Raw genomic sequence first — 144,179 nt, 5'->3', positions numbered from 1 at the left:
GATTTTAAATGTCAGACCATAGACATTTCTAATGTATAGAAATCCCATTGGGGAATTCAGAAACCTATTTGTTTTCTCCCTTTAATATTGGTCTGTCCTAGCCAAAAACGATCTTCTAAATAATGTTATTGCTCAGTACTTTTCCTTCTTAAAAATGTGTCTGAATTTCAAGACCAGCTAAAATTAAAAAAAAATGTAAGGAAGAAAAGTCAAAGCTACTTCCAATGGGAAAAGCAAGAAGATACACTTGAAGCTGAGAAAATAAAGAAGTGAAAGAGAGAAAACAAAAAGACTCCCTTTGGGGCAGACGGAACCATCCAGATGCTGTGACCGCATGGGGCGCTGCTGAGCAGGGGAGAGCGGCTTAGACTGCGTTTTCTTCAAGGCTCCTATAAAAGGGATGTTACTCTTTACAGACACATCACCCAAAGCAGTGATAGTGAAGGCAAAGATAAACAGCTGGGACTACATCAAATTAAAGAGCTTCTGCACAGCAAAAGAGACAATAACAAAAACAAAGAGAAACCCCACCAACTGGGAGAACATTTTTGCACACAACACTAAAGATAAAGGACTGATCACAAAAATCTGCAAAGAGCTGATGAGACTCAACAACAACAAAGAAAATAATCCAGTCAAAAAATGGGCAGAAGAGCTAAAAAGAAACTTCTCTGAAGAGGAAATGCAAATGGCCAACAGGCGTATGAAAAAATGTTCAACATCACTTGTAATCAGGGAAATGCAAATCAAAACTACCATGAGATACCATCTTACACCAGTGAGAATGGCACATATTAAAAAAACTAGCAACAACAAATGTTGTCGAGGGTGTGGAGAAAAAGGAACTCTTCTGCACTGTTGGTGGGAGTGCAAACTGGTCCAACCACTATGGAGAGCTGTGTGGAGATTTCTGGACCTACTAAACATAGAGCTTCCATATGATCCAGCAATTCTACTCCTAGGTATTTACCCAAAGGACACAGAAACATCAATTCCAAAGAGCACCTGCACGCCTATGTTTATAGCAGCACTGTTTACAATAGCTAAGCTTTGGAAACAACCCAAATGCCCAAAAATAGATGACTGGATCAAGAAGATGTGGTACATATACACGATGGAATATTACTCAGCATTCAAAAAAGATAAGCACATGCAATTTGCAGCAACATGGATGGCGCTGGAAGGGATCATGCTCAGCGAAATAAGCCAAAAAGAAAAAGAAAAATACCGGATGGTCTCACTCATAGCAGGAATCTAGAAAACTTAAATAAGGGACCAGGAAAATGAATAACTATAAGAAAGTGAAAATCAGAATCAACAAAAAACTATGAACCAGAGACACTTTTGGGGGGGTGGTGGGCGGGAGGGGAGGGATTGGGATCAGAAAGGGGGGGTTGCAATTGTATGGGGAATATAAAAATAAAATTTATTATTTAAAAAAAATTTAAAAAAATTAAAAAAATAAAATGAAAGGGATGTTACAAGACACACACAGTTACAAGACACACAACAAATGCAGGTGCTTCTTACCTGGGGGCATGTGATGAAACCCTGCATCCCTAAGAAAAAAGTCCACAATGACCCTTTGTATTCAACAAAGAAATGACTTACCCCCAAGCACTAACTAGAAGGATTGGTGGGCTGCACCTACCTAGATGAGACACTGAAGGGAATTGTATTGGGTGTGGAGCCCAAAGTGGTTAGATTTTGTATTAACATTGCAGAAGCTGGAGAAAGAGCATTCCTCTGTAAGAGCATTTTCTTTGTGTTACGAATGATAATGTCATCTAATGTGTACCTTCATCCCCCCACACTCAAATAAACCAGTAGACATGGTGCCTTCTGCTTGGTGACTGAATTGGAGGGGAAAGAGAGCACCAAGGAGAAGGGAAGAGATGAGAACTATGGTATCTTTGCCTTAGTCCTCCCCGGGGTAGGAGGGTGGCAATTTCCAGAATGTTTCCAGAAGAATGTTTGGAAGGCCCTGGTCAAGGAGTGAATGCCAGATGCTGACAGAAACATCGCATGGGGGAATTTGTAACATTCTGAGTAAGAGCAAAACCCAGAAACCGGAAGAATAGAAAGAATTCTGGATGCGATCAGCTCTGCTTAAGGGCCCACGGGACCCAGTGAAGCAGGTCATTAGAAAAAGGGTCTTTCTCTCCTGCTCTTTACAAAGGCCAGCACCATGTGCTCCCCAAGAACACATCGTCTTTGCCATGAGCACTCATACGTCAGGCGGTGGTGGCTGACAGTGGTAGGTGAATCAAATGGTAAACAAATGAACAAGAACAGCCAGCAGAAAGCCATGGGGATTGCCATGTGGTAGCTATGTCTCACAGACAGATCTGTGGGCAAATATGAAGCACCTCTCTGGGGAAATCTCTAAAATAAATGGGGATGATGGCGGGGGTGGGGGGAGGTAGGAAGTTTCTATTTGAGAAATGGAGCGCTGCCACAGATGACATCGGGTTACGCTTTCAAATGATGGAATGGCAACAGTTGAACATCCCAAATATCTCATGTCACCATCTCAAATAAAAAACAAAACAAAACAAAAGAATAGCAAAGGCAGAAGGTACCTCAAATGTCCCAGTGTCACAAATTTAATGTAAGATTGAATCTTTCCGGCCTGGATAATATAAAAATACATACAATGCATTACTATTATTTATAAAAGCCCCCAAGAAAATTCCCTCTCATTTTTAATATAGAAAAGAATTAATGACTCAAATTATAAATGAAAAACAGTGCCATCGTCGCTTTGTGAAGTGCCAGTTATCTACCATGAGATGCTAATCACGAGGCAGAGTCTACAATCATCTCTCTGTTCCCTTCTCTGCTGCTGACCCACAGCTCAGAGAGGTTCCTACAGGAACTTCTGTGCCAATGCTAGTTTTTCTTAACTAAGCGTAAGAATATTAATTTGGCTCTTGAATTGGGATAGCCTCTTCTCAAAGATGAAGCAAGGGAGCATTGAAGTTCAGCAAAATATCTAGGAATGTTTGCCGAGAGAGGAATTTTCACAGTTTTATTATCAAATGCAAGTTTTGTGCTGATATCATAATTCATAATCTCAGTGTCTGCATCTTTATTCTTAAACTCGTAGCCTCAAGTAATTACAATTGGTGGACTGTTCTGATGAAATAGTATTTCTGATTAATCAGCTATTCTATTTTAAAAGAGAAAGTTACATCGGACATAACTGATATTATGTTGATGATTATAGATTTTATGATGTCTTTGCTTCATAATTCTGAACTATCACTTCCCATTTTTCTAGTACCAAATATATTGCTTCTGTGTGTTAATCAGTCCATTCAGCAAAATGGACTGAATGCCTGCCTGCTATGTGCCAGAGGCTGAAGCAGAACAGAGAACAAAACAGGCAAAAATCTTTTCCATGGAGGTTGAATTCAAGTACAATGTTAAATATACATAAGGAGTGAGGTTAGCTTACGCTAGGACATATCCTACAAGAGTTCTGGTCACCAATTCCAATGTGTGTTAGCGTTTTCTTCACACATCCAAGTAATTCCTGAACCTTGGCTGGCATCTACAATTTAACTCAGTTCTGACAACCTATCTAGAGATTCCACAGGTTAAGGACTCAGTCCCACAGCAGCCCTCCACTTCAGGTGCTAGTCACAAGCTCAGGTCGTTAACTTGCTTCTGATCCACTGAATGTAAATCAGAGGTTTCCAGGATCTCCTCCTGAAGTTCGATTAATTGACTGTAGTGACTTTAGACAACAATCACAAGTTCTGGTTGTGACCTGTACTTTTAACTGATTCACTATAGGTCAGAATCATCATGCCCTTGGGGTTAAATTCACAGAACTCAAGAAATCACTAGATAACTGCTTTATTACAAACAATGTATTAATGGATACAAATTAATAGCCAGAAGAGACAGTAGGATGAGGTCCCAAAGGAGCTTATAGTCTCATGGCGTTTGGGGCCCAAATGGTGCATATGGAAAAGTTCCCACCTGGAAGCTCTCTGAACTTCGTCCTTTTGTGCATTAATACACCTTCATTACCTGGGCTGCTCACGTGGCCTTTGCTGATTTGCTGCACCTCCCCCTGCAGTGACCTTTAGGGCTAACCGGCCCTAGGTCCAGCTGGGCAACCAGCGCGCAGGGGAAGAACAGCAAAACCCTACCTGCTGCACCTCCCCCCGCAGTGATCTTTAGGAATGGCTTTCACCACGGTCCCTAGATCCGGCTGGGCAACCAGCTTGCGGCGGGAGAACAGCCTGAAGCAGAGGAAGTTCAGCGGAAGTTCCCTGAAAAGGCAGAAGCTTATCAATAGATAACGACCACCAGGAACCACTACAAGAATGCTAAAAATCTTATCCCGTCTTTCTAGAACTACAAACTTTAATCCTTTATCTGTCTTTCTAAACTTCCTTCTTTCTTCTATAATGGTCATTGTTTGTTATGTAGATCACCTCCCTGATGGTGATAGACTGAGCCCAGGAGCAAGCTAATTTCTTTGATATTCATTCCTGTGCTTTTGGAAAACATATATATACTGGTCACAAACTCAAAGAAAATTACACTCAGATTTTCACTCTTGAAGTGTGTCTGTTTGTCATTTCTTTCGCCGACGCCCTGACCACCCTGCACGCTTCTCTCAACCCTGAGGTGGCCTCATCGTCTACTGCTGTGCTGGTCCGCGGCACTGATTGGTCTTCTTTCTTCCCCAGAAATCAAGGGGTGCATACTGAAAGTTTGTGTAACAACCAGTCCCCATCCTTAGTGCTGTCCAAAGGTCACTTCGCCCAACTGTGGGCGAAGGGACTTGTTATGATTAACAAGACACACATTTCACCTTTATGGCTCTGAAGTATTTTCACAACTGAGGACTAGACCAAATATTAGATGAAGAGATACTCCCATTGCTCTTATTGCACAGTTAATTCCACAGTTTATAGAGCTATGAATCAGGAGCTCTGGACAAAGATCGAATATATATGAGGAATATATTTGGCGATATGAGTGACCAAATGCCTATTTCTTATAAATCCCAATGTCACACCTTAGTAGTGGACATTTGATTAGTGAAATCATCTAACTTGGTGTATTTGATATTTTCTCCTGAAATATGTATTTCTAATCTATTTAAATCCTGTTTCCTAGGAGTTCAATTCTGGCTAGTGAAGGTATCATCTACTATATTTATCTGACATAGTACAATGAGATAGAAAAACCACATACAGCAGAAACGATACTGTATCTCTAAATTCTTTTAAATCTAAGATTTTTGTTACTCCCTCAGTCTAATTTATCCCTCTATTAAAAAAATTAAACAGCTCAACTTTCTGTTAGTGCTAAGCAGAGGACAGAACATCGTCACCAGGCGTTGCAGCCCTTCTGCAAGCTCCGTCCTGCCACAAAAACATCCTGTAATTTCCCTCCTTCACAGTCAGAAGTGACTCCAAGAAGATCAGTGCAGGATGGGATGCTAATAATAGTCCACTCCCACTGGTAATGGAAAGGCTGAAGTCTTCACAAACCATTTCAAAGAACATTTTGATATCATTTCAAAGTCACAAATGGTTCTGTTTCTCTAAGCAGCCTTTTTTTCAGAGGACTGTGCTGAGTTAGACACTCTACACCTGAAGCCACCCCGTGAAACTTGGTAATTTGGACAGAGCAGCTGAAATGGCTGAAAGCTTGGTAGGTAGCCTCCTAGTGGGGAGAACAAAGAACACGCTTATTTCTCTTAATAGGTTCCATAAGAAAGAGGGTGAATTTAGGAGAATTCAGTGGTGCTTGCAGGGAGTCTGAGCTGAAGTTACGCTACTGCTATGAGTGCTCCACCAGCATTGCGTTTTTAAAGTCTTCAGTAAGTCAGGAGGCAGGTGTCAGTGCTCTTAGTTCCACTGTACAGTTAAGGCTTAAATAACTTTCATGGCATCTCACAGCTAGGAATGGAAGAGCCGGGACTTGAACCCAAACTGGCCTAGGATCACAAGTCTTAGTCTCTCCACCATATGGGACTAAACAGCAGAGACACCCAGCAGTTCTCAGATTTGAGAAAATGAGTACATAAATACAAATAGGATTGTAACAGTCATCCCTCCAGGGATTGCAATAAAGGACTCTCCCTTAGAGCCTTCGGAAGAGGCTTGGCCCACCGACACCTTGGTTTCAGCCTTAGAAACTTCAGGACTGTGAAACTGTGAGGGAATACATTTATGTTGTATTAAGCCACCCGGTTTGTGGTATTTTGTTAGGCTACCCATGAGAAACTAAGCCAGGCCTCCATCACAGAACCTTGTCTTGAACAGTCTTTACATTTCCCTACTGGCCAGAACTTATGGCAATCAATGGTCAAGGGGAAGGTGAATTCCATGGCTAATTCATACCCATCCTGATCCATCTTTGGGTCTGGGGTAGGGCCCATGCTCCCTGTGCTCGCTCCCCTGACAGGCACACATTGGAGAAGTGAAATGTTCTCAGCAGGGCTAGTGACATCTCATGTGGAGATGGCCTGAATCGCTGCTCGCGGGTACCATGTCAGAAACATCACCCTGGCCTGTGTTACAGAGTTTCATCCCAAAACAGAACTCTGCATGCACCACGAAAACTTAGACACTTGGATGAAGGACCCAGGGATGTGGTTCCAGAACAAGAAGTTAGAAATGTGAGGGTATCTGAGAGGTAGTATTCATGGGGAGAGACCTTGGGGTTTCATCTAAAAGCAAGAGAGAGGCATTAAATTTAGAGAAAATGAAGTGTCAGGAGACAGGAAATGTTGGGAGAACAAAAAGGTAGCTAAAGTCATCTGTGCTTGGGCCTCCCCAGTGGCACAGAGGTTGAGCGCTGGGCTGCAAAGCTGCCCGCAGCCTCTGCAGCACCGGTTCAATCCCAGGCTGCCAGCGAGGGTCCCACATGGTGCACAGACCTCTCCTGCCACGCCCGCTGCTCCCCTCAGCAGTGTACTTCATCAGTCTGCCTGTTCTGTTCCCTGCTCTGGCTCTGGTGAATCCTCTCACCCTCCCGCGCTTCTGACTATATCCAGTGCTTGTATAAATAAATAAAGAGGGCCTCCCCCGTGGCGCAGCGGTAGAGCGCTGGGTTGCGAAGCTGCCCGCGGCCTCTGCGGCGCCGGTTCGATCCCCGGCTGCTCCCCGGCCACCGGAGGAGGGTCCGACATGGCGCGCAGACCCCTCCTGCCGCCCGCTGCTCCCCTCAGCAGTGTACCTCGGTCCTTCTGCCTGCTCTGCTCCCTGCTCTGGCTCTGGTGAATTCTCTCACCCTCCCGCGCTTCTGACTGTACCCAGTGCATGTATAAACAAAACAAACAAACAAGCAAACAAATAAATAAAAACATGCCTCTATTAAAATAAATAAATAAATAAATAAAAAATAAATAAAGAAAGAAAACTTAAAAAAAAAATCATCTGTGCTGATGAAAGTCCCCCACCCAACTCTAAGGGAATCATTACCCAAGTTTCAAAAAGAGAGAGAATGAAGGAAAAAGGAAAAAACAGATGTCATTTTAACTGTAAGCAGCAATATGTATTAAGATGTGTCTTTAATTTTCATTAGTCATGGGTTTATTTTTTTTTAAAGATTGATTTATTTATGCGTACAAGAACTGGGCTACAGGCCAGAGGTGTGGTGGTTGAGAGGATTCACCAGAGACACAGTGGGGAACAGAATAGGCAGGTTGACTGAAATACACTGCTGAGGGGAACAGTGGGCGAGTCAGGAGAGGTCTGCTGCGCCATGTGGGTAGCTCCCTGGCTGGCCGGGGGATCAAACTCATGCTGCAGTAGCTACGGATAGCTTCATAGGCTGCATCTTAACCCCTTGCGCCACCAGAGAGGCCCTCAATCATAGGTTTAAACACGTAAACCTGGGGCCTCCCTGGTGGCCTAGGGGTTAAGTTTCAGTGCAATTGCCAGTATGGTCTGACTCTGATTCCCGTCCAAGGAGCTACATACACATGGCACAGCAGACCTCTCCTGTCTCGCCTGCTGCTCACCTCAGCAGTGTATTTCAATCAATCTGCCTGTTCTGCTCCCCACTGTCTCTGGTGAATCCTCTCACTCTCCTATACCCCAATTCTTCTATGCAAAAATAAATAACAATAAATAAATAATTAACAAACACTAAGTGCTTACTATGTTGCAAAGTATGGTCTGTATGTTTAAAAAATCAAATAAACAGCTAAACCAGTACTACCGAGTACTATGCAGTAAAAGTATCAGTGTTTTTAAGTATGTTTTTCAAGGTAAGATAGAGACTAAACATATTCAGGAATTCAGCTCCAAGGTCAGAGGTAATGGCAGCAGTTGTCTGTTCCAATCCGAGGCGACTCCCAACTCTATACCTGGGATTCTTGTTAAACATTAATTGGCTTTAGTGAAGGCATATCTGGGAAGCAGACTCATGGTATGGAGTTCAGGTCTTCGAAAGATGGGTTAGAGTGTTAGAGAATGGGTTAGGGGAAGTTCCTTGTCATCTAACCCATCCTACCTGGCAGCCCCTTCTGCCACCTCTTCTATTTGTACCTATCGTCATCCTTCCTGCTCCTGGAATAGGGTGTAAAGGATGATCTACCTGCATCTTCCTGACCTCACCACGCTCTCTCACCATGGCTGCCTTATCCCCACAGTTTGCTCTGCCTGGGAACACAGTCTCCTTGGTGTCTCCTCTATTTTCCACACTCACATCTGCCATAGCTCCATAGTGTGCTGTGGTGTTTGTTACATTACATGTCTGTCTCCCCTTGCTAAGGACTTTGGAGGCAGTGTTGTGTCTAGGTTTTCGTTGTGTTCCCAGCACCTAACACACAGTTGAGGCTCTAATAAATTATTAAAGGCTCATGCCTAGAGAAGCAAATCATCTTATAAATTCCTTTGCTGGTGCTTGTAGGGATAAGTGATGTCCCACACAAAAACCTCTATAGGGACAAGAATCCAGGTAGGGCATTGGACATAGACCTTACTGGGTCTGTGAAACAACATGAGATATAGACTGTAAGTCACATGGCAAATAGGCTCTGAACTAGTCTGACTGATTTCTATGAAATTCTATGCTCAGGTATTGTGATCTCCATTCTGATGTGCAAATTCTGCTTTCTTTAAAAAAGTGGAAAGACTTGAGTCATTTCTTAGATGCTTTAGGACCAAAATGCTTTGCACTGATGAGGATTCCTTCTCTGAATATACAGTTAAACTCAGAGGTGAGAGTGGCAGAGCCTTGCAGACACGAACTTAACGTGCAAGCTCTCATTGTCCACACTGAAATGTGAAACCAGACTGTGACTGTCCAGTGCGGCTGTGGTGTTGGAGTGGGCAGAGGAGGAAGAGGGCTTGGATGACAGAAAAAAGAAGTACAGAGGACTATTGGAAACATACTCATTTTACATGTTCTCCCTAAAAACAGACTTGTAAAATGGACTTTTTCCAGCCTTGGTTATACAATCGCTGGATTTAGGTGCCAACTCATGTTGTTTCTTATTGCAAAATGCCTGCTTGAATTTTGTCTGTTTTCATTTCTGCCATTTATTAGGTCATTGTGACTTTCCATGTTTACTTACAATATCAAAAAGGTGTGGGGTGAACCTCCACCTACCTGGGGAGTGCCTACTGTTCATCATGATTCACTTGGCTATTCTTTTTCATTTCTTCTACCTTATATTCTGATCATTTTTACCTTTTCTTTTTTCTTCCACTTTTTTTGCTGACATCATTGGTTTCCTACCCCAGAGTCTGGAACTAACCTTGTGAAATGATCTAAGTGGAAAAATATGCATGGTATTTTCAGACCTGGTGAGATGGGCTGTCACTACCCCATGAGCTGCCTTTGTGTGAATTACAAAAAGGCATCCTACTGGGCAGCTGCAGCCCCACACCATGGGTGTGACAGTGAACAGAGGCACACTGATGTCAGGACACACTCAATTGTACACTTTTGTGCCATGAACAACCTACTCAACCAGAAGATGCAGTCTTGCTCAGAAGTGTCACAATCTTGTTTAAATAAATCATTATACAAATAGGGCCTCCCCGGTGGTGCAGCGGTTGAGCGCTGGGTTGGGAAGCTGCCCCCAGCTGCTGCAGTACCGGTTTGATCTATCCCTGGCTGCTCCCCAGACACTGGAGGAGGGTCCCGCATGGTGCGCAGACCTTGCCTGCAGCCCGCTGCTCCCCTCAGCAGTGTATTTCAGTCCTTCTGCCTGCTCTGCTCCCCGCTCTGGCTCTGGTGAATTCTCTCACCCTCCCGTGCTTCTGACTGTATCCAGTGCTTGTATAAATAAATAAATAAAAAAAATTAAATATAAATAAATAAATAAATAAATCATTATACAAATAAATAAATCATTCCAACAACCATGTGTCTTATGATAAAGATATTCTCTAGAATCCACTTGTGGATAAATAACCTTGGGCACACATTTATTTCCTAAATTTTCAGTAATCTTTAAATACCAGTCAAGGCTACATAGTGGCTTCCTGCTGCCGGTGACATCAGATCAGACACCATGGGCTTATTTGCTAGCCCTTCACCATCCCATAATTTATCTTCAGTTCAGCAAATAATTAATTAACATGAAGTAGGAGAATAATCCTTGCAATTACATCTTGGTTTCTTTCTCCATCTTAGCACAGTCGCGTCAACCAACCCTATAACAAAGCTGGCCATTCTTGATATTTGGAAAGAGAAGGATCTCAAGAGGTTTGGCAAGGCTTCATCATGACTTTCTACTGCCCTAGAAGAGCAGTCTTGGGTCAGTTCTTCCAGACCCTTCTAGCACTTGCCTTAGCCACTCTCACCCTCCTACCATGAAACCCACATACCCACTTGAATACAGTGTGCCCCATCAACCTGCTAGAAGTGTGCAAACTAGCTTGATATCATTTGAAGAAATTGCTAGGAATAAACTCCACATAGGAAAAAAATATGACTTTATTCACATAATATTTTGTTATTTAGATATACTTTTACATGCATTCATGTAATCCCTAAGTAGCAACTATAATTGCAAAAGCAAAAAAAATGCATAAACTCAGACTACTAAAATTTAACTAACTTTCAAACTATATACACCACCCTGTCCTTGGCTCATCAAAAGCACAAGTGACAGCTCTGCCCCAAATGTGGCTCCATTTCTGGGTCTCAGTCTCCAAAATGGGTGCATATCTCATGCCAGTTCCTTGTGTTCTGATGCATTCCTTCCTTTTCCTGCCTGGCCTCCAAGCCTATGGCTTCATACCTTGAATCTGACTTTCTTCCTTCCAGCTCCCTGCAGGCAAAGGGTGAAGTGATATTTCTAAACTCCCTTTGTATTAGAAACTACAGGATTAGAGGGGAAATTTCCTCTACTGTGAGTTCTTCGCTAACTGTTCAAGTTATCAAATTAACATCAGATAGATGAATAGGACAAAATAACAATTTAATTACACACATACAGAGAAGTGGGACTATCTGAGGGTGTTTATACTATGAGCTAAGGAATGGGATGCTTCAATGAGAGGATAGTGGTACCTGAGGAGGAAAGGCTAAGTCATATGACAAAGGCCACAAACTCTGTTATTACTTGTCCTGCCATATTTCTCTGATTGAAAGGTTATTTCTGGTAAAAATTCTAATTTTGGATAATACTCCCAATTTTCATTCTTCTAGGTAGTTAAGGGAGTAGTAAAAGCTTCTCAGAAGTCTGAAGGGAATTATTGATCTTAGCTCAAAATAATCCACATGCTAAAGTGACACATTTTAGCCAGATCAGTGTATTTTGGACATTTTGGTAGAGCCTATCATTCAAAATATAAGTTTCTTTGGATCTCTACCAGGTTCCCGGGGAAATCTTTTCATGCAATCACTCAAATATGGAGTCTGGGATAGATGATTTGATTACACAGAACCTTCATCCTTTTCAAGCAACCATGATATCAATACTTACTACTGTCTGTGTGACTGGCATGGCACTCTGGCACTTACATGTATTAGCCATTTCATCTTCACGGTGAGCATGTAAGACAGCTACTAAAAGGATGCCTATTTATAAATGAGGGCAAAAAGACTGAATTTAAGCAACTCTTACCAAAAAGACCCCAATGATATCAAAAGAGCTGTCTGTTCAGACTCTCTCCACCCCTTTATCTTTGGGCAGCTTGACCGTTCCATAAATTTAATTAAATCCATCCTCAAATACAATTTTTGCTTAAAACCTCCCAGTTTTGTCCTAATGCTATACCCTGATTCACCATTCACTAATCCCATTCCATCTCAGAGAACCACCCCTCCCAAGTCCTTGCCTAGACCTTCCCCAGGCCAACATCCTGGTCCTTACTCTTCTTCTGGAGAGTAAGGTTGTGGAAATATTTCCATAAAATTGGGAAGAAGAAATATTTACCACAGGTCTGAATTTCCCACAAGACTTGGAAATATCTGTTATAGGATCTTTACCCTAAAGCAGAGGTTCTCAGCCCCGGTTGCACTGTAGAATCACCCGGAAGTTTTCCGAAGGTGAGGCATCTGGGCTCCCAGCCCCAGGGAACTGAATTCAAATCTCTGGGGGGGAGTCTGGGTGCAGGTATATATTTTATCAGTACCAGGTGACTCTTGCCTGCCTGTCTATTGGCCAATCCATGCCATTGTCATTTTCTAGAGCTGAAATCATTTTCTCTGGTCATAGTATAAAACCTAGCACAGCACTGGCTTAAGAGATGATTATTTTTCTCTCCATACATTTTCATTTGCTCCTGACTCCATATAATACCAACTTAGTCTCCTCTTTGTGAATATGTCTAATCTACCCCCTATCACTGTGGAACATTGTTCTAGAATTATTGTTTTCATATTACATGTAGATCTGGTTTATGTAAACTGGTTGCTGAAAAATGAAGGCTATGCTTTATATTATATCTTTGTTACTTTCCACAATGCCAGCAATGAGCTTCTAAACCACCATAACAGTAAATGTGTGTTGATTATAAATAGAACCTACTCTTTGCTTTCATTCATGGAAGTCAATTAAATAGGCTCAAAGAACAGGGTGTTTAGAAACTTGAAATAAGAAAATATAGAGACTGGGCCTCCCCGGTGGCGCAGCAGTTGAGCGCTGGGTTGCAAAGCTGCCCGCAGCCTCTGCAGCGCCGGTTCGATCCCCGGCTGCTCCCCGGCCACTGGAGGAGGGTCCCACATGGCACGCAGACCTCTCCTGCCACCCGCTGCTCCCCTCAGCAGTGTACTTCGGTCCTTCTGCCTGCTCTGCTCCCCGCTCTGGCTCTGGTGAATTCTCTCACCCTCCCGTGCTTCTGACTGTACCCAATGCTTGTATAAATAAATAAAAAATAAATCTTAAAAAAAAAAAAAAGAAAATATAGAGATTGAAAAAAATGTCCAGTAAGCAAATATGAATTTATATATACTGCGGATGGACTAGCTGTCAAAATGAGTCATCCTCTTAGATTTGAGCTTATTCAAATGTTAAATTATTTCATTCAAATTTTCCTTTACAGGAAGTTGCTGGAATCTCTGCATTATGAAAAAACAATCCAATACTCTCTAGAATATTCAGTAGAAATGTAGGGTTAGATGGGTCCAGAGCTCTACATTCATTTGGGGGCATAAAAACAGCAACCTAAGTATCTATGACCTTGATATGTCAATGGGTCCATCAGAGCTCACTGACTTTCAGAATTCTCCATAGCAATAATGTCAATAAAGATAGCTAACACTGGGCCTCCCTGGTGGTGCAGTGGGTTGAGCACAGCACTGTGAAGCTGTCCGCAGCCTCTGTAATGCCGGTTCGATTCCTGGCTGGCCAGGGAGATACCCACATGGCGAGGCAGACCTCTCCTTTCTCACCCACTGTTCCTTTCAGCAGTGTACTTTGGTCCTCCTGCCTGTTCTGCTCTCCACTCTATCTCTGGTGAATCCCCTCACCCTCCCATACCTGTGGCCTATACCTCAGTGCTTGTATAAATAAATAAATCTTTAAAAAAAAAAAAGAAAGATAGCTAACATTCATGGGGCACTGGCTGTGTATAGGCACTGAGCTGAGCAGTTTTCCTGCATGATTTCACTTGCCCTTCTCCATCACATAACTGTCACTATCCCCAACAGAGGAAACTGATGATTAGTTCCTTCAAGATCACAAGTTCCACCAGGATCACAGGATAAACAGAATTTGGTTAAACTGTATCTGTTCAAGCCTGGCTCAAATGCCCCTTCATCTTTACCCACATCTGCAAGTGGTGTGCCTTATTCTGGGACCCTCTGACAGCATACACACTGACACTTCAGCATTTCTCCCACTGGAGCATGTCAGTGTTTTTGCACATCTCTCCCAGCAGACCGAGATCACTTTGAATTGAGGACACGGCAATCAGTAGAACCTCTGGGTATGTGCCAAGGCTGAGGTATACAGATGTAGAACTATTCTTACAGTTACAGATAAAGGCTGAGAGATTTTAGGTAATTGACTCAAGTTCACACAGAAGTAAGGAGTAAAGCCAGGCTTTGTCCCCACTCTGCTGACATCAGTGTCCACCCAGTCATCCAAGCCAATTCAGAAATTATTGTTAAATAACTAAACAAGGAGGCTGTTAGAACGAGGTGGCAGACTATGTGAGTGAGATGGACTCATCTCAAAATTTGTAAGGACCTCAATGTTAAGAAGTCAAAAACAAACGACAACCAGTCACAAACAGCCAAAAAAGCTTCAAACTTGAGCCAATCAACAATTGCTTTGCTTTGGCTCTGTCTTTGCCTTGGATAGGCTATTCCTGGCCTCCTCACCACTTCTGGATTTTACTGCTTGATTCACATTGACTTTTGTCCATATAAACTCTTACAATATTCAATGTGCCTCAGTTTACCTTCTAACAACTGGGACCTATTCTCCACACTACTTCCTGCTCATGATTGTTGCCCCCTCTCCTACTCCTCTCCAGTCATTGTCCACTCCCTCACCTGTCCCCACCTCCTTGATCTCCACTCTAGTTCAAGTTTCCACCTCCATACCTGGATTCCTACCACCCTGAGGATAGAAGGTTTAGAAAGTCGCCTGACTTACAAAACAAAAAGATTAGAAATTACGGGTGACTTTTATAAACTACAAGCATTTCTAATAATCTCCCTTAGAGACATTGACATACATCCACACACTTAGCTTAAATCATGGTTTCTGGGAAGTTAGAATCATGCTTTCACCCTCTGACATAAATTTCAGCATGAGGATCGGCACACTGATCTTTCATAAATCATGTGAGGTAGCCAGAGAGTCTCCAAGTTTCTAACCTCATTTTCTGATTGTATGTCATCAGTTTAGCTCAGCATATCTGCCATTTCACTCCAATTGTGAGACTAGCACTTGTTTTCCTGAGTTGTCATTGGTTTTAACCCATTTCATTGCTCAGTCTCTCTCTGAGCCTGGTGTTTGCTTGCCTTGTGTTTGCTCCTACTAAGCTACATGCCTACTGTACTGCTTACCTGCCTCCACTTTGAAGCAATGTCACCTGCACTCGATGCACTTTTACTTGCTCTGCCAGCTGTTGGGGCACTTGGTCACATTGCATGAAGACCACCCTGCAGTGCTACTTGCTTGCCCTTCGCCGCCCATAGCCTCCAGAAAACTGTTCTCTGTTCTCCGCAATGTCTCTCCATTGCTGCCTGGCCTCAGGAGTGGATCTCTTTACATGTACTAGAGCTGGTTTAGACCCATAAATATCCATTTGATACCTGCTCATTGCAAACACAAGAGCAAAGGAAGTCAATCATTTTTGGCAGACTGTTCAGGCAGCTTCAACTATGAAGCTTCTTCGAATATTAAGGTCACCTGCTGTTCTGGGAACCGTGGAACAAAGTACTGTAGTTAATATTTTCAGATGCCCTGTCAAGAAGAAAGGTCTCTCTGGTAGGAGTTCCATGTGCTATTTAAAGAACAGACACTTCCTTAGATGGGAAAGCAGCATTATATATGGCCAGCGTTTTAATGAGGCAGGGAAAGGTGCAATGTGGCAAAATTAGATGATAACTGAAATTGTTCTGTTCAAAAATTAGCACTGGCTATTTATTCTGTTTGGTAATTCTGTTTAAAGTTATTGTCTTTTTTGAATTAGTTATTAGCACTGTATATTTAACTTGTTAAATGAAGAAATGTGTTTTTATATGAAAGAAAAAACACCCTGCTTTAGTTTTTTGGAATTAGTCTTCAGGTATATTGAATATTTCTAAAAGTTAGAGCTATGTCTCATGGGAGAAATGAACCCTCATTCATATCTGGTGGGAATACAAAATGGTACAGCAACTCCAGAAGACAGTCTGGTGGCTTGTTACAAAACTAAACTTAGTTTTACCAAAAAATCTAGCAATTGTACTCCTTGGTATTTACCCAAATGAGTTGAAAACTTAAGACAACACAAAAACCTGCATCGGAGTGTTTATAACAACTCTATCATAATTTCCAAAACTTTGAAGTAAACAACATTCTTTAAGAAAGTGAATGCACAAATAAACTGTGAACCATCATACAATAACATAGTATTCAGTGATAAAATGAAATAAACTACCAGTCCATAAAATGACAAGGGTGAATCTTAAATGCATATTGCTAAGTGAAGAAAGCTAGTCTTAAATGCTACATACTATATGATTGCAATTATAAGCCATTCTGCAAAAAAGCAAATTATAGACAGTAAATATATCAATAGTTGGAAAGGTTTCTAGGTGAAGGAGTTGTGAGTAAGTAAAGCACAGATATTTTAAAACAATGCAACGGGGCCTCCCTGGTGGCACAGGGGTTAAAGTCTCAGTGCTATCAAGTTATGACCAGCCACTGTGGCATGAGTTTGATCCCTGGCCAGGGAGTTTACACACATGGCGCAGCAGACCTCTCCTGTCGTGCTCACTACTCCCCCTAGCAGTGTATTTCAGTAGATCTGCCTGTTCTGCTCCCCACTCTCTCTCTGATAAATCCTCTCACCCCCTGCAACCTCTGGCCTATCCCTCAGTTCTTGTATGCATAAATCAATAAATCTTAAAAAAAAAATGCAACAATGCAACCATTCTATATGATATACTGTAATGGCTGATACATGGTATAGTGATATATTGTAATACATGACACCATGATGCATGATGAATATAAACATACATGCCCAAATCCATAAAATATACAGCACAGAGTGATTTCTAATATAAACTATGGACTTTAATTAACTACTATATCATTATTGGTTCATCAATTATGACAACTGTATCATATTAGTGCAAAATACTAATAATAAGAGACTTTGGGAGTAGGAAGGATATACATGGGCACTCTCCTTTCTGGTCTTTTAAGTGTAACATTTCTCCAAAAATTGTTCTAAAATAATATATATACCATAAATATATTATAGACATATATACTTTTTTTAAGAACAACTTTAGGTTTACAAAAGTACATGTATCATATACACACAAAATAGAGAGAAATATATGTAATGATATAACAGTTCACTTATGGTATTTCATAAAAAAATTTATATTGGCATATCCACTGTTGAAATCTAACTCTCCACTGGAGTTACCTTTTTAAAAATTATATATACATATAATTTAAAAATATATAATATACATATATATAATTGTGTGTGTATTGCATCTGTGCTCTAAAACCTCTATTTGTTTCTCTGTGCCCTCTACAAAAAAATCCTTATTTATTCCTATACTTGTAGAACTTAGAGCCGAGTCTAGTCCATAGAAGGTACCCAATAAATATTTGCTAAATCCTCTGTTGACTGTTGTCTAGATAACTAGCTCTGAATGCCCTGAAATGTGCTATCACTCAGCCCTTACAAATTTCTCCATTTTAGTTAAAAGGCTGTAATGTTGCCAAATGCCTTGCTATCAGGGTAGTGTAGGTGCAGCACTCAGATCAATAACTCCTATCCATCTCAGCTTGTTAGAGCATCTGTAAAAAAGCCAATGACGGTTAAACAGTAAAGGATACATAAGAAGTAGATTCCTTTAAATTATATTCTTCCAGCACTCTTAGAAACAAAACAGAGATTTATTTGGAAGTTATTTGGAAGACTTTTCAAAGGTCTAGACAACATGGTTATTAATACTGCTCTAACAACATGCTGTTATTATTATCACTTAACAAAGAAGCAAGAACTTTAAAGCTCATCTTTGAAAAAAACATGAGCACCTCTCCAAAATCAGGCCATTGAACTGTTCCAAACTATGAAGAATTATTAGAAGCCTTTGAGCTCAACTACAATAGCTGTGTATTGGTGTTACTAATGTCCAATGATCCATGATTGTCATGAGCACAACGAATAAGAGAAAACACATAGAGGATGCTTATGAGGCACTCAGGCTTTCAGAACCTGGTCTCAATGAGCTACAAAGACTAAGAAATGAGAATTCATTAAGAACTCCACTTAACAGTAAGGTTAAAATTTGCCAAGACAAGGAAATATTACTTAATATCTTCTATTCTTGCTAAGGCTGGGAAATGATGCCAAAATGTGCCTACCAAACAATGATGCTGCATTGCAGAAGCACATGAATTTCAGGCTATGCCAGGCTAGATATTGCCTGGGCAATGGCAGCAATCCCTTCTGCTGCAACTAGAAGGGAAAGTGTGTGTTCCTGAGGCTGAATGGTTTTAGAATTCTTTACCTCTGGCCCTTCTGTAACTCTAGCAATTCTGTCTTTTATCTGTATTTCCCAACTTGACCTGATTCTACATGATCCCTGATACACAAATGTTTGCTTCAGTTGGACCCCTCTCCCTGTCTAGAAAGAATACAAAAACCAAGAACTACAAAACTATTTGGTATTACTTACATAGTATTTTTCATTTTAAGCCAGTGTTTAAAATTCAAGCTATATCTCATTTCAAAGATGTATGTTTACATCTTTTTAAAAAATATATTGGGGGCCTCCCCTGGTGGCACAGGTAGTTGAGCACAGTGCTGTGAAGCTGTCTGCAGTCTCTGCTGCGCCGGTTCAATCCCCGGCCGGCCGGCGAGGGTCCCACATGGAGTGGCAGAACTCTCCTGTCGTGCCTGCTGCTCCCCTCAGCAGTGTATTTCAGTCAGTCTGCCTGTTCTCTTCCCCACTCTGTCTCTGGTGAATCCTCTCACCCTCTCGCACATCTGACCTGTACCCTGGTTCTTGTATGCATGAATAAATAAACCTTAAAAAGATATATTGGAATAGTTGGCAATAGTAGGGGCATATTCCCTCATTAAGCATCTGTTCAAACACAGTGACTACTGTCCACTTCAGTGATATGTGTGTTTTCTTATTTGCCACAATCTCTACTATTCCTTATTGCCCCAACACTGAGGCTGAAAATTAATTTTCCACTACTGCCATAATTTTCACTTGTGTATTTTCCTTGCAGAGAGGTATTTCTCTCTTCCCATGTATTTATGAAAAGTGCCAAAACAAGAGATAGTGAGAGGTCTAAGGATTTCAATAAAATAGATCATCGATTCAATGCAATCCCTATCAAAAGTCTAATGACTTTTTGGGGGCCTCCCCAGTGGGGCAGCGGTTGAGCGCTAGGTTGCGAAGCTGCCCGCAGCCTCTGCAGCGCCGGTTCGATCCCCGGCTGCTCCCCAGCTACCTGTTCCCCAGCCACCGGAGGAGGGTCCCACATGGCGCACAGACCTCTCCTGCCGCCTGCTGCTCCCCTCAGCAGTGTGCTTCGGTCCTTCTGCCTGCTCTGCTCCCCGCTCTGGCTCTGGTGAATTCTCTCACCCTCCCACGCTTCTGACTGTACCCAGTGCTTGTATAAATAAAATAAATAAATAAATAGATATATAAATAAATAAAGTCCTACAATTAAAAAAAAGTCTAATGACTTTTTTATAGAATAAAAAAAATGTAAAATTTATATGTAACCACAAAATACTCCAAATAGCCAAAGCAATCTTTAAAAACAACAAAGCTGGAAGCATCACATTCTTTGATTTCAAACTAAATTACAAACGTGTAATAATCAAAATATAAAAACAGACACAAAGTCCAATGAAACAGTACACAGAGTCCAGAAATAAATTAATGCACATCTAGCCAATTAATTACAACAAAGGAACCAAGAATATCTAATAGGGGGGCCTCCCTGGTGGTGCAAGGGGTTAAGACACACCTATGAAGCTGTCCGCAGCCACTGCAGCACGAGTTCGATCCCCCAGCCATCCAGGGAGCTACCCATATGGCCCAGTAGACCTCTCCTGACTCGCCCGCTGCTCCCCTCAGCAGTGTATTTCAGTCAGTCTGCCTGTTCTTTTCCTCAATCTGTCTCTGGTGAATCCTCTCACCCCCACCCTCTGACCTGTGCCCCAGCTTTTGTATGCATAAATAAATAAATCTTTTTTTGAAAAAAGAATATCCAATAGGGAAAGGATCATCTCTTTAATAAATAGTGTTGGGAAAGTTTCTAGCCACATGCAAAAGAATGAAACTAGACCATTATCTTAAAACATATACAAAAAAGTAATTCCAAATGGATTAAAGATGTTCATGTAAGATCAGAAACCATGAAGTACATAGAACAGAATATAAGCAGTAAGCTCCTGGACATCAGCCTTAGCAATGCTTTTTTGGATCTGATGCCTAAAGAAAAAGCAACAAAAGGAAAACTAAAGCAACCTAAAAAGCTTCTGCACAGCAAAATAAATTACCAGCAAAATAAAAAGGTAACCTACTCATGGGAGAAAATATGTGCAAATCATATATATGCTAGGGATTAATATCCAAAATACATAAAGAAATCATGAAACTCAATAGCAAAAAGCAAGCAAACAAACCAATTGAAAAATCAGCAGAAGCAATGAACGGACATTTTTCAAAGGCATATGGATGGCAAACATGTACTTGGAAAGATGTTTGATGTCACTAATAATCAAAGAAATGTGAATCAAACTACAATGAGATACCTCCTCACACTTGTGAGAATGGCCCATATTAAAACAAACGAACGAACAAAAAAACAGAGAGGCCTCTCTGGTGGTGCAAGGGGTTAAGATACAGCACTATGAAGCTATCCTTGGCCACTGTAGCACAGGTTCAATCCCTGGCCAGGGAGGGGACCCACATGGCACAGCGGACCTCTCCTGACTTGCCTACTTCTCCCCTCAACAGTGAATTTCAGTCAATCCACCTGTTCTATTTCTCACTCTCTCTGGTGAATCTTCTTACCCCACCCCCACTTCTGAGCTGTACCCCAATTGTTGTACACATAAATATATAAATCTTAAAAAAAAAACAAAAGCCAGAAATAAGTGTTGGTGAGGATGTGGAGAAAAAGGAACCCTCTTACACTATTGGTGGGTGGAGATATAGACTGGGCCCAGCCCCTGTGGAAACAGTATGGAGATTCCTCAAAATATTAAAAATACATCTACCATATGATCCAGCACTTACACTCCTAGGTATCTACCCAAATAATGCAAAAAACACTAAGTTGAAGGGATATATTCACCCTGTGTTCATTGCAACACTATTTACAACCGCCAAGCTATTGAAACAACCTAAGTGCCCAAAGACAGATGAGTGGGAGAGGAAGATGTGGTATATACACCATGGAATACCACTCACTTAATAAAAAAAGATAAACTCTTGCTTTTTTCAGCCACATGGTTGGAGATTATGCTAAGTGAAGTAAGTCAGAAGGAGAAAGACAAATACCAGATGATATCACTTACATGTGGAATATAGAGAAACAAAACAAAGAGCCAGATTTAAAAAAAAAAAAAAACCCTAACAAACTATAAACCCTAGAAATCTGACTGTATAACTCAGGCACCCAGCGGGGGAGGGAAAGGGGAGAGAGCAAAGTAGAGAGAGGACACAGTGATCTTGGTGGAGGACTTCAGTGCCCTGATGGTGGGTGTGCTGTGGTAACATACCCTTGAGGTGTGTGGTCCTGTATCTTTAAGTCCTACAAAGTGTTGTAAGCCAATGTAACCTCAATAAAAAAAAAAAATAAAACCACACTGAGATATCCCCTTATACCTGTTAGAATGGCTGTTAGCAAAAAGACAAGAAGTAGCCTGTGTCGGTAAGGACCTGGAGAAGAGGGAGCCCTCTTGTCCTATTGGTGGGAATGGAAATTGGGGCAGCCCCTACAGAAAACAGTACAAAGACTCCTCAAAAATTAAAAATAGAACTACTTGATTTAGCAATTCTACTTCTGGGTGTCTGAAGAAAATGAAAACACTACCTCAAAAATATACGTGTAACCTTATGTTCATTGCAGCTATATTTATAACGGCCAGGATAGTGAAAGAACTGAAGTGTCCATCGATGGATGAATGGATTAAGATGACACAGTAGACACACACACACACACACACACACAGAGAAATCTTACCAGTTGCAGCATGATTGGCCTGGCAAGCAATGTGCTAAGCTGGAAAAAGACAAATATCATATATGACTTTGCTGATATGTGGAATCAAGAAAGGGAAGGAAGGAAGGAAGGAAGGAAGGAAGGAAGGAAGGAAGGAAGGAAGGAAGGAAGGAAGGAAGGAAGGAAGGAAGGAAGGAAGGAAGGAAGGAAGGAAGGAAGGAAGGAAGGAAGGAAGGAAGGAAGGAAGGAAGGAAGCCACCACATTCATAGATACAGAGAATAGATTGATGGTTGACAGTAATGGGAGTGAGGAGTTTGAGAAGTGGGTGAAGAAAATTAAAAACTACGAACTTCCAGTAAAAATTAGCACACTGCATGCTGACTATAGTTAATATAGTTAATTGCAGCTTTGAAAGTTGCTAAGAGAGTGGATCTTAAAAGTTCTCATCATGGGGCCTCCCTGGTGGTGCAGGAGTTAAGTCCCAGAGCTATCAAGCTATTGCCAGCCACTGCGACATGAGTTCGATCCCTGCCAGGGAGCTGACACACATGGTGCAGCAGACCTCTCCTGTCTTGCCCACTAGCAGTGTATTTCAGTAAATCCTCCAGGTCTGCTACCCATTCTGTCTCTAATGAATCCTCTCACCCCCTGCACCTCTGGCCTACACCCCAGTTCTTATATGCATGAATAAATAAAATAAATCTTTTTTAAAAAGTTCTCATCATAAGAAAAAATGTTGTAACTATGTATGGTGAAGAATGTTATATAGACTTATTATAATGGTCATTTTACAAGAGATACAAACTACTATCATGTAATATGTCAATTATACCTCCATTAAAAAATGAATTTCCAAAAAAAATGTACAATACAGCACAGCTCAGTGAGAGAGCTAGATTTCAGGCCACTGCAATAAAGCAGTAAAGCAAGTCACAGTAATTTCTTGGTTTCCCAGTGAATATAAAAGTTATGCCTGAACTAGATTATTGTCTATTCAGTGTGTGATAGCAGCATCTAAAAAATGTATATCCCCTAATTTGTAATTGCTTTGTTGTTAAAAAATGCTAATCATCTTCCGACCCTTCAGTGAGTCACAATCTTTTTGCAGGAGGAAGGTCTTGTTTTTATGTCCATGGCTGCTGACAGATGGGGTAGTTGGTTATGGTTAAAGCTTGGAGTGGCTGGAAATTTCTTAAAATCAGACAACTATGATGTTTGCCAACTCGATCCACTCTCCTATACATGAAAGATTTCTCTGCAGCATGTAGTGCTGTTTGACAACATTTTACCCTAGGTAGAATTTTCAAAACTGTAGTCAATCCCCTAAAACCCTGCCATCATTCCTTTATCAACTAAGTTTATGTAATATTCTAAATCCTTTGTTGCTATTTCAACAATTTTATAGTATAGTCACTTGAGGTAGATTCCATCTCAAAAAATTACTCTTTGTTTATCCAGAAGAAGCTACTCTGTATCCTTTTGTTTTGTCAGTAAATGGCAGCAACTCAGTTCTGTTTTCAAGTTCCAATTCTCTACTTGATTTCTCTAGCTATTTCCACCACATCTGCAGTTACTTACTCCACTGAAATCCTAAGCCCTCAAAGACATCAATGATGGTCAGAATCAACTTCTTTCAGTCTCCTGTTAATGTTAATATTAACTCCTGTTAATTCCTAATTAAATCCCAATTAACTCCTGTTATTTCCCACAGACTCAAGAATGTTCTTTCTAGGTGACATCTAGAATGGTGAATCCTTTCCAGAAGGGTTTCAACTGACTTCAAAATCACTATCTACAACAACTATTACCTTACAAGAAATATTTAGAAATATTTTGTAAATAATAAGACTTAAACTTACTCTTTGATGCAAGGACTCATAGTGAATATTGTGTTAGCAGGCATGAAAATAACATTATATTCGTGTCCCTCTTCATCAGACCTCTTGAGTGGTGAGGTGTATTGCTAATGAGCACTAATATTTTAAAAGGATTATTTTTTTTGCTGAGCAATATATCTCAACAGTGGGCTAAAAGGTTCTGTACAGTCATGCAGGCTTTGTTACTCCATTTACAGAGCACAGGCAGAGTAGATATAGCATAATTCTGTAGGGTTCTAGATTTTCAAAATGGTAAATGGGCATTGAGTTTGACTTAAAGTCACCTGCTACATTAGTCCCTAACAAAAGAGTTTGTCTATTCTTTGAAACTTTGAAGCCAGGTATTAATTTCTCCTCTCTAGGTATGAAAGTCCTTTTTCCCATAAAAGACTATTTTGTCTAAACTGAAAATCTGTTGTTCCATTGCTACCTCTGGTGGTCAAGGACATACAAGCATGTCCCCAGGGACATGCAAGAGACGAGTCGTGGAGCAGGTTTGCAAGGCAAGACTCTGCTGCTTTGGGTGCAGCTTTCTTGCTATGTGCTTAGTAATAATGAACAAGCATGACTGATCATGTGACAATGGCAGGAAAAGCAGGGTCCAGGGGAAACAAAGGGTATTCATTCATCTTGAAGGGGAACAGGACTCAAAGAGAACAAAGGGTGATCAATTTTATGGGAGGCAAGAAGGGACATGTTGGCCACATATACAGGGGGTACTCCCTTTGCAGGTGCTTGGTGTAATTTTCGAGCTAATACCAGACCGACTTGGACCCTGAACACGTAATCAGTCAATGGTTACCTAGGCATCCCCAGCCACCTCGTGATGTGGGCCATTGTCTCAAGGCAGTCATGCGGGAGGGCCTTATCCAAATCTTTCACACACATAGGTGCACAGAGATGCCGTGTGCACACAGGTGCAGAGGCCCTAGGTGGAAAAGAGGCCACAGCTACCTCATTAGTTATCATAGCCAGATCTTCTGGATAACTCCCTGCAGTTTCTGTATCAGCACTTGCTGCTTCACCTTGTACTTTGATGTTATATTGAGGGCTTCTTTCCTTAAACCTCATAAACCAACCTCTATTAGCTTCCAATTTTTCTTTTGCAGCTTCCTTGCCTCTTTCATTCTTCATATAAATTGAGGAGAGTGAGAGCTTTGCTCTGGATTAGATTTTGTGGACTGGATCTGTTATCCAGACCACTAAACTCTCCATCTCAGCATTAAGGCTGTTTTGCTTTTTTACCACTTGTGTGTTCACCTCCAAGGACTTTTCCTTTGTAATCACAACTTGGTTGTTTGGCTCCAGAGGCCTAGCTTTTGGCCTGTCTCCTTCAGTTTAATCATTTCTAGCTTTTGATTTAAAATGGAAGACATGCGGATCTTCCTTTCATCTGAACAATTAGAGGCTGTTGTAGGATTATTAACTGGCCTCTTTTCAGTGTTATTGTGCCTCTGGGAATAGAGAGGCCCGAGGACAAGGCGAGGAGACGGGAGTGGCAGGTCAGTGGAGCAGAACGTGTGCAATGTTTATGGATTAATCTTGCCATATTATGGATGGAGCTGGAAGAGAATGTACTCAGTGAAATAAGCTAAAAGGAGAAAGGAAAATACCTGATGGTGCCACTTATGTGGATTATAGAGAAACTAAAGAAAGGGTCAGAAAAAGACAAAACTATAAAACCAATCCTTGGAAATTGACCATAGATAGATCTGAGGCATCCGGAAGCAGGGAGGGAGGGAAAAGCGTTGGGGAGAGCACATTGGACTATGGTGGAGGGCGATAGGTGATTTGGTGGTGGGAGAGCTACCGCGACCACACCTGATATTAACAAGGATGTCAAACAATGGTACTTCATTAAAATAAATAATTTTTTTTTTAAATTGCCATGCTCTATCCACAGCCACTGCAGCACGAGTTCCATCCCAGACCAGGGAGCTACCCACATGGCGCAGCAAACCTCTCCTGCCTTGCCCACTGCACCCCTCAGCAGTGTATTTAAATCAGTCTGCCTGTTCTGTTCCCCAATCTGTCTGTCTCTGGTGAATCCTCTCACCCCCCCCATACCTCTGGCCTGTACCCCTCTAGCATGTACCCCCCTGGCCTGTATGCATAAATAAATAAATCTTTAAAAAAAATTTGCCATGTTATATGGGCATGGTTGGTGAAGCCCAAAACCATGTTATAGTAGTAATATCAAAGACCACTGATTGCAAATCAGTATAACAGGTATAATCATGAAAAAAATTGAAATATTGTGAGAACTACAAAAAACTGACACAGAGACACAAAATGAGCATGTGCTGGCAGAAAATGGCACCAATAGAGTTGCTCAACACAGAGTTACTGCACATCTTCTACTTGTGTGAGTGTCTGTGAAGCTCAATAGTGAAGTGTAATCAATCAAAACACACCTATGCAGTTTTTAGAGGAAGCAGATTCTTTGTTCATGTTTACTATACACACAAAGGGCAGACCTGCCTCACATACTTTATTACCTCATGTCTAATCTCTTTTTTTTTTTTTTTTGAGACAGAGCAGGGAACAGAAAAGGTAGATCTACTGAAATACACTGCTGAGGGGAATAGCAGGTAAGTCCGGAGAGGTCTATAGTACCATGTGGGTAACTCCTTGGCTGGGGATCGAACTCAGGCAGTAGAGGTTATAGCACTGTGACTTAACCCCTAGGCCACCAGAGAGGCCCACAACCCATCCTATCTAATCCCTAAGCCCTTGTAGTTCACAGCTCCTGGTCTAGTTCTCAGACACGTTCTTTTTCTTGTTGTTGATTTTTTTTAAGATTTATTTATTCAGGGATACAAGAACCAGGGTATAGGCCAGACACTCGGGAGGGTGAGAGGATTCACCAGAGACAGAGTGGGGAACAGAAGAGGCAGATTGACAGAGGGGAGCAGCGGGCAAGACAGAAGAGGTCTGCTGCACCATGTGGGAATCTCCCTGGCTGGCCGGGAATCAAACCCGCGCAGCAGATGCTGAGGACAGCTTCACAGCGCTGCACTCAACTGCCTGCACCAACAGGGGAGGCCCTCAGACACATGTTTTTGGAATGAATATTCTGCTCTGGATTTATCCCCAGCCTTAGCTTGTTGCCTATTTTTCTTTATCCATCACTGGCTACAGACCAGGAGAGGCAAGTTGTACATCTAAAAGTGAAGGTTCTGGGAAGCTCTAATTGTTCATTCTCAGTGCCTGCCTCATTGTCTGCAAATAACCTGATTTCTACAGATGAACCATAACATTTCCTTCTAATTTAGCAATAAATGCTATATTTTCAGTAAGTCTTAATATGAAGAATTGGGATATCCTAGCTCAGTTACCTCCCTAATCATTTAATTGTCCTTATAATTGAGATTATATATACAGATTATGTTATTACCATCAATTTACTTAGACTTTTTATGAAAAAGAAGGAAAGTGGGGGAGGGACCTGGAGGGAAACAGAAGAAAGGAAAAGGAGTATAAAGAGCACTCAATAAAGGTTAAGCATAAAATCAACAATAGGGGCCTCCCTGGTGGCACAAGGGGTTAAGATGCAATCTATGAAGCTATCTGGCAGCCACTGCAGCACCATGAGTTCAATCCCCACCCAGGGAGCTACCCACATGGCACAGCAGACATCTCCTGATTTGCCCACTGCTCCCCTCAGCAGTGTATTTCAGTCAGTCTGCCTATTCTGTTCTCCACTCTGTGTCGGTAAATCCTCTCACCCCCCACACCTCTGGTTTGTACCCCAGTGCTTGTACGCATAAATAAATAAACTTTAAAAAAGGGGCCTCCCGGATGGTGCAGCAGTTGAGCGCTGGGCTGCAAAGCTGCCTGCAGCCTCTGCAGTGCTGGTTTGATCCCCAGCTGGCAAGGGTCCCACATCCTGCCACTCCCGCTGCTCCCCTCAGCAGTGTACTTCGTCAATCTACCTGTTCTGCTCCCTGCTCTGACTCTGGTGAATTCTCTCACCCTCCCACACTTCTGACTGTGGCAGTGCTTATATAAACAATAAATAAATCTTAAAAAATAAAAATAAAAAAAAAAACCTTAAAAAAATATATCAACAATAGTTGACAGGCCTGATTGTTTTCCTCTACATTCTCCTTGGTAATTCCTTCAGCTGACTAGAAATAAGGTAAAAGTTCATCTTATTTTCTGTACTCTCTCTTTATATTGATTATTTTTTTAAAAAACCTAGGTGTTTTTAAACACCTATATGTTGGAAAGCAAAGAAATAGATCTCAGTACAGTCATGAGTGTGGCTTTGCCTCCACCTTCCACTCTGTACCCCCAAATCTCAATACCTCCCAGGTCATTAGATGACTGTCCAATATCTGACCACCTCCCCACCCCCACATAGCCAGGGTCTCTGACAGACTCATCCAGAACTTGAACTGGAGCCAACTTTGTTGCACTGAAATAAAACATCTCCCTGCTCAGGTTGGAAGGAGTTTTGAATGGGGTGCTAGAAGCAACCAGACATCACCAAATCTCATTAGGACATGTAGATCAAAGTTACCCTAGTGCTCTCTAGTGGGGGGCCTTCAGTTCTTTTTCAGGACCCAGGTGGCAGCAAACAGTCAAAACCCCAAGAGAAAAAAAGAGACCTGGGCCTCCCTGGTGGTTCAGGGGTTAAAGTGTCAGCACTATCAAACTATCTGCACTGTGGCATGAGTTGATTCCTGGCTAGGGAGCTGACCCACATGGTGCAGCAGACCTCTCCTGACTCACCCGCTGCTCCCCACAGCAGTGTATTTCAGTCAGTCTGCCTGTTCTGTTCCCCACTCTGTCTCTGGTGAATCCTCTCACCCCCACACCTCTGGCCTGTACCCAGTTCTTTTATGCATAAATAAATAAAAATAAATCTTTAAAAAAATTAAATCTTAATTTAAAAATAAAAGAGAGACGTAAGCCCGCAGGTGACAGACTGAGGACTAAATCAATTTAAGTTCTCTGTCCCAAATGTAAAATAAACTATTAGCAGAGTATCAGTGTTGGTTTGAATATTGGGCTGGCTTAGCAGTAGGGTGCTGGCAGCTGGGTTCATCTGGCAGCACAGATAAGAATAGGACTGTTGTGATTAGACCCTTAAAAGAGGAAGTCCTAAGTCAGCCCTTAGCATGGTCTGAGGCCCGGGGCTTGTGTTCTTCAGCTGGCTGAGGCTGCTGCTCCCAACCAAGCCCACTATGGAAGTGCCGCCTCTCTCCAGATAGGGCAGGTGGCCAATTTGCTCCTCTTAGCGGGAGTGGCAGTATGGCAACCCCTGACTGCACTTCCTCACTCCTCTGGACTAAATGCTGATGAGCCAAGGCAGTAACAACACTTCCTTGCATAAACATGTACAGAAGAATCCTTCCTCATTAGGCCAACTCCAAGGAAAAGAGCTTATTTTAGGTCGGTGAGCAGGGTCTCGACACCCACCTCACCCATCTGAACACAATCACTAGGAAAACTACTCAGACAAAATAACTTGGGGCTTTTGACTAAAAGAAAGAAAAAGCTCCTTCTAAAAAGAAAAATAGCGGATGGCTTCACTTATAGCAGTAGTATAGGGGACCCAAATAAGACATCAGTGTAAAAAAATAATAACAATACAAAATACAACAGAACAAAACCAACAATTATAAAGCGGAGACATCTTGCAGGGGAGGAGGAGGGAGAGGGATCAGAGGGAGGGAGGGAGGAGCACAGGGGACTGAGGTGATGGTGCACGTGTACATTGGTGAAGGAAACTATGGGGACTATACCTGGGGTGCGGGGAGCAAATAATGTTTAAAAATGAACAATGGTATAAAAAATTTTAAAAAATTTAAAAAGAAAGAAAAAGCTCCTTCTATGGCTGTTTTTAACAAATTAAGCTTACAACAGGCAAGATTTGCAGATTTTTCTTAGACTACTTCTTCCTAAAATTTACATTTGTGGTTGGTTAATCAAGCTCTGTAAAATACAAAGTCTCCTTCAGATTGTGGGCTAACACAGCTCTCTGAATAATACTCCATATGTGTTTTTTTTTTTTTTTTCCTTTCTGACAGTAAGAAATAAGAATGCAATTTTAAGTAAATGAGATAAGAAATACTCCCAGGGTCTTAATTCTGTGGCTCACCACTGTCAAGAACTTCTGAACCTCTTGTTATCAGACATATGCCTGAAATTGTTACAGGGCCAGGGGAGGGGTACTCTGGGACCCCCAAACCTACCTGCTCTAAATAGGTTCTGCCATTTGCCACATCAAGACAAACATACTCTTAGTGCATAAAACTTCAATAGAAAGTCACTTTAATACAATTAGTGTGCAATAGTGAGAATGGAAAGAATATAGTTAAAACAGTTTCCAATTAGATGCCCCAAATTACACATCCCTGCTTGTGTAAATGCCCAGCCAAACAGGGTTGGCCTGAAGCAGGGTAGTTGAGGCCCCAAAGCTTGCCACAAGTCTAAGTTACCTTCTGGTGGAGACTCACAAGAAAAGGGGAAGAAGAGGCCTGGCAAGTCTAGAAGGAAAAAACAAAAGCAAAATCCAAGTCAAGATAAAGGCTGCCATTGTCAGCCTCCCCATAAGTCTATCACCCACATCTCTCTATTTCAAGTGTGTCCTCCCAAACCCAAGGTTGAGAAGCAAGCACAGTTTTTTTCACATGTCTCTCTGCTCTACATGCCTCCTCTGGTTCCTCGTGGTCTCTTTCCTTCCTTCACCCAGTCTTTTTTGCTTCTCCTCCCTGACCAGCTCCACCCTTCCTTACAGTGGTGCAGGGAACCTGGGCCCTTCCCATTCCCTAGGTTTACTCTGTTACAAAATCAAAGCAGGGGTATATTAACTGATTGGTCTTTGTTGGTGCTGTCAAAATAGCACTAGCCTTTGTTTCCGTACAGGTGAAACAGCTTACTTAACTTTGCCACAACATTCAAATTTCCATTGACATCACCATTCTCTGGGTGGCACCACTGTAGACAAGGAAATGGCACCACTCAGGAGGCAGTGAGCTGCCTGGAGTTGAAGAGAGCAGGGACAGGCTAATGTCGGTTGACCCTTGATCTTGTTACTTTGTAGCTGACAGGCTTGGGGCAAAACCTGACCCTCTAGAAAATGCTTTCCCTCATGCAAACAGTTATACCTACCCTGCAGGGTACTTTAAAAAGTAATAACTTTTTTGACTGCTGAATAGTAATCCATTGGGTATATGTACCACATCTTCTTGATCCAGTCATCCATTTTTGGGCATTTGGGTTGTTTCCAGGTTTTACTTATTATAAAGAGTGCTGAAATAAACATAGGGGTGCAGGTGTTCTTTTGAATCAATGTTTTTGTGTATTTTGGGTATATCCCTAGGAGTAGAATTGCTGAGTTATATGGTAGCTCCATTTTTAGTAGACTGAAGAACCTCCAGACAGCTTTCTATAGTGATTGGACCAGTTTGCACTCCCAGTAGCAGTGTAGGAGAATTGCTTTTCACCACATCCTCCCCAGCATTTGTTTTTGCTAGTTTTTTGGCTATGTGCCATTCTTACTGTATAAAGTAGTATCTCATTGTGGTTTTGATTTGCAGCAACATGGATAGGACTAGAGGGAATTATTATGCTCAGTGAAATCAGTCAGAAGGAAAAAGAAAAATATTGGATGGTTTCACTTATAGGGAGGCACGTGCAGTGGCGGCAAACCCCAAATCCTGTGGCTCCTGGCCTGGAGCCCTTCAAGGAGCATTGGGCCCCACTGGGGCAGCTCTAGGGCTGTGGTGCCCTGGTGCCACAGACAGAGACCTGCACAGAGTGCTGGGCCCTCATGGTGGGCTTCCTGGTTAGCCCTCCCTACAGAAGTGTTGGCACTGTTGTAGGGCCCCCTGAATTGTTAAACCCAGCCCCGCTGAGGGGCCCCAGTGTACTGTAACTATAGCCTACCCTGACCTCAGGGCAGGTGGAGTCTGTGCAGGCACAGGCTTTTTCCTTTTCAAATCTGGCACCCAGGTCATAAATGGACCAATCAGATTTGGCCTCTCCAACTGTCAGTTCAGGACTTGAGCACATGATGCAGATTGAAAATGGTGCAATTTGATTACTGCTTAACTGGCACCAATCAAACAGTTAGGATTGGAAAAAAAAAAGTTCAATCAGGCTTGTATTGTGGGGATGCTGAAGAAGTTATAAACAGATTGAGAAGTCAGTTCGATTAATTTAGCAGATGATGGCCTCTGGACAGAGAAGAAGTATCGTGCGGATGACCTCTGCAGACTCTAAGACCTTCTTAGACTGCCAGACCTCCTCAAACCTTCTCGAGACCCAGTCACTGCACCTGCTTCTGGCCCTGCCTCTGATGTCACCTGCAAGAAGCACCATCAGCTTCAGTCAGGTATCTCAGGTTGCTATTGGTTCATATGAATAGCTTACAAAGAGCTGTAACACTGGTGTCTCTGACACCACCTCCTGGTGACTGGTGCTGACTGGCACACTGATCTAGCCTGGGTCTGGCCTCCTTTGAGAGCTGTCCACCACTTCTGGCCTCTGACACGGCCTCCTGGAGCTGTTGAGTTTGACACTGTCTAGCCTGGCCTTCAGACCATTTCTATGGGCTTCTGCCATGTCACCTCAGTGGCCCCACCTGTGAGTGTTGGCCCCACCAGCTGCTACCATGAGTTGGCCCACTGGTCCTCGGCTTACCAGTGTGCCACTAGCTCCAGCCCCCATTGGTAGGACTGCACTATCTTGCACGAAGAGCTTTTGTATGGGACTACAGGACACTGCAGACACTATCTGGGGTGAGGCAACTGACCACTTGTGGCCTTAGAAATTATTTGTTTCTCCAATCTTGTGTTTGTTATATAAACCCCACTGTAGTTGTGCTCTGAGCCTGAGTGGTCTTGCAATTGTGAAGGCACAGGTGAGAACCCACAATGACCTGTTCCCCACCTTGGCACTGTCTTTGGCACTATCTTGGTAGACTGTTTTCATGTGATGTCTAGAGGGAAAGTAGACCCCCCACAGAAGATAGCAATAATTGTTGATTCTGTGAACAGTGTCAATACACTGAAAGCGCCCAGAATAGTATATAAATAGGAATTCAAATACCTTACCAATTTGGGATCTTCTGGCTTCACTGAGGTAGAGCCATGTATTTGGCCAATAAAAAAAAGTTAGAAGGTTTGGTATTTTCAGAAAAATTGTGGTATGATTTAGTCTCTGAAAGGGAAGTAAAATGATGAGATATGCATCTTAGAAAGAACAAAGGCTCAGGTTAAAGAATGTGGTAGAAGAGCATCTATAGGAAGATAAATTAGGAAGCCAGAGCAGGGTATCAGAGGTGAACTAGGCAGAATCTATGGGCAGAGAAGACCACTGACCTGAGAATGGTTGGAAGGTATAATCAGCTCTACTCCAGGGGGATGAAAGACAGGGAGGAATCACAGATGGTGTTGAAATTTCTGTCAAGGAACAATTAGGTGACTATTGACTTCACTTACTAACAGGAGAAACAAGCTTTGGGAATATGATAATTGGCTTAGAATTTCAAACAACAGAGATATTTCTTTATTCTTAGATATTTTTGTCATGTATTTTAAAACTACTCCATGGTTTAAATAGCATGAGACACCCAAAATAAATGCATGCATAGAAAGTAATATGAATGGGTTCACAGTTATGTGCCATTTAAAAATCATGACTGGGCCTCCCCCGGTGGCGCAGTAGTTGAGCGCTGGTCTGCGAAGCTGCCCACAGCCTTCGCAGCACCAGTTCGATTCCCGGCCACCAGCAAGGGTCCCACATGGCGTGCAGACTTCTCCTGCCGTGCCCGCTGCTCCCCTCAGCAGTATATTTTGTCATTCTGCCTGTTCTGTTCTCTGCTCTGGCTCTGGTGAATTCTCTCACACTCCCACGCTTCTGACTGTACCCAGTGCTTGTATTTAAAAAAAAAGTATTAAAAATCATGACTAAGAAAAAATAATAATGACATATGACATAATTAACAATCATGGTAAACACCACATTAACAGAAGTGAAAGTAAGTTATAGTTTGTTTTCTTTATAGTTCATTTCAAAGATTCAAAAACAAAATACATTAAGGAAAGAAGTATCCTAAGGAAAAAAAAGAGAGAAAGAGAAAAAAAGGAAGGAAGACAACAAAAAATAGCCAGTAAGATGCTTATAAAATGAAAATTTGGAAAACTATTTTAAAAACTACTATTTTTTTTTTTTACCAATAGAGTAGACTAGCAATACATGACTGATTTATAAGGCAAAGGAAGATGCAATTTGGGTCAATCATATTTATAAAGGAAATCCACATCTGGACCAGAGCAAAATCTGGTCAGAATCGGACCAGAGCAACTTTTCAGTATTATTTTTATATTTTCAGTAAAATTTCAAAAGTTTTCAGTAATAACATGGTACCCTAGCATAGACCATAACTGCATTTCCAACATGGAGTTATAATCATCTATATCTGTGATTTTTCCTCACTGACTGTGAACTTCTGAACACAGACACCTTGTTTTGCTCAGCCTCCTCTCCTGGTGCCGAGCCCTGCGCCTGGCCTTTGGAAGCATTCAGTCAGAGTTGATCAAATGAAGAAAGAAAGGAAGATTAACGTGCATCAAAATTATTAAGAAGCAATTTCTACCTCCCTGGACAAAGCAACTTTATGTTTAGGAATTTAGCAGTAACATTATTTAAAATATTGGATATTTTCCTTTTTTATTGAGGTAATACTGGTCTTAAACACTGTACAAGTTTCATGTGTAGAGCTCGACATTTGTTTATACCATAATACCTCTACCCACCCAAGGTCTAGTTTCCATCCTTCTTCCTGATCCACTCTCCCCCAATCCCTCTTTAAAATTCAGACCATGAATATGAAAGGTACAGGAAGACTGTGCCAGTCTTTCTGATTGGGCAAGATAGTCCTGTCATTTTTCAGTTCTAGGATGGAACTTCTTTATGGAACATGGATCAAGTAAAGAAAATTTTGTTGTAACAAATATATAGCTAAGCCAACTGATCTGTAACATAAAACATTTCAAGTAGAGTCTCCTAACTAGAAAAAAAAATAATAATAATAACAATCCCACAAGCCAGTAAAAGAAAGGAAATAATACAAATTCAAGCAGAAATAAAGGGAACAGAAATAAAAAAGACAATCCAAAAGATCAATGAAACCAAAAGCTGGTTCTCTGAAAAAATCAAGTAGAGTCTCTGAGAGCCAGAGGCCTGGAATTTGACAAAGCTATGTAAGCCCTTATAGATGGGGTGAGCAGGTGAACTCTCAAGGACTGTGCAATGGAATGTAATTCAGCCTTAAGGAAGAAGGAAATCCTGTCATATGCTATAAAGTGGATGAACCTTGAGGACAGTATGTTAAGTGAAATAAGTCAATCACAAAAAGAAAAATATGTTGTGATTTCACTTCTATGAGATATATAAACCTCAAAAATTCATTGTCAAATTCATTGAAACCAAAAGCAAAATAAGGGTTACAGAACCAGGGGAGAAAAGAAGGCAAAAAAAGAATTGTTCAGTGAATATACTTTCTGATTTGTAAGATGAATGGTTTTGGAGATTTGTTTCACAGCAATGTGAATGTACTTAACAGTACTGAACTGGACACTGAAAAATAGTTAAGATGGTAATGAAAAAAAGAAGAGAAAGAGAGAACTAGAATCAAAAGTCTAAGCCAGTAGGTTAAAGTCTTCCAGTTTAATATTATTTATAGCTAAGGGACAGTGCTAAATAATTCAAGATCGTGTCCTGCTAGAATATAAAATTATTCTTTATGAAAAGAGCTTAAAACCATTTTTTTCTTTTTCTGAAATTCATGTGCTGTGATTCTGGGATTATGGACCAAAGGCCCCAGAGGCCTGGTCCCTCTTCCAGGTACGGTGGTTACCCTGGCTGTGTGGTTCAGGTGGCTGCGTGGCTGCCCAGAACCTTACCATGGGCTAAAAATGATCTCTGTTATAGCCTCCCATTTTCAGTGTGTTCCTGCAGGGTTAGGGCATAGTACTGTGCCTTCAATCAAGATGCTTGTGTTTTTTATTCAGTGATGATCACTTAAGTTTATTTTATTTATTTATTTAAATTTTTGCATGGAAGAACTGAGGCAGGCCAGAGGTGTGGGGTGAGAATTTTCACCAGAGACAGAGTAGGGAGCAGAACAGGCAGATTGACTGAAATACACTGCTAAGGGGAGTGGTGGGTGAGACAGGAAATATCTGCTGCACCATTTGTGGGTGAGCTCCCTGGCTGGGTATTGAACTCAGGCCTTAGTGGTGATAGTGCTGAGCCTTAACCCCTAGGCCACCAGTGAGGCCCTGAAGTCTATTTTTGTTATATTAAGTTGTTGTTTTTTTTTTTTTAAGATTTTTTTATTTATTTATACAAGCACTGGGTACAGCCAGAAGCGCAGGAGGGTGAGAGAATTCACCAGAGCCAGAGTGGAGAGCAGAGGAGGCAGACTGACGAAGTACACTGCTGAGGGGAGCAGCGGGCAGCAGGAGAGGTCTGCGCGCCATGTGGGACCGTCTCCCCGGGGGCCGGGGATCGAACCAGTGCTGCAGATGCTGCACCGCACCGGGGGGAGGCCCCTGTTATATTAAGTTAATAATGTCATTTAGTAATTATTTTATAATCCTAAAGCATGATGGTGTGTGTACTAATTCCCAGGATAGATTGAGCCAAGCATATTGCTTAGTACTTTGCTCCACGACTGAAATTGGGACAAAAATGTTCCCCCACGGCTCACAGGTAACAGACTCTGATCTCAACTTTTCTGCCTGTAAGGCCATGCTGTGAAATAGTAAGCCATTCCAGAGGCATGGAGCAATTCTCAAGGCATAAGAATCCTAAGAAAATTTGTAGAAAAGTTTAAGAAATCCTGACAGAATGGGGTCTTTTATAAATTCACTTATCTATCTTGGTGACACCATCAAATAGCTATTCTCAACTGGTCTCTTCCCAGACCCCCAACTCTAACTTTGTTTCTTAACAACACAAAAGTTTGCTTGGACTGACAGTGCAGAATTTAGTTCAGTTACTAAATCGAACTCATGACAAGTTCGAATCCTGAGTCTCAAAACCCTTATTATACTCTCAGAGACTTTGTGTCCCAGTGGAAACAAACACTTTCACGTGTGCTTGAAAGTGCTCAATGTCAGTGCTTTGAAGAGCAGTTCTCAAAAACATAGGCTGTTGCAAGTCCTATAAACAAAGACAACACATATTGTTTTGTGATATGCCAATTTGGCTGCCTTTTTAAGGTTGCCAGGCTTAGATTTAAACACTAACACACACCAGCTGGCTGAAATAAGTACATTTATAAGTAAATATTTAGTGAGCTGGTTTCTGGCCCACTTGAAGCACTTTATTTCAAGAATGAAAAAACAGCAGTGTTTCTTAAAATAGAAAATGTGGAGAAAATAATAATGGCTCACACAAGGATGAATTTAATATGTGACTGGAGCTGTTAAGGAATTGTTAATATTCAAGATATATTATTTCTACCCTTATATTCAGAATATCTGTCACTAGCTAATTAAAATATTTGGTTTTTATGGGTTTGGTTTCAAATTAATCATGATTTAAAATAAATTATGAACTTGTAATGGCATGTTAACACACTTTAATAGAAAGCAAAAGGCAATATCTCAAACCTGACCAAAAATTTTTTGCCAACTCTGCTTCTGCACCCATGTGATTGACACAGACCAGAGAAAAGCAAACAACTGTACTGAACACACTCAGTTTCAAGAAGGGCTCCCACTCATAAGTGGACTTGGTACAAGTTAGTAACTTTAGCTTCTCCCTTCTCCTAGGTGACTATTTCATACCTTCATCTCACTCTTCAAGTGTTTCTAATACCACCTTCCCATGTTCACTGCCAAGGTCAACTGTTGACTTTAACTTGCTGCCTACTAAAAAAAATAGCATGAGCTGGCACCTGCACACCTGCCCAGACACCAGCATAAGCACCGTAATACTATTTCCCTATCATTTCTCTGGTTAAACTGTCAGTGCCTCTATAAAAGTCCAGCCCTCTTGCTTTGTATAAGATGCAAAATGATGATCCTAGACTGAGATTGTCTTTGCCAATCATTTCTTTGACACAGGGGAATTCACTGTGAGAATTATAATTCATAATAATGGCACAAGCCACTAGTATACAGGATAATTTCCCTTAACACATCCATAAAGAAATAACATTATCCACACCAATGACGGATTAATTATACCATTGTTCCAGGCAAAGGAGAGATGAAAGAAATAAGCCCACATTTAGTTGAGTTCTTTTCTATGAGTTGGCTTTGGGGAGAGTTGACTTAGCTGACATGCAAGCTGCAAGCATAAAGTGAAAGAGGCTTGTGCTAGAACTGACCTTGGCAGAGTGAAGGTGCTGATGTTGACAGCAATGTTAGCAAGATAATTCTCATGGGGACATGGAACCATTCTCACCATTGTCGGCAGAGATAAGACTTGCACTGGCAGGGTGAATGCTCAAAGTCTTCAAGGGCTTTTTAGATCAGCAAAGTGTAGCTTTGTCCAAACCAAACATTTTGAATAAATGGTCACACACTTTTGGTACTTAATGTTCACATTGTCATTACATGAAGGACACTGTGGTTGTTGTGATGATGTCAATGACATAAGAGGCCTCAGTATGCTTATATTGATTAGCACTTGGTAGTACAATTTTGCTGATTGATGTTCTGCTTATGTTCATATAAGAAAGCCCTAATATCCAACTTTATCTGTTTTATCAAAACAGTTCAAACCACAAATAAGTTTGTCCAAAACTTGTGATATATGTGACTAGAGCCCACCCCTTTTCACCAACTCAAGGGCAATTCTCCAGCAATTCTTCCCTATTCCCCCTGTATTACCTGTCTTCCCCTGTTAACAGAATTATTCCCACAAGCATACAAACAAGTTTGTCCCATCAGAAAACTCTCTTAAAATCACATCCCCTCCAGCTGACTTCTCATTCTGTTTCATTGATAGTAAAACCCCTCCTGGGTGGTACTATTCTCTCTACCCCCTCCAATCAGCCTGTGTCTCCACCACTCTGTCAAGGTCACCAATGTCCTACATGAAGCTACTACCAATGTCAAACGTTGCACTTCATTTAACTGTCTCTGATACAGACAATCCCTTTTTGCAGCCGTCCCTAGAAACACTTTCTCCTCTAAGAAAAGTATCCTACTTTCCATCCTGCTTCACTGATTCATCATTCTTATTCTCCTTTATAGACTCCTTATTTTCCTGATCTCCCAAACTACAGTGACCCCAGGACTCAATTCTTGGTCCTCCTTTTTTCTCTAGCTTCACCCACATAAGCAACAGCATCTACACCAAACTGACACTTCCATGTGGACCTTTTCCCTCAACAGCAATTTACATATCCAAACGCCCTACCCCCTTCAACATCACAGTTAGATGTGCATGAGGAATCGCAAACCTATCAAATGCAAAACATTGGCCTTGACCTCCACCCCCAAACTCTTTCTCCCAAATTTTCTCCCAAATGTTATATTGCCATCTCTGGCATATTATTTTACTTATTTTTTCAGTTACCTGTCTCCCCTGACTCAAATGTGCATCCTGTAAGAGCAAAGTTTTTTTTTTTTTTTTTTTTTTAAGTGTTATCCACTGATGTATTCCTAGCACCTAGAACAGTGCCTGCCACAACTGTTTATGGAGTGGATGAAAGAAAGATGGGATAGCCGTGGATAATAATATAGACACAGTTTACTGCACACCATTATGTAACCAGCACTCTGGATCTCTTTGGTTGTGTGATCCTCCCCTCTCTGTCATGATTATTTTTTAAAAAAGATTTATTTATTCATGCATACAAGAACCAGGTTACAGGTCAGATGCGCGGGAGAGTGAAAGGATTCACCAGAGACAGAGTAGGGAGCAGAACAGGCAGACTGACTGAAACACACTGCTGAGGGGAGCAGCAGGTGAGACAGGAGAGGTCTGCCGCACCATGTGGGACCCTCACAGGACGGCCCGGGATGGAACGGGCGCTGCAGAGGCTGCGACAGCTTCACAGTGCGGCGCTCAACCACCTGCGCCACCAGGGGAGGGCCCTCCGTCATGATTATTATCATTATTTTACAGATGAGGTCTACCAAGGATGTGCAACCCCAAGTAAAAGGAACGGGTTTCAAATGAAAGTCTGGTCCCCAAATCAGAGATTTGCGAGTTCACTTTATCTCACAGCATCACGGCTGGGCTTCAGTCCACATCGTCCACAGACATGCAGTCGCCATATCACACTTCAGTACCAAGGTTTCTGAATGGTCCACAGAGAAGATGACAGGCCCAGACGCCTCTGGCAGTCATGGAGACAGCTTTGCTGCCTCCTTTTACAGGCCAGCGTGAGTCGTGAGCTCTCTACACCATTTCAAACATTCAGTGGTTGGGACAATCCGAATGATCAGTTTATCAAGTATTTTTTTGAAGTTTAACATCTATTCTAAGTGGCCTTCATGTTCTTTCTAGATAACTGTCTTAAAATAATAAGGGAAGTTGACTCTTAACAAAATATTTCAAAGACATCTGAAATATCTGTGTAGAATGTTTCTGGTAGAAATAGCAAGAAATTAATGACAGCATTGCTTCCAGAGTGAAAAATGGGGATCTGGAAACAAGAAAGAGAGGGGGACTGGCTTCTCACTCATAGCATTTGTACCTTTTGAAATTTTGTGACATGCACATGTCTGGCTCAAAAATTTATGACCCCCAAAGTGAGCAAAATGACTTAGGAATGATGCTAACAGCAGCGTGTCCCGTCGGGAGCACCGAGGATACACTCGTCAGTGAAGCTCCAAGCCCTTGTGCTTCTCCATCAGGGTAGAGTCACTCGGGCTCTCTTGGGACCTCAGTTTCACCATTTTAAAGTGAAGAGAATTACAGTTTGTCTTATTTTATTAATACAGATTTGGGTAGGACCACATTGTAAATTATACATACAAAAGTTGTCTTTATCTTTTAGGAAAAAGCCAAGTTTGGTGGTTAAAGTCAGCTCACTAAGTTAGGACTTATGCAAGGAAGCCAGAATAGCGATACTAACTATCTCTATATACATGTAAGTTCCTGGAAGTAGGAAACTCAAAAATCTGTTACTTGGTCTCAAACAACTTTATGTCAAATTTAGAGTCTCATATTTATCATTTGCCTCATTAGATCTCTCCTGTTTTCTGGTTTTGTGATGAATCTGTGAATTTTAGTCATCTTCTCCCAGACTCTTCTTTTATTCTCACAATCTATAGACTCACTGGAATCTGGAAAACTAGAAAGATATGCAACTCATTTAAAAAAGTACTAGAGTCAAATAATTATAAATTTTCAAGGTTTTCAGTTGAGTTCTACATGTAGTCCTGCCTTGAGACATAATGTTTGTGTTAAAAAATCATGGGAAAATGCAAAATAATTTGATTCATGGCTTAAGGCAGATGATAAAAACAATGTGTAGTATGTGTAATTAATTTTAAGCCACCCATTGAGTAGTCAATCAAGTAAAGCAAAATGACATTTTCCAGGAAAGACAATTATTACCAGTTTACCTGTATTATCAGGTTCAGGATCTTCAGAGCACTAACTCTCCAGAAGAAGGAAAGTTTCCCTTAGGACTTAGGCCAAATACACAAAACCGCAATATGAATTTGTTCGGGGGAGGGAATCCACATTATAATAATAAAAGCATACAATTAAATCGGCAGCTGCAAAGGGGAGAGGTAATGACCCTTTTAATACAGGTCTGGAGAGAGGGGGTTAGGGTTAGCAGAGTGGGCAGGACCCAGTTCAGGGAGGGCCTGCAATCCTCCCTTCTGCAAGGGGAGGGGGGGAGGGGCAGGGGGCGCCAGTTTTCAGGGGAGTCCCTAACAACTCTTGCCAAACTCTAGAGAAGGCTTCCATTCGCAGGCTTGGCGTCCATAAGCTTTGCAGGTTACCTCAACTTTGGGGCCTATATTTATGCCACTTTTCAGAAGCACCTTATCAGTGTAACAGGGTGGTCCCCAGGGAAAGGGGAGTTTCCAGTTTCCCTGCCCCACCCAAGGAAGGGAGGAGCTGAGTGAGCAGGGAGGAGAAGCTGGAGAGAAGACTGTAGGGAGAAAGCAAGAGGGATCAAGAAGGACAACCTGATGGTGACACATGGAACAGAGAGACAGGTGGAGAAGAAGCTGCACTTGATTCTCAGCTGTGGACTTGTATCAGAGACTGGGGGCATGGAAGGAGGAGACACTTGAGACAAAGACATGGGTGAGAGATCCAGGGGGAGGCTGACAATGGCAGCCTTTATCTTGATTTTAATTTTGCTCTTTTCCTTCCAGACTTGCCTGGCCCCTTCCATGGTCCCCACCAGAAGGTGCCTTAGGCTGTGGCAGCTTTCTGGCCAACCCTGTTTGGCTGGGCATTTACCCACTAGGAGATGGGTAACTTTGGGTGTCTAATTTAGAAACTATATTTTTTCTTTTCTTTTTTTAAAGATACATTTTATTTATTTATGCATATAAGAACTGGGATCTAGGAGCTTCCCCGGTGGCGCAGTAGTTGAGCTCTGGGTTGCGAAGATGCCCCCAGCCTCTGCAGCGCTGGTTCGATTCCTGGCTGCTCCCTGGCCACCGGAGGAGGGTCCCACATGACGCACAGACCTCTCCTGCCGCCCGCTGCTCCCCTCAGCAGTGCACTTTGGCCCTTCTGCCTGCTCTGCTCTCCCCTCTGGCTCTGGTGAATTCTTTCACCCTCCCGCGCTACTGACTGTACCCAGTGCTTGTATAAATAAATAAATAAATCTAAAAAAAAAAAAAATCACTGCTATCCATTTAAAAAATAAAAAAGAACTGGGATCTAGGCCAGAGGTGTGGGGCGGGGGTAGGGGTGGTGGTGGTGAGAGGATTCACCAGAGACAGAGTAGGGAGCAGAACAGGCAGGTGTACTAAAATACACTGCTGAGGGGAGCAGGGGGTGAGACAGGAGAGGTCTGCTGAGCCATGTGGGTTAGCTCCCCGCCTGGGGATCCAACTCATGCTGCAGTGGCTGCCGTTATCGTGATAGTGGGGAGACTTAATCCCTTGTGCCACCACCAGGGAGGCCCTAGAAATTATTTTTTCTCTTATCTCTCTACCATACACTAATTACATTAAAATTATTTTCTATTGAAGGTCTTACAAACTTCAATAGAAGTATGTTTTGTCTTGATGTGGCGAATATCAGAATCTGTTATAGGACAGGGAGGGGGCAGCCCAAACCCCGCAAACCTGCCTATTCTAAATGGGTTCGGCCATCCGCCGCATCAACACAAAACACATGAGACTAATGGGAAGGATCTTTACTAAAACTAGGAAACAATACAGGTAAGGCAAAGAGTCTAGTTTCTAAATGAAGCACCCAAAGTTACCCGTCCCCTCGTGGGTAAAAGTCCATCCATATGGGACCGGTCCAGAACAAGGCCCCAAAGCCTGCCACAAGTCTAAAGCATCTTCCAGTGGGGACCCACAGAAAAGGGTCACAAACAACCGGACAAGCCCGGAAGGAAAAGAGCAAAATCAACATCAAGATAAAAGCTGCCATTGTCACCTCCCCACGGGTCTCACCCACATCTGTGTCACCCAGTCCACGACCAAAAGACAAGCGCAGTTTCTTCACGTGTCTCTAGGCTCCATGCGCCTCCTCCAGGTCTCCTGGCTCCATCCTGCTTCCTTCCTCAGTCTCTTCTGCAGCTTCTCCTCTTCCTGCTCAGCTCTACCCTCCCTTGGGTGGGGCAGGGAACCTCCCCCTTTCCTGGGGACCACCCTGTTACAAACCTACTTAGAGCAGGCAGATTTGAGGGTCCCAGGATGTTGCTTGCCCTGCCCTGTTAACATCAGAACCTTTGTTCATTTTGACTCACAGGTATGAAGAGGCTTAGAGAGGGCGGACCTCTCCACACAGCCAGGCTTTTATCTGCCCTGGGCTTTGTGTGGTGAGGTGCCTCCCTAAGCAAGTAGTTGCTCTTTATTGATAAGGTAAAACCTCTATCGAGGTCCCTCACCTTTCCATTAGTCTGGGTTATCAAAATATCAATACATATGACATTAGGTAAAGAGCATAGTATTTACCAAAAAAACCCAAAGGACAAAAACTAAGCACACAGGACAAGTATCTCAGCACTGCTTTGGAATCTGTTATTTTTGTTCATTAGCTATTTTATACCATTTAAGGTTATGAAGAAATGCACTGCCCTAGTGTTTACAACACCTGTAGCGGTGCACTGTTTGGAGAAAACCTTTCTGAAGCTTCATTTCCTCGGGGTTTTTTTTTTTTTTTTTTTTTTTCTGTTTCATTTCCTCCTCTTTCGTCTTGGTATTTGCAGGGGGAGGGTGATATTCCTGCTACTCCAAATTCTGTCCCTCCGAACAGAAGAAAACAAAGCCCCGATGCTTATCTAATTCCTCCAGAGACCTTTTCCCTTTTAAGTCCACCTTCCCCTCTGGTTACCTGCTGCTTAAGTGGAGCCGCCTAGGAGAGCGCTGGCCCTGACTCTGCTGTATCTGTGTTTACCTGAAGTTCAGGTCTGTCGCTTTTGGTAAATGAAGAATGGGCTATTCTCTTGCCCACGGGGTGGTGGGAGAAGCAAGTGAAAGGATTTGAAAGTGGTTTATAAACTGTAACAAATGCAGGAAAATTACTATTAAAAATTAATTAGAAAAGGAGGCAACCTTCCTCTTATCATTGTCTCTAGTTCTCTTTTTCACTTCTCTTTCCTCCCCTCACTGTCTTTCCCTGTGCCCCTCCAGCCTCCCCCCACCCCAACTTTTTCATGTGTGAACATGCTAAACAAGCAAGGTTAATAAGAACCCTGGGTCTGAATTGTTAAAGCAAAACAAAGGAAGAGTCAATAAAAGTTAAGCCCAAATTACTGAGAAATCTGAAAGGAAAACAAGCTCAGAGTCAAATTCCAGGAAGTTGCTTGATTTGAGATTTACATTTTGTGTTTTCACATTTGCCAAAATCTTCACGCCTGGGTCATTAGTCTTCCTCTTCCTAATGGAGGGAAGTAAGTGCTGACTCATGTCATTTGCCCCAGATGTCACCGGAAATGGCATCTTCTCCCCAGACTCAGCTCACAGACAGCAGCACCCAGTGGTGAACTCTATCTGCCTCACAGTCCAGACCCTGGACTCTCCAACCTGGCACTTGGACCTCCAGCAGAGAGAGGCATCTGTAGAAAAGAATTCTAGAATCTACTGAGAGGCCCATTGTTTAATCACCAGTTACTTTAATGAGTAAGTACGTCCCAGTTTTCCCATTTTATTTTAAACATTAAGTTTGCATTTCTGACCAGCCTTTCTGGGGTCCCTCATTTCTCGGGCACTTACTGTAGGAAGGAATCACCATCCTAGCCCACCTAACTGCATGAACAGCCCTAAAGAGACAACTATTGTTTTGTAATAGAAGGATTAGAAATTGATAAACTACTAAATCTGTAAAAAATGTGCTGTTGAAAAGAAACAGCCAGCTGTGACCAGGAGGCTGTTGACCAGACCCGACACATCCATTTCTGTGCAGTCTTGTTTGCTGTGGTTGACCACAAAGACTTGGCATCTGTTTGACTCCCAGCTCAGCCTTTAGGAACTAACCGGACTCTTCTAACTTCATTTTCGAATGTGTGAAATGGGGGAAAATAAAGTACCAATTTCAGAGCTTTCTTAACAGGAATAGGTAGATAAGTAGGCAAAACATGTTGGAGCGGGCACTAAATAATGTTACTAAATCATATGTGTTACTAAGTTGCAAGTTAAATTTGTGTTACTAAATATAAAATTAAGTAGTTAAATTCTCTTAACTACTAAGTTCTATCCCCAAATATATTGGGGTAACTAAGAATAACCACACAACTTTTGTGACATTCATTTGATTTCTATAACTCTAAGGAAGGCAAGTGCAGAATATAAATAATAACAAAAATAAGTCATTGATTTATTTTTGTTACTGTGGGTTGACAGTGTGGGCAAGCTCTATTAGACAAAACGGTAGACAGAAAAGCTGATTGACCCAAACTTAGGGTTGAAGGTGTTAGGGAACAAAGTCATCACTTGGGAAAAGGCTGGTATCAGAAGTTAGTTCCCATGTTCATTTCTCCTGCAGCGATTCTTGTTTTTTCCTCTTCCCGGACTTTCTGGATCTGTTCCTCCTCCTGTTCCTGTTGAAACTGGGAAAATCCTCAGTCCTACTGCCAACAGAGCAGTGGGAACTCAGGTCTTCCAGGTCCTTAATAAAATAGTGTGGTTCTGGACCACCAGGGCAGAGACTAGATCCCATTTTTAAATTCAAAATCTTTTTTCTCCGTTGAAACAACTGCAGTTAGTATTTAGATACCATATTGTTAATAATAACAATGACAATAAAATAATATCCATTTTATTTTATTTTTTTTAATGTGATTTTTTTTTTTTTTTAGATTTATTTATTTGTACAAGCACTGGGTACAGTCAGAAGCGCGGGAGGATGAGAGAATTCACCAGAGCCAGAGCAGGGAGCAGAGCAGGCAGAGGACCCAAGCACACTGCTGAGGGGTGCAGCGAGCGGCAGGAGAGGTCTGCACGCCATGTGGGACCCTCCTCCGGTGGCCTGGGAGCAGCCTGGGATTGAACTGGCGCTGCAGAGGCTGCTGGCAGCTTCGCACCACCAGGGAGGCCCAAATAATATCCATTTTAAAGGCTCTTTTGTGTCATCTCCGAAAAGGAGCATGGGGGACAATTCTTTCATTAATAAGCTGAAAACATGTGGAGGAGGCAGCCTCTTGCCTGCTCACCCAGCTAATGCTCCAGTTGGTTAAATGTGCTATTGTGTCCAGGCCTGGAGACAGAATTTTCAGAACCCAGTTCGTTCATCAGTGGAAAACAACTAGTCACTACTAGCTCACCATCACCCTTCTTTTTCAACCATGGGAACTTTTTATTTAACCATTGATTATATAAGTTTAAGAAAATTCAAATACAACTATAGCTTTGATGAAGCTCTGAATTTGCTGCTGCTCTCAGTGATAATAACTGAATGACATCAACTACATAACTGCTTTGTTTTTGCATGGAAAAAATGAAAGGTATGCACATAACATTGTTTTTTTTCAACAGATTTAAAAAGAAAGCTACATGCAAATATTTCTTTCTAGATAAAAATTAGGGCTTTTTTTCTTTTAATTTCAAGAAGTATTTATAGCTGAGATTAAAAAGGCCCTGGAGCCATATTCCCCCCTACCAAAACAAAACTGAATTTTAAGCTTATCTAATCAATCAGAAGATTTACTGTCAATAACAAACCAGTTCAGCCTTTCACTAACTGAGCAACCTTGGGCAATTTACATAACCTCTCCTGGCCTCAGTTCACTCATCCATAAAATGGAGATAATAGTAGTAACTACCTCACTTGGTGGTGAGAATAGACTGGGTCTGACTAAAGTCTTTGCTCAACGCTTGCTGACTGTGATGCAAAAGGCGCTGGGCAGAGGGGTACAAGAAGACAGGATTCTGTCATCAAAAACTAGAGTCTCCTGGGATAGGGAGGCACATGGGCAGTTACTTAGCACAAGGTAGAACCAAGTGCTACATAGAACATTCTCAGAGAAAAAGGAAGTATTTTTCTGTCTGGGAAAATAGGGAAGACTGTCAGAAATGCATTTTATACTGGATCTTAAAGAAGGAACAGAGTTTCAGTAAGGTGTAGTGAGTGATTCAAGTGCATTCAATGCCAAGTCACTGGGCACACATGAAGTGACAAGACCTCTGCATCCACAAGCATTGAGATCTGCAGAAGGGAAGATCAAATCCTAGGTTAAACAACAAATTTTATAAAATATTGGTGTAAGCCCATCAAATGAAAGATACAAAATTTTAAAACCTGTATGATGTTTTATGTAAGAAACATATAAAATAAATGCTATGCTATTTTAGAAGTGTTTTTAATCAAAGTAAGACCCATTTTTTTTAAGGATGAAGAGAAATTTATGGGAACTACAAAGTTAGCCACAAAATCTGAAAGAGCAGTGACATTGGTCACTGTGCTCAGTGTCCCAAAATATATTGTAATATCCTCATCTTTAAAGAGTATTTGCAAGAATTATGTAAATTTTTAATTGCCAAGAAATAGAAATAGCTTTCTATCCAGGCTATTGTTCAAGGGCTTCTATGCCTAAAGGAAAGTGGAAACACCCACCATCATGAAAAATAAAAATGATTTGACCCAAACATCTCAAAAGCAAATTATTTACACCCCTTTATCCACAGCCAATGTTTCAAGCATCGATGATAGAACAGCTTTCTGAAAATGCTTGTCGAAGATGTGCTGTCACCATTCCCACCAGGAATCAGTATTTACCTTTAGAAAGATTGTTGCAAGATCACAAGAGAGTTATCCTAGGAATTCAGCCACAGTTTGATGGGAGGATAAATGGGCGGCCAGAGAGTTTGGAAGTGATAAAAGCCTAAACGGACTAAATTACTCCTCACTCCCTCCCCCTCTACTCCCTGAATGTCTGGAACTCAGAGACAAGTTTGGGCTAGTTAAATTTATTGAGCACTTAAAAATGTGGCAGTCTCTCACTGTAATGACTTTGCATATGTGCATTTAAGGTTTAAATTAACCTTAGAATAAAGGCTTCTTAGTTTTGTCTTTCATTTTTATAGAAGTTACCGACGTTTAACCCCTTCAACGAACATGTGAATTTCTAGCTTTTTAGAAATACTTATCGTTATTATCCCCATTTTGCTGACGCGGGTTTGGAAGCACAGGGAGATTGCTTCATCCACCTAGGGTCCAGAGACCAGCTAGGGTGAAGCAGGATCCAAAGCCCAGGGGCTGACCTCAGGGCCCTCCTGCTCAGCCTCTGTGTTTTCTGGCCTTAATTCAGATCATCTGCATACAAAAGGTAATTGATAAGGGGGGGGGTGTGCTCGCATAATTTGTTTCCACCAAATTGGGACATTGGAGGAGGGGCAGCAGCGCTATTATGCTGGAAAAACGGGAAACCAGATCAGTTTGGAGTCAACAGGGACAGAAGATGATCTTATTGACTGCGCCATGAGTATGAATTTACCAAGGGAGAGAATATTAAAGAAAAGAAGAAAGGAGCCGATTAGTGGGCCTTGAGGAAAACCGTTTGGGGGAATTGCCGGAAAAGAGAAATCCACAAAAGGCAGGTGAGACTGAAGACCTGTGTGTGAGTTTCGGGGCCACCTTTCCGAGGGGAGTGGTGCGCCCCAATGCCGCTGAGCTGGGGCTGCAGCTGAGGAAATAAGGACCAAGGGGCAGTTATTAAAAGGGGCAACAAAAAAATCATTAGTAATTTGCCGACAAACATTGTTTCTGTTGTTATCAATCACTTTAATTATTATTTGGTTTGGTGGACTCGGAAGCCAAATTTAAGTAAAAGGCGTGTGTGGGAGGTGAGGGCCCAGAATCAGCCAGTGCAAACACTTCTAAAAAGTGGCCTTGAAGGGGAAGCGAAAGATAGGGCTGACTGGAGGTGGAGTCAAAGAAGTTTCCTTTCTAAAAGAAAAGCTAGCAAGTGTTTAAAACTTAAAGAAAGGAGCTAGCCAATGGAGAGTGAAGAAAAAGTAGAATGCATAATGAGCCCCTCTCCGGGGGACATCCTGGAGCAAAACTCTGAGGATGTCAAAGGATGAGCCACCTGAGCGAGGGATTACCTTTACCGCTGAGGAGGTACGGCCCTGCCTCCGCGCGGGAGAGGAAGTGGGGGGGGCGGCGGGGGGTGGTCTGCGGGTTTGAGGGAGGTGCCGCACGTCTGCAGGCTTGGGCTCTCTTTGGAGTTGCTGTGGGTGGGGTTGCCCGGGTGGAGGTTTAAGAGTCCAAAGCGAGGCTGAAGAGGGCACTAGGTCCTTTGAGGTAGGTGATAGCACCCTAGTTTGACGCGAGAAAAAAAGTGTGGCTCAGAACGGCGGCCTACCCTCCCGACAGCGCACAAATTCGGGTCAGACGCCTCCGCTGACTTGTCCCTGGAAGCAAAATTCGGGTCACTGTCTTCCGGTGTCTTTTGCGCTAGAGGGTCAAAGATAGGGAATGAACGAACGTAGCTTAGCTAATGGTTCTTAACCTTATTGTGGAAGCCTGTTTTGGGGTGTAGATGATTGAGAGCATAGTTTTGTTTTTCTGAATTGTTTTATTTACTTTAGGAGGCACTTTTGTAAAACAAAAGTTATTTTTCCTTTGTAAAGGAAACTATAAAAGACTCCTCAGTTTTATCTATTTTCATAGACAATACCCCAATATCAGGTGTTAAGGCTTTTTTGACTTGGTAATTTTCAGCCTCTTAAAATGTGTGAAGTTCTTCTGTCGATTCTTTATTGCAAAAAAATCGCCAGTGTTAGACTAAGACACAGTGGGAATGGTACAAACACAAATTGAGTGTGTCCACAGTGACACAGCTTCTCAAGGAAAGCTTGCGATTCCATGAAGTCCAACTTGATCATTTTTCCAGCTTCCACTTTACATTTATGTCATATGAGATTCGAGAGATGTGTAAGGAAAGGGTGTGTGATGTGGGGATTGTGTAGAGGAACCATGATAGTTGGGATATGGGAGTCAAATTTGTAGAATGACAACTGTCCCGGCCCCAGATAGACACAGGTGTTCGCTGAATTTGTTAATAGGATGCATAGCTGAGACCTATTTAAGAGGTGAAGTTATTAGGGGTGGGAGATTAGAATGGACCTTTCCTATGACAGACACTTGGAAATAATTTTTATGTTACATCATTTACTATAGTATCTCACAGTACCTTTATGTATTTTTGAAAATGTGCTCCTAAAGTCACTTTTTAAAATAGTAGGGCTACGTTATTTTCCCCACTAGAATGTCTTTTTTTTTTTTTTTAAATTTATTTATTCATGTATACAAGAACGGGGTACAGGCCAGATGCGTGGGAGGGTGAGACAGTTCACCAGAGACGGAGAGGGGAACAGGCAGACTGATGAAATACACTGCTGAGGGGAGCAGCCCCACTAGAATGTCTTATGGAGGAATGGATGTTAACTGACTAAATCAAAACATGATTAGTGTGAAAATTCCCAATTCACCGGTCAGTCAATACGCTTTTCCAAAGAGAAATTTGAATCGTTTGCTTTTCTTTGAAAGTTTGACATGGCACACTTTTTAATTTTTGACAAGTTTAAATCCACTTAGAAAACTAAGCAAATGCCAAGACATGGTAAGTTGTAAAGGTGCATTCATTAAAAATTAATTTGCATCATCCATCCATTAAAATTTCATGGGCTCTTGGAAAGCTCAAAACATTGGCTTGATCACCAAAAATTCGGCTAGGAAAAAAAAATGGAAGGAAATTAGAGTTTTGTTTTAATTTTTTAAAAAGATTTGTTTAGTTGTGCTTACAAGAGCTGGGGTACAGGCCCAGAGGTCCTAGGGGTGAGAGGATTCACCAGAGACAGAGTGGGGAACAGACCAAGCCGATTGACTGAAATACACTGCTTAGTGGAGCTGCGGGCAAGTCAGGAGAGGTCTGCTGAGCCATGTGGGTAGCTCCCTGGCTGGCCAGCGAACTCGTGCTGCAGAGGCTGTGGTTAGCTTCATAGTGCTGGGCTTAACCCCTTGTGCCACCAGGGAGGCCCTAGAGTTTTATATTTGCGTAAGAACAACTAATTAATAAAGCAGCATCCTAATTGTTAGTTTCAACCTCTGTGATTTAAGACTTATGCAGTATCTATGAATCAACTAATTTATTTTTGTGTCACTCCTGCAACTAAATGAAAGAAAAAAAATGAACCTAGAATCTACAAAATATTTATTGATGAAAAGAAATGCAATATGTTTGGCTTGTGTTAGTAATAAAGCAATAGTCTGATTTTAATTCATGTCTTATTAACATATTAAAAATTATCCCCTAATAAACTTGAAAGTAATTTATTATAGTAATAGCTTGTTATTATTAATATATATGTCAGAGCTGTAACCAAACCCAACATTTTTTAAAAACAGCAAAAAATGGAAATACATATGATTATGATTTGAGAACTCATTTTGAAACTTTAAAAAAAAAAACCTTTTATTTGAGGTTGGAATCAGATTACGACTATCTTCCTATATTTCCACCCACCTCCTCTCTTGCTCTTCTGTCTTTATTGCTTCATTTACGTACATCAATTCTAGCTGCTTGTTCCTTTGATATTTTTATGAGTCATTTCCTTACTGCTCTTGAGAAAAGAGACTACTACCTTATAAGAGACTCCTTCTGCCTGTTGAGCTATATCTCAAAGATCCTTAATGAATGAATGAGTCGATCCATTTATAAAAAAAAAAATAGCGAAACTAATAAGTGAGCTTAGTAAATTTTAAGCAAAGCAACTTAGGCTAAAAAGACCACCGATTTATTTCCAAATCCTTTTTTGTTCCATTTTTGTAAATAAGAAGAGCTTTGAAAATGAGTTTTATTTTTTTATTTTTATTTTACTTTTTATTTTTAGATAAGAGATTTAGCTATCCAAATTATTGTGTGCCCATTCCCCTAAAAACTCCTTTTGTTTATGTTAGGTTTTGTTTTTAGTGCTTGTCATGTTAAACGATTCATTCCCACAGTGATAGACCTGGGTGTCTCATTTGTTAATCTTGTTACAGTTGTTGGGCTCTTATCAAGAATTTCATGAATTCCTCTCAGTTTCAGCTCCTAACTGCTATGCTTCTTCCCAGGTTGTCCCCCTCCCTTCTTTCTCCTCTGCAGTCCTATCTACGTGTTGCAATGCAGAACAATTAGAAATTCTTAGTGAGCATTTTTGCCCAATTTTTGGCCTGAACCCTTGGACAGCATTTGGATTAAGTTCACTGGCCAGGATCCTGGGCAGCGAGACCAAATATCGAGACCAGGAATTGTTTGTGGCTAATCTAAAATGCTGGTCTTTTAACTTTTTGCATGTCTCTTGCTTGAGATTAAGGCATGGGGTGAGATGTATCGTTCATAGCTCACCCTCTTATGTACACACGGACCACCTCCCCTAAGTGGCCAGAGTGAATAAGGGGTTGCCTGTCTTCGCAAAAAGGGAACATCAAAAGATCCTTCTCCCTAAGAGCCAGATTTTAGGACTTTTGCCTGACCTGTGTGGCTATAGGACACTCAAGTTTGTAACACAGTCTGTGCTACAGTATGTCTCCTTCAGAGACAGACTTTGGAGTCAAGTCAGTGGTTTGAAATCTTAGCTGCATCACATTGTAAAGCACCTAGCATTCAGTAACTATTTAATAAACATTAACTTTGTTTCATTTGCATCATCTCATTTTGTTGGGGGAAAGGATGTCCTGCGCTAATCCCATACAGGATTTGTGGACTCCACCCCCACTCCAGACCAAAGCCATCAGGACATTGGGAAAGACAAATCCCGTCACCACCAAAGGGAAGGTGTCTGGGACCTGAGGGTGGAGTTAAGCAGCCAGGTTGGGTATAAAAACCAAACACGTGGGCCTTGGGGTCTCTTGCTCTGTCGCTCGCCTCCTGGCTTCACGGCTCCTGGCTTGCGGCCAGCTTCAGAGTGCCATTTGGGGTTCCTGATCAGCGCATCAGGTAGGATGCATTCAAAACTTTGTCTCCCACTTTTCTCCCTGAGCTGTACATTTCCTCATTTCCCCTTCTCTTGTAAATAAACCTTTTATTAACCTTTCGTGTGTGCCTGCAGTAGAAAACTGATAAGTCCTTTTAAGCGCGCTGGTGAGGACCCACAGTCAGGCACCCCGTTTTGTATCAGTGCTGCCCTATAACAGTTTGATCTAGACAAATAGCACAAATACCGTACTCCATTTTATGCATGATGAACCCAATGTTATGACACTTGCTCAGCAAGAAGAACTGATTCTTATCTGCTCTTACTAATAGTCAAGCATTCCTCAAAACACTTTACATTTAATCCCGTGTCAAATCTATGAAATGGGTCTAAAGTAACGCTTTACAAATGAGGAAATTGCAGCACAGAAAAACCCAGTCAGAGAAAAGTTGTGATTCATACCACGAAAGAATGGCCCCCAAACAACCCGCCCCTCTAGGTACTAAGGTGCCTCCATTTCCCACAGCTTTTAAATAGTAGCTTGGAGTCATAGCTGTGAGCCCAAGGGTAGGGCACTCACCTGGAGAAGGGCGGCAGTAGGCCATCTCAACAAAGTGCCACTGGAAGACACACTGGATTATCAGATCTGCCAACCCCAAGGAGGAGAAAATTTTAGCTGGAAGGGATGATAATTCAACACCCGCAGGACAAGGCATGGAATATGGCTAGAGAGCCAGCCTAGACAGGATGCAGTTAGAGCTGCGGTGGCACCGGAACCTGGAAATGTTGTGGTCGGTGTGGGGTTCTGAGGTTGCTCAGAGAAGGAAGGAATAAAGCAGACATTCCCATTCATTAGGACACAGCAAGTTCAATCGAGAAGAGGAAAGAGATGCCAGCACAGAGACAGGCGCAGTCTTGAACAAGAAGTGCATTTTGCCAGGGAAATGGGTATTCTTTTACAATGTTCTTTGATGGAATTATTGGGGAAATGACTGCCTTGGGGTCAGATGGAGTTGGTCATCTAAAAGCAGTAAACCTCTCTGCCCCCACCTCTGGCTGATAATCTTTTCCAACCCTACCTTAGATTCCTGGAACCTTCCATAATTTTCATCTCTGGTGTTTGACCTTGTGAGACCTTCCAGCCTAAATTTTTCTGCTTGAAGTTTCCATCAGAAGCACACTGGGCAAAGTTTTCCCATTCACATGTTGCACTTTGGGGACTTGGGTCTGAGTGGGGGGACACTGTTCACAAAGGCCCCTGACTGTCCCCAGCATCTGCTCATTCTGCTTCAGGGCACTCGATACCTCCTCTCTCTGTATTGCAGGTGAATGCATTAGTATTTTTGATCACCTGAAGGACAAGACCATCTTTTAATCATTTCTTATTTCCCATATGGAACATTTAGTAGGTGCTTAATAAGTGAATGAACATACTTAACCCCAAAAGGACTGAGAGTTTGCTTTTATTATATTTCATTTTATGTGACAATGAGCTCAGTCTAATTTGTAAACTTTTTTTTTTTTCTGATGGTAAAATATTTGAATGAAATTCTTTGGAGGAAAATAAGCCAATATTTTCAACTGTGTCTTAGGGTAATGCTTTTATATTCTACCTATTTTCATGTTTTATATTTGTACTAGTACCCAATTTAAAACCACAAATAGCATAGCTTTTAAAAAAGGAATTGTGGTTTAATAATAGCTATTCATACAACCTATTAAAATGCTTACTAATGCATCAAGCCATGATGGATTTTAGTGGTTTCTCTGTAAGTGTATGAAGTAAATGCCATGTTCCTCCCCATGTGAGATTTGGTAGAAGGGTTGAGTGTGTTTTTTTTACTCATTAGTGGATATGAGTTGTAAGCGGCAGCTTACAATAAACAATCTGAAGTTTTGTAGATGAGTTTCACAACTTTTAATATTCTATTCAGTATGCTGGAGAGGAAAATGTTTCCTGTACCCTAATAGGTACACTGTGAATTAAAATAACCAAAGTCGCTAACAAGAGAAAAGGTGCAGAGTTTTTATTAATATTTACATAGATGAGAGTTCATAGAAAAGAAACTCAAAGAAGTAGTTAGACTTGGGTTTGTAAACCTTAAATCTTAATGAGGAACAAAGGACTTAGGCTTCAAGAGATGATGCACGGTAGAGAAGTAACTGGGTCGGGGTGTCTAACGGAAAACAGGGCCTCCTTTAGTTAGGACTGTTTACACAACCTTGGTGCTGAGGCAAATTAAGGTTTTTTTCTTGACTTCCCTCCCTGACAAGGGAAAGGATACCTTTCTCGAGGGAAATCAAAGCCCTGTTTTAGGTAAAGAGAGTGCAGAGAACTCTTTGCATGCCTGCCCTCAGCCACAATGGCATATTTTGGCGTGGCATATTCTGGTGGCCTTCAAGTAGAAAGGAGAGAATATTACAGTTGAAACATACATGATTTCCAATTTCATTTGTTTTTACAAATCCTATAGCTGTTTTCTTATTAAAGAATCCTGTTTTCACTATCATGTTTTAACTTATTAAAAATAAGACTAAGGTATATTTACTAAAAGCGAGGCAGGTCTTCCATCCTATTCTTTTAAAAACATTGGTATATTTTACTAGAATATTATTTATGCGTATCTATGTTACACAGTTTCAGTTCCGGTGATACTGGGCGTACATTTGGTGTGTAACTTCTTCAACTTAACATTACAACTCAAATATTCTTCATTTCTTGCTTGCTCACAGTCTCATTATTTAGCAGCTGAAAAATAAGCCTAACTATTGTCCCGTTGTCAGACAGCATGGCAGCTGCCTTCTGGTGGCCCATTCTGGCCAGGTGCAACCTGGGCCTCCAAGAGCCTGCTCAGGAGATTCACTGGTCACATCCCAGCTCTAAGCTGAGACAGGCCAAGCTGGGTTTCCCCTCCAGAAGCTCTCTTCTTGCTCTCCCCACTCACAGCTTAAGGTGACTGGAATCCAGCCCTGCAGCGCCATAAACCAACACTCACCATTCCTAGTCCAGTCCACAGTCCGGACCTGCCCAGGGTGGGTTTTTCCCTGCAGCTCTCCTTCTGCCCTAGCAATTCACCGACCCACCGTGTGCAAGGGAAGAGCCAGGCCGCTCCCTGGGCATCATGGTCTACCTGCTGGCCTCCGAAGTTCGGCAGCTGCTGCACAACAAGTTCGTGGTCATCTTGGGGGACTCGGTCCAGAGAGCTGTGTACAAGGACCTGGTGCTCCTGTTGCAGAAGGACTGCCTGCTTACTCCCAGTCAGCTCAGGGCCAAGGGAGAGATGAGCTTCGAACACGATGAGCTGGTGACTGGGGGCCAGTGGGGCCCCATGCACAATGGCACCAACTACCGCGAGGTGCGCCAGTACCATTCCGACCACCACCTGGTGCGCTTCTACTTCCTCACGCGCGTGTACTCGGACTACCTCAAGGATGTCCTGCGAGACCTGGCGTCGGGTGAGCACATCCCGGACGTGGTCGTCATGAATTCGTGCCTCTGGGACCTCAACCGGTATGGGCCAAACGCCTGGGAGAGCTACCAGACGAACCTGGCGGCCCTGTTCAGCCACCTGCGACAGGTGCTACCCACGTCGTGCCTCCTGGTGTGGAACACGGCCATGCCCATCGGCCAGAAAATCAAGGGGAGTTTCCTGCCCACTCAGGCCTCTACCGAGTCCCAGAAAGCCAGAGTGATGGAAGCCAACTTCTACAGCTGCGTTGAGGCGGATAAGCACCACCTGGACGTGCTGGACTTGCATTTTCACTTCCGCCGCGCCGAGCAGCACCGGCAGGGAGACGGGGTGCACTGGGATGAGCGCGCCCACCGACACCTCTCCCAGCTGCTGCTGGCCCACGTGGCCGACGCCTGGGGCGTGGACCTGCCCCGCCGCGACAGCGTGGGCAAGTGCATCAAGAGTGGCCCTGCGAGGGAGAGGCCTAGACAGCGGGCGGAGAGGCAGCCGCAAGCCAGCAGCAGTGAACTGACGGTCCCTCTGTCCCTACCCTTGCCGCTTCAAATGCGCCCGCCCCTGCTTCCGCTCCCACCCACATCTCCCTGCTTACTGCTGCGCCCCCTCCTGACCCCACAGCCGCACCCCGGGCCCTTTCCCCAGCAGGTGCCCCAATTTCTGCCCTGTCCCCAAGATGCCTATTTCTCCTCAGACCATCCATTCCAGTCTGATCAATTCTCAGACTATTTCCATTCAGATGTCCCCTTGTCTTCCCAGACTGAACTGGACTTTGTGTTTGACCCCCAACCCCCTCTTATCCCCCTCCCCACACCCTGTTATCAGCAACGGGCCCCTGTGGTTCATAGGGGTTTTCGTGGGTTTCCACCCCGGGGCCCCTACACACCCTGGAGACAGCGGCCCAGACCTTTCAAGAGAAAGACCCCAGCGTGCCCAGAGCCAAGGCCTCAGTGAGGTGGACTTAAGCCTTTTTTCTCCTTGTGGTCATGGGGTGGACAGATCACTGAGGCCTTGTTAACTTAATTGTTTGGCCCAACTTGGACTTTTTTGTTTATTCTATTACCAGTGAAGGGAGGCCAGAACAATCTGACTCATTCTTGGGGCCTCTGGCTCCTCTGGGGGTGACCAACATAATTCCTGCCTCCCTATGCCTTATTCTCTTTTAGTAAATGTAAACTTGAAATAAAGAATTTGTTTCACAAAGGCAGTTGTGGGTTTATGTGTGTCTCTATTCAGTGCTGCCTCTCCTTTCCGTTGAGCAGTTCTGCCAGAGCAAAGACAGGAATGGTCCGGGCAGCCACTTGATGAACTTTTCCACATGGTCTGTCTGACATAAATCTAAGGATTTTGAGAAAATGGAGTTGATTGCTTACAAATAAAAGAACATTAATCTTTTGTGATCATATTTACCGGAGATTTTAGGAATCCTTGAATTTTAGAACTGGGAAAGCTAAAGATAACAAAATTTAACATTTACAAACAAGAAAACTAAGGCCAAGAGAACTGAGTGACTTGTTCTGGGTCACACAGAAAATTCTCCACTTGTCTTCCTGGTCTATACTAGTCTCTAATTTATATTAACATTCAAGCCACAGGACTGATTTACACCATAGCAAATCTCAAACCAGGAAGGGAAGTTTACCAAACATGATCGTTCTATGCAGGTCATGGTGAAAAATCCCTATAATTGTATAACCAGAAGTTTATTGGCCTAATTGTCACTAATATCTTGAATAGTCTTGAGTTTTGCACTTGAGAAAATTAGAGAAAACTAATTGTCATTAAAACTAACTTACTGCATCAATGACAATGTGAGTGGCCATTGTAGAATAAAACCGAGCTGGAAGGCATTAGCCAGAACTCAGTTCCAGAATGGGCCACGGCCATCTCTTCTGTTTGGTAGGAATGTTAACATCAGGGAGATTTTAAATGTTAGGCCCTTGCTAATGAGTCCCAAGGCAAGTTAGGGTTAAAAGTAGGCAGCTTCAGGGCCAGTGTAGGCAGGGACTTCAGGAGAATTAAGGGAGGCCTATGAGACAAGGGCAGAGAAATTCAGGAGGGCTAATGAGGGCAGTAAATTTTACGGTTAATTCTGAGACTAATTGGGGCAGTACATTTTAGGAGACCTTGGCCAGGGTTCGGAAAAAGAGGAACTCCAAGATAAGAGCTGGGAAAATGGGCACATCTGCCTGTAGGAGTATAGCCACAAAGAGCCAATCACAAACTAGGATGATGAGATTTTAGAACAGAGGGAAAAAAAAGGTTTAAATGCCCCTAGACACAGGCCCACAACGGCTTTCTTGCCCCTTCCAAGTACAGTGTACCTGGGAGTCCTTACAGTCTTCCTTTAAATAAACTTTACTTTCTTAAACAAAGTTTGTTTCTCTCAGCTTACTTATCTAACATGTCTGCGAATTCCTTTTTATGGCTTTGTGGGACAAGAACCTGTGGTGGTTCAAGGACTAAATAAACAGGGCACACTGGCATCACTAGTACTTTGATACAATATGATATGAGTAAAATTGTCCAAATAATATGATTTTTCAATGAATTGATTTGACTGGTTACTAGGTCCTCATCTGGTCCATCCCAAAATTTAAAATGAGGGTAAAGAAATGCTATCCTGCTAAAATGAAGTTGGTGAACTCAAAAGAAATGAATCAGCTGTTTACAGAAGAAATACACTGCAACTTTAAATCCACTAAAACACTAAAATTCCTGAAGGGTAAAGCTTGTATTGTATTTATCTTTGAGCCTCCTCAATCCTGGTGAAATGTCTAGCACTTACTAAGTACTGAGTTATGTTTCTTGAATGACTCAGTGAATGAAGAGGTGGCATATAAATGTGTTTCTAAGTCTCTAAGGAGATACTATAAATTGGGTAAAAATATAAATTCTAGAAACCATGCAAATCGATATTTAATCTTTTTGGCCCATCTGAAGTCCTTGCCAAAACAGCCTGGTGATGACCTTTGGACTATAGAAAGATGGTGCCTACAAGTCAAAATTTGCAGAATGTTCCAGAATAGTCAGGAGAGAGGGGAACTTGACCAATGGAAATGTTCCACTCCCACAGAGGAGATGAGTGCATCGGGCTGTGAGATTTGGTAACATTAGCCAGTTGCCTCCATGCTGGCTATACACTTCTAAGGACAATCAAGCAGCATTAGCTGATGATCTAAGTAAGCTGACACATTAGTATTTCTATGAATATCCTAATAAATAGGTGTTGTACTTTATAGCTCTTGTAAATTAGGTTGATATATATTAATCCTTGATCTAATCACACCTGATGAACCAAGGAGAATGAGTTCTTAGATACATAGCGCTGAGGACTTGACATTAAGTCTGATAAATCCATGATACTATGGATTAAATTGCACCAATCATTTAACAGTCCTATTTCTCTCAGATGACAGGAGAGCAGGAAGACTCAGAAAGGGACATTTCCTTCCCAGGTGCATTAATTTCCCGTTGGGCTGTAAAAAATACCACCAGCTTGGTAGTTTAAAACAACATATATTTATTTTCTAACACTTCTGGAGTAAAAAGTTTAAAATCCATTACCCCAGAGAAAAATCCTACTGTCCTACATGAGCAGGTTTTTGCCTGCCCTCACAGCGTTATCTTCCAGAACTCTCTTCATTGCTCTTGATGCATTCAAACTGACAGGACTAGTATTGCTCATACATGCCAAGCTCTTTTATGACTTGGGTCTTTGTACTTGCCATTCTTTTTGCCTAGAATATTCTACATCAACTATTTTCCCATTCTTAAATATCCAACTATTCATCCTACTGTGCAATCCTACTGCCCTCGCCTCCTAAAAGGCCTATAACCACTTAATCTCAAAGTACTGCTAGGATCTATTAAGCATTTTTTTTTTGAAAATTTTATTTGTTTATACAAGAGCTGGGGTACAGGCCAGAGGTGTGGGAGGGTGAGAGGATTCACCAGAGAATGAGAGGGGAGCAGAACAGGTAGATGGACCGAAAAGCACTGCTGAGGGGAGCAGGGGGCGAGACAGGAGAGGTCTGCTGCACCATGCTGGCCAGGAATTGAACCAGAGCTGCAGAGGCTGCGGACAACTTCACAGCGCCATGGTCAACCCGCTCCACTCCCACCAGGGAGGCCCCTGTTAAGCATTTTTTATTTCCTTTGTTTTGCTTACCCCACCCTGCTGTGGCTTCAGTAGTTCCCTGTTAGCCTCTCCCTAGGACATAAGCTCTGAGTCTTGCTCACTATAGAGTCTACTAATAGTGTCTAGCAAATTCATATATATTTATCTCAGTTAAACGTTCAGTAACATAATTAAGTTGTACTGTGTACTTAAAGATGCAATTTGTGTTTAAATCAAGCTGTGTTTGATTACTTTTCTTTAGGAAATGTCTCTCATAATGTTACTTAAGTCATTTTGGATGGCTAACATCTGCTGGACACCCCATTCTCACTGGTGTGAAGGGACTGATAGCACCTTCAGTACATGTTTGTATTTAATCTCATCTATGGTGACCTTGATCTTCCAACTTAGAGCTTTCTTTTTCCCTTTGTGCTTTGTCACCTTATCCTTATGTCAAGAAAACCAGGGATACAAATAAGCTATTCATTATCTGGTAAAAAAAGCAAAAGTATCCAACATTTATGAGAGAAATTATTGCTTTTTTTTGTTTGTTTTTTGGTTTTCACTTTTATTTCCTTTCATTTTAAATTGAACTTATTCCCTAGCCCAGAATTCATGTTTCTTCTGTTTCTTCTGGTATATCTTTTTCTTCTGTGCAGCCTCCCCCCCCCCCCCCCAGTTTAGGAAAAATCTGCCCTTTTGCAGTAAGGACCATCTTGTGTGGCAGGAGGAGCTCATGGATGGGGTCCTCCAACCATGAGTTCTACAATGCATCTTGGGAGTTTTGAACACCTGGATGTGCTCAGTGGCCAGAGAGTCTACATCTAAACCCTGAGGTTCCGCATTACTAAGCATGGGCAGTAAAAGTTCAGCACTCTTTTTGCTTCACCAACCCTGCCCACTGTTTGGCCTGGGCACACCTACCATCTCCACCATGATGATGCCGGAATGGCATGCACTGCTTCTGCAGAGACATCTTTCAGATGCCTGGTGGCCTTTCAGGTATGCATACCTTGCCTGCCTGGGTTGTCCCACAATGGTTCTTAAAGTGAGCACAAAGATTTTACCTTCTTGATTTGCATGGCTTTGTAGTATTCAAAGGTCACCTGAGGGCCCTTTCCAGAAGTGGAAGACTCTGTTGTGAAGACTTGGGGCTGGGTACATTTGCCTGTTCTCCAACTCAAGACATGACAGCACTCAAAGCTTTTCATATTTAACTCCTTTCTTTTTTTTTCCATATTTAACTCCTGTCTCAAGTTTTCTGGAAAACGAAAGTAAAATTTATGCTTAAATCAGTATTATCCAAGCAGCATATGTGTCACATATTTTATAATAACCAGATTCTATTTTGTTATACCAAAGGCTCAAACATTACAGCTGTAACTATATTTTTCTATACATTCAAACAAAGCAAGGCCCAGGATTTGAAATCAGATGGAATCTTCCATCTGCCATACAATTAGAATCAGGCCCTCCGACCAGCCCCAGAGTGGTTGGCAGGCCCTCTGCAGCATTGCTCTCTGGGCAGCTTCCAGGTTAGATTCTGGAGTGGAACCCAGTACCAACTCAATCTTTTACAGCTTTATGTTCATGAATTCTGCAAAGGTAAGTTGCTTGAAAATTTATATTGTTAAGACTCATGTCAGAGGAAGGACTTATCAATGTTTTAAAACTATTCTATTTTTGTTTCCATAAACCTAGAAACAATATCCTCATTCCCACAACTTCAAGTCTACATCACTGCATGCTTCATTTATAGCTGCAGCTTTTCACAAAAGTTACCCATTAAACTTTAAAGAAACATTTCCCAAAATATGTCCTTTTGAGCCATAATCTTTACTCCATATGCATTCATAATTGCCTCATGGAAATTCACAATGACTTAATAAATTAGAGGCTTTGAAAAAAAATCTCCATTAATTGATGAAATGTACCTAACCTAGTATTTTGCAGTTTTATTTAATTGCAGGCCATTTTTATAAGTAGCATCTTTTAAAAACATATTTTGGGAAATATTGTTCTTGATAATGCCAGATAAAATAGTTGAAGTTAGTGGAAAGAAACTTCTCAGATGCTTTACATATAAAGCCCTTTTGTAAAAACTTTTTTCATAGAGGTAACCTTGCCTTGTAGGTTTCAGGTGCATCATGAAAAATCATGTGTGGAGATTACACTAAGTTCACTGCTAAAAGTTCAACTCTATGCTTCTCCATATAATTAGTTCCTTTTACTAGATTGACCCCCTCATCCCCAAGCCCCCTTTCTTCTGATTACCATTAATTTGATTTTATAGTCTAAAATTTATTTTGGTTTTATTCAATCACTAGGTTTTTTGGTAAAGATTTATTTTATTTATTTATGCATACAAGAACTGGGCTGCGGGCTGGAGGTGCAGGGGAGTGAGAGGATGCACCAGAGACAGAGTAGGGAACAGAACAGACAGATCCACTGAAATACACTGCTGAGGGGAGCAGTGGGCTGTTGCATCAGGCAACACCATACTGACAAAGACAAGGGAGTCATGGAGCAGGTTACATAATGCAGGATATTGACTGAGAGCAAGATCCTGGCCGTTTTTTATTGATAGACTAATCATACAGCATCAGCTATGTGTGTGAGGCAGGACAGGGAGAAAAGGAGGAGTGAAACTCAGGAATGTCATCTAGGGCTTGAGGGGGACATGAGTCTGCTGACCATATGATCAGCTTGATGACAAGTGTTGTAAGCGAGACTGGACCCCAGACCCCTGGCCATGGTCCTAATCTTTTATCAACAAGGCATTCCACTGGTCAGCTTCTGGGGTCCCTTGTCACACATTAGTCCTCAGCCTCCCAGGTGTTCCCGGTCATGCCTCATGATGCGTACCCTTCCCAGAGTGATCAAGGTTTCTGCTCTTGATTGATTTGAAAGGCAGCTTGTAAGGTTTGGCTCCTATGACTGATTGATCGGTTCTGAAGGGTAGTTCTGACCTTGTATAGGAATGCAGAACTGCAGGGAACAGTAATGGCAGCTGAATAGGCTGTTTAAGTTTAGCAGACCCACAGTGGGTGAGACAGGAGAGGTCTGCTGCGTCATGTGGGTCACCTCCCTGGTCGGGAATCAAATTCAGGCCTCAGTGTCTAGTGATAGCTTGATTGTGCTGAGACTTAACCCCTGCGCCACCAGGGAGCCCCCAATTACTTGTTTGTTTCTTTATGTATAATATATAGGTGAAATCATATGGTGTTTGACCTATTTCACTGAGCATAAAACTGTCCAGGTCCATCCATGTTGTTCATTTTTATTTTTAAAATTGACTAGTACTCCATTGTGTATATATACCACAGTTTTGTTCCTTTCTAATGGAGCATTATAATAATCTGCCCAAACATGTGTTAATATTCATTAAGCAAACTTTGGAAAATTCTGAGATGCTAGTTAGCCAAAGTGGGGTGGAATGGACCCAGAATGATTGCCCTCTTCTTCTAAGAAGAGTCCACTTTAGGAGACCTCCCTGGTGGTGCAGTGGGTTAAGTCACAGCACTATGAAGCTATCCACAGCCACTGCACCATGAGTTATATCCACAGCTGGCCAGGAAGCTAACCCACATGGCATAGCAGACTTTCCTGTCTCCCCCGCTGGCCCCCTAAGCAGTGTATTCCAGTAGATCTGCCTTTTCTGCTCCCCACTCTGTCTCTGGTGAATCCTCTCAACCCCTCACCTCTGGCCTGTACCCTAGGTCTTATATGCATAAACAAATCTTAAAAAAACAAAACAAAACAAAAAAGGGATGGCCCATCTTGGTAACAAGTGTTGGGGAGCGTCCAGTCCCTCTTGTACAGTAGGGTGGTTCCACCTCAGGTGTTTGCTGCCTGGCACAGATCAGACTATCCTTAGTGACACCCCAGTGGAGAATGGTCATGGGAAATAAGGAACAAACAGTATTCTGAGTCTGAGCACATACATAGTCACTCAACACAGCTCCCTCTGTTGGCATGTAGCAATGTTAGCAGGACTCAAAGCTCTAGAAAAGTAAGAGTCTATCTTAGAAGCATGAGAACACCATCAGGAGCTGCTGGGACAGAGCCATCTTCTCTGATGAAGAAGAGATTCTGTAGACCACGTGGTCTGTGACATCAAACCTCACTTGATGTCATTCACAGATGCCTTCGTCATGCCACAGTGATGCTCCAGGCCCAGCTGGCACCTGGCTTATTAGTTTGGCATCTTATCTTTACTTCTCACTCCCATGTCTACACATCTTGCATTAATTTTTGTGAAGCCATCTTTGATCTTATATTTTATCTCATTAATATGTCACATTGCCAGACTGATCTTTTTCCTACCACCCATTTTCCCCTAACTGCACCTTGCCCTAAGGCAATGTTCCTAAAATTTAATTTAGAGGCCATTAGAATATTCTGGTGAGCTTGTTAAAACATCATTGCTGCCATCTCCCCTCTGAGTTTTATTCTCATTCAAAAGGTCAAGGGTAGTGTCCTAGAATTTGCATTTCTATTCCACACTTTGAAAACCACCAAAAATGTAAAAAGAATTACATAATCCCACTCATATCTAATCCCACTCATAATCTAAATTTATAACCACTGGTAACATTTTGCCATATCCTCCTTTTCTTTTTTCTGAAATATTTTAAAGTGAAATACTTCATAATATTTCATCTCCAAATATATCATGTGGGCCTCCCCGGTGGCGCAGTGGTTGAGCGCTTGGCTGCGAAGATGCCCGCAGCCTCTGCAGCACCAGTTTGATCCCCGGCTGCAGGGCGAGGGTCCCACATGGCACGCAGACCTCTCTTGCCACACTGGCTGCTCCCCTCAGCAGTGTATTTCGTCAGTCTGCCAGTTCTGTTCCCCGCTCTGTCTCTGGTGAATTCTCTCATGCTCCCGCACTTCTGACTGTACCCAGTGCTTATATAAATAAATAAATATTTAAAAAAAATAAATAATATATCATGTGTGGGAAATTAGGACATTTTCCTATATAACTGCAAGATAAGTATCACATACCTCAAATAAAACAGAATAACTTGCTGCTGTCATCTGATGCTTTATCAATTAAATGTCTGTGTCACTCCAACAATTATACATTGAAAAACCTGTCTCCAAGGTGATGTTAGGGGTGAGGCATTTGGGAGATAACTAGCATTAGATAAGATGAGGTTGGAACTCTCATGAGTGGGATTAGTGACCTTACCAGAGAAATTGCTGCCTTTCTTCACTCTCTGTGGTATAAGACTATAATGAGAAGTCAGAAAAACAAGGCCCTTACCCGGATCCTACCACGCTGGCATTGTGAGCTTGGATGTCCAGCTTTGAGAACTGTGAGAAATAAATTTCTATTGTTTGTAAGTCACTCAGTCTATGGTACTTTATTAAAACAACCCCAACTAAGACAAACACTCTGCCCCAAAAATGTTTTTTGCATTTACTCAAATGGGGATCCACTAAAGAATCACATTTCATTGATTTTATATCTCTGAATCTTTTAGTCTAGAAGAGAACTCAACACACACCCTTCTTTTTCTTATGACACTGACTCACTGAGAAGATTTGTCCAGTAGAATGTTCCAAATTCAGAGTCTATCTAAAGATTTCTTCATCACATTTAATTTTTCTTTATCCCTATAAAATGAATGTTAGATCCATAGGTTCAAGTCAAATGTTTTTGGTAAAATACTTCACAGACAGGGCAGTGTACTTCCCATTGTACCCCACTGGGACACACAAGCTGGTTTCCGCACATAGGATGCTAAGATTAATCACCACGTAAATGTGACAGTTCAAGATGATGTTTTAAAAGTACATTTTCCTATTGACAGCCACATTGGCAAACTTATCAATATGTATGTCAATATTGCAGTTCTTTATTAATCTTAATGGTTTTAGTATCACTGAAAATTCTTGCTTGAAATTGTGACTACAAGGTCTCCCTGATGGTCTAGGGGTTAGGTCTCAACCGCTCTTACCACTACAGCCCGAGTTCTATCCCTGGCCAGAGAGCTAATCCATACATGGCACACTAGACCTCTCCAGCCTTACCTGCTACTACCCTTAGCAATGTATTTCAGTAAATCTGCCTGTTCTGTTCCCTACTCTGTCTGGTGTATCCTCTCACCCTCACATCTCTGGCCGACACCCCAGTTCTACTCTAAAAAAAAAAAGAAAAAAAAAAAGAAATTGTGACTATAATAGAGGTGGGGAAATGGTCATTTTCTGATCTTACAATTCCTTGTTAAAAATGGGAAAAACTCCAGGCCTCCCCTGGTGGCACACGGTTGAGCAATGGGCTGCAAAGCTGCCCGCAGCTTCTGCAGCGCCAGTTTGATCCCTGGCAGCCCGCAAGGGTCCCACATGGATCGCAGACCTCTCCTGCTGCGCCCACTGCTCCCCTCAGCAGTGTTGTCGGTCTGCTTGTTCTGCTCCCGGCTCTGGCTCTGGTGAATTCTCTCACCCTCCCATGCTTCTGACTGTACCCAGTGCTTGTATAAATAAGTAAATAAATCTTCAAAAAAAAAATTTAAAAAAAATTTAAAAAATGGGAAAAACTCCTTTACATAATGTATCTACATTTGGGGAATCTTTCCTAATTGACCAATAAATAAATGATTCCAAATTAAAGTGAGGGCATTTTTGTATCTATATCAATTGGCAATGATATACTCATCTCTTCCTTGTTACTGGCAAATACATATTTTTAGCCTAAGAAAAGTTTATTTTGTATTAGGCAGTGCATTACATTTTTAGAATTAGAGAGAAAATTTAGATAAGACAGCCATATTATATAAAATCATTGAAAGAAATTGCTACTTGGGTGAAATAATATAAGAATGCATTATTAAGTAATTCTTTAATACTAAGTCCTCAGATATTTCCACTGAAATGCCTCTAATGGCGGAGGAACTGAACCTGTTACAGGTTTGCCTCCAGTAGCCTACCCTAAGGGTTAAATTTACAGAATGCTAAAATATTAACTGAAATTCTGTATTCAGCTCTACATACTGTCACTGTTTGTTTTGTAAGAATAAATAACAACCTTCAAAACACTGAGAAAAATCATAGCTACAAAAATATATTGGGATTTAGGGCTATAAATAGGGGGATGATAACATACCTCATAGGAACATTAGGGCAATTCACTGAGTTAATATTTCTAAAGCCCTTATAACTGTGATTGGCACCAAGTTAGCAATATAAAAATATTTGTTAAATAAAATTAAAGATTTGTTCCAAGTTCATTTGATTGTTTAACCCCCATAGGACTGCCTCCCAGGGTATTAAAAACCCAGTGTGATTTTAGTATTTAAAGACACAATTATGGTTGAAGTAAGAGGAAAAGAGACTGGCTGTTTATTTAAGGTATGTTAGAAAAAAACACCAGAGAGCAGAGGAAATGGGTGTGAAGCCAAGAGCTGGCAGAGGGCAGGGAGCGCCAGGCAGGTTTGGGGCACAGCCACTTCCGCAAACATTGGTGAGAAACTGCCAGAGGCCCAGTGCCGGCCATGAGGGTGAGAAACTAATCAATTGTGGAGGTGATGCACAGTGTTTCTTAGACCGCTTCATCAGATTGGTTGGGGCGCTTGTTGAAAATGCAGAGGGCCTCCTTGGTGGCTGAGGGGTTAAGTCTCAGCACTATCACCACTTGGGCTTGAGTTCCATTCCCTGCCAGGGAGGTACCCACATGGCAAGCAGACCTCTCCTGTCTCACCTGCTGCTCCCCTCAGCAGTATATTTCAGTGGATCTGCCTGCTCTGCTCCCCACTATGTCTCTGGTGGATCCTCTCACCCCCACACCTCTGGCCTACACCCTAGTTCTTCTACCAAAAAAAAAAAAAAAATACAGAATGTGTGGTCCCCCTGCATGTAGACACTCAGAATCACTGGGGTGGGCCTGGGGAGCCAGGATTTGACACATCCTAGTGGCTGATGTAACTAGAATGTGAAAACCAATGTTATAAGAGATGTGGCTCAGAGTTAATGTCCTTTTTTCCTTAACAAAAATAAAACTTAAAAAATAATTTTGAAAATATCTAACACTCCCACCATGTCAGAATAGCCTAGAATTTGTGGTTGGAAACATTTAGCAATAATCTCACACAAAAATTCATAACTCTTGGTGACATGTTTTTATAACCTAAAGAATTAAAAAAAATTAAATTAAAACCAAAAAAAAAAAAAAAAGTACACAGATCCCTCCCCAAAGCAACTGAATCAGAAATTATAGGTTAAGAATCTAGACATAAGTTTATTAAAAAGCTCTCCAAATATTTCTAACGTTTGGTCAAGACTAAAAATCACTAATTTGGTGCAACCTCATTTTTCAGACAAGGAAACTGAGGACTAATAAATAACTTGATTAAGATGACAGAACTCTCTTCAAAAAAGCCACCATGTAAGACACTAGTCATGTAGCAATGTTTTTCAGATAAAGACAATAATCTATTATTGAATTGTTTAAAACATTTAGTGCTCCTGACCACAACTTTTTAAAAAATGAAATAGAATACAACAAAATATCAGAACACCTATCAAATAGTAATATTATTTCAGTGGCTGCAATATTATATGTGGCTGCAAGAATAAGTTCCCCCAAATCTAGAATGTAATTTGAGTCCAAAGAATGAAGCAAGCACTTGCATTATTCACATTTAAAATTTATCAGGGGGTCTCCCTGGTGGCTCAGGGGTTAAGTTTCAGAGTTTTCAAGCTATTGCCAGCCACTGCAGCATGAATTTGATTCCCGGGCAGGGAGCTAACCCACATGGTGCAGCAGACCTCTCCTGATTCGCCCACTGCTCCCATCAGCAGTGTTTTTCAGTACATCTGCCGGTTCTGCTCCCTGCTCTGTCCCTGGTGAATCCTCTCATTCCCTGCACCTCTGGCCTACACCCAGTTCTTGTATACATAAATAAATAAAAATAAATCTTCTTAAAAAATAAAGTTTATCAAGGCAGTTTAAATACAGGGGTCCTCACACTGAAGCCAGAGTTTTGGTGGAGGTAGAATCTATGCCACTTACACTGACAGGTGTCTTCTACTTGGCTTGGTATGTGTGTCCTTCTTGTGTAAGGTTAAAGATGTCAGATGACCTGGGGACATGTCATTGCTCTACTAAGGCCAGGGACATTTATATAGATCACAACCACAGGTTCACACACATGAAGGAGCTGTTGGGGAACTGGCTATCTCCCCAGAGAGGACAATCAGTGGTAATGGGCCTAAGATGGGACCCATATAAGATGCAGTTGCTTTGGTTTTCTTGCTCTGTGTGTGTGTGTTCTGTGAGTAGATATTCAATGTCATTCCTATGAGTTGTCCAAAACAGTTGGAAATTCCTCCTCTGGAATTTCCTTATAATTCAAACATCTAAGATTAGAAGGTGGCAGTGAGGGAAGTAGCTATCTCCTCTCTCTGGTAAGGAGCCCACGGAGGGTCTGAATGGCACTGAAGACCAAAAGACGGACTTGAGGGTGCACTTTGGGGCAATTCGAATCTGTGTTCCTTATTGGTGATGAGAGTTTGTGCAAGAAACTAAACTCTTCATGACTCAGCTACTTAAATTTTGAAGTGAAAATAATAACACCCACATTACAGGATTGTTAATTTTAAGTGGCATAATATTAATAAAACACTTAGCACAATGCTTGGCATGTAGATAGTAGTTAATAAATACAGACAATTAAAAATGTATGTGAGATCTGTCATTTCCTCACTGAGAGAAAAAGAACTGAAAATGTACCAGGATTAGAATAGTCTTTGGAGGGATATATATTCTGGGTCTAGTGTTTATTTTAGAAGGGAAAAAAATAAAAATAGCTAAAGTAATTGCTTTCACAGGCAAAATATTAGCAAGAACAAAATTTCTGTTTTCACAGAGCTAGAAATTATGGCACCACAAAGAGACCTACTTGTCTTGGAGAGAAAACATTCCAATTTTTCTCCCTTTCTTTGCAGAGGAACTCTATGTAACTGTTACAAACATTCAGTTAATGCTCCAAATTAAAAATGGTGCAATAAAAGCAATTTATAATATAAATAGAATCTGGGATGCCAGTGGCCACAAGGCCCTGAAACAGGGAAAAGAAAGCCGCGTGCCTGTGCGAAGAAAGGGGAGGCACTGAGGCAGATTTCAGAGAGTGACACTAAACTGTTGTACTGCTGGATGTTTGAGGATATCACAGCACCAGCCGCCAACACGTTCAAATCTCGGTGGGTCCAGCTTCACATGCTACACAGGGCAATCACTGCGATTCATCCTCAGACGACTTCAAAGTGACAAAAGAAGCCACTTCAAAAAGCCTTTCCACGTCCAAACACTTCATCTTCTGATCGATGTTGCAGTGGAATCCTCTAAATAATAAAGAGCCCCTCAGTCCCCCCACCTCACCCCGTCTCCCCCACCTCACCCCCGAGATCCCCAAGCCCCCCTTCTCCCAGTCTCAGTCTGTTCTGAAGTCAGTGACTTTTGTATAGATCACAAGTACACATGAAGGAAACGGTGGGGAAACTGTCTTCCCAGAATGGACAATCATGGGCCTAAGATGGTATCCATATAAGATGGAGTCACTTTGGTTTTCTTGCCCTGTGTGCGTGTGTTCTGTGAGTAGATGTTCAATGTGATTCTTATGAGTTATCCAAAATGGTTGGAAAGTTTTCGCCATTTCCACGCTGGACCTGTCTCAATGTTCAGCTGCACGATGCAATGTTGCCCACTTGTCACAAGAATCTAAAATAGACACTTCCCCGGGGAATTCCTCCTGTATCTTCCACTTTCTCAGTGCTTCCCACAAGGATTCTTCCAGAGATGACCCAGTGTAGACCCCACAATTTCACGTTTTTGTTTTGTCAGTAGCTGCTCAAGGTTTTCCATACCTGAGGCATGGTCCCCAAAGTGCCCGCCTTCCCCAGAACTGGGGCCCATCCCTTGCTAACACGGGCATCCATTTCTCTTTGATCAATCACAGAGACGGTGTTTCCTTCCTCACTTGGAAACCAGAAACATGACATCAAAATATCACTTCTCTCATTGTCAGCTAGATGTGAAAACAGCTCATTTTTTTTTTATGGATCTTGTATTTTTTTATTAAGATTTATTTATTTATGCGTACAAGAGCTGGGGTACAGGCCAGAGGTGTAGGGGGTGAGAGGGCTCACCAGAGACAGAGTGGGGAGAAGAACAGGTGGATCTACTAAAATACACTGAGGGGAACAGCAGGTGAGTCAGGAGAGGTCTGCTGTGCCATGTGGGTAGCTCCCTGATGGGGGATCTAACTCAGGCTGCAGTGGCTGTGGACATCTTCACCGTGCTGTGCTTAACCCCTTGTGCCATTCTTTTGAGTGACTTTGGCTGGAACAGCCATGGCATAATCTTCTAGTGTAACCTTTCTAACTTATGTTGTGGCATCTTCCTCCTCTTCAGTGGCTGACAGCGCTTCATTACCCCAGGCCCTTCACTACTGGGTTGGGCGGGAGGGGAAACTTCACCCTCCCTCCACTCAGCATGAGTGCTGGCTTTCTGCAGATGCTGAATGTGTCTTGCTTCCTCCTCCTACCTCTTGAAGTATTCCCTGCGGACAGCCATTGCTCTGTGGAGAAGCAACACACATGGGCACAGAATCTTCGAGTGGTGCCTGAATGCTGTGCTACTGGACACACGATTCTCATTTTTTTCCCTGGAGGCTGCGCCCCTCCTCACAATGACCCTGCTGCCAGATACTGTGGTTTTCCTGAGATGGGCAGTGATGTGCAGTGGCTGCAGGTTCCAGGCGGAGACTTGCTAAGATCTCTCAGTGGTTCCCACACAGTCGGGCCCCACCCTCCGATTTCTCCCCCCCCACTCTCTCTCTTCCTCTCTCTCTCTCTCTCTCTCTCTCTCTCCCTCTCTCCCTCTCTTCCTCTCTCTCTCTCTCTTTCTCCCTCTCTCCTTCTCTCTCTCTCTCTCTCTTTCTCTCTTCCCTAAAGAATGGCCTTATCTTGCAGATGTAGAAGCAAAGTGTGTCATCAGCCATGTGATGCTGTGACTTGTTAGTTTCAGTCTTAATTTCTTTCCAGGAAAGATATTAACATCTGCAGGAAAAACATATATTGCATTCTTGTCTGGTGACTGGATCCCAAATAAAATGAAAAATTGGGCTGTTGGCCCCAGACCTGCTTCCTGTTGCCCTTGGCCCTCACATTTCCCACTTTGCTCAGCTCCTTTACATGAGCACAGAGGTCATGTCACTTTGAATATGTATCCCTTCAATCAAGGACTAACCTCCCCCACACTCATCATTTTGTGAAGGAACAGGTGTCCACAGTGTTTCTAAAAAACAGATGTGTCTGGCTCGTTTAGCATTTCTGTGGCAGCTGGTGAAAAACATTTGTTTTCTTCTTTCTCGTACTCCTATTGTTAGCAGGCAGACTCAGGGTACCCAGATATCCCCCAAATTTGCACGCTGTAAATGGGTTCTGCCATCTGCCACGTAAAGAAAAAGCATAAGACTTTCAATAAAAAAAGAACTTTCATAGAATTAGTGTGCATGGAAAGAGAAGAGAGAGAAGAAAGAATAACTGTTTTCCAATGAAGCACCCAAAGCCACCTATCTCCTCAGGGGTGAATGTCCAGCCAAACAGCATTGACCCCAAACAGGGTCACTGAGTTTGCCCCAAGTCTAAGGCACCTTGGGGTGGGGAACCATAGGAAAGGGACAGAAGGAGCTAGGCAAATCTGGAAGGAAAGGAGCAAAATCAAAGTACAAGTCAAGATAAAGGCTCCCCATGTGGGGAGGTCTACCCACACCTCTTCCAAGTGTCTTCTTCCATGTCCCCCAAGTTTCTGATGCAAATCCAAGATGAGAAAGCAAGCTCAGCTTCTTGTTCACATGTCTCTGCTTCACGTGCCTCCTCCAAGTCTTCTCTTACAAGTCCTTTTTAGCTTCTCCTCCACCTCCTCCTACCCCCTACTCTCAGGTCCACCCTTCATGACGTGGGGCAGGGAACATGGAGCCTCCCCTTTTCAGATTACACTGTTACACTGTGAAGGCTTATGGCTGTTCTACAATGTCATCTCATATGCACATACATATGTACACACATGTATATGTACACAGAAATATATAAAGGGTTGAGTATATGTTACATTCATAGGACATAAATATGTGGTCTAGGTACTGTAGAAGACTTAGAGATGAATCAAGCACAAACCCTGTTGTCCAGGACAGAAGACAGGACATGTGCACAAGAAACTCTCATCCAGGAGCAGATGTGCTAAGAGCCAGGAAAGACAGCTGCAGCACTATGGGAGTCAAAGGTGGGGGAGACTGCCTGCATCCCACAGATGGAGGAACAGTGGTGTCTGTGGCAAAAGAGGCATCTGAGCTGCTTTCTGGAGGGTGGACAGGACTTGCTTCTGCTGAGTCAAGGTGGCATGGCAACCTCCTAATGAGGGAGAGCATAACCAGGACCCAGGAGTGGGCAGAAGACCCTGCCCAGGGACTATCAATGAGGCCACTTATACAATCTGTATAAGGGGAGTGGAGGGCATTGCTGTGGGGAAGGAGATGATGCAGTAGTTTCTGGGCTGCTGTAACAAATGATCACAAACTAGTGGCTTAAGATAACACAAATATACCATCTTACAATTCCAGAAAAAAAGGAAATCAGAAATGGATTTCACTGAGCTAAAATGAAGGTGGCGACAAGACTTCGTTCTCTTCTGGAGGGTCTTAAAGGAGAATCCATTTTCTTATTTTTTTTTTTTTCCAGCAATGTTTTCCTTGTATATTTTGGCTCCTGGACCCTTTCATCTTCAAAGTCAGCAATGATCAACTGAGCTTCTCACGTCATTGCTGTCACTGTGTTACTGACTCCTGCCTATGCTTTCACTTTTTTTTTTTTAAAAAAAAAAGGTTTATTTATTTATTTATTTATATAAGCACTGGGTACAGTCAGAAGCTCAGGAGGGTGAGAGAATTCACCAGAGCCAGAGCGGGGAACAGAACAGGCAGACTGACTGAAATACACTGCTGAGGGGAGCAGCGGGCACTGCCAGAGAGGTCTGCGCATCATGTGGGACCCTCACCTGTGGCCGGGTATCGAACCGGCGTTGCAGAGGCTACGGGCAGCTTCGCGGACCAGCACTCAACCACTGTGCCACCAGGGAAGGCCCCACTTTCACTTTTAAGGATCCTGTGATTACACTGGGACCACCTGGATAAACCAGAATAATCTCCCCATGTCAAAGGCATCTGATTAGCAAATTTAAGAACATCCAGAAACTTAATTTCTTTTAACAGTGAAACCTAACATATTCACAGGTACTCAGGAATAGGACATGGATGTCTTTGGGGGACCATTATTCTACCTACCACAGGTAGGAACCAAAGATTAAAGGACCCTGAACATACCCCCATTCTTCATGCAAGGGGAGAAAGCACAATGTCTGTTTTTAGATTAAAGATGGTTTCAGTTCAAATACTTGTTACTTTTCACTGGAATTATAGCTATTCATTGAAGTATCCCAGGGTGTGTCACACTGATTGGATGTTCTGGTTGGCAGTTATAGATGACTTTGATTAATAAAAAATGGGGAAATAAATTAAATATTGATAAATACAGCTTGGTGTGTTCAATTTTTCAAAACACAGGACACATAGGGAGGGGAAATCATTAAGAGATTAAGTGTTGAAAATATTGGAAACTACTGCCTTAAAAAATATGTACTCTGATTATTCCTGTTGATCCTACCTGGAAAAATGACATTTTTCTCAATTGTTGACATATCTCTAGGGTTGGAGGATGAAAAGTTTAGAAAAGATTAAAAAAAACAAACCTGTTTTGGCAAATGCATTTCATCTTCCAAGTTGTTTATGGTTTGATCAATAATTCATCCTTTAGCATCTGTCTTCTAAAGACCATTTTGTCTGTTGTTTTTATGGACGAGAACATAAGATATTGGAAAAACAAATACCTTCTTTTAAAAGCATGTAACATCTCTGATAACAAAAACAAAGGACTTAAAATTGTGCTCCAGGAAGAGGGAAGAAATACCTGATAAGGCAGGATATATAAATAAGATAACAGGAAACCCATCTGGACTGAGCATGGGGCTGTTCTAATAGCCTTTAATTTTTTGATTAGTGAAAGTGAAGATTCTGCCCTTTTAAAATAATATTTAAATGAAAATGTTCTACATGAACGCCCACTGCATCAGTTTACATAACTGTTTGTTGCACTGAGCATGGGTTCTTTCCTTTTTCATTTTTGAATTCTCTTACTGTTGAATTATAAAACTAAATAAATTTAGGGTACATCCTCACTTCTATGCATGTATAAGCCTCATCTCACCCACCACCAAAGTCCTAATGCCATTTCCACCATCATCTGACTCTCCCATCTACTCGCCTTCTGGCAAACACTATATTTTTCACAGAGCCCGAGAGGTTTTTTTTTTTGTTATAATTTGTTAATTTGTTTGCTTTGATTACTTATATTCAACATATGAGATCTGATGTTTGCCTTACACTTTCTGTTATTTCACTCAACATAGACACCTCAAGTTTCACTCATGTTGTCACAAACAGCAAGATTTCATGTTCTTTAATAATTGAGTAGAGTACTATTCCATTGAGTATTGTTAAAAAAGCAAAATTCACAAATTTAGAGATCTAATTGGTTTTATCAAACAATTTATGATTTGGACAGTATTCCATCTAGATACTGCAGGGGCTTACCCAAACTGGAGGGTATTTATATAAATAGACAGAAAGAGAGTGAAGCAAGTTATTGACCAAAAGAAGATTTATCAGGGAAAACCAGCATTCCCTTCTTGTCATCACCAGTAGGTAATTTGCATGCATGTGGTTTTGATATGCATTTCCCTAATAATAAGCAAATTTGAGCATTTTTCATGTGCCTTTAGTCATCTGTATGTCTTCTTTGGGGTAGTATCTATTCACCTCCTTTGCCTGTTTTTTGATTGAGTTGTTTGTTTTGTTGTTGTTGAATTGAATTAAGCCCTTGTCAGAGGCTTTCCTTTATTTTGTGGTCTTGGATTATTGAAGATTAATTATTCACATATGTAGTGGTTTATTTCTGGGCTCTCAATTCCATACCTTTGGTCTGTGTATCTGTTTTGTTCCTGGGGCAGTACACAGGGAGGGCGGGTAACTTCAGCATGCCAATTACCAACTAGTGATGATTAGGAAACTCCAGATTGATTGGTTCTAGATTAAATTTTTGGGAGAGATTAAAACTGCAATAAAATTAGGAATAAATCTAGGTGGGGGCCCAGCATGAGTGACTCCATTTGGGACCTATTTTTTTTTAACAGTATATTGGCACAACTTTTTTATCTAATCATTTGCCAGTGGGTATTTAGGTTGTTTCAGGTCTTGGCTATTATGAATAACGCTGCTGTGAGCATAAGGATGCATTGATCTTTTCATATGAGTATTGCAGAGTCTTTGGATCAATACCAAGGAGAGTTATTAGTGGGTCATATGGTATTTCCATTTTTAGATTTTTAAGGAAACTCCATATTGTTTTCGTAGGAGCTGCAATAATTTACATTCCCACCAACAGTGGATGAGAGTTCTTTTCTCACCATACCACACTAAAACATATTGTTTCTGGTCATTTTGATATAAGCTATTCTCACAGACTTGAGCTAATATCTCATTGTGGTTTTGATAGTCATTTGTATGTCTTCTTTGGAGAAGTATCTATTCAACCCCTTTGCTGTTTTGTGATTGAATTGTTTTTTGTTTTTTTTTTTTTTGTTATTTTTGGATTGTATGGTTTTTTTTAAAGAGTTATTTATTTTTATACAAGAGCTGGGGTACAGGCCAGAGGCACGGGAGTGTGAGAGGATTCACCAGAGACAGAGTGGGGAACAGAACAGGCAGACTGACGAAATACACTGCGGAGGGGACCGGCGGGAGAGACAGGACAGGTCTGCCCCACCATGTGGGTATCTCCCTAGCCGGTCAGGAATTGAACTGTTGCCCAAAGGCTGCAGACAGCTTCACAGCACTGAGCTCAACCCGCTGTGCCACCAGGGAGGCCCTGAATTATGTGTTTTTGTACATTAGATATTAAGCCCTTTTCAGATATATGATGTGCAAATATCTATTCCCATTCAGTGTGTTTTCTTTTCATTTATGCAGTGGTTTCTTTTGATATACAAAAGCTTTTTAGTTTGAGATAGTCCCATTTATTTATTTTTGCTTTTGTCTCCCTCACCATTGGAGTTCATTCTCCAAAGAGGTCTCTGCAGTGCATGTTCAAGAGTGTATCACTTATGTTTTCTTCTATGTATTTTACTAGTTCAACCCTTATATTCAAGTCTTCAATCCATTTTGAGTTTATTTTTGTGTGTGGCTTTAAAGATCTATTTTCATTTTTGGCATGTGACTTTCCACATTTCCCAGCACTACTTATAAGAAGTTTTCCTTTCTTTATTACATGGTCTTGGCTTATTGAAAATTAGTTATCCATATATGTAGTGGTTTATTTCTTGACTCTCAATTCCATACCATTGGTCTGTGTGTCTGTTTTGTTCCAGTACCATACTGCTCTGATTAGTATTTTATAATATAATTTGAAGTCAGGGAGCATGATACCCCAATTTTTCTTTTTTCCCATTTAGTATTGCTTTGGCTATTCCGGGTCTTTTATAGTTCCATAAAAATTTTAGAATTGTTTGTTTTATTTATTTTTAATGCCATTAAAAAATTGCATTAAATGTTTACATTGTAACCTCCATAAAAAGGGGAAAGTTTCATGTTCCTGGCCCCATCTGAGGAAGAGTGGAGCTGAGTGGCAAGAGGACTTGCAGAGATAGAAGAGACTTGGAGGCCCATGGAGCAGAGAGACATGTGAAGAAACCCTGCTTGCTTCTTGCCTTTGGCCTTGCACCAGGGACTTTGAGGATGTGGAAGGAGACATGTGGAGTCAAAACATGTAGAAACAGAAAACATGTGGGTGAAAGACCCATGGGGAGCCTGACAAAAGCAGCCGTTATCTTGATTTTCATTTTGCTTCTTTCATCCCAGACTTGCCTGGCTCCTCTGCCCCCTCTCTATGGTTCCCTGCCAGAAGTTACCTTAGACTTGTGGCAGGTTTTGAAGCCTCAGTGGTCTTGCTTTGGTCTAACCCTGTTTGACTGGACATTTACCCAAGAAGGGATTGGTAACTTTGGGTGTTTCTTTTAATTCTTATTATCCTTTCTTCTCTTCTCTCTCTACATACACTATCCTATTAAAGTTCTTTCACACTAAAAGTATGCGTTATCTTTTTGAGGAGAATGAGTGTACATGCTTAGAGGTCTCAAGTTATCCCTTAGTCTGCCCACTAACACTTTATCAATGTTTATCCTTCCAGTCCATGAACACAGAGTAGCTCTCCCATTTGTGTCTACTTGTATTTCTTTTAGCAATGCCTTATAATTTTCAGGAGCATGAATATCATTTTTTTTTAATGTTTCATGGAGAGACAAATCTGGGTAGGGAGAGGAAAGTGAGCTGGGTACTTGCACTGTGACCTGGGATGCAGTTTTTCAACACATCACAGCTAACACTTATTACACATATACTAATAATGCAGAATTGTTGATTCTCAACATCAGTCTATGAGTCCTGCATTATTATTAATCTTATTTTCGATGAAGAAATTTAGGCTTTAGGGAGGTTAATTCACTTGCTAAACTTCATACACTTGCGAGAGAAAGAACAGGGAATCATCCCTGAGTTGTATTTTCATAACACAAAGGGAGTCATTTCACTCTTCTGCTTTGTAAGCATCATCTCTCGAAACCTCACATTCTTGTGGTTCTCGACTATACCTTTGCTTTAGAATCACTCTGGACCACAACAAAATACCACTGTCTATAAGCCACCCTGAGCCACTTCAACACCACCACTCATGATACAATATGCACATAAATTGCCCTGACTATGTGCCCAGTATATACACACACACACATTTTATTTCACTCTCATAAAAACCTTGTGGTGAAGACACCATACATACCCATAACTTTATAAATGAGGAAGGTGAGACTCAGAAATGTTGAAACCTAGCTCAGCAGCAAGTGGTGGAGACAGATTCTGATTCCAGGCAATCTGGTTTCAGAATCTGTAAATAGAAAATAAAACTCCGTGGTATAAATATAAAATGAAATAGCACTCAGTTAAAAAAAAAAAAGTGAATTCTTATAATTTGAAACAATGTGATTAAGCCTAGAGGGTATGATGCTTAATGGAATAAATGGGACAAAAACAAAGATTAACTTTTATTTTATAATACCAATTAGTCATAGTCTTTAGACTGTAAGATCAAAGGAAAAGAGGAAGGAGCGCTGTAAAGGGTATAAAGGGTCAAATGTATGTTAACGAATAGAACTGGACTTTTATTGTTTTTTAAAGATTTATTTATTTATGTATACAAGAACTGGGGTACAGGCCAGAGGTGTGGGGGGTGAGAGGATTCACCAGAGACAGAGTGGGGAACAGAACAGGCAGATGTACTGAAATACACTGCTGAGGGGAGCAGCGGGCGAGTCAGGAGAGGTCTGCTGAGCCGTGTTGGTAGCTCCCTGGCCAGGGAGCAAACCTAAGCTACAATGGCTCTGGATAGCTTCATTGTTGAATCTTAACCCCTTGTGCCACCAGGGAGGCCCTAATTGTGTGTGTGTGTGTGTGTGTGTGTGTGTGTAGAAGACCTGGGGTATAGGCCAAAGGTGTGAGTGTGTGTGTAAGAGGATTCAGCAGAGATAGAGTGGGGAGCAGAACAGGTGGATTCATTGAAATATACTGCTAAGTGGAACAGCCAGCAAGATAGGAGAGGTCTGCTGCTCTATATGTGGTTTAGCTCCCTGGCTGGGGATCGAACTCAGGCGGTGGCAGTGATAGTGCTGAGACTTAACCCCTACGCCACCAGGGAGGCCCTTGAACTGGACTTCTAGTGGTGAACTTAATGTAATATAAAGACATGGTGATTTTTAATGATACACACCTAAAATTTATATTATAATGCAACATGATTTCCATAAAATCTAATAATAAGAACCACAACACATTAATTTGTAGAATACATTATATTTTATACATATTTATACACATATATCTGCATATATATTTGATCAGAGCACATCTAATCCATGATATCTTGACTCATAAATAAATTCACTAAATAACTTTTTAAAAACTCAAAGAAATGAAACAACCACAAAAAAAACTCTCACTGGTAACCTCTGGAGGATGCTAGCAAACAAACACACTACTTTATGCAAGGTAAATATATATATACATGTATAAATATATACATACACGTCATACATATATACATGTATACATTTATACATAATAAATATACATTTTACATGTATATGTATAAATATACATTTATACATCTCTGTCTTACTATATATGTGTATTAAATATAGCAATAATTACTATTTAAATAGATATTTAAAGATGCATATTTAGACCTCATTTAACTCCTGCCTCTGATCAGCACTATTAGTATCCTCAGTCACTTAATTAAAATCGTACTTCTCAACATTATTATTTTACAAAATACCTTGTATATAGCAGGTTTTTCGATTAGTTTAATGATACTAATAACCAATGATGTGGGATTAGAGAGCAACACTAAATCCTTTACTACAACTCCCTGACCAAGAGTGTGCCACTAGTAATGAGTGACATATTTATATAAACTTCTGGAGCCTTGTCAGCCACTCTCAACACTTCAGCGACAGCAGATGGTGGACTCAGCTGTCCTGATTCCATCTCTTGTTGGCTTCTCTATCACATTCCCCGTTGATGGTTCTGAATCTTATTTACTTTTCACATGTTCTTTCAGTACATAGAAGAAACATTGCAAAAATAATTCAAAGTTTCTCATTTTCTCTTTTGTACCCTCCTAAAAGTCTGTGCTGTTTTTTTCATTCGTCCAATCAAAAATGTTTAATGAGGGCCTCCCCGGTGGTGCAGCGGTTGAGCGCTAGGTTGCGAAGCTGACCACAGCCTCTGCAGCGCCAGTTCGATTCCCGGCTGCTCCCCGGCCACCAGAGGAGGGTCCCACATGGTGCGCAGACCTCTCCTGCCGCCCACTGCTCCCCGCAGCAGTGTACTTCAGTCCTTCTGCCTGCTCTGCTCCCCGCTCTGGCTCTGGTGAATTCTCTCACCTTCCCAGCTTCTGACTGTACCCAGTGCTTGTGTAAATAAATAAAAATAAATCTTTAATAATAAAAAAAATGTTTAATGAACTAGTACTACTATTTTGTCCAGGACTAGGTGCTAAAGATAAAATAGGGAAAAGACAGACATAGCTTCTTCCTTAATGGATACTTAAAAACTATTTGAACATTCTTGGTTTACTTACCAGCCTTTCCTCCTCCCGCTCCCTTTTCACTGCTAAAGTTTCCCTTCCCTAGGAACTTGGACAATTCAGTTTGGCCAGGTGAAATTTAAAAACAAACCAAATCAACAGATGAGAGAGTTAAATTGATCCAGGCTCAAATTTAGCAGTTCTAGGACTTTGGCTAAATTAAGGACCCTCTTTAAGCTTATGTCCTAATTCATAGCACTGAGGAAAGATGAACGATAAGTAAAATACAAAGCAGAGTAGAACATCTGCTATTTGGTAGACAGTTGATAACAGTAGTTGTCATTATCATCATCAAATTATCAATTTTTTCCACTTTCACATATTACTTCATTTTTTCTTCAGATTTTCCTTCTTCTCTTTGTACATAAGGATGCTACCACACCACACAACCCTACCCAGAACATCTTGATCCCATTGTGAAATTTAAATATAGGACTGTGAAGAAATATGCTCTTTTGTAAGACACTCTTATCTGACTTCATTCCCAGTGCTCAACTTTCCTCCACTACGTTATGTGAACTGATGAGATAATGGAGAATGAAGAAATAGCTCAGGTGGTATCTAGATGGCAGGACATTTCCCCTTGGGTTCAAATTTTAAAATATACTTTGACACAAGATCATGGCTGAGACTCAGATACATATGGAGTAAAATTTGGGGATTACCAACTCCTTGTACATATATTTGTATCCTATACAAATGATCTCCTAGGAAAAAGACTTGAACCATGTACACCTGGTTTTGTGTGTGTGTGTGTGTGTGTGTGTGTGTGTGTGTGTGTGTGTGTTCAAAGCATACTAAGTGTTCCCAAAGCAGCCAGATTATAGGGAGAATCATGAGAACCACTCCATGAGGGAGGAAGATCTTTGGGCATGGGAGTTCATGATGTTGATGGTTCTAAGAATCATAAGGAAACTTAAGCCAAAACACTAGATGTCAGCTTTACTGACATTCAGTTAGGAACACTCAACTACTAAGAGCAACAGATGGTGGGACATATATTAGTGGACAGATATTAGTATTGACCACATCAAATTGACATAGCTCAGTGGCATCTCTGGAGAACTTTTGGACAAGAGGCTGCGAAAGTGTGACATGAGCAATAAGCAGGGCTGATCCATTGGACACATGTGAACCCAACTGGAGAGTTCCAGAAATTGCTGGAGAAGGGTAACATTGTCTAATCAGTTAAGCCTAGATGCCCTAGCTTTGCTTTCTTAGCATCTAAAACAAACAAACCATAAATTCAGTTCAAAAAGAAGAGCTAAGTTAAGTTCTCTGAAGAAGCTGCAATAGCATTCCTCTTCCCTACCTGTGTTCTGAACAAGTTGAGGAAATAAAATGAAGGTAGAACCAATAGGGGTCACCTTTGCTACTGCTAGAAACCAGGCTAGAAGATTAGGCTTTTGCCTGGGATCAAGTGAGCTGAAATTAGAGCTATTCACTCCTAGGCAGGGGCTTGCTAGACCAGGGCAGGTCCAATAGAACAAGAACTCGATGGACAGGGATGCTGTGCTCTCTTGGGAGACTCATCTAAAAAGGAAGTAGCAGAGCTGAACAGGCCCTATGCTTCTTCCAAATTCAATGATCAGATTACTCACCCTAAAGCCCCAGGGTTGGAATGAGTAAAGGGACAAAGAGTTTTCTTTACATTTTTGAAGCAGATTAAAGAGGAATTCATTGTCACTCATCACACATCAAAACCTTCCTAAATAAACCGCCATTTCTTCTAATATTTCTTCTACAGCTGCTGCCATGTTTCTCCCCATTGCTCCTCTCCTCTCAGCACAAAAGACGTATCCAAAAACTGGGAGGTGCTGGTATCCCATCCTCACTTTCTCTCCCCAAGACAGTTCTCCTTGTAACCTCCATCAGTAGCTACTCTGGTCTCTGAGATCCAGTAAATGGTACTGATGTGCCCAACTGGGTCAGGACAGTTTGGTCAAGTCTGAGGCAGTGAATTTACCCAACTAAAGAGAAACTATTTATCTGCTCAAAATAAGGTCTTCAGCAGGCGTTACCTGCTCACTTTTTCTCTTTGAATTTAGAGCAATTGACTGACCACTTAGCTACTTGGTTAATGTCTAAGTCAGATGCTGTGCCTACTGTCCCCATCAGGCCTGCATAGGTGTTTGCTTTGCATATCACAGAACAGAAAGGACTACTTTCTGTTTGATTTTCTTAGAACTGAAGAATTTACATATTTATAATTCAGCTTTTGGGCTTACTATTGGAGGATGGTAATCATTGCTTGTTTAAGGTAGATGTGAAAATTAGAACAGTGTCTGGGATATAACAGAAATTTAAAAACTGTGTTCCTAATACACATATAGGTGAGGTGATTACATTAGTTTGCTAGAGTTGCTATAACAAGGTACCAGTCTGAGTGATTGGATCAACAGATATTTATTTTCTCACAATTCTGGAGACTAGCAGGCTGAGATCAAGTTTGTTGCAGACTTAGTTCCTTCTGAGGCCTCTCCCCTCGCTATGTTGATGGTTGTCTTGTGCCCGGTGTCTTCATTTGCTCTTCCCTGTTATATCTGTATCCCAACTCTTCTAGAGACCTGGGTGAGATTGGATTGGAGCCCACTTTACAGACCTCTTTTTAACTTAATCATCTCTATTAAGATTGTATGTATAGGGCCTCCCCTGTTGGCGCAGCGGTTGAGCACTAGGCTGTGAAGCTGCCCGCAGCCTCTGCAGCGCTGGTTTGATCCCCGGCACCCGGTGAGGGTCCCACATGGCGCGACAGACCCCTCCTGCCACGCCCACGGCTCCCCTCAGCAGTGTATTTCATCATTCTGCCTCTTCTGTTCCCCACTCTGGCTCTGGTGAATTCTCTCGCCCACCCGCGCTTCTGACTGTACCCAGTGCTTGTATAAATAAATAAATAAATCTTTAAAAAAAAAAGATTGTATGTATAAATGAGATCACATTTTGAGGTTTTAGGGGGTAAGACTTCAACATATAAATGGGGGGCACATTCAGCACATAACACCCATTTTTTCAAAATCATACTTTATTTCATGTAATGATCTTATTATCTGAACTACAGAGAACAACACAAATATTTATGACATTAAATTTATAGTCAATAGCAGCAGGGCAGGGTCAGAATATGGATCTCCCAGACTGAAAGAGTCTGGTTCTTTCAGACTCTTTCCATCACGTTAGGGTTACAGCACCATTGTTAGAAGACTAGGATATGTAGTCATATACTCATGGACCTGAATTCCAGACCTACTACCTAAGAGGGACAGGACCTGGGACCCACTCCTTAACATCTGTTAGTTCAGTTTCTGCAGGTATCTAATGAGACAATAATAGCACCTTCCTCGCTAGTAGGACGAGGATTCAATGAGATGGTGATTGTTGTCAGGGAGAAAAACTTTTCCTCTACCCTCTTACCTACAAGGGCCCTGCAAATGAAACTAACAAAAGGCAGGTGAACAAGAGAAAACATACACAATTTTTATTAATAGTTACATGCACACCAGTTCACAGAAAAGGAGTGAAACTTCAAGAAGCAGTTAGACTAGACTCAGGGGTTTCTATAGCATTTTAACAAAGGAAAGGAGCTTTGAGCCTTGAGGGATGGCAAGTTACTAGAAAATAGATGTGGGAAATAGTGGCAGTATAAAAGGGTTAGTTTATTTTTATTTTTTTTAAGATTGATTGATTGATTGATTGATTGATTGATTTATGCAAGCACTGGGTACAGTCAAAAGCACGGGAGGGTGAGAGAATTCACCAGAGCCAGAGCGGGGAGCAGAGCAGGCAGACTGAAGTACACTGCTGAGGGGAGCAGCGGGCACGGCAGGAAAGGTCTGCGCGCCATGTGGGAACCTCGGCGCTGCAGAGGCTGCGGGCAGCTTTGCAGCCCAGCACTCAACCGCTGCGCCACGGGGAGGCCCTGTAAGGGTTAGTTTAGAAAGGTCTGTTCAGGCAGCCTCGTCTTGGTGAGGACTCCCTGTCTTGGAGAGTAGAGTCTCTCCCTGGTGGGAGTGGGAAAGCACCTTCAGAAGGGAAATTTATGTAGGCAGTCTAAGGGGAGGGCAGGAAACTCTTATCAGTAAATTCTCAATTATCTTTAGCTCAAAGTAATCCTTCCCAAGAGGCATATTTGGAGATGACGTATTCTGATCCCTGTCCATGTAAAATGACCTGGTCCATAGCAGTAAGAGCTGGATAATCATCTATTCTTAGAGCAGACTATGCCCCTCTATTTCTTGTATGGGAGCCCAGACATTGCAGGATAAAAAGAGAAAGGAGCTTTATTTTTTCTTTCTTCCAATTTTTTGGTTAGGCTTTCTTTCACACAACCAAGATCTTCCATACTTAAAACATATTTGCTCTACCCTGAAAACTCATTCAAGTCTGTACTCTTTGCATCCCTTTGCCATAGTCCTTTTGCTGGTTCAAGTTCAACCAGCAAAAACTGCCTCTGTCCAGCTCTTATCCATCCTCCTTGACTTACACCAGAGAAAATGCAGACTCTGTCACAGGCTTCCTGCTGCCTGCAAGGTAAATAAAGTTCAAGCACAAAGTACTGCACCATCTGCTTTGCACCTAACATTTCAGTCTGCACTCCTCCCGCTCAGCTCACCATTGCCTCATCTTGATGATATTTCTCAGATGCCCTGTTGCCAGTTACTTTGCACTGTGGCTGATTTAGTGATTTTCAGTATTACCTCTCCTCTGCAGAGCCGAGATTGTACATTTTCTTCTTTGTCTCTGCCTTAAAGTCATGAGGCCTTTGAAGATGGAAGCACATTTACTTCATTGCTGAATCCCAGTGTACAGACCAGGCCTGGCATAACAGAGTGGGCATTCCTTAAAAGCTTACTGAATGGTGCTGGTCAGTCCTTAAAAGCATACTGAATGGTGTTAGTGGTGCTGGAAACTAAAACTTATTTAATAACCTCGACTCTGAAGGTCAAGATTTCTTTTTTCTTTTTCCAGGGTTTCTTTAAAGACTATGGGAGGGGACGAGGAGGTAACTGGTAGTGATCGTCAAAAATATGTGGGTGAAAGGAATGGTTGTAAGTTTCATTGTGAATGACATATATGTTAATTTCCTAAATGTACGAGCATCTGTATTTTCTTACGGGAATGTACTTGAATATGTGTAATGCTTGAAATGGGGTGATTTCCCTTCCAAATGAAAACCAATTAAATAAATTAAATTTTTTTTTCCTTTGATGCTTACAAAGTGTGGGAGTTGTCTCCAAACATTACTAAATGTTCTAATTTAGTTATAAATGAGCTAAAAGTAAGTAGCATAATTACTAATTCCAAAGTAAGCAGTTCTAAATATTTCATCTTATTCAGCATATGCTGTTAAAAAAAAAAAAACCTCAAACTGTAATTGTCAACATTCAATTCACAAAAAATAAACAACAGCTGAGTATAAAGGGATGATGAAGAATATCTCCTTAATTCCCGACATATGGCAAAGAGTATGTCCATTTGAAGTAGGAGAAGATCATGACCTATTTTTTTAATTTGGAATTCGTCCTAGTGAGCAGACATCTCCAGGAAACCTAGGGTAATTTTCCTAAAGCGAACCCAGGGAGATGAAAAACGTCATATGGTAGAGTTAGAGCTCAGGCAGGAAGAATTTAGGACTCACTGCGTTTATTGAAAGGAGTGAGGTAAAAAAGTACTACATATTTCTGTAGAAGTCATTCTAGGATTGTTGAAATGGAAATTCTTATGCTTATGGAGAAATTTCCATTTCACAGTTTCAATTTCTGTGAATAAATTCTGATGGGTCCAGCCCACAATACGTCTTGTGATTTGGATTCACTTTAAATGTTTGGATACGTAATAGGCTTCTGTAGTGGCAGGACGGGCATAGAGCAGGTTTTCTATGATGGCAGCAGATGGGCTGAAAGAGAGTCCTAGAGCCCTCGGTGGCTTTTGCAGGCTTTTATTGGGATTTTACTAGGTACATGGCAGGCAGGTGGGGTGCCAGGAGGCTGGGCTCTCTGGCGTTCTCTTGTGGGCTTGTTATTTCTTGTTCTCTTCTTTTTTTTGATTTTTTATATCATTGTTCATTTTTATTTTTTTTCAAATCATATACACTTTATTTTTTTATTTTTATTTTTATATTCCCCACACAATTGCACCCCCCTTATTTTGACCCCAATCCCTCCTTTCCCCGCCCCCTCATAGTGTGTCTCTGGTTCATAGTTGTTTGTTGATTTTGATTTTTTCTTTCTTATAATTATTCTTTTTCCTGGTCCCTTATTTAGGTTTTCTAGATTCCTGCTATGAGTGAGACCATCTGGTATTTTTCTTTTTCTTTCTGGCTTATTTCACTGAGCATGATCCCTTCCAGCTCCATCCATGTCGCTGCAAATTGCATGTGTTTATCTTTTTTGATTGCTGAGTAATATTCCATTGTGTATATGTACCACATCTCTTAATCCAGTCATCTATTTTTGGGCATTTGGATTGTCTCCAAAGCTTAGCTATTGTAAATAGTGCTGCTATAAACATAGGGGTGCAGGTGCTCTTTGGAATTAATGTTTCTGTATCCTTTGGGTAAATACCTAGGAGTGGAATTGCTGGATCATATGGAAGCTCTATGTTTAGTAGGTCGAAGAATCTCCACACAGCTTTCCATAGTGGTTGGATCAGTTCACACTCCCACCAGCAATGCAGGAGAGTTCCTTTTTCTCCACATCCTTGCCAACATCTGTTGTTGCTAGTTTTTTTAATATGTGCCATTCTCACTGGTGTGAGATGGTATCTCATTGTAGTTTTGATTTGCATTTCCCTGATTGCAAGTGATGTTGAACATTTTTTCATAAGCCTGTTGGCCATTTGCATTTCCTCTTTGGAGAAGTTTCTTTTTAGCTCTTCTGTCCATTTTTTGACTGGATTATTTTCTTTGTTTTTGTTGAGTCTCATCAGCTCTTTGTAGATTTTTGTGATCAGTCCTTTATCACTAGTGTTGTGTGCAAAAATGTTCTCCCAGTCGGTGGGGTTTCTCTTTGTTTTTGTTATTGTCTCTTTTACTATGCAGAAGCTCTTTAATTTGATGTAGTCCCAGCTGTTGATCTTTGCCTTCACTATCACTGCCTTGGGTGATGCGTCTGTAAAGATGTCTTTGAGGTGCATGTCATGTAGTGTTTCGCCTATATTTCCTTATATATATTTTATGGTTTCAGGTCTTAGGTCTAGTTCTTTAATCCATTTTGAGTTGGTTTTTGTGCATGGTGTGAGTTAGTAGTCAAGTACATTCTTTTGCATGTAGCGGCCCAATTTTCCCAGCACCATTTATTGAACAAATTTTCTTTGCTCCAATGTATATTCTTTGCTCCTTTGTCAAAGATTAGTTGACCATAGATCTGTGGGTTTATTTCTGGATTTCCTATTTGGTTCCACTGGTCCTTGTGTCTGTTCTGATTCAAATACCATGCAGCTTTGATTATTATGGCTTTGTAGTATAGTTTGAAATCTGGGAGAGTGATGCCTCCATTCCTTTCTTTTTTTTTTTTTTTTTTCAGGAGGGTTTTGGCTATTTGGGGTTTTTGGTGGCTCCATATGAATTTCATCACTATTTTTCTATTTCTTTGAAGAATGACATTGAAATTTTAATTGGAATAGCATTGAATCTGTAGATTGCTTTTGGTAGGATGGCCATTTTGATAATATTAATTCTTCTGATCTATGAGCAGGGGATGTCTTTCCATTTCTTTGTGTCTACTTCTATTTCTTTTAACAGTGTTTTATAGTTTTCTTTGTATAGGTCCTTTACTTCTTTTGTTAGGTTTATTCCCAAGTATTTGATTTTTTTGGTTTGTTTCAATAAAAAAAGGAATGGTTTCTTGATTTTTTCTTCTTCAGATTTATTGTTTGTGTATAGGAAGGCTACTGATTTTTGTGCATTGATTTTGTATCCTGCCACTTTACTAAACTGGTTGATTAGTTTAATTAGTTTTTCTGTGGAGTTTTTGGGGTTCTCTATGTATATTATCATATTGTCCACAAATGGTAATAGTTTAACTTCTTCCTTGCCTATTTGGATTTCTTGTATGTCTCTCTCTTGTCTTATTGCTCTGGCTAGGACTTAAAGTATTATGTTGAAAAACAGTGGTGAAAGTGGACATCCTTGTCTTGTTCCAGATCTTAATGGGAATGCTTTCAGCTTTTCACCATTGAGAAAGATATTGGCTGTTGGCTTGTCATATATGGCCTTTATGATGTTGTATGTTCCTTGTATCCCAAGAATTTCAAGGGCCTTTATCATCATGGGTGTTGTACTTTGTTGAATGCTTTCTCAGCATCTATGGATATTATCATATGGTTTTTATAATTCTTTTTGTTGATGTGTTGGATTACATTGATTGATTTTTAGATGTTGAACCATCCTTGTATCCCTAGAGTAAATCCTACTTGGTTGTGGTGAATTATCTTATGGATGCATTGTTGGATTCTGTTGGCAAGGATTTTGTTGAGGATTTTTGCATCAGTGTTCATTAGGGAGATTGGCCTGTAATTTTCTTTTTTGTGCTGTCTTTGTTGGGTTTCGTTATTAGTGTAATGTTGGCTTCGTAGAACGTATTTGGTAGTATTCCTTCTTTTTTCAATTTTCTGAAAGAGTTTGTGTAGGATAGGCACTAATTCACTGCTGAACGTTCAGTAGAATTCATTTGTGAGGCCGCCTGGGCCTGGGCTTTTGTTTTTGGGGAGTGCTTTGATTACTGCTTCAATTTTGCTCTTGTAAATGGTCTGTTTAGGTGTTCTATTTCTTCTTTGTCCAGCTTTGGATGATTATATCGTTCTAGGAATTTGTCCATCTCTCTAGGTTGCTGAATTTTTTGCATACAAGTGTTCATAGTTATCTCTGTTTATTCTTTTGATTTCTATTGAATCTGTTGTGATTTCTCCTCTTTCATTTATAATCCTATTTATATGTGTTTTCTCCCATTTTTTCTTTGTGAACCTTGCTAGAGGTTTGTCTATTTTGTTTATTTTTTCAAAGAACCAACTTTTGGTTTCATTGATCTTTTGGATTTTTTTTTAAATTTCTAATTCATTTATTTCTGCTTTGATTTTTTAATTTTCTTTCTTCTACTGACTTTAGGGTTTTTTTGTTGTTCTTTTTCTAGTTCTTTGAGATGTGAGATTAGGTTGTTTCTTTGAGTTCTCTCTTGTTTGTTGATGTGAGCCTGTATTGCTATATATTTTCCTCTTATTACTGCTTTTGCTGCATCCCATACCTTCTGGAAAGTGGTGTTCTCCTTGTCATTCAAATCAAAGTATTTTTTAATTTCTTTTTTGATCTCCTCATTAGTCCAGTGGTCTTCCAGTAGTGTGGATTTCAATCTCCATGAAGTGGGAGAGTTCCTTGTTTTCTTTTCATGATTTATTTCTAGCTTGATGCCTTTATGATCAGAGAAGATAGTTACAATGATTTTGATTTTCATGTATCTGTTGATGTTTGTCTTGTGGCCCAGTATGTGATCGATTCTAGAGAATGATCCATGAACACTTGTTTCTCATTCTTTTCTGCTGGATCTGTTCTCTCACTTGTTCCCTTCTGGTGGTTCCATTGCCCTTATAAGGCCCGTCTCAGTCCAGGTGAATCCCACCTACATATGCCCACATTCCAGGTGCCCACCATTCAAGACCGCAGGGATCCATCATTAATCCTAATGGCAGGAGGGCAGAAAAGCCTCAGATCATTTACCCTATAGCTTCTAGGGCGGCCACTGGGAAGCTGCTTGAACTTTCTTCTTCCTAAATGTCTTATATATGTGGATGCAAGGTAAATGGAAGTTATCAGGTTTTTTCTGCTTTTCCGCCATTAGAATCTTGGTCTTATACGCAGGTCTCATGGCGGGCACCTGGAGCGTGGTGTGGGCAAGAGTAGGTGGGCACACCTCAGCTGAGAGACTGAACCTATAAGGGCCACAGAGGACAGTGCAGTGGAGGGCAGTGGAGAGTAGTGGTGAGTGTCGGAGAATGGCTACCAGAGGAAAGAGTTGTCTCCCTGCTGACTTGTTTCCCCTAACTTGTGAGGATGATGCCAAGGGCTCCAAGGTTTTCTTTCCAGCTGCCTGAACCAACAATAAACCTACCCTGACCGGGATTGTTGCAGAACAACCCTCTAAGGAGGAAAGGACATACCCTGTCTGATCCTATGTAGAAGAACATGCAGCAATTTGGAGGGAAAGGACTGCTTCTGAACTTTGGCTTTCTGTAGATAATTATCATATCATGTCTTTCAGCTCAGGGCTGAAAGAATTCACCAGGGACAGGGGGATTTATTGAAATCCACTGAGAAGAGAAGCAGCAGGTGGGTGCAGTGAGGGAACGGAAGCTTTATTTATACTCCAGGCATCACTGACTGGTTAGGGTGATTAGTCTTGGGTATATCCTGACTGATGATATGAATTAGCATAGAGGATCATCAACTTAATGTCCAGGTTCCCACAGCAGTCTTATCTATCCCTTCATTCATTCAAGCCTCCTAAACTTGCCTGCTGGGCAAGGAATGGGGGCTTTATTTTAAATTTAGTAATGACATGATGACATGTTAGTACTGTGAATATGCTTTGCAACTCTAAAACTCCATAAGCATTACATATCTCATTCAGCTCATCTTCTAGACATGCCTTTTTTTTTTTTTTAAATGATAGCCTTAAAGTGGGAAATGTCAGACCGACATGCTGATACCGCATGTGTCAAGGCCACATGCCTTATTCATGCATTCCCAGCTGACTGTACCCCTTGCCTTAAGTCAATAAATACTCTGTTACTTGGCTGCTCAGGGCTCAGACTTTGGAGAAGGATCTCCTCTGAGCCCGCCAGCGCTAATAAAGAACTTCCCTCCTCCTCTCCAAGTGCTGCTTGGTTTCCTGAAGGAATTTCTGCCTCAACAGCCTTATCATTAATCAGACTAATTTCATTAAATAAAAATAAAGGCTGCCTTTTCACAGAGTTCTTCCTCCTGCCAGGCCATGTATCTATTCATGCAGTGATTCTTTCTGTACAAAAACTCTGTTTAGCTTAAAAGTTGCTCCGGGCCTCCCTTGGTGGCGCAGCGGTTGAGCGCTGGGTTGCGAAGCTGCCTGCAGCCTCTGCAGCACTGGTTCGATCCCCAGCCTCCAGTGAGGGTCCCACGTGGCGCTCAGACCTCTCCTGCCGTGCCCACTGCTCACCTCAGCAGTGTATTTCATCAGTCTGCCTGTTCTGTTCCCCGCTCTGGCTCTGGTGAATTCTCTCACCCTCCCGCACTTCTGACGGTACCCCGGTTCTTGTACAAATAAATAAATAAATCTTTAAAAATATATATAAAAATAAAAATAAAAAAATAAATAAATAAAAGTTGTTCCAAGGAGGAGAGTGGGCTCCTCAGAGAGAGCACAATAAATGGCACACACGCTGCTTGGTTACTTGAAGTTACTCAATAGATCATACAACAAAAGACTCCTAAGGAAACAAAGGAATTGTAGTGAAAATTTCAGAGTGACTTGTCAAAAAAATCTAAGGTTCATTGTATGGGTTTTTGATAGGCAAGAGGGCATCACTGTTTCATGAGACATAGGAAAGGAAGAGAGGATTCAGAAGGAAAATGTCCTTCCTAATGAGAGTGTTACAGGGCAACCTGTGGGTCCTTACCATGCTTAAAAGGGACTTAGAATGAGACTCACAAATAGGTTAATAAAGTGTTTATTTACAAAAAAGGGAAAATGAAGAAAAGAATGACTCAGGGAGAAAGAGGGATAAATTGGTCAATGTGTCTGTAAAGGGCAGGACAGGCCACTGCGCAGGTTTTCTGATCCAGCAGACTGGGTAAAGGAGGAGTCAGAGTCCTCAGTGGCTTTTGCAGGTCTTTTATTTAGATTTACCAGGCACATGGCAGGCAGGGGTGCTGGCAGTCCTCCCAGCCCCCAGCAAATCCTCACTCTATCTGGGCTCTCTGGCATTCTCTTTGTTTCTCTTCTTCTCTTGGCTTCCGTTCGTTCTTGGCATCAGCTGGCATCCCTGTGACGCTGCCCTTATAAACCCAGTCTCAGCCCAGGTGTACCCATTTCAGGTGCCCACCATCAGGCATGCATTCAGGACCACTGGGTTCCCTCATCTATCCTAATGGCAGGAGGGCAGAAAAGCCTGATATTTTTTCCTTACCCTACAGTGTCCTACCAGTTTCGCTGAGCTGGAACCCCAATAGCATGCTGAAAGCTGGTGAAATCCAAAGACCCCAAGGCCCACATGTCTGTTTATATACCAAACCTGGCTGCTTAACTCCACTCTCGGATCCCAGCGACCCTCCCTTTGGTGACAATGATATTATGGGATTTGTGGTCCATGGTGTCTTGGATCTCTTTGGTTTGGGGTGGGGGGTGGGGTCCATAAAACCTGATTTGTGGAGTTTGTTCAGGGCATCCTTTCCCCCCAGCAAGAGGAGAACCTGGAAGACTGGGGTTTAATTGATTTCATTTATATCAATATCTGTCAAAACCCTACAGTATGCTGTCCTGGATCTGAGAAAAGCTGAGTGTCTAAGACTGGGAATTTCTTTAGGAGTGACATGGGGGTGTCCCTTACACCAGACGGAACAGGATAAACTGCTAAAGGGCAGAGGTCCTTTCTCAGAGAAAATAAAGAACAATAGGAGCTGAATTAGTGGTGAAGTTGGGGAACTTATTGCTACTGCAGCTGCTGCTTTTCATCCTGATCTAGCTGTGAAAATCCGGGAATTTAGCACTTCATCTACCACGGTTCTTGTCCCATGAAACTGTAAGAAGGAATCCACAGACTTTTTAGGCAAATAAGCAGAGGGAAGCAAACTCTATTCAAGAAAGTAAAGAACAGTTTATTTACAGGAAGAAAGGAAAGATTCCTAGGTGTGCAGTACCTGGGAGGGGCAAAGAAGCTGTTGTGGGCCAATGTCTAGGGGATATTTAAAGATTTATTGATTTATGCATACAAGAGCTGGGTGAAGGCCAGTGGTATGGGGAGGGGTGGGGTGTGGTTTCAACAGAGACAGAGTCGGTAACAACAGGCAGACTGACTGAAACACACTGCTAAGGGGAGCAGCGGGCGAGACAGGAGAGGTCTGCTGTGCCATGTGGGTCACCTCCCTGGCCAGGCATGGAGCTCATGCTGCAGAGGCTGCAGACAGCTTCATAGTGCTGAGATTTAACCCCTTCCACCACCAGGGAGGCCCCACTACTGAACTTTTCATATGAAAGGTTTCAATGTGAAAAGTCAGCCTGTCATTTCATGTTTAAATTAACATTCTTGCTAATTTAACAGGTTCATTTAGCTTTTAGAAAGGCACGGAGCATATGTGTCTATTACATGACAGATGACAAGTGATTCCAGAGAATTTAATGTTGTTCTAGATTCTAGATCTCTACCTTCTCTAACTTTCCACTACATAACGGAGGATCATATTGATCTTCCTGCAGAAGGCATATTATTCTTTACTCATGTTGGGATTTGTACTGACTTGCTTATTATGGATATTTTGTGGGAGCATTTGTCTATGGCAGGGAGAATGCATTATACATCAAATTTTCTCATCAATTTTTCATAGAAGATTTTTTTCTCATTTCATCATCTTTAGAGAAGCGAGTGTTTATATATTTCCAAAGCAGATCTTTAAGTTAGTGGAATAATTACAGTTGCACTTGTCTTTTATGGCTAAAAAACAATTGACATTTTGGATTATTGTACTTACAGAGTGTCCCACTTCACACTGCCTAATTAGGATGCTCAGTCTTTGGTCTGGGTTTTATTGTTTGTTCATTTTATTTTGAAAGGAGATTATCAGGGTCTCAGAAGCCATTTCTCTGAGATTATTAGAAAATAAAGGGGGCCTCCCTGGTAGCACAGGGGTTAAAGACACAGTGCTATCAAGCTATTGCCAGCCACTACAGCTTGAGTTTGATCCCCTGCCAGAGAGGTGACCCACATGGCGCAGCAGACCTCTCCTGTCATGCCCGTTGCTCCCCTCAGCAGTGTATTTCAGTAGAGCCACCTGTTCTGCTCCCTACTCTGTCTCTGGTAAACCTCTCACCCCCTCCCCACACCTCTAGCCTATACCCCAGTTCTTATACACATAAATAAATAAATCTTTAGAAAAAAAAGAAAAGAAAGATTTTAGCATGAACAGTTCTGGAAAAATTTATACAGATCCTTGTTCAAAAATTATAGTCTGTATGCTTATAGGAAAAAGATATACAAGCAGCCAAAGTAGGCAGGTTAGTTTCTTAGTAAGAATAATACGTTTAGATGCCTCTTGAATTTATGATTTTAGGGTAATTTTGTACCACAATAGCAATAATACCACCATGTATTTTTCTACACAGTAATTCTACTCCAGTTTAGCTCAACGAGATTTACAGATGTTTTTTGATTCTGCAGCTATTGCATCCCTCAGCCATAAATATTTAATGACTTCTGTCTAGGAGCAAGATACTGTAGCATTATGTAGGAGAGACGTTTAGATGAAATCCTAGTTAATGTCTGATTAAGAGAATTAAACATGACCTTTACAATGCTTATTTACGACATTGTGCAAATATCCAGCATACACTTACAAATCCCAAATAAGTGAAACTCCAAATAAATTTACCATAGTTTCATCACTCTGTACCCAATTTTTATTATGAGCAATGCTGTGGTCCTTCTCGCTTCACAGCACCTTTGCAAATAATAACAGCTGAACATTTGCTGTTGGCAGATTGACTGGGTATAAGTATAAAAAAAGTAACAGCCTATCCCAACCTCCTACCACCCTACACAATTAATTAGATTATAGGGGGCTTCTTAACCATTATTCTTGTCAAGAACTCTGGTGATATCAAATGAAATGGATAAAATCTGATCAAAATTCCATGCTTATACCTGTATCAAATTGACTTTCACAGTCTAAGTGCATGAGCACAGAGTTAAACAGTAGAACTCAAGCAGGAAGCAGACAATTTTAACCCTAGTTGCTGCTGCTGAAGGGTAAAAGGTGGGATGGCCTTTACATGTGAAACAGGAAGTATTGAGAGAGAGAGAGAGAGAGCGCGTGTGTGTGTGTGTGTGTGTGTGTGTGTGTGTGTGTGAGAGAGAGAGAGAGAGAGAGAGAGAGAGAGAAGAGCACAAATTTGTGTTGAGAGCAAACTCTGTGTCAGGCACCATGTCAGCTGCTTACAGAAGCTATTTTTTTTTTTTTTAAGATTTATTTATTACTTATATAAGCACTTGGGTACAGCCCAGAGTCGCAGGAGGGTGAGAGAATTCACCTGAGACAGAGCAGGGAGCAGAGGAAGCAGAAGGACCGAAATGCACTGCTGAGGGGAGCAGTGGGTGCTACAGGAGAGGTCTGCCCCGCCATGTGGGAATCTCCCAGACCTGCTGGGAATCGAATTGGCAGTGCAGAGGCTGAGGACAGCTTCACAGTGCTGCGCTCAACCCGCTGCGCCACCGGGGAGGCCCCAGAAGCTATTCTTGGGTCTCACTGCACCTCAGCTGTGGGCATTTCCAGGTCGAAAGGAGTCTCAGAGGTAGTCAAGGAACTTCTGCAAAGCCTCACAGGTCACTCTAGGTCCTGGGTTACAACTCAGACGAGTCAGCTGGGAAGCCCAAGCTTTTTCCACTCTACCCAGCTCTGCTTATCCTACCGCTTATGGCGAGGAGGCATCTACATGGTAAGCGACCTGTGAGTCAGGCTCTCTTGATTTTGAGACTATGACTCAGGTCACCGCAAGAAAAAAACAATGTGCTGTTGTTTCTTTTGAAATGAAGAAATAGTGACCTTGGCCTCAATGCTTATTTATGATGTTGTTCAATGCTCTGGGCACCCAGGAGAAGCAAACCCAGCAGGTCTCACAAGGGGTAAAATAGTTCCAGTGTCAGGCTCACGGAGATTGGGATGGGAGTCATTTAGAGGCCAAGATGATTCTGGGCACTCAGTGGGTAGAGATCCTGGGTCTTCTGGAAGACCCTGACACAGGCCTGCTGCTCTGGGCCCCCGGCTCCCTTTCTCTGTCAGCTGGCTGCCCTGTCTCTCACTCACTGTCTTCTTGGGTAGTGTTGATTCTTTCTTCTCAACTTTAACTTCCTCACAACTCCTCAAGGTCCTGCTCTGCTTCAAGATTTCTTTCTGCTGCATATTCTCACAATTCACCCCGGAAACTGACCCATTGTCTCGGTTTTTCTTAACTCCAGCTCCTGAGAATTAGTGGCTGAAGCCAACTTACTCTTCTTTGGAAGGTCTTTTGTCAGACAGTCTCACTGGTCATGAACCAGTGGACAGGTTCACTGCCTTTGAGTTAAGGATTTAGCCAGGTCCAATCACATCAGAGTGATTGGTACCCCTTGTTCCTTCAGGAGTGGCTGGCACTTTGAAGACTGGGTGATTGACATGTCAACAGTGATTGACAAGAATGAAAATGGATCTCTCATCTATAGCAGGTCAGCAGCTGAAGGGGGAGATCATAAAATGGCAGTGAGGCAAGATGGTAGCTGTGTAGACAAACAGCATTAGCAAAAGGTGAAAAGAGTTTCTGACAGAAATTGAGAGTTTGAGGGGTGAGTCTATGGCCATACCACCCTGAATGCCCTGATCCTGTCTGATCTTGGAAGCTAGGCAGGGTTGGGCCTAGTTAGCACTTGGGTGGGAGACTACCTGGGAATACTGATGCTGTAGGCTTAAATTAAAAAAAAAAAAAAAAGGAGAGTTTGGGGGATGAACTGCAGACCATGAGTCATCCATAGAACATCTGCTGGGAACAGACAGCTTCTTACACAGGAATCACTAGCGAGCTCCGGGGCCACTTCTTTAATTTCTTCTGGCTGTGAGTTTTATGATAATGTGTACTGAGATTTCTTTCTCTTACTTCATTATGCATTTCTTCTCCATTAAACTTATTTTAAAAATTATTTTAACTCTATATATCCTCACTATGAAAAATTTAGACAGTACAATATATAAAACCTACCTGCCTTGACTCAGTTTACAAATCCTGCTTTCTCCTCAGAGGGCATTCTGGGTAGCCTTGCAGATCTGTTTCTTTGTATATGAAAAGTTCCATTTTAGTGTTTGTGTATATAAAGCCATATTTAATAATTTGTGATCTAGAAGTGTAACAGGGTGGTCTCTAGGAAAGGGGGAGGTTTCCTGCCCCACCCAAGGAAGGGTGGAGCTGAGCAGGAAGAGGAGAAGCTGCAGAGACTGAGGAAGGAAGCAGGATGGAGCCAGAAGGAGCCCTGGAGGAGGCACATGGAGCCTAGAGACACGTGAAGAAACTGCGCTTGTCTTTTGATTGTGGACTGGGTGACACGGATGTGGGTGAGACCCGTGGGGAGGTGACAATGGCAGCTTTTATCTTGATGTTGATTTTGCTCTTTTCCTTCCGGGCTTGTCTGGTTGTTTCTGACCCTTTTCTGTGGGTCCCCACTGGAAGATGCTTTAGACTTATGGCAGGCTTTGGGGCCTTTCTCTGGGCCAATCCCATTTGGATGGAGTTTTACCCACGAGGGGACGGGTAACTTTGGGTGCTTGATTTAGAAACTAGACTCTTTGCCTTACCTGTATTGTTTCCTAGTTTTATTAAAGTTCCTTCCCATTAAAGTCTCATGTGTTTTGGGTTGATGCGGCGGATGGTAGAACCCATTTAGAACAGGCAGGTTTGCGGGGTTTTGGGCTGCCCCTCTCCCTGTCCTATAACAGAAGCATTTAAACAAAAGTAGACAGGTGAGATTTTTCCCATCTTAGAAATAGCTGCAACTGATTTCCCCTCACGTAAATGCCAACACACTCTAAACAATCAAGCAGATAACTCAAAGGCCAAAGGAATCATTTGGCCATCATACAAAGATACAAATAGATGACATCACCCCTCATCCAAGAGCAGAGACCACCTGTGACCTGGTTCCGTCCTGGTTTGGTGCTGGGAATGTAACAGGGCGGTCCCCAGGAAAGGGGGAGGTTCCCTTCCCATTAAAGTCTCATGTTTTGTGTTGATGCGGCGGATGGCAGAACCCATTTAGAATAGGCAGGTTTGCGGGGTTTGGGCTGCCCCTCTCCCTGTCCTATAACAGGAACTTTGTACACAGTTGCCTGATAAGCAGCAGCTGAACTGAACAGGTATCGAGGTCAGAGTCACAACTATGAAAAGCATGCAAGATGATAAAAGAAAGGGAATGTTACAGGGCAGGGAGAGGGGCACCCCAGGGCCCCCAAACCTGCCTGCTCTAAATACGCTCTGCCATCCTCCACATCAAGACAGAACATACAGACTTTTAATGGAAAGGAACTTTAATACAATTAGTGTGCAATACAGAAAAGACAAAGAATATAGTTTTCAAATAAACACCCAAAGTTACCCAACCCCTGTGGGTAAATGCCCAGCCAAACAGGATTGGCCCCAAACCTTCCCTTTTCCTGGGGACCACCCTCTTACAGGAAGACCTACAACAAATGAAAATTTCATTTGACACCATTCCCTCCCCCCCACCAATTGTTATTTCTATTCCAGCCTCATTACCTAAAACTCTTCTGAGGAAAGCTGAGTGAGGAATTCAACCCTGCATAGGCTCCTGTAGGGTAAAGAAAATGTCAGGCTTTTCTGCCCTCCCGCCATCAGGATAGATGATGGATTCTTGAGGACCTGAATGCATGCCTGATGGCGGGCTCCTGGAATAGGGTGTGGGCATAGGTAGATGGAATTCACCTGGGCTAAGACTGTGCTTTTAAGGGCAGCGTCACAGGGATGCCAGCAGAAGCTGAAGAGAAGCCAAAAGAGAAGCCGAGAGAGAAGCAAGAGAAGCAGAAGCTGAGACAAGGCCGGAGAGCCCAGATAGAATGAAGACTTACTGGGGGCTGGGAGGCCTGCCAGCCTCCTGGCCCCCCAGCACCCTTACCTGCTGTGTATAGGGTAAATCCCAATAAAAATACCTGCAAAACCACTGAGGACTCTGACTCCTCCTTTACCCGGTCTGCTGGATCAGAAAACCTGCACTGTGTCCTTCCTGCCCCTTCAGCTCCTAATTTAACACTTCATGAATTTGAAAAAATTAGAAAAGGAAATCCTGAACGTCAACATTCTTTTTTCTGAAGTGCAGTTTTATTACTAATTATCTATAGCAACTTGAATTACCCTAATTAGGATCATTTGATTTTTTTTTTTAAATGCTGGGCAATAGGGGCATCAATTAGTAGTATTTGTAGATGAACACATGCTTTTAACCTGCTAACACTCATTTGCTTCATCTAAAATCATTCAATCACTGATTAAACTTGGATTATATACCAAATGAATGTAAGGATTCTGTTGCCCTTATAAAACTAGCATTGGAGTGGCTGGTGGAACAGAAAATAAAATGTAAACCAATAAATAGAAATCACTTCAGTTAGTGATCAGTGTACAAATAGAATAAAAGGAAGCAAAGGAAGAGGAAGACTGGAGCTGTGTGGGTATTTTCATGAGGGTGGCGAGGAAGTCCTGGGGGTACATTTAAGCTGAAATGTGAATGATGGGGAAAAAAACAAATTGAGACTGAAGAAAACAAACAGATCCACAGTAATTAGCAAATGATTAGGAGCAAGGTGGGGGGGACATGGAGGGGGCGGGGACATGGATGGACAGGGGAAGGAAGGGGGTTAAGGGGGAGGGAGGTCCAGGAAAACATTACAGTCAGAGAGGGGAAAGTTGTGTGTGGTGCAGGGGAGGAAAAAGTTGTCATTAACCTTCTTAGGTCCCTGGCTGAGCCTGAAAATTAAACTGACAGACTAGGAGTTGAAATACAGAAGCCTTTATTTAGTGTAAGTTTCATGTGATGCGGGGATCTTCATAAGGAAGTGAGGACCTGAAAAAACAGACCTGTGAGGTTTGATGTAAAGAAGGTTCTGGAGGAATGGGAGGGAGTAAGCCATGCAGAGCCAGAGCCTGAAACTGGAGGCAATTCAGCAAACCCTGCTCCTTAGGATTCTTCTGAGTGTCCCTGTAGGGTAAAGAAAATGTCAGGCTTTTCTGCCCTTCCGCCATCAGGATAGATGATGGATCCTTGTCCTGAATGCATGCCTGATGGCGGTCACCTGGAGTAGGGTGTGGGCATAGGTAGATGGGATTCAGCTGAGCTAAGACTGTGCTTTTTTAAGGGCGGCGTCACGGTGGGACGCCAGCAGCAGCAGTAGAAGCTGAAGCCGAAGCCGAAGCCGAAGCGAAGCCGAAGCCGAAGCCGAAGCCGAAGCCGAAGCCGAAGCCGAAGCCGAAGCTGAAGCCGAAGCCGAAGCCGAAGCCGAAAGAGAAGCCGAGAAGCAGCAGAACGAACGCTAGAGAGCCTAGATAGAGTAAAGACTTGCTGGGGGCTGGGAGGCCTGCCAGCCTCCTAGCCCCCCAGCCAGCACTCCTGCCTGCCATATGCCTGGTGAACCCCAAATAAAAAACCTGCAAAACTACTGAGGAATCTGACTCCTCCTTTACCTGGTCTGCATGGGATCAGAAAACCTGCACTGTGGCCAGTTCCTGCCCTTTACAGTCCCCTATCTTCAGTGATAAGATGATTCCTTCCCTCAGGGAGAAAGGGGCGCATCTGTTACATGAGTGGTTTTTGACCCGCTTCAAGGTGGGAGGGTAGTGGGGAGGAGGTCAGAGTGACCTTGCTGCTTCTGCTGCATTTTTCAAACTACTTGCACTGAAAAATATCCATTGTGCCAGAGTGGCATCTTTGGAGTTCGCATTTCCAGAACCCGCCACTGCTCCCCATATGTCTAAGTATGGATTGAATAGGACACACAGTGAAAGGAAAAGGATGGACAGATGGTCTTGCAGAGGCAGGACAGAAGACAGGCTGTCAGGGGAGTGCAGAAACTTCAGGAAGCAGCCCCCATGAGGTTCTACAGCATCACTGGGGTGGGGACCAAGCGTGAGAGCCACCTTAAATGTTGTAGCTTCTGGCCTCACTAGCTTCCCCATAGTCCAGGCTTTAAGTTTGAACCTGAATTAAGTGTTGTCAGAGGAGAGCAAGGAGACCCTGCCCTAGACTGGGAGGGAGAAAAGCAGCTCTTCCCTCCAACCTCTGGGCTCCTGCGCTATCAGGTCAGGCAGGCTCAGGGAGGCTCAGCTGGCCTGGCACCAGCACCTTTGATGTTCTCCTATTAAAGGAAAACAATCTCATCAGATGTGAATATCAGACAAAGCCACTCTGTGAAAGTGATAAATTTAAAATAAAAGCAAGACCACTTTATAATCCCATCTGAATGTAGACAGAATGTGAACTTTGTCTAAACCCTGGATACTGATAAGATACTGACATCCTTGCTCTCAGCTGACATGGGATGGTGCTTTACCAATGAAACCTGTCGCTCTCTAGTCTGCCCTTTCTTTATATAACATTTATTAAGCTGTTGATCAGGAAACTACCTGGCTTCCCGACAGCACCCAATGCAGGGTAAAGTTCTGTTCCTGAACCCTCCCTAAAATCAGCAAGTACAAACCTAGATTCTGTGTCTGTTCTAATAACCTCATACTAAGACTCCCCCTGGCTCCACAGGGGGTGTGTTCTCTTTGCTGGGAGTAATGAACTCAAGGTGTCTAGGGATGTTCCTGGTAGTCTTAGCTACCAGGAAGGCAGTTATAGATGAGAATGCATTCTGCTGACGAGTGGAGAGAAGCAAGGTCGGGTGGGAGGTCAGGTTAGTTATGCAATTGACAGTGTAGTGGGCTCAACCTTGCTGAGGATATCGGAGGGAATGACTATCCACTTTATCTGAAAATAAGGGGATGGAAAAAGACGTTTGAGGCAAATGTGAACCCAAATAAAAGAGGATTAGCAATTTAATCTCAGATTGAAAAACAAACAAAAATGGAACAAAGATTGACCCAGATAGAAGTTACTATACGGGAAGGTTGATATTGCTGCGTGCATCCCTAATGTGGGCACAGGGTAGGGCCTGTGTTTTACAGATGAGAAAACTGATAGCAGACAAATTGCTTCCCACAAATTGCATATGGGCTCCTGGGTGTCTTGTTTGAAACATTCACAATAGCTTCTAGGCCCCACCCGCTCCCACCATAACCACATTATGTCACTAGAAGAATGAAACTGAGAATTTAATAAAGAAAACAATTTACTCTTTACCCTTGAATTTAATTTTATCATCCATTAAAACAGCAAATAGGAGCATCTTTGATAATCAGTGCTCGGTCTTGTTTTCCCAGACATACAAACTGTCTCTCATTACTCTCTAAAGCGCAGAATGGTGTAGTGGCGCGGGCCTTGCTGCTCATGCTGTTTGACAAGGTCCAGGCATGGGGGAAATTCCTGAAAAGTCAGGAGGCTCCATAGCTGGCTCCTGCTGGATCCTTTTCCTTTTGTTTATGGCAATTCTTGTAATTGTGGCAATTTTTTATGCTTGAACCTAAATACAGGTGACGTGATCAGAAGTAGTTTTTACAACTGATTGTTCCAGGTATGTTAGTACTGCAAAACAAGGCAGTATGAAAAACACGTTTGAATAACATGTCCCAGAACTCCAGAATTTCTCTCTGCTTGGGGCTAATAACTCAAATCCTAATATTTCCTAATCTTCTGGGCATAAGCACTAAATTACACTCCGGAAACTATGAAAAAACAAAGCCTAACTGACTCTCTCTGGCCCCTAACAAATGACCATATGCCACTCTCTTTTATACAGAAAATTTATGAATATAATGAACTTTTCCACTCCTGGTCTCGGTTTTCACCCGACCCTTTCGTTTGCAGAGTTCTTTGATAAAAAGAAGGATTGTTAAAGGGTGACTTTTGAACAAGAGGTTTCTTTTTGATCATATAACTATGTATTATTCTTAGGATGACTAGATTATTTGGAGACCCCATTTCTTCATTCCCTAATTGTTAGATCAAATAAACTTCCCTTGCCGAGTATGTAACCTACAAAAACGGCATTGACATTACTCTAACCTTAGACTCTTTAACATTTAGTTAATCTTTCACTATGATATAGAGGTGTTACTTTTAATCAAATGAGTTCATATGCCTGCTTTAACATTAATGTCTTTTACAGCTGTTTGGCTGTAAAAGATAAATGATTAAAATAGGAAGGCTTTGTGTAGCAACTGTACTTTTCTCAAAAAAATAATGAGCGTCATAATCTCAGTAAGAGGTCAAAAAGACCCCAAGCTGTTCTTGAGAATAATACGATGATTGTTATCTTTCTGCTTAACTGCGCACGCTGATGTACTCCCATGGCCTGCTTGTAATGTATAAATAAAGACCCGCTGAGACCCTCAGCAGGATGATAACTTGCACCTTAATCGAGTGTCTGTGTCTCCTCATTCTTCACCTCCACTGACACCACCTTGTCCTTTGGGGACCCTGCCCCGATCAGAGCTGGACTCCAGCAGTGTAGGGTCTGCTGAGAAAGATCCAGAACTTCATTCAGAACCTAGCTCTGTTGCATTTCTGGAGGGAGCCCTTCACCAGAGGCATGGTCTACACCCTCAGATTATTGGGGTTCAGGTGATGAAGTTCAGTGCGTGGGATTCTTGGGGCCCTCTGAGAAAGATTTCAGCAGACTTTCCCATTCATCAGCACATGGTTTATTGAGAAATGAGAACAAGGAAAGAGATGCTTGCGCAGACATAGGAAGGCCATCTTAAAAGGCAAGAGCTGCATTTTGCCAGGGCAAATGGTGTTCTTTTCTAATGTTCTGTGATGGCACTGTTGTAGAAATTATCACCTTGGGGCCAGATTGCGTGGGTCTTCTAAAATTGCTAATCCTCTCTGCCTCCACCTCTGCCTGATAATCTTTTCTGACCCACCTCACATTCCTGGAAACTTCCATAGCTGGTTTAGTCTAAGATTCATTCTCTTAGACTCCAATCTCTGGTATTTGTCCATGTGAGATCTTCCATCCTAAATTTTGTTTCTGTGAAGAAGTCTGTAGTGTAAATAATTGTCAGGCTTTTCTGCCCTCCCGCCATCAGCACTGATGATGGATCCCTGAGGTCCTGAATGCATGCCTGATGGCAGGCACCTGGAGTAGGGTGTGGGCATATGTAGGTGGGTATGTTACAGAGCAACCTCGATATAAAACGGGTTGCCTGACTGTGGGTCCTCACCCGCGTGCTTAAAAGGGACTTATTAATAGTCAACTGCAGGCACACACAAAAGGTTAATAAGTTTGTTTACAAAAGAAAGGGAAATGAATAACTCAGGGAGAAAAAAAGGGACATAAACTCATGATTGTGTCCCACCCATTCTGCTGACCTGGAATCCCAATGGCATGCTGAGAGCTGGCGAAGAGCCAAGAGCCATGAGGCTAAGAGAGGACCCAAGGCCCACATGTCTGGTTTTATACCAAACCTGGCTGCTTAACCCCACCCTCAGGTCCCAGCAACCCTCCCTTTGGTGATGATGGGATTTGTCATTTCCAGTGTCTTGATGGCTTTGATCTGGAGTGGGGGTGGAGTCCACAAAGCCTGTATGGAATTAGCTCAGGACATCCTTTCCCCCTAACAGGTACACCTGGTCTGAGACTGGGCTTTTAAGGGTGGCATCATGGGAACGGAAAAACCAGAACGAGAACCAGCAGAGAAGCAGAAACCACGAGAGAACATCAGAGAGCCCAGGAAGAGTGAAGATTCAGCAGGGGGTGGGAGGCCTGTCAGCCCCACCCCATCAACCTCCCCATACCCCTGCTTGCTGTGTACCTGGTAAAATCCCAATAAAAGCCTGGAAAATCCACCGAGGCCTCCAGGACTCCTCCTTCACCCGTCTGCACAGGATCATAAAGAACCTGCTCTTGCCTCTCTGCCACTACAAGGTCCATAGGAAAGGAACGGCTAAGAAAATCTGACTTCTGGTCTTGGGTGTGTCCTGACTGATGATCTGAATTAGCATAAAGGATCAACAGCTTTTTGTCCTGGTTCCCAAGGCAGTTCCATCTACTCCCTTTATCAATTCAATCCTCCCAAACTTGCCTGCTGGTTTTTTTTTTTCCACTTTTATCCCCATTTTATTTAAATTATGATTATTTATTTATTATATATTTTACTTCATTGTTTATTTTTGTACAACATTTGCTTTCTCCTCTCAGGTGTAGTCCCGTAAAATTTTTTTTAAACATTTATTTATTTATGCATACAAGAGCTAGGGTACAGGCCAGAGGTGTGGGGGGTGAGAGGATTCACCAGAGACAGAGTGGGGAACAGGCAGATGTACTGAAATCTACTGCTGAGGGGAGCAGCGGGCGAGACAGGAGAGGTCTGCTCGCCATGTAGATTGCTCCCTGGCCGGCCCGAGATTGAACTCGTGCTGCAGAGGCTGCGAATTGCTTCATAGTGTGGTGCTTAACCGGTTGTGCCACCACGGAGGCCCCAAGTCCCATAATTTTTTTTTAAAATTGAGCAATGATACCAGACACCAGTCTCTGAGGGAGTTCTCACCTCCTTTCCCTGCATGTGTGGCACCATCTCTCCCTCCCTCTGTAGGGTACAGGCATGTATATGACAGGATCCATTTTGAGAAATGAGTTTGGAGTGTTGTAGGGTAAGGAAAAATGTCAGGCTTTTCTGCCCTCCCGCCATCAGGATAGATGATGGATCCTTGCGGTCCTGAATGCATGCCTGATGGCGGGCACCTGGAGTAGGGTGTGGGCATAGGTAGATGGGATTCACCTGGGCTAAGACTGGGCTTTAAAGGGCGGCATCACAGGGATGCCAGCAGAAGCTGAAAGAGAAGCCGAGAGAGAAACAAGAGAAGCAGAAGCCAAGAGAATGCCGGAGAGCCCAGATAGAATGAAGACTTGCTGGGGGCTGGGAGGCTGGCAGGCCTCCCAGCCCCCCCAGCATCCCTGCCTGCTGTGTACCTGGTAATCCCAATAAAAACCTGCAAAACCACTGAGGACTCTGACTCCTCCTTTACCCGGTCTGCTGGATCAGAAAACCTGCACCGTGTCCATTCCTGCCCATACAAGTGCGGGGTCCTTGGGTTCACCCTGAGAAAGGTTTCACCAGAGCTCCCCTTTCAGTGGCAGTTTCCCAGGTGAGTTTCTCCACAAGACCAAGACTTTAATTATATTTAAAGGGCAGGCTTATTAGGGAAAGGGATGGAAGAGTAAAAGACACTTGCATAGACACAAGCGGGCAGGAAGAGCTGCCCCAAGGGACAGGTTTTCTGAGAGAGGCCTGCATGGTTGCAGGCAGGCGGCCTTGAGGAGAGTGGCCTCTGCTGAGGGAGGTCAGTGAAGAGAAACTCCGGCATGGTGCAGGTCATGGGCAGGAGGCTGCTGCGCTGCAGGGGAAAAGAGTTGGTGATAGGAAGCACCTGCATAGTCACAGGTGGGCAGAAAGACTGCTGCCCCGTTGTGGTGGCAGCATTAGGTTTTATCATCTTCAGGGAGGGGCTCATCTTTGTGGGTGGATGGTCTGTACCCCTGACACTCCCTATAGCAGTCTGATAGTTTCTGGGTGTTGTGCCTCCTGATCTGGGTGTTGATGCCTCAGGGTCTTGGTTTCTATAACTGTGTTCATGGATTACACTAATCCCTTCTACTCCTATCTCCTTGCGTGAGTTAGTTTTCTTGATCTTGTATCTCCTTTCCAGTTTTTCTGTTCTTATCCTCCATCATCATGAAGTCATTTGTGCTAAAGTCAGTGAGTGTAATTCACAAGCTTAGAGAGAACAGCCCATGACACACTTATTCCATAACAGGTAGTGACCACCATGGTGAATGTGGTCTCCCTTTGACCCAAATGTCATCACACAAATGTCATCATGCAGCGGTCTCCTCGCCCATATGCACTGTCAGGTCCCACAGGGAGGGAGTGTGGCAGATTTGCCTCTGTCTTCTCTACATTGACTGACTGACTTTATATCTGAAATGCACTAAAGAAACATTTCAAAAACAGATGACTTTGTTTGATGGGAATTTTACTAGCTGGAAAGGTGATGCAGAGGAACTTCTCAGCAGGATTTGAATTTTGAATGGTAGGGAGAAAGCAGCATGATTGAGAGAGAGGTACATTTCACTAGGAGACACTCTCATCTTTTATTTTACATTTAAATGAAACATTTGGGTCTGCATAAGAGTGGATCACACATTAAGGGCAATTTCTTCAGCATGATTTGGGTTGCTGATTAAGGAATTGAGGCCCCCTGGAGTATTTTGTTTGTGCTACTGATTGGTGAAGGGCTGTTTCCCTGTGCTGGGTGAGCTCATTTTCCCTTGGAGAAGGGAAGAGAGTGCCTTTCAGGCACAGCCTAAGTGAACTCTCTCTTCAAAAAGCCCCACCCCCTGAGCTGAAGTCCTTGAGCTATGCAGGAAGCAAAGAAACTGCCAGCTGCGCTGTGTAGTGAAGAATTAACCTCTGCCAAAAGAGGTCTGAACTTTGTTCTTGACTTCTAAGGGGTGTTCTCTAGAGTCATTCTCCTGGGGACAGTGGATAAAGGGGTGATTTAGGGTGGGAGCTGGTCACTCCAGAAAGATCAACAATCTGACATAAGACAGGTTTTGAGCAGTCCAGGAAAAATGACTTGCAGATGGAGATCAACCATACGGGCAACCAAATAGTCTCTCCTGTGAAATGGAGCTTGGCCAAGCTTCCTGGCTGACCATACTCTGTGCAAAATGTCCCACAATGTCACACATTCCCAGGGAGAAAACAACAGAAACTGTATTTCAAATCCTCCTGGACTCTGCCCCATGTGTCTCTTCCTGTGGCTGATCTTAGTCTGTATCCTTTTCCTGTAACAAAGCCGCAAATGAATATACCAGCTTTCAGTGAGTTCTGTTAGTCTCTAGAGAATCCCAAGCCAGATGGTGGTTTTGGGACTCCCGTGACCTTGCAGTTGGTGTCAGAAGGGAGAACAGTCCTGGGGACTACACCTTCTCATTTTGCAATTGGCCTTAAACTCCTCACATATACCTTTCCAGTAAAACAAGACCCTGGTTTTAGGAATAAGGAACTTGTTTGCCCTTAGGGGAGGATTAAGACTGGAGATTGGAAGTACCCCAGTTGAGAGTGTGGGTGATGGGAGCTAAGGAGGCAATGTTCTCTACCTCCATCTGCAAATATGACAGAATCTGTCATTGGTAGGTTTGCCAGCTGACTAGAAATACTAAGGGAATATGCTTTATGGGTTTTAAGTCAACTATGCATTAAAAGAATGCAGAGTAGAGGAAAGAGTAGTGAAGACAGCAGAGGGCACGAGGCCTCCTCTCTAGCAACCCCAGTAAATCAGTACAACCTCACCTTCCAGGCTTCAGTTTCCCCCTGTGATCATTTCAAAAGGTTATCAGAGGAACAAATGAAGTAATGCTTGTGAAAATGTTTAGAAAACTGTGACATGGTATTTACAGAAATGTACAAAATGAATATTTTCTCCTACTCCTAATCCTTTCATAGATGAAACTCAGAAGGCAGAAGTGACAAATATTGCAAATTAGTAGAACTGGGACTCCATGCCTCCTAACTTCCATGCTGGTGAATTTTTTAATAAAACTTGATCATATAAATGTATTCCCATGTCCAATGGGCAGACTTTTGATAACCTCAACTGTTTAGAGTAAGCAGATAAGTGTCTCCAAATATAATAGCTATCAGAAACACCACTTTCCAACACATCCCTCTAACCATACACACTGACAATTAGTCTAGAGTGAGCCTACTGATTCAACAGTTTATTATTTATCAGATTAGAAACTACCAAATAGGTGAGGTAGAGTAGCTAGAGGCTAGTAAACAGAAATGATACTTGAGAAAGTAACAGCAGTGGCCATGACTTCAGTTAGCGGCAAAACAATCCAACAGAATTTATTAGCATTGCTGCAAAGGATAGGAGGTAATCTCTGTAATGATGTGTCTGTATCATTAAAAGAGATTTAAATGATGTTTACTTTGCCTTAAAATAAAAAAAAAAGAAGAGATGTAATTACAGAAAAGATAGAAACATGGTTATCATTTTGTGTAGATGACATAATTGTGTAGGGGAAAAAAATCATTTCTCTTTTTCCCCTTCTAAGTTCTTTTGATTGGTCTAATAATTAAATTGACAAAAGATAGATTAACAGGAGAAAAAACATTTAATTTTGTGTGCATGGAGGCTCCAGAAATACGGAATCTGAGAAATGAACAAAGCAAGTGGTATATGTAGACAAAGAAGCAATGAATTTATGAAGAACTAACAAGGCAAAACAAAATACAGCCTTTAAGGTTTCTTTACTAATTATCAAAAAAATAAGAAGACTTTCTTTACATGGCTTTTTTTTTTTTTTTAAAGATCTATTTATTAACGCATACAAGAACTGGGGTACAGGCCAGAGATGCCAGGAGTGAGAAATGTCACCAGAGACAGAGCGGGGAGCAGAACAGGCAGAATGACTGAAATACACTGCTGAGGGGAGCAGCGGGTGAGACAGGAGAGGTCTGCTGCACCATGTGGGTCACCTCCCTGGCCCAGGATAGAACTCATGCAGCAGTTGCTGCCTAACCCCATGCGCCACCAGGGATGCCCCTCTGTACATGGATTTGTGGACCCTGCATTTCCCCTCTGGCAATAGGCAATAGGATGTCTTTCTACCTGCAGGAGCAGAGGGCTCCTTTCACACAGAATTTATTTCCTGCTCTCAGGATGGAAAGAAGGGTTGGCCTGTTCTTCTTAAATAAGCAGCTTGTCAAATGACTATAATTGAGTTATGCCACTTGGGCATATTTAGTATGCCACTATAATTTAGTATGCCACTTGGGCGTATTTTGCGGCAACCTGATTATAATCGCGACAAGCTACCACTGCCCAGGCCTTACCCTAGCACTACTGAGCCTCATAGCCCTGCTCCAGCTTTTCCCCACAGTTCTCATTACCTTCTAGTATAACATATTCTAGTACTATCAGTGTTAATATTAATTTTGTTTTTTCTCCTTCCTTTCAAAGTAAATTCCATAAGGGCAGGAAATATTGTCTGTTTTGTTTTCTGACGTATGCCTAGCACACTACATATTAGATGCTCAAAATTTACTATGTAAATGAATGATATTAATTAGATTAATGAGGAATGGCTGGAGACCTAATTTCTAGGCATACAAAAGGAATCACAAGGAAGTGAATTTGCCAATTTACTATATACAAAATTAAACATTATCATCTGGAACAGAATACAAAGGTAAGCTACTACATTATATACATTTTTTTAAAATCCAGATCTCTCCCAAAGTAAGGTCATTTTAAATATAGAGTAAATGAATGCTCATAATAAAAATTCAAGGTTTGAGTCACTTTTTCCAATTCTGGAAAAAAGTTTTGAAGATAATATGCACTTTTGTTGAAGGTTGATTGCATGGATATATATTTTTCCATGTACTGATATAAATTAGGATGTAGTTATAAATTTTTACAACTCTTAATTTTCAATCCATGTTACTTTTCAAAATTTCTGTTAGCTACTTGATCCATTTTTTTTATTTTAAGCAAGTGAAACCTAAAAAATTAGGATGGACATTTTGAGCCATTACTGAAATTTAGAATAAGTGTTTTTATAGAGGAAGTGTTTTTAAATGCACACGGAATGACCTTGATATTAAATTCAATGCCTGTGCTATAAATAATTTTCTAAGGACCTTAGTACAAAGCTCTTTGGTAATTAAGGCCAATTTTTGACATTGTTTTATAATCAGAAAAGGTCTGGATTGAATATCAGAAAAGCTCTGGATTGAAGCTAAGAACAGAGAAAGAAGTCGCTGGCGGAATGTCTGTGCTGGTGACCATGGCCCGGCTCCTCAGAGCAGGTGGGTTGGTTGCCGGCTTGACCTCAGCTGTACTGGAGAAAACCAAGACTTGGGAGCTCAGCAAGTTCCTCACTAAGTAGTTAAAACTATTATTTTGATTAAAATAAAAGCTCCTGAGGGTAAATATGTATTTCAACTACATATTGTTAATGTTTATATTAAAAATATATGAAGTTTTATGGAAGAAGTGGCAAAAACTTTTTAAACCTTGCAAAAATATTCTTTCTAAAAACATGAATATTTATTTATTAATTTAAGATTTATTTAGTTATGCATACAAGATCTGGGATTCAGGCCAGAGATGCAGGGGGTGATAGGATTCACCAGAGACAGAGTGGGGAACAGAACAGGCAGATTGACTGAAATACACTGCTGAGGGGAGCAGCGGGCGAGTCAGGAGAGTTCTGCTGCGCCATGTGGGTTGCTCCCTGGCTGGCTGGGGATTGAACTAGTGCAGAAGCTGTGGATTGCTTCACAGTGCTGTGCTTAACCACTTGCGCCACCAGGGAGGCCCTAAAAACATGAATATTTAAATATTTTTTTAAAATATTCATTTTCTAGGGCATTTTATTGAGAAATACAATGCAAATACAGGAAAATGCATAAAACAAATATACAACTTAAGTTGTTATAACATGAAGATCCATGAAAATACCACTAGGTCAAGAAAGGCTGTCACCAGCACAGGAGGACTATGCTGGAGCATCTGTGTGCTCCTGTTAAATGACAACTGCTGGGGCCTCCTTGGTGGCACAGGGGTTAAGTCTCAGTGCTTTCAAGCTATCACCAGCCACTGCTGCATGAGCTGGATCCTAAGCCAGCGAGCTGACCCACAAGGTGCAGCAGACCTCTCCTGTCTCACGCGCTGCTCCCCTCAGCAGTGTATTTCAGTAGATTTGCTTGGTCTGCTCCCCACTCCGTCTCTCTGTCTCACCACTATACCCATTCTCGTATGCATGAATAAATAAAATAAATCTTAAAAATAAATAAATAAATTACAACTGCTTCACTTTCTTCCTTCCCAGAGGTAACTACTAACCCTCAAATAATAATCAATTCCTTGCTTTGCTTTAAAGTTTCACCACCTTAAAAATTTTACTTTTTTAATACTGATTTTAGAAAAACAATTTTTTCATAGGTATCTTTATCAGCTTGAGAAATTTTCCTTTTTTTCCTAGTTTGCTAAAAAGTTCTATCATGAATGGATGTTGAATTTTGTTAAATGCTTTGTCTATATCAATTGACATGACCACATGTGTTTTCATCTTTAAACTGTTAATAAGTGAGTGCCTTAAGGCTTATAATAAACATACTTAACTTTTGACAGTCTGTTTAGAATCATTTATTTCAGCACGCCCAGGCGAACCTAGAAATCATACTACCTTCCAGGTCCCTTTCCCTCCCATCTTTGTATGGTTAATGTCTCACATCTTATATCAAATATTGTTTAACTGAACACAGTCTATTATAACACTAATTTTGCTTTTGCTTTTTCAGTCTTGATATTCCAGGCTTCTTTCCGCTATCAGATTAGTCTGCTATCAAAAATTCTCTTAGTTTTCCTTCATTTAAGAACGTTCTTATCTCACAATTTTCTTTTAATACAGGATTCTAGGTTCTTTCTCCTTTAGAATTTTAAGCTGCTGGGCCTCCCCTGTGGCGCAGCGGTTGAGTGCTGGGTTGCAAAGCTGCCCACAGCCTCTGCAGCGCTGCTTCAATTCCCAGCAACCAGGCGAGTGTCCCACATGGCGCGCAGACCTCTCCTGCCGCCTGCTGCTCCCCTCAGCCTGTGTTTCGTCAGTCTGCCTGCTCTGCTCTCCCCTCTGGCTCTGGTGAATTCTCTCACCTTCCCATGCTTCTGACTGTACCCAGTGCTTGTATAAATAAATAAATAAATCTTATTAAAAAAAAAAGAATTTTAAACTGCTATGCCACTTCCTTTTGCCTCCATGGATCCTGATGCGATATCTACAGTTATTCAAAGTTTTGCTTTTGTGCCATTTTTCTCTAAAATTTCAACTTTTAAAATTGTCTTTAGTTTTCAGCAGTTTGTTTACAAAGCATCTGGGCATAGATTTGTTTGCATTTATCTTGTTTGGAGTTCACCAACCCCTTGAGTCTATAGATTTATGACATTTGCTAAATTTGGAAAATTTCAGCCATGAAATTTTCAATTTTTTTTTTTTCTATACCCTACTCCTTCTCCTCTCCTTCTGAAACTATGGTGTCATAAATTTTAGAGCTTTTGGTATTGTCTCTTAGGACAATGGGGCTGTTCTTCTTTCCCTCCCCCCCTCTACTTTGTTGTTTATAAAGCTAATTCCTGTTGATCTTAAATTACATTAATTCTTTTCTTCGTTATGCTCATCTCATAACTAAGTTTATCCAGTAAGGGTATTTTTACTACCTTATTTTTCAGTGGTAAAATTCCCATTTGATTCTTCTTTATGTCTTCTGTTTTTTTGGTGAGACTTACTATTCCATTAATATCAAGAGTATTTGCCCTTGTTGCTTAGAGCATTTTAAAATATCTGGTGGGCCTCCCCTGTGGCGCAGCAGTTGAGCGCTGGGTTGCGAAGCTGCCAGCAGCCTCTGCAGCGCCGGTTTGATCCCTGGCCACCAGGAGAGGGTCCCACATAGCGCGCAAACATCTCCTGCCGTCTGCTGCTCCCCTCAGCAGTGTACTTCATCTGTCTGCCTGTTCTGTTCCCCGCTCTGGCTCTGGTGAATTCTCTCATCCTCCCGTGCTTCTGACTGTGCACAGTGCTTGTATAAATAATTGAATAAATCTTTAAAAAAATAAATAAAATATCTCGTTATAATTTTGTCAGATTTTGGCAAGTAGGACATCTCCGCTTTGATGTATACTCATTATTTTTTCCCTAACTGAGTTGAGATTTTCCTAGTTCTTCATATGCTTGGTAACTTTGGAATGCATACTGGATATTTCACTGTTGTACTAAGAGTCTCTGGGTCTAATCTTATGTTTAATGTTGACATTTTTATTTTAGGAGATAATTGACCCAAATGCTATGTTGTACACCTTGTAAATTACGGTTTCACAATTAGTTCTCCTTTGAAAGCCTTTGCTGTGCTTTTCAGGTATGTTCTGTGATTAGCCCATCTAGAGACCAGTCTGGACCTCAGTAGAAATCTGTTCCTTAATTTAGTTATCAAAGTCTTTGGTATGGTGTTTATATTGGATCCATGTTTAGAGGTAAGCTTAGGAATTCATAAAGTACTTTTATGGGGTTATGTTTTAAAACTCCTCTTTTGCAATCTCCCAGGTACTTTGAAATGTCTTGAGCATACCTCTCAGTTCTTTACACCAGATGCTTGGGGCTTGGTCCTCTGTTCTTTGCACTTCCCATGACTGCTCCTGTGTTTGGGACAGGTGGGGAAGGAACAGGAAGCGAAAAGAAGGAAAAAGCAACAGGGGTTTGCTTCTTGAGACTGCAGCTCCTTCAGTTGGAGAGAAAGTTCCCTTCCCCTCAGTGCTTTAGACACTTGACCCTGTTGCTACTGCGGAATTACCATGGGGATGGGGAGCAAGCAAATGAAGGGAAAAAGAAGCCCCAAGAATCCCTCTACTCTCTTTGAGGATTAGGAATTGCCATTCTTTCAAGCAGAGCTAGGTTTCTAGAACTCTCCTTGTCTATGCCTTTCTAGATTAGGCTTGAATGAATGTTTTTTTTTTTTCCTAATCTTCCTTCTACTACTTACTTTTCAGAGTCATCAACTAGCTACACTATTCATTCTTCCCAGGTATTCTAAGTATATTTAACGGAGACACAAATGATAGATGTCCTTACTCTAGTTTTGACCTTATCCAAAACTAGAATGAAACATTTTAATTTAAAAAGCATAAGTCTAGGGGCCTCCCTGGTGGTGCAAGGGGCTAAGATGCAACATATGAAGCTGTTCACAGCCTCTGCAATATGAGTTTGATCCCCAGCCAGGGAGCAACCCACATGGCGCAGCAGACCTCTCCTCATTCGCCTGCTGCTCCCCTCAGCAGTGTACTTTGGTCGCTCTGCCTGTTCTGTTCCCCACTCTGTCTCTAGTGAATCTTCTCACCCCCCCACACCTCTGGCTTTTACCCCAGCTCTTGTATGCATAAATAACTAAAACTTTAAAAAAAATAAAAAGCATAAGTCTAGAAAATTGTCTTATTCAGAAAATAGATAAGAATATTGAAAATTCACCACCCAGATACAACTACTGTGCACATTTATTATATATAAACTTCCAGATATATTCTATGCAAATATATTAATTTTAGACATAAATATTAAATGGGTATTGAATGGGTATTGAATGGTGGTAAAAGCATGAATCCTGTCTAGTTTGAATTTCACCTCTGCCATTTATAACTGGTATCATCTTGAGCAAACTAAATTCCTTATTATAAATGATCATGAATGTCTACATTATAGGTTGTGAGCATTAAATTAGTTAATACTCATAACACACTCAAAATACTCCTTACCACATAAGTGCTATAAGTGTGCAAGCTATTGTGTGTGTTCTCCTTTTCTTAAAAATATCACCCTGTACCTCAATTCAACAAAGTGTATTGTTGCTGACATTAAAAAGGCACAGGCACAACTCTTCTGCCACCAGTGACTACACTGGTGTCTCTCTTTTCTACTTTCCCTAATAAACCTGTCCTTTTAAATTGTAGACAAACAAAAACAATTCCACAGTCCCTTTGCTCATAGTTGTAGTAATCTATGGTCATGAAAACAATTGTTTCATGGAAACAATAATCTGATGGATGATTATCAGTTCAAATTTCACCTTGGCAGAGGCCCAGTCTGGCCATCAGTAGGAGCCCAGAGGGCAATTGGGCCACCGCCAGGGCAGACCGCAGGTGCAGGAAAGTGCCCTTCTGACTCGCCATTTTAGAATAGGGACCTTTGCTTCAACCGAGACTGCTTGGAACTGGGAGAGGGCTGCCTCTACAGCCAGAGGTGAGCTGACGGCCCTCACAAGCCAGGCCCCGCATGGCAGAGTTGGATTCCAGAGGGGGATCCAGTGATTTGGAGCCCAGTGAGCAATCCAGCCACCCCACCTCCAGGGCAGTCTGTGGGACTCAAGACACACCTTTGGAATTAAACAAATAAGAAGGAGATACTCTGTAACAGCGACCATTAACATATTCTTAGTACCACTGCCCTACTGGACTTCTGGCATAACAGTATTTGACTCGATTGGACACCAGTTTCCGACATCCCAGAAAGTACACACCAGAAAGATGCCAGCTAGTACCAGTGACACAGTGTCACAACGCATAGGACAAATTAGAAAACAAGAAGCTGGGAGAAGAAAAACTACAACCAACCAAGCAGGTCCTCAGGGAAAAGACACACCACAAAAAGAAAATCACTCACCAGATTGCAACAACAGTGACTTGGGGGAACTTCTGAGCCTTCCAGAAAGAGAATTTAAAATTGCCATGATTAAAAAACTAACAGAAGTCATTAAGGAAAACAATGATAAGGGAAAAATAATCAACGATCAGAAGAATGAAATTGACTCCCTAAAGAAGGAAGTGAAAGAAATGCAGGAGATCAAAGGATTAATAGATGAGCTAAAGAACTCTGGGAAAAGCAGTGATAGCAGAATAGATGAAATAGAAGAACAAATAAGTACTCTCGAAGACACAGAAAAAAAAAGAACCAAAACAGAAAAAGAAAGAGAAGTACGAATGAAAAAGAATGAAGAAAGACTTCAGGAACTATCTGACTCCATGAGGAAAGGAAATATAAGAATTATAGGAATCCCAGAAGGAGAGGAGAGAGACATAGGAACAGAGAAAATATTCAAGGAAATAATCGAAGAGATCTTCCCAAACATGAAGGAGCTGAAAATAGACATACAAGAAGCAAGAAGAATAGTTAATTTCCATGATGAAAGGAAAAATACAGCAAGACACGTAATAGTGAAGCTCCCAAGAATCCAAGACAAGGAAAAAATAATGAAGATGGCAAGAGGGAAGAAACAGATAACATACAAAGGAAAACCAATCAGACTGACATCAGACTTCTCCAAAGAAACACTACAGGCAAGGAGAGAGTGGAGGGACATAGTCAACAGACTCCAAGACAACAAATGCCAACCAAGAATACTCTATCTTGCAAAGCTTTCCTTCCTCTATGAAGAAAGAATAAGGACCTTCCCAGATAAACAGAAACTCCAGAATATCATTATGATTAACCCCCCTCTCCAAAAAATAATACAAGAAGTCCTAAAGCCAGAACCAACAGAGGGATGAATAAGAATGAAACAGGAACAAAAAATTATTAAAAAAATAATTAAACCAGAGAAAAGACAAACAAAATGACAAATACAGGCACTAACATATCAATATTAACTCTAAATGTAAACAGACTAAACTCTTCAATAAAAAGACACAGAGTTGAAGGCTGGATTAAGAAACAAAACCCAACCTTTTGTTGCCTTCAGGAAACTCACTTAACTACAGAAGATAAAAATAGACTGAAAGTAAAAGGATGGAAAACAATGCTATAGGCAAATGGTCCAAAAAGAAGGCAGAAACAGCTATACTTATATCATATAAAACAGATTTCAAACTCAAAAAGGTAAAAAGAGACCCAGACGATCACTACATTATGATCAAGGGGACAATATTTCAAGAAGAAATAACACTCATTAACATATACTCACCAAATGAAGGAGCACCAAAATATATCAGACAACTATTATCATCTCTGAAAACAGACATCAGAGAAAACACATATGTAGTAGGAGACTTCAACACACCACTATCAACAATGGATAGATCAATGAGACAAAAAATTAGTAAGGACACTAAAGCTCCAAATAAGTATCTACAGCTCATGGGCTTAACAGACATCTATAGAATACTGAACCCAAAAAAATCATATACACATTTTTCTCAAGTGCACATGGATCATTTCCCAGGATCGATCACGTACTGGGACACAAGACAAACATCAACAGATACACCAAGATTGAAATCATACCAACCATCTTCTCTGACCATGAATGCATCAAGCTAGAAATAAACCATAAACATCATCAAAATGGCCATCCTACCAAAAGCAATCTACAGATTCAGTGCTATTCCAATAAAAATTTCAATGACATTCTTCAAAGAAATAGAACAAATACTGATGAAATTCATATGGAGCCACCGAAAACCCCGAATAGCTAAAGATCTTGTGGAAAAAAAAAAAAAGGGAATGGAGGCATCACATGCCCAGATTTCAAACTATATTACAAAGCCATAATAATCAAGACTGCATGGTATTGGAACAAGAACAGACATATGGACCAATGGAACCAAATAGAAAACCCAGAAATAAACCCACAGATTTATGGTCAACTAATCTTTGACAAAGGAGCAAAGAATATGCACTGGAGCAAAGAAAGTTTGTTCACTAAATGGTGCTGGGAAAATGGGTTGCTACATGCAAAAGATTGAAGCTTGGTTACTACCTCACATCATGCACAAAAACCAGCTCAAAATAGATTAAAGAACTAGACCTAAGACCTGAAACCATAAAATATATAGAAGGAAATAGAGGCGAAACACTACATGACATGCACCTCAAAGACATCTTTACAGACGCATCACCCAAGGCAGTGATAGTGAAGGCAAAGATCAACAGCTGGGACTATATCAAATTTCTGCACAGTAAAAGAGACAATAACCAAAACAAAGAGAAACCCCACTCACTGGGAGAAAATGTTTGCACACAACACTAATAATAAAGGACTGATCACAAAAATCTACAAAGAACTCATGAAACTCAACATAAACAAAGAAAATAATCCAGTCAAAAAATGGGCAGAAGAGCTAAAAAGAAACTTCTCCAAAGAGGAAATGCAAATGGCCAACAGGCATGTGAAAAAATGTTCAACATCACTTGTAATCAGGGAAATGCAAATTGAAACTACAATGAGATACAATATTACACCAGTGAGAATGGCACTTATTAAAAAAAAAAACTAGCAACAACAAATGCTGGTGAGGATGTGGAGAAAAAGGAACTCTCCTGCTCTGCTCGTTGGAGTGCAAACTGGTCCAACCACTATGGAAAGCTGTATGGAGATTCCTCAACCTACTAAAGATAGAGCTTCATATGATGCAGCAATTCCACTCCTAGGTATTTACACAAGGGACACAGAAACATTAACTCAAAAGGACACCTGCACCCCTATACTTATTGCAGCACTCTTAACAATAGGTAAGCTACTGAAGCAACCCAAATGCCCAAAATTAGATGACTGGATCAAGAGATGTGGTACATATACACAGTGGAATATTACTCAGCAATCAAAAAAGATAAACCCATGTAATTTGCAGCAACATGGATAGAGCTGGAAGGGATCATGCTCAGTGAAATAAGCCAGAAAGAAAAAGAAAAATACCAGATAGTCTCACTCATAGCTGGAATTTAGAAAACCCAAATAAGGGATCAGGAAAAAGACTAATTATAATAAAGAAAAAATCAAAATCAACAATCAACTATAAACCAGAGACACACTAGGGGTTGTGGGGAAGAGGGCTTAGGGTTAAAGTAAGGGGGATGGAATGTATGGGGAATATAACCAAAATGAAAATGCATACATTGTGCAAAAATGAAAAATGATGTAAGAATTTTATACAATAAAATAAATTAAAAAAACAAATTTCACCTTGGCAGGATTACAACTGGCAAAGACTCAGAAAGAAAATCAGACTACTCCTCCCAACACCAGCTGCATTCCCCTTTAGTGAATCCTATGCAAAGAGATAGGCTACTCTAAATAGCTGGGTTGGAGGAAGCTCAGAAGTGAGCACTGGACGTGCTCTGAAAGTCACATACCAGTTTGTGAATCTGTGACTGTTCTCGAGGAATCCAGAGGGGGTAGCTGTGCACTTTACTTTTCCCACTTATCTTTCAAAAGAGTCTATTTTTCTCCTCCTTTGGCCAGAGGATAATATATGAAGGCAGTTCAGGTTGAGAACATGCTATCATAATATAGGGCAACTTGGCACGTCAATAGAGTAAGGAATGGCATGGCAGGAAGTGTTCTCTGATCTCTCCCTTCTCCCCTGAAACAGGTCCGAGGCCCTTCTAAGAGTGCTTTCCCCACACCTTGAGAAAAGAAGCATCCTCATGTCCAAAGACAGGACTCCAAGAAGAATCCAAACAAACAGTCCTTACTAATTTTTCCTCAGTTTACTACCCTATTAAAATGATTTCCATGACTTTCTACTGTTCATTAAACCTAGTGTAAAATCTCTGTTGTAATATTTTCTTTGGGTCTTCATTTCCTTATGGAGTTTCCTGTGTCATGTCAAACTTACATTAGGGAAATTCATGTCTTTTTCTCCTGTTAATCTGTCTTTGTTGGTTTAATTTTCAAATCTCTCCCTAAGAGATTCAAGGGAATGTTTCCTTCCTTTAAAATATTAAAAGGAATTCTACTTGTAGTTTTTGAAACTGTTTGAGGGCAAAACTGTTTGAGGGCTTCTCTTGGTGGCACAACGGTTGAGCACTGGGTTGCAAGACTGCCCGCAGCCTCTGCAGCGCCAGTTTGATCCCCGGCCACCGGCGAGGGTCCCACCCAAAAAAAAAAAAAAAAAAAAACCTGTTTGAATTGGTATATTTTTATCTTATGAACTTTACTAGCTCCTGTGGCCAATTTGTGCCTCATTATTGTGCAGTAATTGATGTTCAGATCAATGAAGCAAAGTCAATACAAAATACTAAGAATAAGGAAAATTGTTCAATGTTACCATATATAAAATATGTATATATATATATATGCATGTGTAGATAAATAGATGGACTGATAGATATAATCCATAAATTACATTTTAAAATATTTTAAAGTTTTGCTGTTTAAGGGGTTCACTGTAATAATTAAAAGTTTTTACATATGTGATATGAACTCTTCCTTTACTCATTGTACATTTGCTGTATTGAGAATAATTATTTCTATTGTTAATATAAAAAGCAATGTTTGCTTTAAAAATTTTAATACTCTCATTTAAATTGTATGATGTGTGCTTTACTTTAATAGCAATTCACATTATCCAAATCTTAATATCTCTCATTATCTTTAAACCATGTGTATTTTGAAATGCTCTACATTGAATAAGTTCCCTTTAATATATATAGTTCACATTGACTAAATATATATAGTTCACATTGACTAAATATTATATCAGATATATGCAGATGAATATATGAAACTAAGAGTGATTCTTAAAGTTAACTTTTTCCCCTTATTCTTGTGCTTCTCCCTTAAAAGCTTTATATATCTAAATTTCCCTCAGTAATAATGCACATGGACTACCATTTATTGACCAGAACTCTGCTGTGCTTGACATACATTTTCTCATTTAATCCTTACCACAGTCCTACCAATTAGGATCTCTTTTTAATTCCTTTTGCTGAACAAGAAAACAGAAGCTCAGAAATATTTTTTTTAAGATTTATTTATTTATGCATACAAGAACTGGGGTACAGGCCAGAGGTACAGGAGGTGAGAGGTTTCACCAGAGACAGAGTGGGGAACAGAACAGACAGTCTGACTGAAACACACTGCTGAAAACTCAGAAATATTAAGTAGCATACTTCAGGCTATAACATGTCAGTGGCCTGCAAGGTTTCAAATCCAGGTCTTTTAGAAGCCAAAACCTCCAGTAAATTGCTATGTTATAGTACTTATAAATAGCCTCTGGAAAGATAGGAGAGATGATTAAATTCTCCTTGGTCAACTTCTTACTTCTATTCCTTCCAACCCCATCCTCCCCACTTGATTTATATAAAGGAGTAAAGAACAATATTCTGACCCATGAAAGGGAAATAAGAGTGGAAAGACAACTCATGTTTTCCTTTAAGTCAGCAGACATTTTCCCAACGCTCTTTATTTGTAATTTCAACAAATGATGTCACGGTAGCTTGGTTTGGTCCGTGGCAGACACGCCTCTGTCCATCTGGCATGAGCTTTTGGAGAAGCAGGCTCTGTTTCTACTCTCTGCTGTGAATCTCCTTTTGTGTGGGTTCTGGTGTCATGCAAAACGGGGTATCTTCGACACTGTCGTTTTGCAGATGTACTGTATTTTCCAGCTGCTAATCTTAGAGTGGAAATAATGATCTGGAGCTTCATTCCCCCTTCTATTAGAGCTGAACCCTGTAATTTTGCTCATCAGATTTGCAAATGAAGGTTATCTTATACTGTTTAGCTTGGTTAACCGTTATCATTGTGGGTGGTTGTGCACCTCCTGTCATGCTGATGAGAAGCTTGCCTGCCTGCCTGTGTTCCTCAAAGCCTCCTACTGAAGACTGTGTGGGAAAGGCACTGGGAGGCCATGGATGGAGTGGATAGGGGAGAGGAAGGCTGGATCCAGGGCACTCAGCTTAGAATGTCTCCACTCGCATGGTTCATGAGCAGTTAAACCTCTCTCTCTCTATCTCTCTCTCTCTCTCTGTCTCTCTCTCTCTCTGTCTCTCTCTCTGTCTTCTCTCTCTCTCCTTACATCGTTGTTCATTTTTATGCAATTTTTGATTTCTCCCCTCAGGTGTAGTCCCCATAAAACTCCCACTACCTCATCACCCATGAACCACCGCTATAGTCCCCTGTGCTCTTGCCTCCATTCTGACCCCTCCCTCTCTCTTCCCTCCTGTATGTCTCCTACTAATAACTGCCTGTTAGTTTTGTCTCTTTTTTTCTGACCCGTAGTCAGTTTCTTATATTCCTCCTATAAGTGAAGCCATCTGACACTTTTCTTTTTCCTTCCGACTTACTTCACTGAGCATAATCCCTAAACATCAACCTCTCTTAACATCAGTAGCAGGTGTGGTTCTTATCATAGTGCTCTACAGATTGCAAACATTATTACTTCATTCAATAAGCACAATCACCCGGCAAAATGGGCTTTATGTAAATACTCATTTTCAAAGCTGGGAAGCTGAATTTTATTAAGTGGGAAATATTTGATTGATATAATGTTTTCCAACAAGAAACATACACACACATACACACACAAATACATATATAATATATATATATATATTTAACTTAGTATAATTTCACTAGGTCAGAAACCACATCACTCATTGTCAAAGAAAGTGATGAAAACAGGCACTAAATGTCTCCTTCCCCTGCTTCACTGCTTCTCTAACCTCATCCGACCCTCACTACATCTGCTGTAGTCACTGGGTCTCCGTGCTATTTCTTGAACATCCCAGTCACTTTCTAGCCTCAAAACCTTCATACTTGTTGGAATTTTCCTCTCCAGAGAGCTCTCCAGAATGTTAATTCTCCCACTTCCCTCTGGTCTCTGTTCAAATATTATCTCATCAAAGAGATGGTCCTTGGACACCCTAAATATAACAGTAGCCCTCACAACTCCCGTCTCCTTTACCACAGTGTACTAAGGAGGGGTGAATGTGCCCTGGGTACAGAGCAACAATAACAAAGCTGACTCAACTCAGGCTGCTTTTTATTATCACCATACTCTAAGAATTCTAAATTACAGCCAAGATTGATGGAATATTCTTCCCAGAAAAAACAAAACAAACTTTTTGTTAGTTTAAATAAAAGTGATTACTTTTGAATCTATGTGTAAATTTTAAATTAGCATATTTTATTATTTATCCTTTGACAAACTAGGTGTTCTATACTTGGTCATGGTATTTTACTTGGAAATTGATTCAGAGAACTCTAAGCTATATAGCTGGCCCCTGACTCAAGTGGACAGGAATATACATGTTGTTTGTAAGTGAGATTTCAATAATTCAGTTATTTGAGCCTGTTTTGTGTGCAATTGGCAGTCTCAACCCCTGAACTATGACATATTCTTATATAATGATCAACTATGGGTGAAGATATATTGAAAAATTTAGTACTGAACATAAATATGTGAAAAAGACCCTTTTTGATGATGCCATTGACAAATTTGCAGATATTAGAGCTTAAAATAGAAACTACCAATTTATTCATTCCTATAACAGACCAGCATTTCTTTTTTTAAAAAAATACAATCATATATTTATAAAATCTTAATCCATTAAAAATTTTTATCTTTTGGACCTCTCCTGGTGGCGCAGCGGTTGAGCACTGGGCTGTGAGGCTGCCTGCAGCCTCTGCAGCGCCGGTTCATTCCCTGGTCACCGGCGACGGTCCCACAAAAAAAAAAAAATATGTTTTATTTTTTTTATATTTTGCTGACATGACTATAAACATGAAATTCAACATAATCAAAATTTCACTGTCTTCTTTTCTGGCCATAATTAGCATGTGTTGTGTATTACTTACCTGTGGCTGGGTAACAATATTACCACAAGCTTAGGGACCTAAAGGAACACAGGTTTATTTTCTCATAGTATCTATGGGTCAGGAATGAAGGCAGGACTGGGCTAAAGACTCTCTGTTTCAAGGTCTCACAAGATCCCAATCGAGATGTCCCTGGAGTTTACTTTGGGGAAGGAAGGATCCAAGCTCAAGTGACTGTGGGAAGGATCATGCTCCTCATCCAGCTAAGAGCCTCAGTCTCTTGTGGATGCTGTACAGATATGATAGCCCTCTGCTCTCTGCCAGGGGGCTTCCCAACAAGGCCCTTGCTTCCCGCAAATCAGAAAGAGACACTCAAAGCAATATCAGTTATAATCTTCTATCACATCATAGTATTCCATCACCTGCACCATATTCTGTTGGTAAGTAGCAGGGCACAGACCTCACCCACACTCAAGGGGAAGGGCTTATACAAGGCATGAACAGCAGAAGGTGGGAAACATGGGACTCCCTTAGAGTCGGGGACATAGTTCATCTTGTCCTTATTGAATATGACTTTTCACATAATACTTTTGCCATATAAAAGAGTGGCACTGGAGTTCTCAGGAGAGAACACTCTACACGGCCACACTTTCATGTGGAACACCAGCCCCCTAGTGGGTTGCACCGACATCTAGCCAGACTCCAGGACATGCGTATGCACACCATACCCAAGAACTACATCAGCTCACCTCGTAATTTGGAGTCCTCCTTGGTGCTTTCATAAGCTCTGTGTATTCCTCTCTCATAAATTATCTATATGCTTCAAAAGAAAAAAAAAAGAGTAGAATATTAAGAATTTATCTGCTTGGAGTGTCAAATGCCCTAGGGATTTCTTTACCCTCTTTGATTTTCTTCATAGTACTTTCCTGATTTATTGTGTACAGTCATTGTTTTATGTAACATTTAATATTACTTATGTATTTTATTAATATATGCCAAATAGTGAATATATTTATTTAATATATTTTATACTTATTGTGCATTTCATATATTATGTATCTCATATATTTTTTAGTCCTTCGTCATCTCCTTTATAACCACCTTAAGAGCACAATTTTTCTGCTGTGTTTATGGTATTTGACATCAAGAGCATTGGGTGGGACATAGTAGGAACTTAATAAATATTTGACAGATAAATATGTGTGATTTTTCCAAAGCATTAATTTGGAAAACTAGATAATAACCTCTCCAGGTGTTTTTCAATCTCATTGTTTTTTCACTTAATTTTTATCATTGTGCTTTATTTACACCAGGTTTAAAAAAAGTAATCAATACAAGAACTTGATGGAGAAAGCTGACCCCTAACCTTTACTCCCTTATTTCTAAATAATTTGCTTTATTGATAACCCTATACTTTGTCAACATGAAGCTAAAATAGCTGAATGGAAAGTAAGATTTTGGTCAATGATCCAAGATTTTTGTTTCAATAATACTAAATGACAGCTCATCATAACAACTCTATCTTTTAATAGTTGGTTCTCAATGTTGCACTTCCTGGAGGTTGTTTTGTTTCTTCCTGTCAGGAGAATGTGAAAGGTTCCAAGAATGAGGCAAGAGTCCCACAAATTTCTGGAAAGGAGGTGAAATTGACTTTCTGCAACTTTCTTTTTAGGTAAGAACCAAGTTAGATTCATTTATTAAAAAAAAAGAAAAAGAACTAAGCCTGAGACTGACAAGGAAGGGAGGAGTGGTCATACAGATGTGTGAATCCTTCAGGTATAAAGACAGACAACTCCGCAGGAAGACAAGGCTTAGCGCACGCAAAGTATTGCTGTCCTTAGAGGAGGCTGTGTGGACTGGAATTCTAGATCTTTAAAATAAATACATAGAGGAGGGGGCGGAGCAACATGGCGGCGAGGAGACGCTGCGAGTAAGATCTCCCATTAAAAAAAGTTAATAGGGAGGAAAAGCGGCAGGTCCCAGTGAGAAGTGGGACACGGAAGATAAACGGACGACTCCAGCAAACTGCCCGAAGAAGAAAGTGGCCATAAAAGAGGACCAGAAGGGAGGGAAGCGCAGAACCCTGCTCCCCTCCCCCGCCCACAGAGGCGGCACTCTCAACCGGCAGAGAGGAGGAAAACAACAAACTAAAACGGCCAACAAGAACAAACGATGCAGCAAGCGGGACTGTGAGTGGAAAGGAACTATTGCAGCCACCACACCCCGTGAACGGGAGCTGTGGAGAACCCCCGCAGGATCCGCCGCGGAGGTGAGCTCCGGGCGCCATTGAAGAGAGCCCCGCCCAGGAGGAGGCCAGCACCAGCACACAGCCCCGGCTGCCCGGTAAGCCTGCCCGGAAAGGCGGCGCGCCGGAAAAACAGACGCGGAGCGGGATTGCGCGGGGAAAGCGGCGCGGATTGCGCGGATCGGATCGCAGCTGCCCAGGTCCCCGCGCCTGCGACCTAGGCTTGCGGGGAGACGACCTAGGCTTGCGGGGAGACGCGCGGAGGCCCTCCCGGAGTGAGCAGGAACCAGGCGCCCAGGCAGGGGAGCGGGATTCAAAAGGCGCCATTCCCGCGCCACTGATCTGGGCTACAGCCCGCGTCCTGGACCTGAGGGCTTTGGAACTGAGACCCGGGGCACGAAATTAGGGGCGTGGGTTCCCCACGACGGTGGGGCACAAGGCAGACACAGCACCCCAAAGCCGTTGAGGTGTACCCTACCATCCCTGCTCTGCTCCCTGTCCCACTGGGTGGAAAATCAGCTCCCCAAGGGCTCTAGAAGAGATCTCTGGCGCCACCTAGCGACTTGAAGCCAGCACAGGCTCCTGAAGGAGCTAGTGGCCAGCTGGGGAGTTAGCCCACGCCGGGCCCCTTCCGAACAAGTAGTCTGAGCCCACAGGGAGAGCGAGCACCCACAGCCGGGGCAGACCAAGCGCGCAGAAGAGTGTGCCTGAGACCGGACGCGCAGGGAGTGTGTCCCACATCACCATTATAGAATAGGGACATTTCTTCAGTAAAGACTACTTGCAGAAGGCTTCCTCAGGAGCCAGAGGTGAGCGGGGGAAGTTCGCCCACGCCAGACCCCCTCTGGCCTGCAGTCCAAGCCCAGAGGGGGAGCAGGAACCCACCGCCGGGACAGACCAGGCGCACAGGGGAGTGTGTCCCCACATCGGCATTTTAGAACAGGGACCTTTCTCCAGTAAAGACTGCTTGAAACTGACAGATGACTCCTGGAGGAACCAGAGGGGAGCAGAGAAGCCCACCCAAGATGCCGGCCAGTCCCAACTACACAGTGTCCCAACGCATACGGCAAATTAGAAAACAGACAGTAGGGAGGAGAAGAACCACACGCAACCTAGCAACTCTCCAGAGAAAAAGCACACCACAAAAAGAAAACCAGCCCCCAGATGGCAACGACAGTAACTTGGAAGAACTTCTGAGCCTTCCAGAAAGAGAATTTAAAATTGCCGTGATTAAAAAACTGACAGAAGTCATAAAGGAAAACAATGATAAGGGAAAAATAATCAACGATCAGAAGAATGAAATTGAGTCCCTAAAGAGGGAAGTAAAAGAAATGCAGGAGATCAAAGAATTAATGGAAGAACTAAAGAATTCTGGGAAAAGCAATGAAAGCAGAATTGATGAAATGGAAGAACGAATAAGTACTCTTGAAGACACAGAAATAAAAAGAACCAAAACAGAAAAGGAAAGAGAAGTACGAAGGAAAAAGAATGAAGAAAGACTTCGGGAACTATCTGACTCCATGAGGAAAGGAAATATAAGAGTTATAGGAATACCAGAAGGAGAGGAGAGAGAAGTAGGAACAGAGAAAATATTCAAAGAGATAATTGAAGAGAACGTCCCAAATGTGAAGGAGGAGCTGAAAATTGATATACAAGAAGCAAGAAGAACACCAAACTTCCACGCCGAAAGGAAAAATACAGCAAGACACATAATAGTAAAGCTCCCAAGAATCCAGGACAAGGAAAAAATAATGAAGCTGGCAAGAGGGAAGAAACAGATAACATTCAAAGGAAAGCCAATCAGGCTGACATCAGACTTCTCCGAAGAAACACTACGGGCAAGGAGAGAGTGGAGGGACATAGTCAACAGACTCCAAGAAAACAGATGCCAACCAAGAATACTCTATCCCGCAAAGCTCTCCTTCCTCTTTGAAGAAAGAATATGGACTTTCCCAGACAAACAGAAACTCCGGAATTTCATTGCAACTAAACCCCCACTCCAAAAAATACTACAAGGAGTCCTAAAGCCAGAACCTCAGAGGGACGAATAACAATGAAAGAAGGCCAAAAATAAAAAAGTTATTAAAAGAATAAATAAATAAAATCAAAGGAAAGACAAACACAATGGCAAATACAGATGTTAACATATCAATATTAACTCTAAATGTAAATGGACTAAACTCTTCAATAAAAAGACACAGAGTTGCAGCCTGGATTAAGAAACAAAACCCAACCTTTTGCTGTCTCCAGGAAACACATTTAGCTACAAAAGATAAAAATAGGCTCAAAGTTAAAGGATGGAAAACAATCCTACAAGCAAATGGACCAAAAAAGAAAGCAGGAACAGCTATACTTATATCAGATAAAACAGATTTCAAACTCAAAAAGATAAAAAGAGACCCCAATGGTCACTACATTATGATCAAGGGGACAATACTTCAAGAAGAAATAACACTCATTAACATATACTCACCAAACGAAGGAGCACCAAAATATATCAGACAACTGTTGTCCTCTCTGAAAACAGACATCAGAGAAAACACATACGTAGTGGGAGACTTCAACACACCACTATCAACAATGGATAGGTCAACAAGACAAAAAATAAGTAAAGAAACCAAAGCTCTAAATAAGGACCTAGAGCAATTGGGCTTAACAGACATCTATAGAACACTAAACCCCAAAAAAACGGAGTACACATTTTTCTCAAGCGCACACGGATCATTCTCCAGGATCGATCACATACTGGGGCACAAGACAAACATCAACAGATACACCAAGATTGAAATCATATCAACCATCTTTTCTGACCATGAAGGCGTCAAACTAGAAATAAACCATAAAAAGAAGGCAAGGAACTTTCCTACCTCATGGAGATTAAAAACCACACTACTGGAAGACCACTGGACTAATGAGGAGATCAAAGAAGAAATTAAAAAATTCTTTGAATTGAACGACAAGGAGGACACCAATATCCTAAATGTATGGGATGCAGCAAAAGCAGTAATAAGAGGAAAATATATAGCAATAGAAGCTCACATCAAGAAACAAGAAAGAACTCAAAGAAACAACCTAATCTCGAAGCTCAAAGATCTAGAAAAAGAACAACAAAAAAACCCCAAAACCAGTAGAAGAAAAGAAATAATAAAAACCAAAGCAGAAATAAATGAAATTGAAACTAAAAAAACAATCCAAAAGATCAATGAAACCAAGAGCTGGTTCTTTGAAAAAATCAATAAAATAGACAAACCCCTAGCCAGGCTCACAAAGGAAAAAAGCGAGAAAACACAAATAAACAGGATCATCAATGAAAGAGGAGAAATCACAACGGACACAGCAGAAATCAAAAGAATAATCAGTAACTACTATGAACAGTTATATGGAAACAAGTTTAACAATCTAGAGGAGATGGACAAATTCCTACAACTCTACAATCACCCAAAGCTAGATAAAGAAGAAATAGAACACCTAAACAGACCAATTACAATTAGCGAAATTGAAATGGTAATCAAAAACCTCCCCAAAAACAAAAGCCCAGGACCTGATGGATTTACAAATGAATTCTACCAAACATTCAGAGACGAATTAGTGCCTATCCTTCACAAACTCTTCCAAAAAATTGAGAAGGAAGGGACAATACCAAACACGTTCTATGAAGCCAACATTACACTAATACCAAAACCGAACAAGGACAACACAAAAAGGAAAACTACAGGCCAATCTCCCTAATGAACACTGATGCAAAAATCCTCAATAAAATTTTAGCCATCAGAATCCAACAATGTATCCATAAGATAATTCACCACGACCAAGTAGGATTCATTCCAGGGACACAAGGATGGTTTAACATCCGAAAATCAATCAACGTTATCCAACACATCAACAAAAAGAAATATAAAAACCATATGATAATATCAATAGATGCTGAGAAAGCTTTCGACAAAGTGCAACACCCATTCATGATAAAAGCCCTTGAAATTCTTGGGATACAAGGAACATACCTTAACATCATAAAGGCCATCTATGACAAGCCAACAGCCAGTATCATTCTCAATGGTGAAAAGCTGAAAGCAATTCCATTAAGATCTGGAACAAGACAAGGATGTCCACTCTCACCACTGCTTTTCAATATAATACTGGAAGTCCTAGCCAGGGCAATAAGACAAGAGAAAGACATCCAAGGAATCCAAATAGGAAAAGAAGAAGTCAAACTATCACTATTTGCAGACGATATGATATTATACATAGAGAACCCCAAAAACTCCACAGAAAAGCTAATTCAACTCATCAATCAGTTCAGTAAAGTGGCAGGATACAAAATCAACACGCAAAAGTCAGTAGCCTTCCTATACACAAACAATAAATCTGAAGAAGAAGAAATCAAAAAAACCATCCCTTTCGTTATTGAAACAAAAAAAATCAAATATTTGGGAATAAATCTAACAAAAGAGGTAAAGGACCTATACAAAGAAAACTATAAAACACTGTTAAAAGAAATAGAAGAAGACACAAAGAAATGGAGAGATATCCCCTGCTCATGGATTGGAAGAATAAACATTATTAAAATGGCCATCCTTCCAAAAGCAATGTACAGATTCAATGCTATTCCAATCAAAATTTCAATGTCATTCTTCAAAGAAATAGAACAATTATTGATGAAATTCATATGGAATCACAAAAAACCCCGAATAGCCAAAGCTCTCCTGAAAAAAAAAGAAGGGAATGGAGGCATCACACTCCCAGACTTCAAACTATACTACAAAGCCATAATCATCAAAACTGCATGGTATTGGAACAAGAACAGACATACAGACCAATGGAATCGAATAGAAAATCCAGAAATAAACCCACAGATTTATGGTCAACTAATCTTTGACAAAGGAGCAAAGACTATGCATTGGAGCAAAGAAAGTTTGTTCAATAAATGGTGCTGGGAAAACTGGGTCGCTACATGCAAAAGAATGAAGCTTGACCACTACCTCACACCATACACAAAAATCAACTCAAAATGGATTAAAGAATTAGACATAAGACCTGAAACCATAAAATATATAGAAGGAAATATAGGCGAAACACTACGTGATTTGCACATCAAAGACATCTTTACAGACACATCACCCAAAGCAGTGATAGTGAAGGTGAAGATAAACAGCTGGGACTACATCAAATTAAAGAGCTTCTGCACAGCAAAAGAGACAATAACAAAAACAAAGAGAAACCCCACCAACTGGGAGAACATTTTTGCACCCAACACTAATGATAAAGGACTGATCACAAAAATCTGCAAAGAGCTGATGAGACTCAGCAACAACAAAGAAAATAATCCAGTCAAAAAATGGGCAGAAGAGCTAAAAAGAAACTTCTCTGAAGAGGAAATGCAAATGGCCAACAGGCATATGAAAAAATGTTCAACATCACTTGTCATCAGGGAAATGCAAATCAAAACTACCATGAGATACCATCTTACACCAGTGAGAATGGCACATATTAAAAAAACTAGCAACAACAAATGTTGGCGAGGGTGTGGAGAAAAAGGAACTCTTCTGCACTGTTGGTGGGAGTGCAAACTGGTCCAACCACTGTGGAAAGCTGTGTGGAGATTTCTGGACCTACTAAACATAGAGCTTCCATATGATCCAGCAATTCCACTCCTAGGTATTTACCCAAAGGACACAGAAACATCCATTCCAAAGAACACCTGCACCCCTATGTTTATAGCAGCACTGTTTACAATAGCTAAGCTTTGGAAACAGCCCAAATGCCCAAAAATAGATGACTGGATCAAGAAGATGTGGTACATATATACCATGGAATATTACTCAGCATTCAAAAAAGATAAACACATGCAATTTGCAGCAACATGGATGGCGCTGGAAGGGATCATGCTCAGTGAAATAAGCCAAAAAGAAAAAGAAAAATACCGGATGGTCTCACTCATAGCAGGAATCTAGAAAACTTAAATAAGGGACCAGGAAAATGAATAACTATAAGAAAGTGAAAATCAAAATCAACAAAAAACTATGAACCAGAGACACTTTTAGGGGGGCAGGGGCGGGAGGGGAGGGATTGGGGTCAGAATGGGGGCGCTGCAATTGTATGGGGAATATAACAATAAAATTTATTATCTAATAAAAAAAAAATTGAAAAAAAAAAAATAAAATAAATACATAAATCCTGCGGAACTATGGTTGGCAGCACAGCTTAGGAATCTGATGTTGGCAAGAAGGAGAGACTTGCGCTTTCTGAGAATTGAAAGAGATGATCTGTGACCTTGAACAGGTTAAAGAGAACTAGAGCATATGTTGGCGATAGCTTGATCTTGCCTGAATCTTATCAATTTTGTGTGTGTGTGTTGGAGGAACAGGGTGGGGAGGATGGTGTTCAGATTGAATACAGACTCGAAACTGTGGAATCAATACTCCACAGGGCCCCTAAGTCAATGGTTGTGTCTAGGACACTTTAATAGCACATGGATTGTGCTAATAACTAAATAACCTTATTTTTGAAAGCAAAGTCTTCAGCATAAACTCATGTCTTTTATATTTACACATCTCATGGCTGCTATTAACAGAGTCTCTTCATCATGAAGTACTGTATGTTATAACTTAAACCATCCAGGAAAAATTTATGTCCTAAGACAACTTTGAGTGTTCTTTACAAGGAAATACTTGACCAAGTCTCCTAGAACATTGGGGACTATGTTCCCTGGAAACAGAACAATGTAAATACTATTCTTTCCTTAGTTCTTCAGAGTTCTTTCTAGGAATAATAGTATAAATACAGATTATTTTATTTAAAAAAATAGAAAAGGTTTGCTCCTATTGTTTTCATTCTTATATGACTATACCGGATCTCCAAAGACTAGTGAACAGAATTGCTTAGTAAAGAATTGTTCTTTCCTGAAAATATTTTGGGAACACAGCAGAAAATCCAAGCTTCAGGATGGGTCTTAGGCATGTGGCTACCTAAGTTTCAGACTGAAGCAGGTAGAGGCATGACTTTCTAATGGCAAGACAAGAAGGTCATAAGCAAACAAACAGGAAGGGACGAGTTGACAGGTACAATATGGGAAACCATCTGTAATGAAACCATTGTGAAATGCCCTGTTCAGTGTCATTAAGGACACACACAGTGTTATGCAACAACTACCATTACCCATGTCCAGAACTTTCTCATCATCCCAAATAGAAACACCACACTCATTCAACACATCTCTGTTCTCCCTTCCCCCAGCCTCTGGTGACTTCTGTTATACTTTCTGTTTCTATAATTCCTCAATTTTAAGGATAGCATTTGTTCTCTTGTGATTTGTTTATTCCACTTAGCATAATGTCCATTTTGGAGCATGGGTCAGAAATTCCTTCCTTTTTAAAATTAATATTCAATTGGGTGTTTATATCATATTTTATTTGTTCATTTGTCTATTAGTGGATATTTGTGTTGTTTCTACTTTTTGGTTACTGAGAATAATTTTGTTATGGGCGTTGGTGTGCAAGTTTCTAGTTTTTAATGCATTTGAGTATGTGTACTCAGATGGATTTTTGACCATCAGAGTTCTGGTTGATGCCACTTTTCCTCTCAAATATATTCTAGGCCTATTTGTCTTATAGCCAAAATCTCTTAGTTTTACCCTCTTTCTGTCCCAAAGAATAACTGTGGTGTGTTCATGAACTAAGAGGGGTGTCTGGCCTATTTGAGGTTTCTCCAAAACTGCTCATGTCCTTAGAGCATCTGACCACAGCCAGTAGCTGAGTGTCTTGGCCTTGGAGAATTTACAGGATGCCTCTGTAATAAGATCACAGTCTGGGCTGAGACCACAAAAGCAAGGCAAATCACACTATAATTTTGTGCATAAAATCAGAAATAAATAAAACAGCTAGGTTAGATATAAGAATGATTTAGTTTTATGGCAAAAAGAAGTAGAGATAAAGTTCATGGATGAAAAACAAAAACTCTAAACTTTTTCTAGTTTTCCTGGTAGAGTAGTAAGCAGCACCTGGAAAGGGTATTACCGAAACAGTCTGATTCCTATCCTGTTCATCTTTTTCTTTGCTGATGAAAAGATGTGCTTGTCCATGGACAGAAGAGGGAGTAAGTCCAATGAGGGAAACCAGGGTGTCTGTGTATAGCCTGTAATAGTTGCCCTTGAAGAGACAGGCATAGGATATGGGGCAAAGACTGTGACCTGCTTACATGCTATCTAGTCTTCCTTTTTAATCTACTAGTACTTATTTTATTAGGGATGGCAAGGTGCCCAGTTTTTGTTTTTTTTTTCCCCAAAGATTCACTCATTTATTTATATAAGCACTGGGTACAGTCAGAAGTGCGGGAGGGTGAGAGAATTCACCCGGGAACAGAACAGGCAGACTGACAAAGTACACTGCTGAGGGGAGCATTGGGCACCGTAGGTCTGCGCGCCATGTGGGACCCTCACCGGTGCCTGAGGATAGAACCGGTGCTGCAGAGGCTGCAAGAAGCTTCGCAGCCCAGCGCTTAACCGCTGCACCACCAGGGAGGCCCTGTACCCAGTTTTTAAAAAGAAATGTTTCTCAGGCTTTCTTCCAGTTAGGAATGGTCAGCAAAAAGAGCTGGACAATTTGTTGTATGCAAAGTCGCCAAGCAGGACTTGAAAGGGAACTGTATCATGTGTCACAGATCCTTTACTTCCTTTGCCCTTCTTCCCACCTGAAATCTGAGGCAATGGCTAGAGCTCCAGCAGCTCATCTGTGACCAAGTGCATGACTAATAGAAGGGATAAAGGGAGCTGGAGGCGGGGAATATCTCAGAACCATCAGGCCATCTTGGAAGACCTACATGTCTTGTCATTACATAACAACAGCAACAATAAAATTGACATCTGTATTTTAAAAATCTCTATTATATGAGTTTTCTGTTATTTATAGCCAAATTTCACCTCTAATTGATATGGATTCAAAAGAATGTACTTTTTTGCAATTTGTCAAGTGGTCAGATACCATAGGAGTTATCTCTTGGACTATACTCACTCTCTGTAATGTCAGAGAAAATTATCCCACCAAGAGTGTGTCAAAACACTTGACTTTCGGGCCTCCCTGGTGAAGCAGCGGTTGAGCGCTGGGTTGCGAGGCTGCCCGCGGCCTCTGCGGCGCTGGTTCGATCCCCGGCTGCTTCTCTTCGGCCACTGGAGGAGGGTCCCACATGGCACACAGACCTCTCCTGCCGCCCGCTGCTCCCCTCAGCAGTGTACTTCGGTCCTTCTGCCTGCTCTGCTCCCCGCTCTGGCTCTGGTGAATTCTCTCACCCTCCCGCGCTTCTGACTGTACCCAGTACTTGTATAAATAAATAAAAATAAATCTTAAAAAAAAAAAGAACTTTAAAAAAATATATCAAATATTAAAAAAAAAACTTGACTTTCTTATCCTTTTCATTGCTGTAATGATAGCATTTTTTCATAGACACATACAAACTGAAGAATGAACAAATGAATGAATGTTCTACTGATGGTGCATGCTCTAAGACTAGAGTGCAGTACCCCAGACAGTCATTGGATTTATTTATTTTTTTAACTTTATTTATTTATTTTTTAAAGATTTATTAATTTATTTATACAAGCACTGGGTACAGTCAGAAGCGCGGGAGGGTGAGAGAATTCACAATTCACCAGAGCGGGGAACAGAACAGGCAGAGTGACGAAATACACTGCTGAGGGGAGCCGCGGGCGTGGCAGAAGAGGTCTTTCGCGCCATGTGGGACCCTCACCTGGCGGCCAGGATCAAACAGGCGCTGCAGAGGCTGTGGGGCAGCTTCACAACCCAGTGCTCAACCGCTGCGCCACCAGGGAGGCCCTGGATTTATTTTTTATGCCAAGAAAATGCTGAGAGCTTTATACATTCTTTTTTAAAATATATTTATTACATCATCCTTCATTTTTGTACAAGGTATGATTTCCTCGTGAAATTCCCACCACCAATTCATCAGTGCACCATCACCATAGTCCCTTGTGCTCTTCCCACCCCTGTCCTGATCCGTTTCCCTCCTCCTCCCCTGCAGAATGTCTCTGGTCTATGGTTTCCTGTTGATTTTGATTTTTACTTTATTACAGTTATTTTTTTCCCCTGATCCCTTATTTGGTTCCTCTATATTTTTCCTATTAGTGAAACCATCTGATATTTTTCTTTTTCTTTCTGACTTATTTTGCTGAGCATGATCCCTTCTAGCTCCATCCATGTTGCTGCAAACTGCATGTGTTTATCTTTTTTGATTGCTGAGTCATATTCCATCGTGTATATATGCCACATCTTTTAAATCCAGCCATCTATTTTTTGGCATTTGTGTTGTTTCCATCATTTATACTTTCTTATAAATGGAAGACATGCTATGATTGAAGTGCTCTCCTATATTAGAGCACAGTGATTGAGAACAAAATCCCAGCTCTACAATGTGCTAGCTGAGTGATCTGGGGCACAATGCTTAACTTCTCATCTTCAGTCTCCCCACCGATAAAATTAGGGGAATAGTCCCCACCATAGAGCCATTTTGAGGAATGACTATGATACATAGTTAACACTCAGTAAATAGTAAATGGTTAATATTACTATCACAGTCTACAACATATTATATTTTTTTTACTATGTTTTCCTGTAATTTAACTTTTGCAAAGCAAGGATATATCTTATTTATTTTTGTGCCCCTATCTGGAGAGAGGAAAGCAGGTGGAACCTAGTAAATCTCTAATACACTTGATGTTGGATTGGATAATCTGCTTATTTTATTATCTAGTAACTTCTTGATTAGGTTAGAAGGATGACTGGTGAGAAAGCACTTAAAACTGTATTTATCTACTCAGAATAATAGCATTTTACAAATTCTATTATAAGCATATAGAAGAAAATCATCAGAATGTTAATAGTACTGGAATTGTTTGTTTTTCAGATTTTCTGCACTTGACTTTATAACTTTTATTTTTGCTCTCGAGTTATTTTATCTGTATTTGCTTATTTTTATTTGTTATGTTATTGTATATAACTTGTGCAATTAGAAAAAGGTTAATTTTTTCAAATATCAAGTTGGTTAGAGAGCAGTGGTTAGAGCAGAAACTAGATGAGATGCATATTAGTAAATATGACAGAAATCACGATAATTTTTATTGTTTATTGTGTCTTCCAAAAAATACAGTGATAATAAAAGGTCTCCATAAATTAAACATATTCTGATAATTTTATAATAAGAATAAAGTCACATTTTTTTTTAATCTAGAAAGAACATCGAATGATCATCTGAGCAAGGAACACCATCTTTCATAAAGTAAACAGCACGCAGCTGTTTCCATCATACTGATGCTAAGATTATCATACTCAGAATGAAAATTCCAGGAACATGCATTCTAATTAATATGGAAATGAAACCCACAAAATAAATATGTATCCAAAGTTTATGCAGTCCCAGGGTAAAATAGAGACAGATGCAGATTGATCTAATCTGGCTGCATTAGGAACATAAGCGTGTATCAGAGAACATCATGTGGAAAGTTGACATTCGATCCAATTAGGAAAGGCAAAGTAAAAATAATGGAAGCAATTTCCTTTGTCTAGTTAAATTAGGCATCCAAATAACAAGCTATTCTTTGACCTTCCTGGGAAGGGTCAGGATGGTTTCTCATGGTCATTCATAAATAACTTACTATTGCTTAATATGTAAGACTTAGGGAATTATATTCCTGCCTGAAAATCAACCAAGAAAGAATCTTCAAGAATTTCTCTAATATATTTTTATTGCTTCTATTTATCAATTTTTAATTTGGAGAAACAGAAGGATTGATAAGAGAACCAAATCAAACTAAATATGGGATCTATTAAATAAAGTTAAGAAGTCACTTTCTGCTTCTTGCTAATATGTGTGCAGCTGCTAAAGAAAGAATATTTTTTAAAAACTTGCCCCTCTGGGTGCTACTTCAAGGTTCCATTTGAAATAGTTGAGGAGCACTCCTGGTATTTGTAAAGAAATGCAGTTTCTTATTTAAACCCGCAACTTGCAGGATTAAGTCAAAGGATGTTTTTGATTGTGCTCTAGGTTATAATTTCCAGCTACTGTTACTCATATGGCTACAGACATGATGCTCTTTCATTCAACAGCAATGCTGCAAGTATATGGAAGTTTAATCAAATCTTTTTTCTTGCCCACTAAAGTCCAAGTTGCCATGGTAAAAGCTGATTATAAATACCAAGTAAATAAAACAGATTTTAAGGTTGTTTCCCCATGATTCCTACATCTTTTTTTGCCCCCATTTTCCCATTTACAGAAGTATGCATGATTTTAAAAAATTTCAACAAAGCAGAAAGGTATACATAAATGAAATGAAAAACATCCATTCCTCTCTACATCCTTTTTTTCCCTACTGAAATATGGTACATTGTAAAAATGACCATAACACTGTGCAGTCCTACTTCCAAGAGGTAGGGTTCCCTTGAATCAGGATGGCCTTGACATGAACTTTAATTAATAGGATATCATGGAAGCGGAAATGTATGAGTTTCAACCTACACTTAAAAAGGTTTTAGAAGGCCTCCCCGGTGGCGTAGCGGTTGAGCGCTGGGTTGCGAAGCTGCCCACAGCCTCTGCAGCGACGGTTCGATCCCCGGCTGCTCTCCGGCCACCGGAGGAGGGTCCCCCATGGCGCGCAGACCTCTCCTGCCGCCCGCTGCTCCCCTCAGCAGTGTACTTCGGTCCTTCTGCCTGCTCTGCTCCCCGTTCTGGTTCTGGTGAATTCTCTCACCCTCCCGCACTTCTGACTGTACCCACTGCTTGTATAAACAAATAAAATAAATCTTTAAAAAAAGAATTAGGTATATTAAAAAAAAAAAAATGGTTTTACAGGGTCCTATACTGTGCTCCTGGAACACTGTAGTCAACAGTTGACCATCCCTGGGAGACCCTGCTAGAAGATGAGGAACTGTGTAGAGAGCCAAGCCATCTAAACTAAGCCTCCACCCTCACCCCCAACCCCAGCCAAACCTCAGCCAACTTGACCAGAATTACTCAGGGGAACCCAGTTCAAATTGCCAAACAACAGAATGATGGGCTAAAAAAATTGTTATTTTAAGCCAGTAAGATTGGAGGTAATTTGTTCTGCAACTTCAAGAAGAATGTGGAGTACATTCATTTTAATTTGCTGCATTTTAATTTGCTGCATTTTAATTTGCTGCATTTTAATTTGCTTCAGATTTAGATCAACTCTTTCTTAAAAAGCTTTTTGTTTGTTTGTTTGATTGTTTTAAATCTTCCATAGTTGAGTTTACTGGAGCAATATAAGGAGTTCTTATTCTTCTAAGAGAATGTTTACTAGAATATGGAAATTAAAATATTAATAACCTTAAAAATTGTCAAGAACTTTCCCTATTTGCCTGTCTTTCTGTTTCATTGTAGAAAGAATTTTGACTTTATATCCTTAACCTAACACTAAATCTATGTTGAACTCTGGGAAATATAAACTGTCGAGTTCAGATTTTCTTAAAACTTCAGGAAGAGTACTGTAAGGCTGACTTATTTCTTCTTTTTAAAGTTTTTTTTAAAGATTTATTTATATATGCACATAAGAGCTGGGGTTTAGGCCAGAGAGCGAGGAGAGTTGGTGGTGAGAGGATTCACCAGAGACAGAGTGAGGAGCAGAACAGGCAGGTTGAATGAAATACACTGCTAAGGGAGAAGCGGGGAGAGGTCTCCTGTGCTGTGGGGATTAGCTCCCTGGCCAGGGATTGAATTCATACTCCCATGGCTGCCGATAGCTTGATAGTGCTGAGACTTAACCCCATGCACCACCAGGGAGGCCCAAGGCTGAAGTTTCTTGAGAGCTAATTTCTGATAGAAAGCATACAAAGTATTCAGAAACATAAAAGGGACAATGTTGAGTGAAGGTACAGAATGTATTTTTCTGTGACCATATTTCTTGTACATATTTGATAGAAATTACCCTAAGGCATTGCCAATAATATCTTAATGTCAACTAAGCTGTTATTAAACTTTGGAGCAGTTTAGTAGTATTTAAGTAAAACTGATAGTTTTTTTTTTAATTTTTAATTTTTTTTACAATATTTTCTTCCCCCCATCCCCTCAGGTTGAGCCCCCATAGAATTTCCTTCCCCATGGCACCTGTGCACTATCACCTCAGTCCCCTGTGCTCCTCCCTCCTTGCCTCTGATCCCTCTCCCTCCTCCCCCCCTGCAGTATGTCTCTGATTTGTAATTGTCTGTTTTTGCTTTGTTGTGTTTTGTACTGTTATTGGTTGTTTTTTTTTTTTTTTTGACACTGATGTCTTATTTGGTTCCCCTATATTCCTGTTATAAGTGAAATCATCTGATAGTTTTCTTTTTCCTTCTGGCTTATTTCATTGAGCATAATTCCTTCCAGCTCCATCCATGTTGCTGTGAATGACATGAGTTTATCTTTTTTGATTGCAGAGTAATATTCCATTGAGTATGTATACCACATCTTCTTGATCCAGTCATCTATTTTTGGGCATTTGGGTTATTTCCAGGTTTTACCTATTGTAATAGCACTGCAGTAAACATAGGTGTACAGGTGTTCTTTTGAATCAATGTTTTTGTGTCCTTTGGGTAGATCCCTAGCAGTGGAATTGCCAGGTCGTATGGTAGCTCCATTTTTAGTAGACTGAGGAAACTCCAGACAGCTTTCCATAGTGGTTGGACCAGTGTGCATTCCCACCAGCAATGTAGGAGAGTTCCTTTTTCACCGCATCCTTGCCAACATTTGTTGTTGCTTGTTTTTTTTTTTTTTTTTTTTTGGATATATGCCATTCTTACTGGTGTAAGGTGGTATCTTGGTGTGGTTTTGATTTGCATTTCCCTGATGATAAGGGATGTTGAACATTTTTTCATATGCCTGTTGGCCATTTGCATTTCCTCTTTGGAGAAATGTCTTTTAAATTCTTCTTCCCATTTCTTGACTGGATTGTTTATTTTGTATTTGTTGTGCCGTGTGAGTTCTTTGTATATCTTTGTGATCAGTCCCTTATTGGTTGGATGGTGTGCAAAGATTTTTTTTCCCAATCTGTGGGGTGTCTCTCTGTTTTGGTTAATGTCTCTTTGGCTGTACAGAAGCTTTTCAGTTTGATGTAATCCCAGGTGTTTATCTTTGCCTTCACTATCACTGCTTTCGGTGATGAATCTTTAAAGATGTTATTGCGATATATGTCTTACAGTGTTTTACCTGTATTTTCTTCTATATGTTTTATG

The 144,179-nt window shown here is 41.4% G+C and overlaps 1 protein-coding gene and 1 pseudogene across 10 annotated transcripts; both read left to right on the top strand.

The window, feature by feature from the left end:
- Window positions 1-49,177: 49,177 nt before the first annotated feature.
- PCED1B (PC-esterase domain containing 1B) lies at window positions 49,178-122,732 on the top strand. Of its 10 annotated transcripts, none has more exons than XR_008552236.1 (2): window positions 49,178-49,371; window positions 107,182-107,664. XR_008552236.1 is itself a non-coding variant. In XM_037514171.2 (2 exons), the coding sequence occupies exon 2, from the start codon at window positions 56,856-56,858 to the stop codon at window positions 58,152-58,154; it is 1,299 nt and encodes a 432-aa protein (XP_037370068.1). In that variant the 5' UTR covers window positions 49,178-49,371; window positions 56,681-56,855; the 3' UTR covers window positions 58,155-61,412. The 10 variants fall into 10 exon arrangements, 4 of the variants coding, with proteins under 4 accessions (XP_037370068.1, XP_037370066.1, XP_054552300.1 ...); XM_037514171.2 differs by lacking the exon at window positions 107,182-107,664 and adding an exon at window positions 56,681-61,412; XR_008552234.1 differs by lacking the exons at window positions 49,178-49,371; window positions 107,182-107,664 and adding exons at window positions 49,380-49,894; window positions 122,542-122,732.
- Window positions 99,251-99,367, top strand: LOC119248503 (5S ribosomal RNA; annotated as a pseudogene).
- Window positions 122,733-144,179: the final 21,447 nt, after the last annotated feature.

The sequence above is a fragment of the Talpa occidentalis genome, unplaced genomic scaffold (assembly GCF_014898055.3).
Source record: "Talpa occidentalis isolate TD23 unplaced genomic scaffold, MPIMG_talOcc4v2.1 talOcc4.16, whole genome shotgun sequence".
NCBI classification, from domain to species: Eukaryota; Metazoa; Chordata; class Mammalia; order Eulipotyphla; family Talpidae; genus Talpa; species Talpa occidentalis.
Note: the sequence above shows the minus strand (reverse complement) of the source record. Positions and strands in the feature narration are given on the sequence as shown.

What these genes read in the sequence shown, in the direction of transcription:
- PCED1B (XM_037514171.2), top strand. Translation starts at nt 56,856, where the DNA reads ATGGTCTACCTGCTGGCCTCCGAAGTTCGGCAGCTGCTGCACAACAAG.